The sequence below is a fragment of the Gorilla gorilla genome, chromosome 11 (assembly GCF_029281585.2).
Source record: "Gorilla gorilla gorilla isolate KB3781 chromosome 11, NHGRI_mGorGor1-v2.1_pri, whole genome shotgun sequence".
NCBI lineage: Eukaryota > Metazoa > Chordata > Mammalia > Primates > Hominidae > Gorilla > Gorilla gorilla.
Window position 1 is genome coordinate 27213473 of NC_073235.2, and position 144179 is coordinate 27357651.

The following is a 144179-nucleotide window of genomic DNA, read 5'->3' on the forward strand; positions in this document are numbered from 1 at the left end:
GTTTACCAGGATTCTCCACTGTGAAGTTACCAGCTTTCCCTTTGTAATTAATGGATGACTTTCAGAGCATGTACATATCCTGCTCCTCATCAAACACCCATTAGTTCTTGTATATACTGTAGCTTTGTCTAAAGTTATAATTGTAAGATGGTTGCCATGGAGACAGATAATTTTCCAGCTCCATCCTTTATTTTACATTTATAGTTGCCATTATACTGTAAAGAAAAGCTTTGCCATCTTCCCCACTTTTTTATTTATTCCTAATTTTTATCCAAATGGACACGTGTTTTCATTTCATTGAATTATTTATAAGCCATTATAGTCATTATCTGCTTTAATGAGCAACTGTCCAAATTTGGCCAATGAGAGTTCCTTCAATCTGGCTATAAATCCTTCTGATGTGCCCCATCGTTCTTGAGATATTTCCTATTTCTGACCCAGAACAAGATATTCAAAGTGACTGTGGACATTCCTTGTCCTAGACCTGAAATCAGCCATTTCCCAAGGAGCCCAGGTTCCTTTTCATGGAGAAGAGTATTTAGAAACCAACATGTGGGCTTCTGATGTCCTCCTTGCTTTGTGTGCCACTGTTTCTAGGCTCAGTGGAGCTAGGAAGAATTAATAGATGGAGAGATGAAAATATTTTGACTTCTCCATATATTTATCTCTAATTCTCTAAAACCTTGTCTACATTTCAGTATCTCCAATTCCAATCAAACGCCATAGGATTCACTATACTTTTATTCCTTTTTAATATTTGTAAGCCCCTCAACCCTGGGAGATCTGATCCCTGTTACATTCATTATACTTAGTTTTTTACTCAAATCTATCAGAAACAGAAGGTAGTTTCGGAACTGCTAACTCATAGTACTGGATAAAGAAACCTAATAACATGAATACAAGAGTTTGGGGTTCGTCCACAGCTAATTTTGTTTGCAGTCTGAGGGTATATAGTCAAAGCACTTCCCTTAAAAGCTACTTAAGGTATAACTGATTTTTTTCAGAGTAGTTATGATATTTGTTTGAAATTAAGTTATGCCATTTTCTTTTGTTTGAATTCCATTTATTTCGTTTTAGGATTTTTCTTCTTCCCAAGCTTAATGATTTTATTTTATACTGTAGAATGTGTAAACATTAACTTTTCATTCTAAGTCAAAACTATACAAAAATATAACCAAAGAAGGATGCTGCCTGCACTTTCAACATTTCTACTCCATTCCTGTTTACCTTTCATAGGTCAGAAATCTCATAAACATATGGCTTAATTTTACAGTGTTTCTTAGTAATGATATGTTCACAACACAAATATTTTTACTTATCAAATTATCTTACACAAAATACCATATTTTTAATTCCCTTTTAAATTTAATTTTTTTGACTTAGCAATATTTCCTGGAAATCATTCCATAACAGGTGTATGTATCAGAGTTTACTCACCCAATGTCTTACATATGGTCATTTATTTCTAATATTTGTAATGGCAGATAATGATGCAATTAATAATCTTGTGCATATGTATTTTGATATTTTTGGTGATTTGTCTTGAGAATGCATTCCTAAAAGTGACAGTACTGGGACAAATGCTTTTTGTTGTTGTTTGTTTGTTTAGTTTTGTGAGGTCTTTCTTAATTCTCCTTCGTAATAGTTATGCCAATTTGTGCACCTACCTTAAGACTTATTTGACAGTACCTGTTTTCGCAAAGCCATGCTCTGGAATGCATCCTTGGTGTTAAGCTTAACTCTCTATTCAGTTTTTCCCCTAGAATTTCTGCTATTTGAACTGGAAGTTTGGAAGAAGTGATACAATGCGTGAGCTCAGTCCACTAAAGTAATCAGAAATGTTCATATTAAACAGAGCGCTTGGCATGTTACAGCTTTGACTTCATTATGATCACGTCCACATTGCACTCAGTAGATCTGAACCTCATCCAGGAAGAAAATTAGGGACTGCTTGGGTTTTCATCCACTGTCTAGCATAGAGTTCTATATTGGTGTTGCACAAATATATTATTTAACTAGCTTATTTGTTTTAAAGAGACTGGTAATAAGCAATGGGACCCTGAGGCAAAAATAAGAAGAAAATAGACAGAGGCCATGTTTTTAAATTTTTTGCTTTTGTTTGTTTTTTCTCCTTCACTACAGTAGCCACACTCCTTCTAGATCGTACCGTGCCTTTCTTTGTTTTTATAATCTTGAAAAGCAAATCAAAACTGAAACCTAAACAAGGGGTCACAAAGTGAAGGGCACTGCAAGAGCCCATGAGAAATTACCCGGCTACTTGATGAGATATTTGGATGGGAAAATGACTCCTTGATGAGTCTGAAATACAGTATGTCTCTTTTCCTGGGCTCTCCATTTCCTGCTGCCATTTCTTACATCAAGCCCCCAAGACAGGAGAGTTTCTCAGGGAATTTAAACTGACAGCTCCGTCCTGATTAGAAGCCATAGGACAGGGCATCTCCGGAATGAGATCGATGTCAGAGTGCTTTTGCCCACAGCAGCCACAGGGGGAGAACATATAAAATCAACCAGTTCTTTGACACATTGTTTATTAGAAGAAAATATAAGAGTTAGGAGTGTGAGGAAGAAAAAGGAAAGGGTTTCACATGATGTCCTAGAAAAACTTCCAGCAACGACAATGGGAGACAGACTTTTCCCCACTCTGAACAGTGTGAATAAAGGCCTAGATAGCCACATAAAAGAGCACCACAACTTGAATCTCCAGATATTCAGAAGTACCCGGCATACAGTTAGTCTTTTGAGATTGTTTTCTGTTTCTTTCTTTCACAGTAGATTCCACCTAATTGGAGTCTTCAGGACGAAGCTTAGAATATCATCCTATTTCTACAGGTGTGCCCCAAGAATGGGCTTTTACACTTGGTTAGCCAAGTCACAGGAAAGGTGATTTAATATTTTCTAGCTCTGGGAAAGGGACTGGGCAGAACAGAACACACCTAAATTAAAAGAAAATGCTTGCCTATTTCGGACTCATTTCTTCTTCGTTATTGCCAGCCTGCTCTGCCCAGAATGAAAGTCCTCATCCAGGGTGAGAAGGAATATGCTGGTTGAGGGAGAGGTTTTTGTTTTTTGATTGGTTTCTATTTCCCTAAACTCGGCAGAGTTCTCTGAAAGACTTAACATTCCCCGAAATTTGTGAGTAAAGAAATATAAATTAATGCAAAATAATTTAATGGTATGGTCACCTTTATGTGTGATATGGATAGTGCTATGGAAAACTTTATTTAGAAACTTTATTCTTATGAGGAAGAAAAAAATGTAACTAACACCTCAAATACAGCTCAGTGATAACAACGTTGAAACATTCAAGATTCTAGACTCAGATTCAATGTCACCTCTTCCAATAAGCCTTCCAATGACATCTGAAAGAATTGAGTACTTGATCCTATTATTCTAGAAATCATTTTTATAACATGACCATTTTATATAAGTCTTTAAAATGTAAAGCAACAGTATATCCTTTTAAGATATATGGGTATAGTAAATACATACAAATATGCATGTGAATGAAAAGCCTCAGGGAGGCACATTGGATGAGGAAATGTGTTTTGCCAGAAATGTTCTCTAATGACTCACATTGCACTGGAAATATGTATCTATTTATTGTCCTTCTCTTCTGTGAGAGCAGAAGGACAGGGAGATTATTTTCTTCCTCTCTGGATGCTCAGGAATGAGCAACAGACTTTGCCTATAGATGTTTAAATATGCATATTGCACAAATGAATAAGTGGATGAGTGAACACGTTAAGTCCCATGTGGGCTGATCTTGAGTATAATCCATCACCCTTATCTGTGATACCACACGCCAACCTGGTTTCCATCTATCCTGATGCCTGCCTGTCCAGTTAGGTAATTTTGTTTCTTTGGTTGAGAATGTTGATACCTGTTGAAGCAAAGTAATGAGTGTGTGGATGTGGATGTGTGTGTGTGTGTGTGAGAGAGAGAGAGAGAGAAAAGCATTTGGGGTGGTGAATGTTTTCCGTATTGAATATTATATTGGTGCTTTCTTTTGAACATGCTTCAATAGAAATAGAGTCTGAGGGCCAGGTGTGGTGGCTCATGCCTGTAATTCCAGCACTTTGGGAGGCTGAAGCAGGTGGATCACCAGAGGTCAGGAGTTCTAGAGCAGCCTGGCCAACATAGTGAAACCCCCATCTGTACTAAAAATACAAAAAATCAGCTGGGCATGGTGGCAGGCACCTGTAATCCCAGCTACTCAGCTACTCGGGAGGCTGAAGTGGGAGAATCGCTTGAACCTAGGAGGCGGAAGATGCAATGAGCCGAGATCGCCCCATTGCACTCCAGCCTGGGCAACAAGAGCAAAACTCCGCCAAAAAGAAAAGAAAAGAAATGAAATGAAATGAAACAGAGAGTCTGAGTAGAGTCTGAGGGCACTTATGTTTAAGACAGGGAAGGAGAATGCTCCTGTCAAGAGACCACAGCTTTGGCATAGCATGGCAGCTGGATGTTGTAGGGGGCTGGCCAGGGGGCACCAGGAGGGCAGGAGGATTGAGGCCATGAAGTAGAAGGTCACAACCTGATAATCTCATGCACCACCAATGAACACATTTTAAGATATTATCTTTGTTGAAGTACAATTATGCACACTGTATTTGTGCACATACTCAAAGTGTAGAATTGTGTAAGTCTGACTTACATATATGCCTGTGAAATCATCACCTCAATAAAGGTAGTGAGCATGGTGATCATAGCCATCCTCTTAAAGAGTGTTTTTGTTTCTGCAATTTCTTATTCTTATTCCCATCCCTCCCGTTGTCCTAGGGAGCCATTGATCTCTGTCCCAGGGAGTTCTCTCTCAGTGTAGAAAATTTTGCATTTTCCATTTTAAGTAGATGGAATGTACCTTTGTTTTCTCTTTGGGAGTCTGGTTTCTTTCACTCTGAATATTTCTTTAAAATTAATTGTATTATTATTAGTAATAATGGCGATGATCAGTCTCTTAACCAGGTAATTTATATACATACTCATTTAATTAATTTCATTTATAATGTTCAGCCAAACTGAATTATTAAAAGGATACTTAAAAAGATCCTTGTGGAAACTGATTTGTTTCTGACAAGGACAATCACTCTATTTATAGAGGCTAATTCTTTTACTCCCATAAAAGAAACATGGCATTGTTCTCATACAAATAAAAAAAAAAGAGGACGTAATACAATGATTATCTGTAATTAATTCCATATGGGAAAGAAGAGCACAGTTTCCTCTCATATAAAAGACATTTTTATTTTTCAGAAATTAAAAAATATGCATCCTAGCCTTAAAGTTCTGTATAAAATGTCAGTTCTAAAAGTTTTTTTTTTTGTGAAGCTCTTTATTAACTGGATTTATACTTTGAAAATTCTCGCAATGATCTCTAAGTCTGGCTTAAAACTAGGACTGGCTTCATTTCCAACAAAAACAATAGTATTAGGGGAAAGAAACTAGGCTTTCCCATAAAATTTCTTAATTGAAAGGAAGACAGGAGTTTCAGGAGCAGACAGAGTTTTTAGAAAGCGATATTTTGAATACAAGGAAGAAATATCCATTTCACAGACATTTAGGAGAAGCCAGCATGACATTAATATAACCCTTATTTCAGTGAAAGATAACTTAGTTCAACAAGTTTTATTTTTTAATTATTTTACTTTCAGTATTGTGGTCGAAAAGAAAGTGTTATGTGTCAACGGAAGTATCAAAGACAATATAATCCTCTCCTACCAAAAAAGGCTTCTGGTATTCCAACCAGCACTCCATCAGTCAACAATATTTGTTTCTTATGTGCTTCATTAGCAAGATGCTGTGCTAGATGCTGTGGGCAATAGAGCAAACTTTAAGGCACCATCCCTCCTCTCAAGGGGATGAATAAAGCAAACTTTTGATAGATAACTAAGAATACTTGGTGGTATACAATAAGTTTTCAAGAGCACAGAGGAGTGAAATTCCTCTGATAACAGAGAAGTGGTCAGAAGAGAGACTCATTGGTGGCTGAATTGTCCTGAGAACCTCAGGTTGGAGGACTGGAAGATCAGTCTTGAAGTGAGCAGGGTTAGATGGGTGATGGAGGGGGTTCCAGGAGAGAGTTCCTGGCTGGAGGAATGGGGGAACTGAGATGAACAGAAAAAGATAATCTCAAAGAACAGTAGTCTCTTGAGGGAATGAAGAAGATGAGCAAAGAAGCAGAAACGTGTCAAGGTGTGTGAGGTTTGGAGAACCCAGAAGGAAGCCTGGCTTTTGTCCCAGGTCTCTGAACAGATATGCCTGTTGCATTCTTCAGATAACTCTGTAATGTCCTTATATTCTTATCCTCCCTAAAAGCCTTGCAAAACTTCTATGCTAATATTCATGACTAAAGAGGAAACATTGATAAGAGTTGCAGAAACTGACTGCACCTAGCCCACTGTTAGGGGGATGGGAAATGATTAGCCTCTGGCAGTTATCTAGAAAGTCCAGAAATACTGACTTTTTTTGTTGATGTTCTAGACGCCAGTGTTCTGGGGTAGGTGGAGCAGGTATTGCTGTTCACATAACTGAGCCTCAGAACTTCTTCCGGGGTTATGTGACTCATAAATCCAGCAACAAGAACTGACTTTTCCTGGCTGTCATTTCAGGGTTCTTTTCAGAAAACCAAGCAGCTACTGGATACTGACCTTATTCTAAAGGCCAACAGAAGTGGAATAAGGTGCAATTTGGAATTCAATCAATATTGAAGGATGATGGTGACCTTTGGGAAATAGGATTCAGCAATGTCTTTTTAAATTCTGTCATTTGTACATAATGCACACTTACAGACTTTTAAAAAAAATCCAATTCCAGATGAAAAACTTTTACACTGAATTTATTACATTTTTAAAAATACATAAACTCAGACTTTATTTTTTATTTTTTCTTATTTCCCTTGCTGCTGCCTATAGGATCTTGCACACTTGTGGCCAGTCACTCTAAAAGCAGCAAGCATGTCTCATGGGACTACAAACAGAGAGGCATGCATTTGTGTTTTTGTGGTCCTAGGACACGGGACCAGTGCTCATGCTGTAGGGGTTTGTGCCCAGGAAGGCTTGAGGATGCCTGAGAAAAAGTGATTGGGTATCTAAACTCCATGGCAAAATGTCGCTTCCTAAATATGCCATCTGAGTCCTTGAGAGTTGTAATTACTCATGGTGGCATTCTAGCCCTGTCCTCTGTCAGCCTTAATAAAAAAATCAACCAACAAGCAGTGAACACGAGACCTAAAATCTGCTTCTTTGTGTTGATTATTTCTTGGCAAATCATGTTTTAGAAACTCATTAGCAGTATGTTTTATCAAAGAAATAAAAGAGTTTCACACTTTCTTTTCTCTCAATTATCCTGTGATATTTCTATTTCCTTTTGCTGATATCCAGTGAATAAATTCACTCCTGGACATTATTTTAACTCACTTCAATGCAAACTGACTGAGGGATAAGTAATTGTGAATTACTGAGGTCAAACACGAGGTTATACATATCGCTTTTAATTGTTACTGACACATCTGCCATTTTCTTATGAGTTTATTGTTGGACCATGTTTTCTTAGTACTTTAAATTAATTTACCAATTCAATGTAAGGGTCTTGGGGAGAAATATGAAATATCCTTCTTAAGAAGTAAATTTTTGATTCTTTCCTTTATAAAGTTCTCAGAAAACATTGCTCTTTATAAATGTTGGCAAGGGGCCATACATTAGGTTCTTGAATTTGAACATTAAGAAAATACTGTAGTTTGATATTATGTTTCTTGTTTCATTTTTGCTTTGTTGTTTTGTTTTACCTACACTTAGAGTCCTAGATTATATCTGGAAACTAAGAAGCCTGCTGTTATTTCTGTTGCCCTCTCAAATTCCTTGTTTTCTTAGAGCTTGGTAACCATTATCATTGTTGTGTTTTTCCTTCACTGGAAACATCACTATCCCTGGGGATATTTGTTTATGATTTCATCCAGTGACTCCTTCCAGTGCGTAAACTCTCTTAGTCAGTAGGTTGCCCTCTTCTGCTCTCGTGTGCTGGTTACTACCCTGGGCAATGGAGCTATAGACATGGAGGAAGGGAGCATACTGTGGCGCCAGAGGGCACAGGTAAGCAGACAGTACCCAGGAGTGGGAATCACCCTGGAGAGGGGTGCAGAGCCTGGCAGAGAAGAGCAGAAACACAAAGTGTAGACAGGAGGCTTTCCCGTGGAGGTGAGGTGGCTGGTGTGATGGGGCTGGGAGAAGAGGAAGAATAGACAAAGCCTAATCTCAGAAAAAAGATGTAATATCTGAACTGAGTCTCAAATCAGAAAGACTTCGCTCAGTAGACAAGAGAAAACGGCAGCCCACCTAGAAAATGTAGAATATGGAAAGGTTTCAAAAGGTATTTGCTTGTTTGGGAAGCTTGTTGGCTTGAAATGATTGGATCACCCCACACAAGTGAGCACCTTGTCAAAGAAGAGAGTCAAGAGAAGGAAATAAAGGGTATTTAATTAGGAAAAGAGGAAGTCAAATTGTCCCTGTTTGCAGACGACATGATTGTATATCTAGAAAACCCCATCATCTCAGCCCAAAATCTCCTTAAGCTGATAAGCAACCTCAGCAAAGTCTCAGCATATAAAATCAATGTGCAAAAATCACAAGCATTCTTATACACCAATAACAGACAAACAGAGAGCCAAATCATGAGTGAACTCCCATTCACAATTGCTTCAAAGAGAATAAAACACCTAAGAATCCAACTTACAAGGGATGTGAAGCACCTCTTCAAGGAGAACTACAAACCACTGCTCAATGAAATAAAAGAGGATACAAACAAACGGAAGAACATTCCATGCTCATGGGTAGGAAGAATCAATATCATGACAATGGCCATACTGCCCAAGGTAATTTATAGATTCAATGCCATCCCCATCAAGCTACCAATGACTTTCTTCACAGAATTGGAAAAAACTACTTTAAAGTTCATATGGAACCAAAAAAGAGCCCACATTGCCAAGTCAATCCTAAGCCAAAAGAACAAAGCTGGAGGCATCACACTACCTGAATTCAAACTATACTACAAGGCTACGGTAACCAAAACAGCATGGTACTGGTACCAAAACAGAGATATAGACCAATGGAACAGAACAGAGCCCTCAGAAATAATACTGCACATCTACAACTATCCGATCTTTGACAAACCTGACAAAAACAAGAAATGGGGAAAGGATTTCCTATTTAATAAATGGTGCTGGGAAAACTGGCTAGCCATATGTAGAAAGCTGAAACTGGATCCCTTCCTTATACTTTATACAAAAATTAATTCAAGATGGATTAAAGACTTAAATGTTAGACCTAAAACCATAAAAACCCTAGAAGAAAACCTAGGCATTGCCATTCAGGACACAGGCATGGGCAAGGACTTCATGTCTAAAACACCAAAAGCAATGGCCACAAAAGCCAAAATTGACAAATGGGATCTCATTAAACTAAAGAGCTCCTGCACAGCAAAAGAAACTACCATCAGAGTGAACAGGCAACCTACAGAATTGGAGAAAATTTTTGCAATCTACTCATCTGACAAAGGGCTAATATCCAGAATCTACAAAGAACTCAAACAAATTTACAAGAAAAAAACAAACAACCCCATCAAAAAGTGGGCGAAGGACGTGAGCGGACACTTCTCAAAAGAAGACATTTATGCAGCCAACAGACACATGAAAAAATGCTCATCATCACTGGCCATCAGAGAAATGCAAATCAAAACCACAATGAGATACCATCTCACACCAGATAGAATGGCGATCATTAAAAAGTCAGGAAACAACAGGTGCTGGAGAGGATGTGGAGAAATAGGAACCCATTTACACTGTTGGTGGGACTGTAAACTAGTTCAACCATTGTGGAAGTCAGTGTGGCAATTCCTCAGGGATCTAGAACTAGAAATACCATATGACCCAGCCATCCCATTACTGGGTATATACCCAAAGGATTATAAATCATGCTGCTATAAAGACACATGCACACCTATGTTTATTGCGGCACTATTCACAATAGCAAAGACTTGGAACCAACCCAAATGTCCAACAATGATAGACTGGATTAAGAAAATGTGGCACATATACACCAGGGAATACTATGCAGCCATAAAAAATGATGAGTTCATGTCCTTTGTAGGGACATGGATGAAGCTGGAAACCATCATTCTCAGCAAACTATCGCAAGGACAAAAAACCAAACACTGCATGTTCTCACTCACAGGTGTGAATTGAACAATGAGAACACTTGGACACAGGATGGGGAACATCACACACCGGGGCCTGTTGTGGGGTGGGGGGACAGGGGAGGGATAGCTTTAGGAGATATACCTAATGTAAATGACGAGCTAATGGGTGCAGCACACCAACATGGCACATGTATGCATACGTATCAAACCCGCACATTGTGCACATGTACCCTAAAATTTAAAGTATAACAAAAAAAAAAAGAAAAGAGTCAAACTCTGTAAAACATTTGAAGAGATTGATTCTGAGCCAAATATGAGTGACCATGGCCCATGACGCAGCCCTCAGGAGACCCTGAGAACATGTGCCCAGTGTGGCCGGTGTTTGGCTTGGTTTTATACATTTCAGGGAGACATGAAACTTCAATCAAATACATTTAAGAAATACATTGGTTTGGTTCAGAAAAGTGGGACAACTTGAAGCTGAGGAGCTTCCAGGTCATAGGTAGGTTTCAAATTTTTCTGGTTGACAATTTGTTGAGTTTATCTAAAGACCTGGAATCACTAGAAAGGAATATCTGGGTTAAGTAAGATAAAGGATTGTGGAGACCAAATTCTTATTGTGCAGAGGAAGCCTTCAGGTAACAGGCTTCAGAGAGAATAGATCATAAATGCTTCTTATCAGACTTAAGGTCTGTGTTGATCTTAGTGCCAGAGAGGTATAATGAAGCATGTGCGACCCCTACTTCCTGTCATGGCCTTAACCAGTCTCTCAGGTTAAATTTTAAGAGTGTCCTGGCTGAGAAGGAAGTCCATTCAGATGTCTGGGGGGCCTTAGAGTTGTATATTTGGTTTACAACCTTGTATTGGTGCACCTTACACAAGCAAGAGGCAAGACAAAGCCTTGGGGGCTCAGGGACAATACAAGTCAAACCAGGTGACCTTTACATTTTCTGTTTTCAGGGCAAGTGGCCACTCTTTTTAGGCAAACCCATGACATCGCTCTTTCTGGGCAGCCTCTGAGACTGACAGAATATTCCAGTGAGAAAGAGGTAGTGATGAGAAAGAAGGGGTGAAAGGCAGTAAAGTCAAAGACAGAGGAAAGAAAGCTGGACTCTGGGAAGCAGAGACATCAGAAGCAGACTGTTAGAGTAGGAAAGAAAATCTTTTCATTTGAACACAGAGGCTTATGTGAGGTCTATATTGAACACATTTTTACTTCTAATGGTACCGTGGAAGAGAAACCTGATAGGGGATGCTATGGCATTATGAGCAATGTTTCAGAGTGATTTTCTCTGGTGCCCTGGTCTTCCTCAGTCTTCTGACCTTCTGTGAACCCACCATGCTGGCCCTGTTCCTAGACCCACTCTCCTCTGCTCCATTTTGAGTTCTTTGAAGTCGGGCCTCTCCATTCATCTTGAAATCACAACCATAAGCCTGGCTCAGAAAGTCCTCCAAGGAATTGAAAGGACATCAGGGATTCAGAAGCTAATTGAGAAAACAATTTAACATACAGGGTATTTTGACCACAATAAAACAGACCCATTGGAAATGGGCAAGAAGGCAGCATGAGCCAAAAGACACAAATTAGGTCCAATGAGCAGAAGCAGCAAGCTGAATCTTAGACTCTGGAAAGAGGCAGGTGATCATTTGGCATCCGGAATAATAAATGTGAAAAACAAGGATGAAGGAAATACTTCAATGGGAAATAGGATGAGGGGAATATGTTAGAGAGTAAAGAGAGATGAAGAGAGGCAGCTCAGGTTCCTGCAGGGGTGGAGGGAAAGAAGCATCCAGACACACCTCTGGAAATACACCAGGGGAGTCCAGACCCCCAACTTCCCACCCAAGTTTCCAACCGCAGGTTCTGTGTAACCTTCTACCCACACTTCCCTGGTGTTCGAATAATCTGGAGCTCTGTGATCAACCTCTGGCAGGGGATGAGAAAGCCTCAGGAAAAAAACGATAATGCTTCCTGCATGACTCTTTGCAGATTTTGCTACCTGGAGCCACTGCCCTCAACTTCTCTGTCCTGCCTGGAGAGTACTGAGTGAAGGCCGCTGTGCCCTAGGCTTTTAATGGTAGCAATCGTTGCAAAGAGACAGGATATTTGAGTCTTTGCTCTGGTTTCTGTCCATTGTAGGTATGAATAGGGCTTTATAATATGAACTCATAAATGCTATGATCAAATTTTAAAAAAGATTTGTCCTTCACAGTCATTAAATATGCTGACACAAAAATGATGAGAAGCTTTCAAAAGACCAGATCATAAACTCTGTGCTTTCTAAAGTGGTTAAGTTTCAACAAGAGTTATATATCAAGCTATTTTAAACATTTGTTTTATGTCCCCACCTTTTCTTTCAATTTTGCTACCATGATTTTTGTGCAAAATATGACAGAATGGATCATCAAGCTCTCAAAAGCATCATTAAGTAAAATGTAAAACACAGGGTTTATCCGACTTAGTACTGAACAATATATATTGATATAAATATATATTCACTATTCCAAAACAATCTGTCTTGAGTATATCAGGGTTTTCATTTCACATTCTGTGATGGGCCTTTCATCTCACTGGGTAAATCACTTATTTACTTTGATATCACTAACAAGACTATTGAGGATCCTTAAATTTGACTGAAGAACCTACCATATTTTTTCAATGACTCATCAAAAAAGAAAAAATTAGGAGATATACCTAACGTTAAATGATGAGTTAATGGGTGCAGCACACCAACATGGCACATGTATATATACATGTAACAAACCTGCATGTTGTGCACATGTACCCTAAAACTTGAAGTATAATAAAAAGAAAAAATTAAAAGGTATAGACATTAATAAATCTGTTTGCCTTGGCTCACAGTTAAAGGGTAGGGAGTGGCTTATCATTTGTCCAAATGCTAATGCAATGACAAGACAAGACCCACACAAGGTCTCCAACATGAAAAAGAGATGAAAGTAAAAATGATTGCAAATGTATTCATCTTGATTCAGGTATTGGGTTACTGCTTTTTTAGCTGCTGGGAGTTTCCACTTCAAGCTGGGGAGGATAAATTAAACAGATGTAGTTTGGAAAATGTAAATAAAAATCTAACCCATACAAAACTCTACATTTCAGATTTGTTACACCCTGATGGCTCTTCAGGAGACATGTGCTTCAGTGGAAGGCAGGGCTTCAGCACCTAGGAGATAGTGAGGGCTCAACACATATCTGTTGAATGCCCTTCTCTTCTGTCCTTCTATTAATGGAAGAAAAAGTAAAATAAAAATTCATCCACCAGAATGAACTGTACATATGTTGCTTTTAGATAAAAGACCCATTATTGGTTTTAGAACCTATTTACATTTATATATGTATGTACATATTTATTTAGGCAAATATATTCCATTCTACTAAATTCTAGAAGCATGAAATGCATTGCAATATAGTTGAGCAATGTGAAAATATTTGGCGGCCCTATATGTCAAGCATTCTGAAAAAAGCTGTTGATTATTCTTTGAAGATTGAGTAAGACAGCAACCCTTCCCTGGAGATAGGATGAGATGAGATAAGGTATGACTTATATGCAGTCCATCCCTCTAAGGCAGTGATTTATGCCTTAATATGCATAGAAATCCAACCAGGGTGCTAGGAAACATGAAAGTCATCCACCTCCACCACTGGTTCCAGGTAATCCATTTCACTACATTTGGGGTTAGGCCCAGAAGTCTGCATTTTTAGTTGAAGCCTTAGGTGAAGGTGAAACCAGAGTTTTGTAACTTGGCCAGCAGTTTCCAAATCTATGTGCAATTAAAATTCTCTGGAGAACTTTATTAAAATTTCAGTGCCTGATCCTAACACCCAAAGATCATAAAGAATTGCTTCTGATGTAATATTTTTGAAAGATACTCAGATTATTTCAAAGTGCAGTCAGGGCCCAGAAGCACTGCCTTAAAGAACCAGAGGATTGAGATTAAGAAATTCTGGCAAATCAAAACAACAGTGAGGTATCGCCTTACTCCAGTTAGAATGGCTGTTATCAAAAGTAAAAAAATATAACAATTGTTGTAGAAGATATGGAGAAAAAGGAATCCCTTATACACTGTTGGTGGGAATGTCAATTAGTACAGCCATTATAGAAAACAGTATGGTGCCTCCTCAAGAAATTAAAACTAGAACTACCGTATAATCCATCAATTCTACTACTGGGTATGTATCCAAAAGAATGAAATCAACATGTCAAAGAGTTATCCGCACCTTCATGTTTATTTCAGCATTATTCACAACAGCCAACATATGGAATCAACCTAAGTATCGATCAGTGAATGAATGGATAAAGAAATTGATAAATTTATGCAATGAAATACTATTCAGCCATAAAATAGAATCAAATCCTGCAATTTGCAATAATGTAGATCAACCTGGAGAGCATCATGCTAAGTGAAATGAGCCAGACACAGAAAAGCTAATACTGCATGATCTCACTTACATGTTAGAGTCTATAAAGCTGATCTCACAAACTTAGAGAATAGGATAGTGTTTACCAGAGACTGGGTCGGGTAAGGAGGAGGGGGAAATGGAAATAGTTTGGTCAATGGGTACCACATTACAATGATATAGGAAGAATAAGTTCTGGTGTCCTATTTCACAGTAGGGTGACTATAGTTAATGATAATGTATTAAATATTTCAAAACATCTAGAAGAGAAGATTTGGAATATTCTTACTACGAAGAAATTTTAAATATTTGAGGTGGCAGTCATGCTAATTACCCTGATTTGATCATTACACTGTGTATGCATGCATTGGAACATCATGCTATATCACATAATATGTACAATTACTACATATCAATTAAAAACATAGAAAGAGTGGAATAAAAATTCGATGTGAAAATAAAAATAACAAGGGGATTTATCTTATAATACATATTATTATAGCATAATGGATATCTGCTGAAAATATAAGCAAAACAATTAAACAAAGTCAAATTGATGTATTTGCAAATATTGCTAATCTTTTTATATTGTTCATGGAAACATTTTATTCAGTCAATTTTTCTAAGTCATTGACTTGAGATCCCATATTTTTGAATGTCAAATACAACATTGAAAAGAAGACAAAGAAAAAAAGACCCTCTGGCAGATGGCTTCCCTGGACAGGACCTACCTTTCCAGATGTGACCAGGCTTCTTGAATCCCAAGTAGAGAGTCAACGTCCTTGTCACCATCACCATAGAAATAACTATCAGCAGGAGAGCAGCTACTTTTTATTCTACTTTGCCTTTTATATTCCAGGCACTTTCATGCTTTACTTAGAGATAATTTTGTTTAATCTCAACCATAGTCTCTAGAAGAGAGAAAGAAATCTTCATTTTAGACACGCATTCCAGGTGACTGCTATATATATTAACTTTGAGGGACATTCCGTCCCACTCCTTTTTTTAAAAAACACCACTAGTGTGTGTTTTATGCCTGTGTGATCATTCTAAAACTAAGTCTGAGGATAGATTGCCTTGCTCTTCCCTCTCAGGGGCTACCCATCACCATGAAGTGGATCACTCTGTCCTGTCCTCAGAGACTATGGTTATGAGACTTCAGAGAGAGCATCTGTGAGTGTCTAGAAGCCAGAGGCCAGCCCACCTCTCCAGCTTCACCCAGCAGCATTCTTCCCCATCACAGCGCACACACAAACAGGCATAGGCACATAAACAAATTCGAAACTGTTTGCAGAAACACATGTACATACTGAGGCCTTCCATCATACCACCTGCTCTCTCTATGCTTTAAATTATTTCTCACAGCATCCCCTACTTTCCCTGTGGCCTCAGCTCCCTTGTCAATGTTCAACCTCCTCTCACAGCCATGCTTTCCATCCATTCTGCCCAGTGTCTGGATCCCTGAAAACTGTGGCCTGCTAGGTATGAGCGGAGAGCAGGTCCCAAACAAAAGCCCAGAGGTGGAGCTTCATGTGCCGTGTTATGTGTACGCTTGTGTGTATATATGTATGTGTGTGTATATATGTATTTATGTGCATGCTCATGTGTGCTGATGCCAGTGAGGAGCACTGATTGATGAAAATGGAAAGCCTGTCTTTGGAGAAGATTGATCTCCATGAATCCACTTAACAGTAATCACAAATTCCACTGGATAAGCAAATACTTTACTTTGACAATTGCTGTTTTCCGCGTCTGATGCTGCCTGAGGGCCCGGGTAATGCGGCTTCTCACTGGCCTGGTGTTGCCTTTGTTTTACAGGGAATATGTCCACTCCTTCTCCTAAATCTGTGATGGGAGTGGATGGCTAGGGCACAGTGGTCATGGGTTGTGAATGCTGCTCTTTTCAGGTGGATCCTAGGATGAACATGGAGCAACGCAAGTAATGTAGTCTCGGACAATTACAGACATCAAACTGAAAGCAATATTTAGGTTCGTCCAATTAACCTCCTTCTACAAATAGAGAACCAGGTCCACCACGCTAATGGTATCATGGGACTAAGTCATGTTGCCCCCCTGCCTGCTGCACTTGTGTCCAGATAACAGGCAAGCTTTGTCCCAAAAGAGGTCCTTATTGAGGAAAGGAGATGAAAATGTTGCATTGGATCATGAGCTAATAATATTGGAATACACGCAACAGTTACTAAGTTCAAAGATCCTAGGGCTCTCAGGTCAAGGGAGGCTGGGCCACCGGGAAAGGTGGATTTTGACTTGTTCAGATTGTTTTCTACTGTAGTAGCCAGAGTTCCTCTGCATGTTTCCCTGTTATTCTTACACTGTTGAGTTCATGTGGTCCCTTTGTTTTTTGTTTTGTTTTGTTTTGTCTTGAGACAAGAGTCTCGCTCTGTTGCCCAGGCAGGAATGCAGTGGCGCGATCGATCTCCGCTCACTGCAAGCTCCACCTCCCGGGTTCACGCTATTCTCCTGCCTCAGCCTCACGAGTAGCTGGGACTACAGGCGCCCGCCACCATGCCCGACTAATTTTTTGTATTTTTTAGTAGAGACGGGGTTTCACCGTGTTAGCCAGGATGGTCTCGATCTCCTGACCTCGTGATCCGCCCGCCTTGGCCTCCCAAAGTGCTGGGATTACAGGTGTGAGCCACTGCGCCCGGCCATGTGGTTGCTTTTTATAAAAACAAACTAGTTCCCATTCCTTCTGAATATTCTGAAATATTTTATCTAAATACTCAGAGAAACTCCATTTTTAAAAAAATACTTTTCTTACTGTCTAAATGAGCTAGACTACTACTGTTTAGTAAAGGTAGCTTTATTCTTTGCAATCTTCTGGAAAAGAAAGCAAAGTATTCAGCTAGGAAAGTACGTATAAATTTAAAAGGAAACAGAAATTCTATATTTTAAGGTGTGACACAGGTTGTCAAACTGTCTACTCCAGTCAGAGCTCTGATCCTTTCTATTTAACTTATTTATTTATTTATTTATTTATTTATTTATTTATTTATTTTTGAGACAGGGTCTTGCTCTGTCACCCAGGCTGTAGTTCAGTGGCACAATCACAGCTCACTGCAGGCTCAATCTCCTGGGCTCAAGTGATTCTCTTACCTCGGCCTCCTGAATAGCTGGAATGACAGGCGCACGACACCATACCCAGCTACTTTTTTTTAAATGTTAGCAGAGATGAGGTCTCACTACATTGCCTGGGCTTGATTCTTTATTTTTCACAGGAAATGTTGAATGTCATAAAGCCCCAGGTCTACACCAAAACACAAGACGGGCCCATCTAAGCCTGGGGGTTGTGGAGGCAGAGAGAAATGGGGAATGACTGTAATGGGTATAGGGATTCCTTTTGGAGTGATGAAAATTCTAAAGTTATATTGTAGTGATGTTTGCACAGCTATGAGAACATATTAAAAACTGTTCAATTCTACACTGTATATTGTTGAGCTATATGGCATATAAATTACATCACAATAAAGCTTTTTTTTTTAAAGGAGGTATCTTTGAAATTCACGTGCATAGAGACCAACAGCACTAGGTTGAGACAGGTACTATTCATGTTTCTGATAAACTCCAGCGATGTTTTATAACATCGTAATTTTCAGTAACTATTGTTATATACCATTTCTCATCTACGAAGCTGCCTCCAAGTTGTAACTGACTTCATTTAGCCATTGTGCCTTTTCTATGTGAAGTAAATACATACAATACAAATTTCCCTCTTCTCCAAGTCACCCCAGATTTGAAACCGGAGGGAACAAGTGATCGCATTTAACATAAGTGGTTGTTTCAACAGCTGATATATAGTTACACATTTTTAAGGGCAGATAGTTCCATCTACTTCCATATGTGAGTGTTCTCTTTTAACCAAATTTATTGTTTGGTTACAATAATATCATTTACCATTATTTCAAAATTATGGATGGATTGTAACAAACAGCAGATTGTAATGAGCTCACATAAATAATTGTTAGGTATTGCCATTAATTAAATGTTGCAGAATTCTTTTCTTTTTGTGTGTGGGCCTGCCTCATTGTGCCAAGAGATGGTATCTACTGTTTATTAAGCAACAGTAAATGCAAAGAAGTGATGGTGATAAATGGTTTTATAGAAATTCTCAATATTGTACTGTCACTTGTATGTGACTCGTGAGTTTGCATGAATAATGAATATGGGGAAATGGGATTTGTTACCCACATTTTAATTAAACATAAGATGAAAGACCACAGAGAAGGGAATATTCAGTAGGGGTATGATTTATTTGAATTATCAGCCCTTTATATGGTGGGATTTGAGAAGCAGTGTGGTCTGCTTACTTTCATTTTGCTGTTTGGCCTGTGTCAGTGTGAAGCTCAATATCGTTGAAGCTGTTTTATCAATGGCAAGTTAATTAACCTCTCTGAAACAGTTTCCAAAGATTCAACAATAAAAATAAAGCAATAGCCTCCTGGAGTTGTTGTCAGGATTACATAAAATAATGTGTCCAAGATACCTATGACAGTATAGTAGGTGTCAAAAAAGGTGAGTTGGATTTCATTAGAAGGCTGATCCCAGGGGTGTTCTTTGTATGAGGTAATTTGTCTCTTCTACAAATTACAATGTACTTGAAAGACCATCGTTAAGTCTTGTCTCCTTTTTGGGTCTTTAAGTCATTTTAATTCAAAAAGTACCCTAAAGAGTTCCCCTAAAATGTGGGGAAGTACACACATTAATAAACCAGTGGTGATGGTGTAAATTAAAATATATTTTCTAGAAAATGATTTGGGTATATATATATTTAGTATATATTACATGAAAAAGTGTATTTTAAAATATTTATTATAGGACATAACAAGACATGTTGATAAGGATTTAGGCATAAATAAGGTAACCACTGCATTGTTTGTAATGTAAACATGTAGGAATAGCTGAATATCCAACTATAGGGGAAGAGTTAAATACATTTCAGTAGCTCATTTAGCAGCCATGCGCTCTCTAGCCCCATGCCTTCACACTCAGAGCCAAAGCTGAGAGAGAAGGAATGTAGGAAACCACGCCTGCCATTGACTGGACCAAGCAGGAACCACAAATCAAGGTGTTAAGCACCCAGGAAGAACATTTTTGTAATAGTTATTGGGTTATTCCCAAGATTACTGCCTCTACTGGAGAGCTTCAGAAGCAGTGGAGACCTACACGTGCATCTACATCTATGTCTATGTCTATGTCAATATCGAGAGAGAGAGAGAGAGATGATGAAGACAGTTATGTATAAATTGATATATAAAAGCTTCCCTCAGATTTTATATTTATAAAACTATTTTGAAAGTTTTATTTATAAACTTTTTCCCAGTGTGTCTAAGATAAAATTGCTCTGAACTTTAAGACAGATTCCATATTGAGATATTATTTATTGATGCTTTGCAGACAACAGAGAAGACCTATGAGGTAGGCTACTCTAAAGACATCAGTCTATACACTGTTGATTCCACAGGTGTAATTATTGCTCCAAAGCTGCTACTAACTGCCCGTGTACACAGAAAACATATCTGAGCTCCACACTGGTGAGAATCGTGCCATAGCCAGTTAAAATTATACTTTGTCCTGATGATTTGTTCTGAGTAATAGATATTTCTACCTAAATGTAAGATTAGAAATGGAAATAAAGGAGGGGTAGAATCAGTTATTTAGAAGTTGTTTTCTCCTCTGACATTTTCATTTACTTATCAATTTTAAATATATAAGGCATTTAAGGCACTAAAGCCATCAGTACCTTTCTGAGAATGAGTTTCAGAAATTCAGCTTTATAACAGCTATAAATAAACATGTTCTGGGCAAATAAATTTTATTATGGCAACTAAATAGCGCTTCAGTGTTAATTTATATTTCCAAATTGATTCTCCTAATTCAGTATACTTATAACTAATTTGTCCTGCAGAAAGGTTATTTTTAATGTCTGTTTTGTATTATTCATGTAAATTTTCTATATTAATGTATACATTCATAAATACAAAAATATTCATATGACAAAATATTATATGAACATTAAACTGCACACAATAAGTGAAAATAACAGGATTAATGATTTAAAGGTAATATGTAAACTGTATAAAATACATCATGCATATACTGAGAAATGTTACAAGTAAACACACAAAAATAATAGCTATTGCCTTTATGAAGAAATTATGTTTTTTAAAATGTTTATATCAATACTTTTTTTCATTTTTTGTAATTTTGATGGTGAGTATATGGTAGTAAAAGCCAAATAAAATACAAGTACTTTCCTTTAGTTATGTCGTGAGAATTAAGTATGATTTTTCATGTGACAATACCCATGATAGCACAATGCTCAATGAATGATGGGGCTCAATGAATGCTCCTTTTCTCAGATTATATTTGAAGAAAATCAGGATCATTTCTTTCTTCAACATATCTTTTCCACAGTCTTTCATAGTTCTTGAATTTTCATCATTGTGAATTTTCCTATTTGAGTCTTGAAGTTTTTAAATGATGAGCAATCCTATAGCAATTCAATTTATCCTGGGATGAATCCAGGATAGGAAAGAATCTCCAGCAACTTCTAGTTGATTCCTTGGCATCAAGAATGAGTTCCCCATCAGCCGAGGAAGAGTCTGACCAGACTTCGTTTCCCTCGGCTGTCAAGTCAGTGTTTAAAGATTACCCCTCCCCTAAGGGTACTCCTGAAACTGGCCTAAACAGTCCAAATTATCACCAAGAGAGAGCTTTCTTTGACTTAAATGGTTATCTCCTGCTAAAATGTAATTATTCTTCTAAAGTTCTCATGAACTTATTATAGGTCAGATGCACTTAAGTGCAAATGAATTGTAGCAGAGTAAAACTGGCCTGAAATGTTGTTGGGCCTTCGCCAGGGAGGGCATTAGAAACTGGACACATTTCATTCCCCTTGGATTTCCTTCATATGCTGAAGTTGGAAAAGAGGCTTATTAACTTTAGAATAACTACTGTAATTTAAAATTACTACTCCATTTATACTTTCTGTAATCATCATGACAAGACTTCAGGGCAACTATTATTATTATTATTATCATTACTATTGTGAGTTTTTATATTGTTATACTACCATCACAGAGACTGAGACATCAAGAGTTTGGAAAACTTATCCAAGTATTAAGTTCACGTCTCCTGTTGCTTAAACTCCCGGGTCCTCTAGGGGCAGAAGAGAAAATAGATAAAAGCAGTCATTCCTAGAACAGTTGCTGTTCTCCAGGATTCTCAATGTTGGCTACATCTTGCATGTGCAGCCCAGGAAGGCGCATGGGGAGAGTCCCTTGCTAACTCACACTCTCTAGGATGTCAGCTGCACACATCACACGCTTCTTTCATTGTTAAAATATGTATAGGTCTCTCCTGGCTCCAGGCTCCTTCTTTATTTCTACACTAGTGAGAAAGTGTCCTGACATTGATCAAGAGCATTTATCATGCTAGAAGTTTCCAATGAGAATTTGGAAACAAAAATTAAATTAAACAGTGACTTTTGTTTGACCTTCTCCCTTCTCTGTGCTGATATTTTTGGATGACAAGTGGGGAAGATGGTTTTTATTTTTCAAGCTAAAATTCAAGGGTTTAAGTGGATCTCTGCACATGTAGTACATTGTTATCATACATACCTACATAATGTTTACATAATGTCTACATAATATCTACATACATATCTCCATAATGTTTTTGCCTGTGTGTGTGTCTTTATGGCTCTTGGTTTCTTTGTCTATTGCTGTATCTCTCTATGCTTTATTCTCTCTAGTATTTGCCTATCTAAGTCTATTATAAGAGGTGAACTGTTGTAGTGAAAGGCAGACTCTGAAGCCAAAATTTCTGAATTTGAGTCCCAGATCCATGACTTCTATGCTGTGCGCTTAAAATAGTCTCTGTAACATCACTGTTAGGTTATAGCTATTGTCTTTATTATTAATCATTATTATTAATGTTTGTATCTACCTAAGCCAGCAGGCGTGACTCGCCAGAATTCTGATTTTTTTAAAAAATAAATACATCTCTGCTTATACCTATTGTGGAACAGGAGCCACTGTCACTCATGTGAAAATCAGTTAGACCTGTGATTTGATTTAACCTAGCTGCAGAAAAATAGAGGCAGCAGATTTGAATCGACTTTGTTTCCTTCCCTCAGTTGTATCTTATTAGTATGTCACATACTTCAATTTCAACTGTTCTGAAAGTTAGCTACCTATCTATGAGCAATCTTTCAGGGCTACTCTATGTACATATCATATATGTGAAGTACCATATCTCTTAAGTTGGAGTTCCCAAACACTTTCTCCACATTGGTGGGGAATGATTCTTTGAATGGCTGACTGCTGACCACCCACAGGGGTCTGTTCCAGGCTGCCATGAAGTGCATGTAACCCACGCTACCTAGTAAGTCAGGTGACGATTGCTTTACTGTATTAATTCAACAAACAAATTAAATGCTAACAAAAAGAAGATTAAATTATAAGTTAAAATGTTTACTAACATAAAACAATACCCCAAATGAGGTGATACAAAAGCAGTCAAAACAAAACAAAAAGAGAACTTTCTTCCTGTTCTAAATTATAGTTGACCCTTAACAATATGAGAATTAGGGGTGCCAACCCTCCTTGAGGTCCAAAATCCACATTAACTTTTGATTCCCCTAAAACATAACTATTTATAGCCTACTGTTGACCAGAAGCCTTACCAATAACATCAACAGTCAGTTGACATATGTAAGACTAGTATCTATTTATATTGTATGCATTCATGACATAGCTAATGTTTTCTTAATTTTTCAATATTTCTAGGCTATGTGGTTTGTCTAAGAGTTTTTCTTCAAATTGCTGCAAATCTCAAAAAAAATCAACCATATTTATTGAAAAAAGTATGTTTAAGTGGACCTGTACATTTCAAAACCATGTTGTTCAAGGGTTAACTGTAATCTCTGCTCAGTCCAACACTATTTACCAGCACCAACACATTTAGGTGATAGTTTTCTTTTATATTTTAAACACTATCCACTGATGTGAAACTTGTCCCTTCTTTCTTTGTAAATGTTTATTTCTATTAAATATAGAAACAAGAATTTATATAACACATAGCATTAATAATAATAATAACACCCATGTGGCTGCATAAATTTTATTGCTGCATAACAAACTACCCCAATACCTAGCACCAAGAAACAATCACATTACGCTGATGACTCTATGAGCAGGAATTTGGACCTGATATAATGGGGATAGCTTGTCTTTGTGTGCCAATGTCTGGATCTTCCTCTGGGAAGATTCAAAGCTTGGGAGTAACATAGCTTTGGTCTGAACTCAGAAGAATAATCAGTAATTTTAAAGACTGGTGCCTGGGCTGGGAGGACTCAAAGACTATAATTGCTGAGTGGAGCACCTACAGAGGGTTTGGCTTCCAGACCTCCCAGCAGCCTCTAGGTCATCACACTTTTTGCACACAGCAGCTCAGAGGTCCCACAAGCTCTGTAGTGAACAGGGGAGAAGCTGCAGCTCATCTTCTGACCTCATCTTGGAGGTTTCAAAAAAAATGCTATTGGTTGAAGCAGTCCCAAGTCTACCAAGTTTTAAGTGTAGGGGGTCCATAACTCACTTTTTAATATGAAGAGTGAAAAAGCAAGAAGAGCTTGCTGGTTGGGAGATATTGTTGCAGATGTCTTAGTAAAATACCCACCATCCAGCTCACAAAACAAAGAAAGATCAGTCTGTCTGAATTATCCCATGATTAGTTTCTCTTCCCTCCCAGAGAGGTAACAACTTTTTCTGTGAATCTCCCCTTAGCTGTTTTTTAATCTCCAAATAATATATTATTTTGCTTTTTCATTTATTAACCTGTGTTAACTTTGTTAAAATGGTGGATGGTAGTTTTAAAACATGCCTGCAAATTCTCTTTTGCATGCAAAAAAAGAGTTGGAGTCAAACCCTTGTTCTGTGAATATGAGCTGGTTTACAGACCTGCTTCCAATAAATTGAATGTGGAAGAAATGGAGTGTGATTTCTAAGGCTAGTTCATAAAAGGTGATGAAACTTCCACCTATCTTTCTTGGAACATATGTTTTTGATGCCCAGAACTGTCATCTAAGAAGTCCAGCTATCCTGCAACCACTGTGCTAAAGACATCATGTAGAGAAACCACATAAAGATGGCTGAGATGACCAGCTATTCAGCTCTCAGCCATTTGAGTCTTTTAAGCCCAGATATCAGTCACGTGAGTAAGAGAGCTGTTGAGTTACTCAAGATCCAGTCATTGTTATAACTGCAACCTTATGAGAGCCCCTGGGCAAGAACCACTGAGCTAAGCCCAGGCAACCATCAGTACTGTGAGGGATAACAGTGGTAAATAATTATTATTTTATTAGTTCATGTTTGGTCAAAATTCCTCTACAAAAACATTGGATCTGATACACACACACACATACACACAATATAATATATATAGGAGTAGATTTTTAAACTATTTTTTAAATTAACTCCATGTTAATTTGGCTTTTTAATTTTCTGTCTGTACTGGGGTAAATTTTTTAAGATTTTTTTTCTACACATTTCTCCATTTCATCTAGTTTTTCAAATGTATTTGGACAAATTTTTCTAAATTTGTATTTTGTCTTTTATAATTGTATTGGTATTTTTCTTTTACTTGATTGTGTAGCTAATGATTTTCACACATATTTAAAGAGCTTTGTTAACATTTATTTATGGATTCTATTTTTTAATCTTTCAAATTAATATTTATTTACATATTTATAATTTCCTTTCTTCTTATCTCATATGCTTTACTCTTTCATTATTGTCTGAATTTTTAGGCTTTCATACACTCATTTTTACTCCTATTGATATAGCCATATAATGCTAAAATATTGGAGCTAGAGATAGGTATGTCACTATGGCATAGATTTCTTACTGTGTTTTCATTTTCAAACTTTAAACATTATGAATATTCAGTCTGTGTTTCACTTTTTATTTACAGATGTGTAATAGTATGTTATATTGTTTCCAGATTTATTATCTTCTAAAAAATAGAATGTTCTAGTACATTGTCCTGTGGTCAGTCAAGAGTAATATTTTCTGGTATATTACATTTTAATAGTCAGATAATTCTATCCACATTACTTTTATTCTTTGGAATTTATAGCAGTATTCTTTTGTGCTATCATCAATTTTCATAAATATTTCTTGTGTATTTGAAAGAAGGTATATTCTTTATAATTTGGGGTACAGATTTTGATGTATGTCTAAAAGATTCTTTTTTATTTCTGTTCCTATGTCTTCGATATCTTTAGTGATTTTATTTGCTGTTATTGAATGCCCTGAATTTGATTAAGGGAAGTTTATTAAAGTTTATTATTAATATGCTTTTATATATTTATTTTTACATCTTCTGTAATTTCTGCATTATGAAAATTATTTCTCCATCTTTGAACAAATAAATATTTAATATTTTCATTGTAATACTTTAACATTCCAAAAGGTCCTGTCTTTGATAACTCTTTAGTCTCAATCTTCGTCATAGATCATGACGGAGAAACTACTTTCCTTTTGTTTTCTATGCCTCATATACCATTTTTTTAACCATTCTGTCTCTTTCCTTTATGTGTATTTTCTGCACAGTGTTTGATTTTACTTTCTAAGCAAATCTGAAAATGTTATTTTCAGTTGGTGAGTTTGACCCATTTACATTTATTAGTGTGATTAATATGCTTGCCTTCAGGTTTTCTAAATGTTTTTTTGTTACAGTCTCTATATGAATATATGTATACACAATAATAAACCTAGACACTCACACACAGACACACACAAAATACACACATATATTATATATATTATTTCACTATGTAATCTACGTGGTTTACCTTTGTTCATTTTTGGTTTTTATTTCCATATTTAGGAAGCTATTGTATCTAGATTTTTTTTTTTTTTTTGAGACAGAGTCTCACTCTGTAACCCAGAATGGAGTGCAGTGGTGCAATCTCGGCCCACTGCAACCTTGGCCTCCCGGGTTCAAGCAATTCTCCTGTCTCAGCCTCCCAAGTAGCTGGGACTACAGGTGCATGCCACCACGCCTGGCTAATTTTTTGTATTTTTAGTAGAGGCGGTGTTTTACAATGTTAGCCAGGATGGCCTTGATCTCCTGACCTTGTGATCCACCCGCCTCAGCCTCCCAAAGTGCTGGGATTTACAAGCGTGAGCCACTACACCCGGCTAGATGTTTTTTCATACATTATGTTCTTACAGATTTCATTTACACTAATATCCTTATAACCCTCTTTCTCTATTTCACTAGACCAATAGATGTGGACTAGTGGTTTCCTATTATGAGTAATATTGAAATGAGCAATAATGAACGCTCCTTATTTTCCTCCCTTAGCATCCAATTAGAGACTACATTTCTCCTCCAGTTAATACCTATAAGCAAACTAGGGAGCTTATTCTACTTTCAAGAGGACAGAACATTTGCTTTTTATGAGTATTTGGTCCTTCATATTTACACAGTAAGTATTTTTTCTTTGTTTCTTTGTTTTGAAATCAGTCCTCTCTTACACTTTCCTGCTTCTCTGAAGCCACTCAGAAGGGGAGACAGGTGGCAGGACGCACAAGGAATTTTACCTCACTGGGTTGAAAAGCATCATGAAAGCATTTCAGGTTCTTTGACAAGTGCCTCTGTTCCCTCCAAGGTAAATCGTGAAGAACACTAACAATCTCTATTAACGTTATTCAAATTGGTTTCAGTAGGCTGTTATTCCACATTATGTTAATTAGCTTGTTTTGAAATTTGTTTTCTAAATTAATCCCAAAAGCAGTGGGTTACGGAAGGATATATGAGAGCCTTTAAGACTCTGAGGAGTCTTAAATAGGCTAATGGATGTAGTGAATCTCCAAGAGTAGGATTTTGCATCCAGTATACCACAACGTTATATGACTATGAATCCCCTTTCTCCAGAGTACTCACTAACCTCTTCCCAAAGTAGTGTTTTAAGAACATGGATTTACCGAGGCTGGTCTCCATCAAGAGATTTAAGAGATGGCATGATAAAGCCACCTATTCTGTATTCCATCTGTGAAACAGCAGAACTCAGATATTCTATTGAGAGGAGGTAAATGATATTCTTTTCTGAACATTTATTTGTATCTTTTGATTTTTACTGGGGCTGAGTAACTTCTTGGAAAGTAAAATGCTCAAACCTTTTTAACCTTTTCTGTTTAAATATTGTCTCAATCAAGGTTTTGTGCTCCAAGCAAGAGAAACTGACTTTAATTGAGTTAAGCAAAACAAGAAATTTATTAAAAAGCCATTGTAACTCAAACACTGATGGTAGTCAGGAAGCTGCATTTGGTTAGCTAGCAGAAATCACAGAAGACCTGGATGCTCAAGAACATAACACAACATCCGGTTGTTACTAGAAGTTGCCTGGGCAGTATGCAGCCACCACTAAGCGAGCACCACTGCTCCTGCACATTCATACACCATGAGTTCTAACCAGCCTGCGTCTCACTTAACTCCTGATTCTACATCTCACGGAGGAGTGTTCGGTTGGCAAAGTCTATGCTGCTATCTGTCCTTTATCTTTGCTGGTAGAGCTAAGAAGAGAGATGGCTTGGCTCCTGGAGCCTTATGATGGTGGAGGATGCCTGGCTTTCACCAAGGATGTGGTTCTGTATTTCCTCGCAACTTTCTGTTTAAGCATTTGGACGCCAAATGAACAAACAAATATACAGTCAATTGTCCTCTGCGGATATATGCAACTATATCTGAAGGATTTGGGGGATCTGACAAAGGCCTTATTATAAGAAAAGGCATGAAAACCCTCAGAGAAATTTTATTAAGGAATATTACCAAGTAAACCAAATGCTACAACTATTCATGAACTTAGAAAGTACCATTGAGAATACCTGAGATGGAGGCTCCATGAGAAATTAGACTACATAGTTAAGTAGGTAGTAGTTCATAGTTATTGATATATGGATGTATGTATTAACACATGTGTTAATATATCCATGTGTTAATACATACATCCATATCCATTTTTCCACCCAAGGCTGTGAAATATAAAGAATAGTTTCTAGGGGCCAGACACGGTGGCTCACCCCTGTAATCCTAGCACTTTGGGAGGCTGAGATGAGTGGATCATCTGAGGTCAGGAGTTCGAGACTAGCCTGGCCAACATGGTGAAACCCCATCTCTACTGAAAATACAAAAATTATCTGGGCATGTTGCCATGCGCCTGTAATCTCAGCTACTCAGGAGGCTGTGGCAGGAGAATCGCTTGAACCCGGGAGGCAGAGGTTGCAGTGAGCCAAGATCGCGCCATTGCACTCTAGCCTGGGCAACAAGAGTGAAACTCTGTCTCAAAAAACAAACAAAAGAAAACAAAACAGTTTTTAGAAAATGTATTCAGTCACTAATTCCCTCATTTATTTATTTACTTGTTAATCCAATTATTCAATCTGCGAATACTGTCAAGAAGATGAAAGACTATCTTTGAGGAGCTTGAAGGAGCTGACATGAAAGCACGTCATTATAACAAGATCATACATGAAAGGATGTATTGAACAAACATTTATTGAGCACTGATTATGTGCTATGCATCTGGGGCATACCGATATTCAATACTTCGTGATGACTCTCAAAGAACCCCAGTTAATGATGGAAATAAATGCCTAAATAAGTGCAGTAATTACAGTCCTGTGTGGAAAGTGCAATAATAGGAATACAGACAATGTTAGCACAGAGATGATTTAATAGACTCTAATGCACATTAGAACAAGTACTTGGCAATTATTAAGTGCACTGGATGAAAAATAGTAATAATATTTTCTAATTTGTCAGGTTAAAAATTTGCTGATTCTAATTTTCTTTTCCCAGCAAATTGTCCCTTTATTGAAAACATTATCTGGCCTAATTCCCCATATTATAAAACACTTTACCATTAAATAGCCTTTAGTCGGCAACCTGGGATAACTTCAAGTTACCCTGGGAGAAGGAATTACATTCAGGAATTGCATTTGCGATTTGGTATTTATATTTGTGTTTAATGGAAAAGGAGGCAATGAAAGTATTTAAATAAATAATATGCTGTATTGTATTATTCTCAGTTTTCATATTGCCAAGTAGAGAAATAAAAGCCCAATTTCTTCTCAGTCTCAATTTGCTCACCTTATTCATGCATGGATTCATTTGTTTCTTCAATAAATACTTACTCTGTGTCAAGCCTATGCTGGACCCTGGTGTTACAAAGAAGAAAATAGCATAGACCTGGATTTGAGGTTCTTAAAAAATTACTGCAATATTAGGTGATTAAATACAATAAAAACAGTTTGTTTTAAGAATGAGCACATAGGGTTGGGTGTGGGGTTCACTCCTGCAATCCTAGCACTTTGGGAGGCCGGTGTGGGAGGATCACTTGAGCCCAGGAATTGCAGGGTGCATCGCGCTATGATCATGCCACTGTACTCCAGCCTAGGTGACAGAGTGAAACTCAAACCCTATCTCAACAACAACAGCAACAACAACAACAACAATGTGCACATAGGAAGCACAACTCTTCATGGAGGAGCCCATATTTGTAAGTTTACAGCAATAGATCAGAACCATGATGACTTTTCATTGCAGAAGTCAGGAAAGGAAGAAGAACTTACAAAACTACAAGTAGGGGCAGCGTGTAAGGAGCAAGACAGATGCTTTTTTTAGTGAAACAATCACTTAACTGCATAAAATTATTTAAAAATAACAAACCAAACCAAAACAAAAGCAACACTTAGTCTCTGGAAATTTTCATAAGGGCATACAGCAATTGAGACACAAATATTCAACAAAATCTACTAAATCTTTGTAAGAACAGTGAGTCTGTGTAACAAATTGCCTCCCAGGTCAGTGTAACAAAGCTCTATTCTGGGTGAGTGTGGCTAAAGACTCCAGGTTCCCACTCTTACCAGCTGCTGGTCTAGAGCTACAGTGGCAAGTGACTGTTGTCCCAGCTACTGTGGAGTCTGAGGCAGGAGGATCACTTGAGCCCAGGACTTTGAGGCTGCTGTGAGCTATGATTATGCCACTGCACTCCAGCCTGGGTGACAGAGGAAGACCTTGTCTCTAGTAAAACAAATCAAAATAAAATAGAGCTACAAACTGAACCCAAGAAGAGCTAGCACCAGCTTCCCTCACCCCACCCCAGCTCTGTCCTGAAAATTCTCTATTATTTGAGGCTGCTTTGGCCAAGAGTACTGAGGTTCCCACACAATTGTAGAATGGCAATGATAACTAAATTAATATACAAACTGAAAATATTCCTTATCAAAATTCCAGCTTCCATTTTATGCAGAAATTGACAAGCTGATCCTAAAATTCATTTGGAAATACAAGGGATGAAAAATAGACAAAACAATCCAGAAAAGGAAAAACAAAGTTGGGGGACTCACACTTCTTGATTTTGAAACTTTCTACAAAGCTACAATAATCAAAACAGTATAGTGCTGGTACAAGGATAGATCTATAGATCAATGGAATAGAAATCAAAGTCCAGGAATAAATTCATACAATCTGTGGTTGATTGATTTTCTACCAAGTGCCAAGACTATTCAATGTGGGTATAAATAATAGTTTCATCAAATGATACTGGGACAACTCAATATCCATATAAAAAGGAAATAAGTTCGACCCCTTCCTCACATCATGCCCAAAAATTAACTCAAAATACATGATAAGCCAAAATGTGAAAGTCCAAAATATAAAACAGTCAGAAGAAAATGTCGAAGTACATCCTCAGTATATTGGGTTAACATTATTTTTAGATATGACAGAAAATAATCCAAAACAACAGAAGAAAAAAATAGATAAATTGGATTACAGCAACATCAAAATGTTTGCTGCATCAACCAATACCATCAAGGATGTGTGTAAAGGATACTAACAGAATGTCAGAAAATATTTGCAAATCATGTATCTGAAAAGAGAATTATATCCAGGCTATATGAAAATATCTTAGGACTCAATAACAAATGATAAATAAGCCAAGTAAAAATAAAAATTTTTCTAAAGAAGATACACAAATGTCCCATAAGCACATAAAGAATGTTCAACATCATTTGTCATTAGAGAATAAGTTAAAATCACAATGATATACCACTTCACTCATACTAGAGTGATTATAATAAAAGACAGATATTAGCAAGTATTGGCAAGGCTGTGAAACTCTCATACATAGCTTCTGGAAGTGTAAAATGATATAGTCATTTTAGAAAATCCTTTGTCAGTTCTTCAAAATGTTAGATATTGAATTAGTACATGACCCGATAATTCTAGCCCTAGGTATATATCCAAGAGAAATGAAAATGTATATCTACATACAAACTTGTATATGGATGCTCACAGAAATTATTCATAGTAAAAGTGAAAGCAACCTAAGTCTTCATAAACTAATGGTCGGATGGACAAAATTTGGTATATCCATAAAATAGAATATTATTGGGTAACAAAAAGGAATGAAGTATTGATACATGTTACAACATGAATGAACCTTGAAAACATTATCCGAATTGAAAGAAGCCAGTTACCCAAAGAAAATGAATGTTATGTAATTCTGTTTATATGAAATAAGAACAGCAAATCTGTAGAGAAAGAAAATAGATTAGTGGTTATCAGGAGATAGGGGGACAATAGGCGGCATGGGGACGTGACTGCTAAAGAGTAAGCATATTATTTTTGATGTTATTCTAAAATTAGATGATGATGATGGTCCCACAACTCCGTGTAGATATTAAAAACCTTTGCATTGCACAGTTTAAGTAGGTGAATTGTATGGCATGTGAATTATAACTTAATAAAGCTGTTTAAGGAAAAAAAAGAAACTTCTATGCATTATACCTTTTGTCAGGTACCTTACTTTGGGTGTGTACACGGATTACCTACATTTCCTCTACCCTCTGAGATGGATACAGATTGGAGGGAGGTGTCACGGTAACTAAAACAGTCCAGGCATCCCTGGCATTAGCACTTACTTATTCAAGTTGGGCCTTGTATTGCTCCAAAGTGGGAAATATTCCTGGGTAATATTTGTGGTTTATTCCATATGCCCACCAATAGGTTTGCTACTAAACATCCTCGATGCTGTGCCCTGGGCATGATGCTTCTATTCATTGCCGTCTCTCTTCCACAGGGCTCTGCTGACAGTCGCTGACTGTCCGCTGACAGTCTCTTGCTCCACTTGTCACACTGGGGGCTGCTGCTATTACTCTGGGTGTGCCACACCATACAGGGTGCCTCTGCTGCTCTGCATTGCCTCTTTGGCCTTGTCAGATGCCACAGACCATGTCTGGTGTCTACTGCTGGTCCACTAGAACCTCACCAGACTCCCTGGCCACACATACAGTCTAAATCCCATTGTGATGTTCTGTGCTGCCAAGTATTGTGCTTTGGGATCAAAGTGTTGAGAAGGACAGTGTCTCTTTCAAATGTCATTCCATTGGGGTCAACTCTAGTGATTTCTCACTGTATTTGACACTTTAGTGCAAGAGCTCTCTCAGTTTTTAGAGTCATACGTTTCCCTGTACACATATTCATAGAGCTGGAGAGAGTGAGCAATAGCCAAGACATTGCTGAAATCACAATGTGGACCTCCTCAAGGCTATGCATGTACATTATTGCAAAGAATAAGGCTTTGTTCTCATCCATCCTCTGGTAGTCACAGCTTTATTTTAATTAGAGCTGTTTCCATAAAGCTAGCATAGAGATATGTGTCTGTCTACAGGACGAGTTCGTGAGATGTGCCCAAAGCAATGGTAAATAAGGCTTGAGTTTTCTAGGAGGCAATTCAGTCCTTCTGCAAATAGATCCTCACCTCTGCTGCTACATTTGGTATGCACTTTTACCTTGGCATGCACCATGGTGCCCTGTGATTATTAATTTACTTCCATGTCTTGGTCTTCATGTCTCTCTGTAGATCTTTAAGGGCAGGGACAATACATTATTCAACTTTATTTAAAAATTCTAACATCTATCCTAGTGTTAGATACTGAGCAAACATGCAGCAAATGTGTCCTGTATAAATGAAACAAGTCATATTCCAATTTATTTGTTTTCCTCCTGGTTTTACTTAATGAAACTCATTGAACTAAAAATATCTAATCTTTATATTCCTCCAGCAAACTATGAGACTTAGTCCATTTTAGATTCTCATTAAAATTTACTGAATTGCCTTTTTTGGTATTCATAAATGTATGAAAGTGACTTACCAATTAGTGATAATTATTATTAATTGGTTATTAATAGATTATAATTGGAGCCCAGCACATATTGTTACAGGCCTTATCATATTTCAGGCAACACTTCGATTTTAAAACAAACATTAAAAAAAATTCTTATTTGATGACTCTGAGGATAGACCTCCCACCATAAGCCTTTATCCATGCTAGAGTGGAATAGACAGATGCATTTCATTTACAGCGTAAGATAAAATTGCTCTTTGATATTCAGTACTCTGTGTGGGGAAAGCCTTTTTTTTCTTTTCTGAATTCCAGTAATTGTCTTGTTCGTAGTCCCTTGCTGCAGACCTTTGCCTCCTGCCAACTGCTTGCCAGACGTGGTCTCAATGTTAAGAAGGGAGAGGTTCCCAGAGAGCATAAGATATATATTGAAATCAAACATTTTTCTAAAACTATTGTTTTCCAATTTCCACTAAATCATACTTTTTGTGACCCTTCTTACTCAGTGGATTTCAAAACACTTAGCAAAAGAATAACTAAAATAAAAAGTCATTACTCACAGATGCTCTGCACACCTGAAGGGTAAAGTTGGTTTTTTTTTGTGTGTTATTTATACCAATGACACACCATTTCTTTACTATTTTTGAGTTTCATTCTTTAGGTTAACTGGCTCCACTTTGATTTCTGCTGCTCAGCTATGACATAACAATTGAATTTAAGTATCAGCCTATTACTTACTCTGTATGTTTCAAAATTCAAGGTCAGAATAAAAAATTAGAAAACAAATGGGGACATCAAGGCTTTTTCTCTATCTCAGAGTAAATCATAGTCCATAAAAATTCTAAATTCACAGAAAATGTTCAAAACTCCTCTCTGCTGGCTACTCTCTGTGTGACCTGGGCAAAGTTACTCAGCCTTTCTCTATCATGAGTTTCTAATCTGAAAAAAAAGAAAATAGTGCATTGTTTATAATACCTATGTTATAGGCTTGCTTGAAGAATAAATTGGTTGTGACGTTATCAAGGTGGCAAACTAGAAAGATCCAGGCCCTCATTCCCCAGTGAATATATTAAGGAAACAAATAGAGGCTGACTAAAACAACTTGCTGGGATTTCTGAAAATCAGTCAAAGATCTATACGACCAACTGAGAACTCAATCAAGAAAAAGCCGCCATGTTCAATACATTAGGAAATTTCATGTGTCCTATCCTACACTCTCTTCCGTGCGGTGTGCCATAGTTTGGGAAGTGGCAGCCCATTCTCTAATTCCCTCTGTGAACCACAGAGAGCAGAGAAGACCTAATTTTCAATATCTTATCCTGTCTGGGGACTGCTTGAAGGATTGGTCTCTGTGTCACCTAACATGGAGCTCAGATAGCCAAAGAGTACAGCTTGAATCTTAGGCTAGTAAAAACCACTGGAAGCATCAAGCATAGCTCATAAAAGTGAGGAAAACTATAGACTTGTAGATGTTTGAGGCTAGAGCTTACTGACTTAGGAACACAACAGAACACCTAAGGCCCAGGGAAGGAACATAATAAGTAAGGTCACATAGAAAATAAGAAATTTAAAAATAACTGTGTAGGGAGAGAAATCAGAAAAAAATAAAATATAAATAAAAGCAGACACACAGCCTAGCAAAGACACCTATCCAGAAAAGTCCTGAGAAGACCGCAAGTCTTCATATTGGGCCAATTACAAGTCTCAGAACATGCCCTGCTAATTAATAAAGCTTTCCCCTGCACGGAGCCAATCTGCAATGAATAGGAGAGGTGGCTGTTCTTTCAAATGACCAATTTTCAATTAAAGATTGCAAGCCCAACAACAACAACAAAAAAACAAAAACAGGAAAAATCAACTCATTCAAAGGTACAGAATACATTTCGATAAGCAGTCCCTGAAGCAACACAGGCATTGGACCCACTAAACAAAGACTTTAAAATAACTATCTTAGACAAGTTCAACAAGCTAAGCAAAAACACAGACCAATAACTAAAACAAATAGGAAAGTGATATGTAAACAAAATGAGATTATCAATACAGATAAAAATTATTGTATTTATTATTTTAAAAAGAACCAAAGAGAAATTCTAGAGCTGAAAAACAAAATACCTGAATGAAAAATTTTAATAGAAGTATTTAACAACTGATTTGAATAGGCAGAAGTAAGAAAAAACAGATTTGAAGTCAGGTCATATTAAATTATTGCATCTGAAGAGAAAAATAAATACACAGGAACATAAACAGAAAAAAAATCTCCGTGACCACAGATTTTTAATGGAAATACAGTAGAGAAAGAAGTAAAATCTGGCATTGACTATGTAAACTTGGAAAGAGAGGAAGTTAAATCTAGAGTTTCTGTGATTTAAGATAAGTTGTTATCAGCATGCAACACACTATTGTAACTATGAAATGTTCAATGCAAATCTTATGAAAACCATAAAAATACAATAGATACACAAAATATAAAGATAAAATAATCCAAGCCCATCAATACAAAAAACCATCAAGACCTAAAGAATGACAAGGGAGAAAAAGAGTAAGAGAACTACACAAAAGACAAAACAATTCACTATTTGTAAGAGTAATTCCTTACATAGTAATCATGATTTTAAATATAAATGAACTAAACTCAAAAAAAAAAGATGTAGTGTGGCTGAATGGATTAAAAACTGAGATCCAACTGTTTACTGAATAAAAAGACTTAATGATAGATTTAGGGGCACACATAAGATGAAAGTGAAGAGATGGAGGAATGTATACTTGCAAGTGGTAACCAAAAAGAACGAAGAGTGGCCACACTTATATCAGACCAAAATAGACTTTAAGTCAAAAACAGTCACAAGTGACAAGAAGGTCACTGTATAATAATAAAATGGTCAACTCTAAAGGAACTTAAAATAATCGTAAATATATATGCACCCAACATCAAATGACCTAAATATAGGGTGAGTATCCCTTATTTGAAATGCTTGGGACCAGAAGTGTTTCAAATTTGTTTTTCTTTTTATTTTGTTTTGAAATATTTGCACATATATAATGAGATATCTTGGGAATGAGAACTAAGTCTATATATAAAATTCACTTATGTTTTATATATACCTTATACATATAACCTGAAAGTAATTTTATATAATATTTTAAATAATTTTGTATATGAAACAATGCTTATGTAGATTGAACCTTCAAAAATTTAAACTGTCACTATCTCAGCCACTCATCTGAAAAATCTGTGATTGTTTGGTATCACCATTATTCTTGACTGCTAATAAGCAATCATTTTCCCACACTTATTCACACAAAGGTACTTAACAGTATTAAATGTGACTGCAACTCATCACATGAGACCAGGTGTACAATTTTCCACTTATGGAATTATGTCAGTGCTCAAAAAGTTTTGAATTTGGGAGTATTTCAGATTTTGAATTTTTAGATTACAATGCTCAACCTGTATATAAAGCAAATATTAGCAAATCTTGGGAGAAATAGACAGCAATATAATAATAGTAAGAAACTTTCATGCTCTATAATGTATACATCATTTAGAAGGAAAATCCATAAGATAAAAGCAGAACTGGATAACGCTATAGGCCAAATGAACCTAACAAACATATATAGAACTTTCTACCGAATGGCAGCAGAATATAGTTTATTCTCAAGTGCACACAGAACAGCCTGCAAGACAGATCATACACTATGACATGAGACAAGTCTTAACTCATTTAAAAGGATTTAAATTAATTAATACATCTTTTTATCACAATGGAATGAAAATAGAAATCAATAAAAGAAAGAAAAGTTATAATCGATGGAAATTAAACAATAATCTTCAACAACTATTCAGGCAAAGCAGAAATTAAAAAGTAAATTGAAGAATATCTCAATTTAAATAAAAAAACACAACATATCAAAACCTATGAAATGCAGCAAAATCATCACTCAGAGTTTACACCAAAAATGCCTACATTAATAAAGAAAAAAGATCTCAACTAAGCAGCTGAACTTTGTACCTCAAGAACTAGGAGAAAAAAACTAAACCACACATTAGCAGAAAAAAATAATAAAGATTAGAGGATATATAAGTGAAACAAGGATGGACAAACTAACAGTTAATTTTTTGAAAAAATGTAAACTAAGAGTTAATTTCTTGAAAAAAAAATAAACAAATTGGCATTTAGCCAAAGAACAAAGAAAAAAGAGAGAAGACTTATAAAATGAGAAATGAAAGATGAGACATTACAACTGATCTCACACAATAAAAAGAATCATAAAGGACTGTTATGAACAAGTATATGCCAACAAATTAGAAAACCTAGAAGTAAGAAATAGTTTCCTAGAAATGTACAATCTACTGAAACTAAATCAAGAAGAAATAGAAATCCTTAGCATACCAGTAACAAATAGGGAGATGGAGGCAGTAATAAAAAATGAATGAAAGAAAGAGAGAAGGAAGGAAGGGAAGGGAAGGGAAGGGAACAAAGGGGAGGGGAGGGGGAGGGGGATGGGGAGGGGGAAGAGGAGGGGGAGCGGGAGGGGGGAGGGGGAAGGGAGCCAGGGGCTAGATTGTTTCAAGGGTGAATTCTGCCAAACATTTAAAGAAAATTAACACCAATCATTTCTAAACGCTTTCAGTATATGCAATAGAGAATAATTCTCAACTTATTTATAAGGTCAGAATCAACCCAACAGCAAAGCCAGGAAAAGACCCCACAAGTAAAGAAAACTACAGGTCAATACTTTTGAGGAATATTGATGCGAAACTCCTCAAGAATGCTAGCAAACAAAATATAGCAGCACATTAAAACAATCAAACACCATAACCAAGTAGAATTTATTCCCAAGATGCAAGGATGGTTCAACATGCACAAATTAATCAATGTGATACAACACCACATTAACAGAAAGAAGGATATCAATTACATAATCATTTCAATAGATGTAGAAAACATTTAGCAAAATTCAACACATTTTTATAATGAAAATTCTTAACAAACAGCGTACAAGGAACTTACCTCAATACAAAAAAAGTCATTATGAAAAGCTCTTACTAGTATCACAATCAGTGATGAAACACTGAAAACTTTTCTTATATGAAATAAGGCAAAGTCTATTCAAAGTAGCCTGGAAGTCATAACAAGGGTAATTAAGCAAGAAAAGTCATAAAGACCTCACAAAAACCTTTTTAAACCAATAAAATTGATTCAGTAAATTTGCCGGATACAAAATCAACATCAAAAAATCAATTGCATTACTATACAGTCCTTTAAACAAGGCAGAAGTTAGGGATGCTGATCCTCCATGCAGAAAATAAATTGTATATAACTTTGACTTCCTCAAAACATAACTACTAATAGCTTACTGTTAACCAAAGCCTTACCTACTGATAACATAGTCAATTAACACAAGAAAATGTTATTAAGACAATCATAAGAAAAATATATTTGCTATTTATTAAGTGGGAGTTGATCATCATAAAAATCTACATTCTTATCATCTTTATGTAGAGGAATCTAAAGAGAAGAAGAGTAATTGGTGTTGCTTTCTCAGGAAGTGGCAGAAGCAGAAGAAAATCTCCATATAAGTGGATCTGCACAGTTCAAACCCATGTTGTTCAAGGGTCAACTGTACACCAACAAGTAACTATCTGAGAAAAAAAACTAAGAAAACAATCCCATACCTAATAGCTCTTAAATGAATAAAATGCTTGGGAATAAACTTAACCTAGGAGACTTGTTTACCGATAACTACAGGATCTTAATGGAAGAAATTTAAAAATACACAGATAATTGGAAGGCCATCTGTTGTTCATTTATTAGACTAATATTGTTAGGGTGTACATAATTCCCAAAGCAATCTTTAGATTCAATACAATTACTATCGAAATCCAAATGACATTTTTCAGAGAAATAGAAAAAATGTCCTAACATTATTATGGAACCACAAATGACCCTAAATACCCTAAAAATTTTCTTAGGAAGAACAAATACCCTGCAAATATCACATTCCCTGATTTTAAAATATAATATAAAGAGGCTGGGCATGGTGGCTTAAGCCTGTAATCCCAGCAATTTGGGAGGCCAAGGTGGGTGGATCACGAGGTCATGAGATTGAGACCATCCTGGCTAACATGGCGAAATCTCATCTCTACTAAGAATACAAAAAAATAAAATTAGCTGAGTGTGGTGGCAGGCACCTGTAGTCCCAGCTACTCAGGAGGCTGAGGCAGGAGAATGGCATGAACCTGGGAGACAGAGCTTGCAGTGAGCCGAGATCGCGCCACTGCACTCCAGCCTGGGTGACAGAGCAAGACTCTGTCTCAAAAAAAAAAGTACAAAGCTACAATAATTAAAACAGTATGGTACTGGCATTAAAAAAATAAACAAATTGAACAGTGTAGAGAGCACAGAAATAAACCCATGCATATGCAGTCAACTGTTGTTCAAAAAGGGCGCCAATAATACACAATGGTGAAAAGATAGTCTCTCCAATGAACAATGTTTGGAAATTTTTAAATCCACATTTAAAATAATAAAACCCTAATCTTAAACTATATAGAAAACTAAACCCCAGATAGATTAAAGACCTAAACATAAACCTGGAAACAATAAAACCCTTAGAAGAATAATAGAGAAAATGTTGGAGACATTGGTCTTGGCCATGGTTTCTTGGACATTACTCAAAAGCACATAAAACAAATTAAAAATAGATAAATTGGACATCACAATGAAAAATTATGTGCAATCAATGAAGCAAAAATTATATAATCAGCACAGCAAAAAGCCAAATTATGGCACTGGAGAAAATATTGGCAGACCATATATCTTATAAGAGGTTAATATCCCAAATATGTGACAGTCTTCTACAACTCAATAGCAAAAAATAATATGCATCAATATCATCATCAGCAGCAGCAGCATTTCATTTTTAAAAGGGCAAAAAACATGCATAGATATTTCTCTAAAGATGACTTACAGTTGGCCAATGCATATACAAAAAAGTGCTCAACCTCACTAATCATCTGGGAAATACAAATCAAAACTACAATAAGATATTACCTCATATCTGTTTTAATGACTATTATTAAAAAGAAGAAAATAGATAAATGTTGACAAAGTCACAGAGAAAAAAAAGAACAATTTACACTGATGGTAGAAATGTTACCTGTAACCACTATGGAAAAGACTAAGAAGCTTCTACATAAAATTAAACATAGAATTTCCATTTGATTCAGCAATTCTACTTTTGATTATACAGTTAACCCTCGAACAATATGTATTTGGATTTCACAGGTTTAAATTTAAATTGAAATTTCTTAAATATACGTTTCTTAAATGAAAACTTAAATGTAAATTTTCTTCTGCCTGTGCTACTATGAGATAGCAAGACCAAGCCCTCCTCTCCCTCTTCCTTCTCAACATACTCAATGTGGAGACAAAGATGAAGACCTTCATCATGATGATCAACTTTCACTTAATGAATAGTAAATGCATTTGTTCTTCTTCATGATTTTCTTAATAACATTTAATCTAACTTACTTTATTGTAGGGATACAGTATAAAATTTATATAACATAAAATATATATTAATTGACTGTTTATGTTGTTGATTAGACTTCCAGTCAACAGTAGGCTATTAATAGTAAAGCTTTTGAGGAAGCAAGTTATATGTAGATTTTCGACTATATGGGGAATTGGCACCTCTAACCCTCATGTTATTCCAGGGACAACTGTATATCCAAAGTAATTGAAATCTGGATATTAAAGAGATTTCTGCACTTCTCTGTTGCTATAGTATTCACAATAGCCATAATATGAAAACAACCTAATGTTCATGAACAGATCAGTGGATAAACAAAGTGTAATATATACATACAATGGAATATTTACCTTTAAACAGAAGGAAACCCTGTCATTTATAACAACATAGACAAATCTGGAGGATATTGTGCTAAGTGAAATAAGTCAGATACAAAAAGATGAATACTGTATTATATAGCTTATATGTGAGTTGTGATTACCAGGGATTTAGGGGAGAGGAAAACAGGGAGGTGATAATCTAGCATTCACAGTTTCATAAAAGACTTATGATACAAGTCTGGGAACTATGGCTCACGCCTGTAATCCCAGCACTTTGGGAGGCCAAGGCCAGCAGATCACTTGAGGTCAGGAGTTCGAGACCAGTCAACATGGTGAAGCCCTTTCTCTACTAAAAATATAAAAAAATTAGCTGTGCATGGTGGTGCACACCTGTAATCTCAGCTACTCAGGAGGCTGAAGCAGGAAAATTGCTTGAACCCAGAAGGCAGAAGTTGCAGTGAGCCGAGAGCATGCCACTGCACTCTAGCCTGGGTAACAAGAGTGAGACTCAGACAAAAAAATAAATAAATAATACAGCATCAAAAGGACTAATATATTTAATATTGGAGTTGTAGAAGGTGAAGATAGACAGAAAAGGACACAGATTTTTGGGTTTTGTATTTTTGTTTTTTAATGTTCAAAACCTTCATGCACTTGAGCAAAGACATAGACCTACAATCTACAGATTTGAAAGGTTTATTAAATCTGAGTTGAATAAACTCAAAGACTGCAATACTTAAATGCATTACTATCCAACTGTTGAAAGATAACAACAAAGAAAATCTTGAAAGCAAAACAAGAAAAGTGACTCATCATGTATGATGGATTTCTCAGCAGAAAACTTACAGCCTAGAGACAATAGGCTGGCATATTAGAAGTATCAAAAGGAAAAACAAAACCTGTCAGCTGAGAATGTCATTTCCAATAAAAATTAGGGAGAAATTAAGACAACCTCAGATAAACAAAAATGTACAGATTTATGACCACTAGACCTTCCCTATAATAAATGTTAAAGTGAGTTACCATTCAAGTTAAAGTGAAAGAATGTTAGAGACTAACTCAAATCCTTAGAAAATTTAAAGTATTGTATTAAAAATAAGTAATAGGCAAATATTAAAAGCAGTGCTATTTTATATTGGTTTGTAAATCCATGTTTTACATTGTTTCAAGACACAAGCATTAAATACAACTCTGTGATAATGAAGGCATAGCATATGAAGATGAAAGTAAAGACATCAGCAACATAAAGGAGAAGGTGGTGGGTGAGGGTAGGCCTGCAAAGGAGTGGAGCTTTTATATGTTATCAAAGCTAATTGATTATCAGTATAAAATACATTATTACTTTAGGATATCATATGCAATCTCCAGAGTAACTATTAAAAAATTTTATGGAATGCACATGAAAGAAAGTGAAAAAGGAATCAAAACATGTTACTATAAAAATTAAACACAAAGAAAGGCACTAATGGAAGAAATGAGAGATCTAAAATGTTATAACACAAATAAAAAACAAGTAACAAAACATCAAAAGTAAACTTTTCCTTCTCTGTAATAACTTTATCCGTGAATGAATTAAGCTCCCTAATAAAAAGACATAAACTGAGAGAATGAGGTTTTTTAAAAAAAGTAGCAGGATCCAACAATATGCTGTCTACAAGAAACTCAATTTAGATATAAGGATACACACATAGATTGAAAATTAAAGGATGAAAAAAGATATTTCCTGCAAATATAAATAAAAAAAACTCGGGATGGTAAACCATATTATAAAAAATAGACTTTAAGTTAACAATTTTTATAAGAAACAAAATACATTACTGTCAGACATTACATACTGATAGTAGGGTCAATACACCAAGAAGGTATAACAATTAAAATGATTATGTACCACACATCAGAGGCCTTAAATGTATAAAGCAAACACTACAGAATCAAAGGGAGAAACAGACAACTCTACAATCATAGAAGATACTTAACTACCCCACTTTCAATAATGGATAGAACAACCAGAGAGAATATAAATAAGGAAATATAGGACTCTAACAATAGTATAGACCAGTTGGACGTAACATACATATACCGAAAACTCTATCCAACAACAGAAGAATACAGACTTTTCTCAACTGTGCATGGAACATTCTCCATGATAGACCATATGTTAGACAACAAAATACAACTTAGTAAATTTTAAAAGATTGAAATAATATAAAATATTTTTCCAATTATAAGGGAATTAAAATAAAAATGAACAGCAGAAGAAAAATTGGAAAATTTACAAACATGTTGAAATTGTATAACACACTCAAACAATTAATGGGTTGAAGGAGAAATCAGATGGCTTCACTGGTGAAGTCTACAAAACATTTAAAGAAGAATCAGCATCAGTCTTTCTTGACTCTTCCAAAATGTCAGAAAAGAGAGAACACTACTGAACCCATTATATGAGGCAAACATTACTCTGATACCAAACCAAGAGAAAAACTGAACTCAGATCCATATTACTTAATAACTTAAGAATATTGACTCAAAAATCCTCAACAAAATACTAGTCAACCTAATTCAATCATTCAACAGCATATTAAAAGCAAAATACCAGAAATCAAATTCAGCAGCATATTAAAAAGATTATACACCATGTCCAGATGGGATTTATTGCTGGAAGGCAAGTATGGTTCAACATACAAGAACTAACCAGGCTGGACAAAGTAGTTGCTTGTCCCACCAAAGTAATCCTAGCACTTTAAAAGGCCAAGGTGGGAGAATCACTGGAGGCCAGGAGTTTGAGACCAGCCTGGGGAAAATAGTGAGACCCCGTTTCTACTAAAATAAAAAAAATAAAAAAATTAGCTTGGCATGGTGGCAAAACCCTGTAGTCTCAGGAAAAGCTGAAGCAGGAAGATCACTTGAGCCTAGGAGTTCAAGGTTGCAGTGAGCTATGATCATGCCTCTATACTTCAGCTGGGTGACAGAGTGAGATGACAACACATCATCATTTCCATTGATTTAGATTCAATACTCTTTCATAGTGAAAGCACTCAATTTGTTAGGAATAGAAGAAAGCACCCCAACATAATCAAGTCCATATATAAAAAACTCACAACTAACATCATACTCAATGGTGAAAGACTGAATGCTTTTCCTGTAAGATCAGGAACAACACAATGATGCCTCTTTTTACCATTTCTATTTACAAAGTCCTAGCCAGTGCTATTAGGCATAGGGAATCAAAGCATACAAATTGGAAATAAAGTAAAATTGTTGCCATTTACAGATGAAATATTATGATATGTAGATAACCCTAAAAATTCCACCAAAATATATTACAACTATAAATTAATTAAGCAAATTTGCAGGACACCAAATCAACACACAAAAACCAGTTGTGTTTCTATACGCTAACAGTAAACAATCTGAAAGAAAATAAAAAATAAAATTATATTTGTTTGTAATCAAAAAAATATATACTTAGGAATAAACTTAACCAAGGAGGTGAAAGATTCATACCCTGAAAACTACAAAATAGTGCAGAAAGAAATTAAAGACAAATAAATAGATATTGTGTTCATGGATTGGAAGATAGCATGTGAAGGTTTCAATACTACCCAAGTGACCTACACATTCAAAGCAATTTTTATAAAAATACAATAATGTTTTTTGAAGAAATAGAAAAATCAATTCTTAAATTTATGTGGAATCTCAAGGAACTTTGAACGGCTAAAACAATCTTGTGAAATACAACAATAACAACAACAACAACAAAATAGGAAGTGTCACTTTTCCTGGTTTCTATACTTATTATAAGGCCATAGTAACCAAAACAGTTTGGTAACAGCATCAAGACAGATATATAGAGCAATGGAATACAATGAACAGCCCCTAAATAAACCTTCACATACACAGTCAAATAATTTTTGACAAGCAGACCAATATCATTCAATGGGAAAAGGATACTCTTTTCAACTTACAATGTTAAGAAAATTATACATATACTCAGAAGAATGAAGTTGGACCCCTGTTTACATCACAAGCCAAAATTAACTCAAAATGAATCAAAGATCTAAATATAAAAGGTAAAACTAGTAAAGTCTTACAAGAAAATAGGGGAAAACTTCATGATTTGGGATTTTTAATATTTTCTTGGATAAGACCCAAGAACACAAGCAAACAAGGAAACACACAGATAAATTAAACTACATGAAAATTTAAAACTTGTGTGAATCAAAGGACACTATCAACAGAGTGATAAATCAACCCATCTGTATTAGTCCATTCTCACACTGCTGTGAAGAAATAGCAGAGACTGGGTAATTTATAAAAAAGAGGTTTAATTGACCTACAATTCAGCATGGTTGGGGAGGCCTGAGGAAACTTATAATCATGGTGGAAGGCACCTCTTCACAGGGTGGCAGGAGAGAAAATGAGTGCTGGGAGAAGGGGGAAGCCCCTTAAAAAAACATCAGCTCTTGTGAGAACTCACTCACTGTCATGAGAACAGTATGGGGGAAATCACACCTATGATTCAATTATCTCCAACTGATTCCACCTTTGACAAGTGTAGATTATTACAACTCAACATGAAAACTGGGTGGGGACACGGAGCCAAACCATATCACCATGAAATGAGAGAAAACATTTGTGAATATATATCTGATACAGAATTATTATCCAGAACATATAAAAAATGACAACTCAATACAAAACCCCCAAGCAACCCAATTAAAAAATTGACAAAAAACATGACTAGATATTTCTCTAAATAGGATACACAAATGGCCAATAAACACAAGAAAACTTGCTCAACATCACCAATCATCAGAGAAATGCAAATCAAAATCATAATAAGATACCACTTCACACCCATTAGGCTAGCTATTAATAAAATATAAAATAAGTGCTTACAAGATGAGGAAAAACTGGGGGAGGAGCCAAGATGGCTGAATAGGAACAGCTCCGGTCTACAGCTCCCAGCATGAGCCACGCAGAAGACGGGTGATTTCTGCATTTCCATCTGAGGTACCGGGTTTATCTCACTAGGGAGTGCCAGACAGTGGGCACAGGCCAGTGGGTGCTCGCACCGTGCGCGAGCCGAAGCAGGGCGAGGCATTGCCTCACTTGGGAAGCCCGAGGGGTCAGGGAGTTCCCTTTCTGAGTCAAAGAAAGGGGTGACAGACGCACCTGGAAAATCGGGTCACTCCCACCCGAATATTGCGCTTTTCAGACCGGCTTAAAAAACGGCGAACCACGAGATTATATCCCACACCTGGCTTGGAGGGTCCTACGCCCACAGAGTCTCACTGATTGCTAGCACAGCAGTCTCAGATCCAACTGCAAGGCAGCAGCCAGGCTGGGGGAGGGGTGCCCACCATTGCCCAGGCTTGCTTAGGTAAACAAAGCAGCCAGGAAGCTCGAACTGGGTGGAGCCCACCACAGCTCAAGGAGGCCTGCCTGCCTCTGTAGGCTCCACCTCTGGGGGCAGGGCACAGACAAACAAAAAGACAGCAGTAACCTCTGCAGACTTAAGTGTCCCTGTCTGACAGCTTTGAAGAGAGCAGTGGTTCTCCCAGCACGCAGCTGGAGATCTGAGAACCGGCAGACTGCCTCCTCAAGTGGGTCCCTGACCCCTGACCCCCGAGCAGCCTAACTGGGAGGCACCCCCCAGCAGGGGCACACTGACACCTCACACGGCAGGGTATTCCAACAGACCTGCAGCTGAGGGTCCTGTCTGTTAGAAGGAAAACTGACAAACAGAAAGGACATCCACACCGAAAACCCATCTGTACATCACCATCATCAAAGACCAAAAGTAGATAAAACCACAAAGATGGGGAAAAAACAGAACACAAAAACTGGAAACTCTAAAACGCAGAGCGCCTCTCCTCCTCCAAAGGAACGCAGTTCCTCACCAGCAACGGAACAAAGCTGGATGGAGAATGACTTTGACGAGCTCAGAGGAGAAGGCTTCAGACGATCAAATTACTCTGAGCTACGGGAGGACATTCAAACCAAAGGCAAAGAAGTTGAAAACTTTGAAAAAAATTTAGAAGAATGTATAACTAGAATAACCAATACAGAGAAGTGCTTAAAGTAGCTGATGGAGCTGAAAACCAAGGCTCGAGAACTATGTGAAGAATGCAGAAGCCTCAGGAGCCAATGCAATCAACTGGAAGAAAGGGTATCAGCAATGGAAGATGAAATGAATGAAATGAAGCAAGAAGGGAAGTCTAGAGAAAAAAGAATAAAAAGAAATGAGCAAAGCCTCCAAGAAATATGGGACTATGTGAAAAGACCAAATCTATGTCTGATTGGTGTACCTGAAAGTGATGGGGAGAATGGAACCAAGTTGGAAAACACTCTGCAGGATATTATCCAGGAGAACTTCCCCAATCTAGCAAGGCAGGCCAACGTTCAGATTCAGGAAATACAGAGAACGCCACAAAGATACTCCTCGAGAAGAGCAACTCCAAGACACATAATTGTCAGATTCACCAAAGTTGAAATGAAGGAATAAATGTTAAGGGCAGCCAGAGAGAAAGGTCGGGTTACCCTCAAAGGGAAGCCCATCAGACTTACAGCGGATCTCTCGGCAGAAACTCTACAAGCCAGAAGAGAGTGGGGGCCAATATTCAACATTCTTAAAGAAAAGAATTTTCAACCCACAATTTCATATCCAGCCAAACTAAGCTTCATAAGTGAAGGAGAAATAAAATACTTTACAGACAAGCAGATGCTGAGAGATTTTGTCACCACCAGGCCTGCCTTACAAGAGCTCCTGAAGGAAGCACTAAACATGGAAAGGAACAACCGGTACCAGCCACTGCAAAATCATGCCAAAATGTAAAGACCATCAAGACTAGGAAGAAACTGCATCAACTAACGAGCAAAATCACCAGCTAACATCATAATGACAGGATAAAATTCACACATAACAATATTAACTTTAAATGTAAATGGACTAAATTCTCCAATTAAAAGACACAGACTGGCAAATTGGATAAAGAGTCAAGACCCATCAGTGTGCTGTATTCAGGAAACCCATCTCACATGCACAGACACACATAGGCTCAAAATAAAAGGATGGAGGAAGATCTACCAAGCAAATGGAAAACAAAAAAAGGCAGGGGTTGCAATCCTAGTCTCTGATAAAACAGACTTTAAACCAACAAAGATCAAAAGAGAAAAAGAAGGCCATTACATAATGGTAAAGGGATCAATTCAACAAGAAGAGCTAACTATCCTAAATATATATGCACCCAATACAGGAGCACCCAGATTCATAAAGCAAGTCCTGAGTGACCTACAAAGAGACTTAGACTCCCACACATTAATAATGGGAGACTTTAACACCCCACTGTCAACATTAGACAAATCAACGAGACAGAAAGTCAACAAGAATACCCAGGAATTGAACTCAGCTCTGCACCAAGCGGACCTAATAGACATCTACAGAACTCTCCACCCCAAATCAACAGAATATACATTTTTTTCAGCACCACACCACACCTATTCCAAAATTGACCACATAGTTGGAAGTAAAGCTCTCCTCAGCAAATGTAAAAGAACAGAAATTATAACAAACTATCTCTCAGACCACAGTGCAATCAAACTAGAACTCAGGATTCAGAATCTCACTCAAAGCTGCTCAACTACATGGAAACTGAACAACCTGCTCCTGAATGACTACTGGGTACACGACGAAATGAAGGCAGAAATAAAGATGTTCTTTGAAACCAACGAGAACAAAGACACAACATACCAGAATCTCTGGGACGCATTCAAAGCAGTGCGTAGAGGGAAATTTATAGCACTAAATGCCCACAAGAGAAAGCAGGAAAGATCCAAAATTGACACCCTAACATCACAATTAGAAGAACTAGAAAAGCAAGAGCAAACACATTCAAAAGCTAGCAGAAGGCAAGAAATAACTAAAATCAGAGCAGAACTGAAGGAAATAGAGACACAAAAAACCCTTCAAAAAATCAGTGAATCCAGGAGCTGGTTTTTTGAAAGGATCAACAAAATTGATAGACCGCTAGCAAGACTAATAAAGAAAAAAAGAGAGAAGAATCAAATAGACACAATAAAAAATGATAAAGGGGATATCACCACCGAGCCCACAGAAATACAAACTACCATCAGAGAATACTGCAAACACCTCTACGCAAATAAACTAGAAAATCTAGAAGAAATGGATAAATTCCTCAACACATACACTCTCCCAAGACTAAACCAGGAAGAAGTTGAATCTGAATAGACCAATAACAGGAGCTGAAATTGTGGCAATAATCAATAGTTTACCAACCAAAAAGAGTCCAGGACCAGATGGATTCACAGCCGAATTCTACCAGAGGTACAAGGAGGAACTGGTACCATTCCTTCTGAAACTAATCCAATCAATAGAAAAAGAGGGAATCCTCCCTAACTCATTTTATGAGGCCAGCATCATTCTGATACCAAAGCCGGGCAGAGACACAACCAAAAAAGAGAATTTTGGACCAATATCCTTGATGAACATTGATGCAAAAATCCTCAATAAAATACTGGCAAAACGAATCCAGCAGCACATCAAAAAGCTTATCCACCATGATCAAGTGGGCTTCATCCCTGGGATGCAAGGCTGGTTCAATATATGCAAATCAATAAATGTAATCCAGCACATAAACAGAGCCAAAGACAAAAACCACATGATTATCTCAATAGATGCAGAAAAAGCCTTTGACAAAATTCAACAACCCTTCATGCTAAAAACTCTCAATAAATTAGGTATTGATGGGACGTATCTCAAAATAATAAGAGCTATCTATGACAAACCCACAGCCAATATCATACTGAATGGGCAAAAACTGGAAGCATTCCCTTTGAAAATTGGCACAAGACAGGGATGCCCTTTCTCACCACTCCTATTCAACATAGTGTTGGAAGTTCTGGCCAGGGCAATTAGGCAGGAGAAGGAAATAAAGGTTATTCAATTAGGAAAAGAGGAAGTCAAATTGTCCCTGTTTGCAGACGACATGATTGTATATCTAGAAAACCCCATTGTCTCAGCCCAAAATCTCCTTAAGCTGATAAGCAACTTCAGCAAAGTCTCAGAATACAAAATCAATGTACAAAAATCACAAGCATTCTTATACACCAACAACAGACAAACAGAGAGCCAAATCATGGGTGAACTCCCATTCACAATTGCTTCAAAGAGAATAAAATACCTAGGAATCCAACTTACAAGGAATGTGAAGGACCTCTTCAAGGAGAACTACAAACCACTGCTCAAGGAAATAAAAGAGGATACAAACAAATGGAAGAACATTCCATGCTCATGGGTAGGAAGAATCAATATCGTGAAAATGGCCATACTGCCCAAGGTCATTTACAGATTCAATGCCATCCCCCATAAAGCTACCAATGATTTTCTTCACAGAATTGGAAAAAACTACTTTAAAGTTCATATGGAACCAAAAAAGAGCCCGCATCGCCAAGTCAATCCTAAGCCAAAAGAACAAAGCTGGAGGCATCACACTACCTGACTTCAAACTATACTACAAGTCTACAGTAACCAAAACAGCATGGTACTGGTACCAAAACAGAGATATAGATCAATGGAACAGAACAGAGCCCTCAGAAATAATGCCACATATCTACAACTATCTGATCTTTGACAAACCCGAGAAAAATAAGCAATGGGGAAAGGATTCCCTATTTAATAAATGGTGCTGGGAAAACTGGCTAGTCATATGTAGAAAGCTGAAACTGGATCCCTTCCTTACACCTTATACAAAAATTATTTCAAGATGGATTCAAGATTTAAACATTAGACCTAAAACCATAAAAACCCTAGAAGAAAACCTAGGCATTACCATTCAGGACATAGGCATGGGCAAGGACTTCATGTCCAAAACACCAAAAGCAATGGCAACAAAAGCCAAAATTGACAAATGGGATCTCATTAAACTAAAGAGCTTCTGCACAGCAAAAGAAACTACCATCAGAGTGAACAGGCAACCTACAAAATGGGAGAAAATTTTTGCAACCTACTCATCTGACAAAGGGCTAATATCCAGAATCTACAATGAACTCAAACAAATTTACAAGAAAAAAACAAACAACCCCATCAAAAAGTGGGCGAAGGACATGAACAGACACTTCTCAAAAGAAGACATTTATGCACGCAAAAAACACATGAAAAAATGCTCATCATCACTGGCCATCAGAGAAATGCAAATCAAAACAACAATGAGATACCATCTCACACCAGTTAGAATGGCAATCATTAAAAAGTCAGGAAACAACAGGTGCTGGAGAGGATGTGGAGAAATAGGAACACTTTTACACTGTTGGTGGGACTGTAAACTAGCTCAACCATTGTGGAAGTCAGTGTGGCGATTCCTCAGGGATCTAGAACTAGAAATACCATTTGACCCAGCCATCCCATTACTGGGTATATACCCAAAGGACTATAAATCATGCTGCTATAAAGACACATGCACACGTATGTTTATTGCGACATTATTCACAATAGCAAAGACTTGGAACCAACCCAAATGTCCAACAATGATAGACTGGATTAAGAAAATGTGGCACATATACACCATGGAATACTATGCAGCCATAAAAAATGATGAGTTCATGTACTTTGTAGGGACATGGATGAAATTGGAAATCATCATTCTCAGTAAACTATCGCAAGAACAAAAAACCAAACACCGCATATTCTCACTCATAGGTGGGAATTGAACAATGAGATCACATGGACACAGGAAGGGGAATATCACACTCTGGGGACTGTTGTGGGGTGGGGAGAGGGGGGAGGGATAGCATCGGGAGATATACCTAATGCTAGATGACGAGTTAGTGGGTGCAGCGCACCAGCATGGCACATGTATACATATGTAACTAACCTGCACATTGTGCACATGTACCCTAAAACTTAAAGTATAATAAAAATAAAAAAAAAAAAGATGAGGAAAAACTGAACTCTTGTTTGTTGTTGATAGGAAGGTAAAATAATGCAGCTACTGTGGAAAACAGTGTGGTGGTTTCTCAAAAAAGTAAAAATAGAATTACCTTGAACATCAATATAAATTTAATTATGAGAATTTCCATTTCTGTATATATGTTCAAAATAATTGAAAGCAGAAACTAAAAAAGATACTAGTGCACCCATGTTTTAACAGCATTACTCAAGTACTCAAAAGGTTGAAGTAACCCAAGTATTAATTGACAGATGAGTTGATAAACAAAATGTGTTTTTTGTTTGTTTGTTTGTTTGTTTTTTGAGACAGAGTCTCGTTCTATCACCCAGGCTGGAGTGCAGTGGTGCAATCTAGGCTCACTGCAATCTCCGCCTCCCGGGTTCGGGCCATTCTCCTAACTCAGCCTCCCGAGCAGCTGGGACTACAGGCGCCGGCCACCAAGCCCAGCTAATTTTTTGTATTTTTAGTACAGACAGGGTTTCACCCTGTTAGCCAGGATGGTCTCGATCTCCTGACCTCGTGATCCGCCCGCCTCGGCCTCCCAAAGTGCTGGGATTACAGGCGTGAGGCACCGTGACCGACCAACAAAATGTGTTTTAAACATACAATGGAATATTGTAAGGGCTTAAAAAGGAAAGAAATTCTGACACATGCTACAGTATAGATGAATCTTGAAGATATTACACTAACTGAAATAAGTCAGTCACCAAAGGACAAATACTCTGTGACTGCACTTACATAATGTATGTAGGGCAGCCAATTTCATCAAGTTAGAAAGTATAATGGTGATACCCGGGGGGAAATTGAGAAATGGAGTTATATGATCTTAATGGGTAGGGAGACTGGGTCTGGGGAGACAAAAATGTTCTATGGTGGTGCTGGTTGCACAAAAATGTGAATGTACTTAATGCCCCTGAACTGTAACTTAATATGTTTAAGATGTTTAAAAAAAGTTGTTAAATGAATTAATTTGATTAACATTAGAAAGTGCATACAAAAGCACCCAAAGTATTAAAAAATGCTTTATTAAGCATTTATCATTATTTTATTATTACTAACAATTATAAATAAATAAGAAAAACACTCCCAAAGAAACAAGAGAAAAAATGGAAAAAGCATGACAATATGATGGAAAATAAATACAAAAAAATGAAGGGAGGGAGGGAGGGAAGTAGGCAAGTAGGCACTAGGAGGAGCAAACAGTGCCGAACAAAACAGAAGAGAATAAAAAGTCCAAGAATAAAATGTGGTGAGAATTAATTTGGAACCGGGTCATACTGGAGAGCTAAGAGAACAATTTAAAGAACATATATCTAGTGAATAGAATTTTTAAACAATTTAAATTTAAATAATTTTTAAAAGACAAGGGTTACTTGTTTGGGAAATGTTCCACAGATTAAGGACAAAGGAGCGAAGATCTGTCAGTTCTTGGTGACCATTATATTAGCTCTTTCTCTGGGGGTGGAGGGTGAGTGGAGTTAGAAATAAGTTTGCACAGGATTACAGCCAGAGCAAAAGTGAGGAAGTGAAGAGAACAAATATAACCTCTTCTATTTGTTTTTAGGAGTTTGTAAAAATGAAGCAGAAAAATAGCAGAGAGAGATTTAACCAATGTTAACCACGCAGTTCTTCCTTATTTCTAGGAACGTGGCCATGTGACTGATACTGGCTAAAGAAATGTGAAGAAAAACAATACATGTCACTCCCAGACTAAAGCATTTAACTATCTGTCCCTGACTCTCCATCCTGCTCTATGAATGCTGTAATGAATCCAGAGCCTTGTATTGAGAAAATGATATAATATAATGATGATGCCTTTGTTCACCTGCATCCCTGAGGGGTTTTGGTGAGGAGATTTCCCACCCCAGCCAACTTTCTTTGGGCACCTAGCATGCATAAAAAATAGTCCTTTGATTTTGATAAGCTATTGAATTTGGAGGTTTTATTTTACTGCAGCCTAACTTAGACTAACCTGAATAATACATTATCTACCATAATCTTTTCATCATCAAAAGAGAAATTCACAGCAGTGCCCAGTCTCAGGTGAAGATTTCTGTCAGAGAGACAATTCATACTTACTGTGTAATAAATTTCTTTTTCAAGCTTAGAGAAAGAGATGAAGAAGAGAGACTGCCAATGGCTATGTGGAGATACAGCTAAGGACCACTGTGAAATTTTTGTTTGTAAAATGCTTCTAGTGAAATGTTCAGAGTTTTAACCTTTTGTATTCACAGATATAAATCAATTTTCTGGTTTATTTTTGTTATGTAACCATTATTGGGTTTGTACTATGAAAATGTAGCTCCTCCCATTGTAAGTAGAAGTAAAAGAAGAAATGTCAAATATGCTTTGGAAAAAGCTGTGTTTGTTCTATTTGTAGCCTGACCTATGAAAGGTCCCAGGAATGTGATTATCATGTAGAATAGCAGTTCCACTGTATTCAGCATGATTTTTTTCCATGAGAGTTTTGTTAATTTACCAGTTTTCTAATGGCAAGCCAATTACTCTGTCATTAAGGCATATCTCAATATTGACAGATGAAATGATAGAAAAGGTAATATCCTTATAAATAAAGACCATCTACCAATCCAAAAGAAAGCCATTAAGACACCAGTATATATATATTGGAAAGCTAACAAACTCACTCTTTCGGCCTCCTATGTAGCTAATGAGAAGTAATCAGAAGTCACAGGTTGGAACCTGAAGAAGCTTTTGCAATGGGGTAGACTAACTGATAGGTATAGCTGGCCTTGTGCCCTTCACATTGCATTCTTCCATCTTCTGTCTTTATGCACACCAGATAGGATGCTAAGTGGCATGGGTAACATGTAGTGACTAGTACAGAGACTATGATAAGCACAGCAGATAAGAAAAACAGAAATCGCTTGAGTCTTTAAAAACATGAGTGTGATGCCACATTGTATCTGGTTTGCTTACACCCAGATCTCTGATTTAGTGATAATTCAACCACTTAAGTTACTTTTGATCCTATTTTCTGTTACTCACAGTCAAATATCCTAAGCAAAAATTATCATGTAACAAATGCTATTCCAAGCCCTGTAATATATTTTTTTCAGTTTGAAATTTTGAAGCCACCTATAGGGATATCATTCCCTACTATAAAGATGAAGAAACTACCCAAGTGTGGGCAAGGGTGGCATTCATATCCCAGGATCAGGAGCAGACAGTCCTGTATCTGAATTCCAGTTGCTATATCTGATTCATGTATGGCTTATTGGACTTTTTGTCTCATAGCTTCCCAAAGAAGCTGGGTCACAAGCGTCCAGTCTTCTCTTTCAGCGTGGGACATTATGCTCTCCAAACCAGAAACCTTTCACTATCACCTGTTAGATCTCTTTCCTGCCAGCCTTTAGTTGTGTGATTTGGGACAAGTAACTGATTCCCTCCAAGTCTTTGTTTGCATGCTGAGTTATCAAAAAGATTAAACGCTCTTCTAGCTCCTGACATAACATAAACGCTAACATATAGAGAGAGCACTTACCTATATGCCAGACACTGATGAAACATGCTCTATAGATTGACTCATGCAATTTCCCCAACAGCCCTAAGGGATAATTACTATTGTTATCCTGAGTTTACAGATAAATAGAAGCAGGAAGAGTGTAAGTGACTTGCCTGTGATTGTTGTGGTATCATAGAACAGGGATCCTAGCCCGGAAAACCTGTACCCAGAGTCTATCCTCTACCCCCTCTGCCATACCTACATTTGTTTCTGTAGCCTCATGCTGCATTTCATTCCATCTAGTGAATGGCCACATACTGCCAAGAGACCATACCACCTTCCTGTCCCAGTAGAACACTGTCTGCGGGACTCACTTCCCTTGTAGTGTGCACATCATCCCAAATGCACACATGTTGCTGTAAGTCTTACCTGACCATTTTTTGCAGTGCAGTCACACAGTACATCACTCTCTCCCAACCCCCAAATTAATTATGCTACTAGTCACACCCCTCATTGCATACACCAAGTTAAATGACTAATTATATAATCCCAGCAAGCGATCCTATTACAGTTCCAGCCAAGCACCTCATTACAGCTTTCCAGCCCAATATCTCATTACATGGCCTGGATACATCCGATTGCCTGCAGAGATACCTGTCTCATTACACCCTTGTGAGAAGCCCATGTATAAACCTAGGGCTTTGGACATTAGTATCATTAGACCTGTTCTGTCACAGCCCATTTCACACCAGTTCTTGACAACCCATTCACGTGAGCTCCTGAGAGGCAGGCCTTGTCCCACACTCAGGCTCCAGGGGAATAAAATTAGAAAAGTCCTCAGAAAGCATGTGTTTAGACTCAAACTACAAAGTCGGCAACACTGTGTCCATGGGTAGTTGTCAAGATTGAAGAATCTTCTGCTGCTAAACATAAATAATGCCTGCTATCATTTCTTCTGATATTTCTTTTAAAACACCCACATATAACATGTTCCCTTGAATGAAGAACAAAAGAAACAGAGAAAAAAGAATCACCAGTAATACCACTATTCTAATAAAGTAACAAACTTCATGTTGTAAATTGTTTTGGCTATTGATAATAGTAATGTGTGTGGTAAGGCAGAATTATGGCTCCCAAAAAGGCTCCACAGTCAAAAACGTATGACTGTGAATATGTTACCCTAAGTGGAAAAGGGAACTTTGAGGGTGTAGTTAAGGAGACTGATCAGTTGACGTTAAAATAGGAAGATTTTTCAGAGTTCCCTCGGGAGGTCCCATGTAATCACTTGAGCCTTTAAAAGCAGGAGAGCCCAGCACTTTGGGAAGCCAAGGCAAGATGATTCCTTGAGCCCACGAGTTTGAGAGCAGCCTGAGAAACATAGCAAGACCCCATATGTACAAAAAACATTTAAAAATTAGCTGGGTGCACTGGTACATGCCTGTGATCTCAGCTACCCACTTGAGTCTGGGAGACCAAGGCTACAGTGAACTGTGACTGTGCCACTGTGATTATGCCATAATGCCACTGCACTCCAGCCAGAGGCAAAACCCTGTGACAGAGCAAAACCCTGTCTAAAAGAAGGAGTAATTCAGACAGTTGAGTGAGAGTGTGAGTTAAGAAGCCCAAGAAAGGTTCCATTTGCTTTTGCAGGCTTGAAGAGGGAGAGATCCATGTGTCAGGGCAACAGAGACTTCAATCCTACAACTACAATGAACTGAATTTTGCCAACAACTTGAGTTTAAAGGTAATTCTTCTTCACAGCCTGCAGAAAGAAATGCAAGTCTGCAGTCTTCCAGCACCTTGATTTTGGCCTTGTAAGACCCTGAATAGAGAATTGAATATATTGTGGTAGACTTCTGATTTATACAATTATTATATAATAAGTGGGTATTATTTTAAGCTGATAAAATTGTAATACATTATCAATCAACAGAAAACTAATACACTATACATGATTTTTAAAAATCAAATTATACTATGCATCATATTTTAAGATCTGTTCCTATAAGAATATATTGAAAGTAGTTCACATATCAAATAGTTTGCACATGGACAAAATATTTAATATCTGTATGATATTTACTTTTTTGTCTGGATTATAACTTATGCAAATGATCATCTATTTGAGGACATAGAGATTATTGTTATTTTTGCCATTAAAACTATGGTATGCTGAGAAAACTATTTTTGTACATCTGTCTTTGTAAACCCAATGGAAGAATATGTGTAATCACTGTTTAAATTTTACATGAATATATAGATGGAATGCATAGCTAACACAAACAAACCATGGCTATATAAATAGTCCATCATTTATATGTATAAAAAATTTATAAGTTAGGTCTCTGAATCTTCTTATACACACAAATGCACGTTTGTGGATACCAAATGAATCTGAATCAATTTATTCGTCTTAGTTCAATCCTCAAGTTCCTGACACTTTGCATTTAATAACTGAAGTTTTTCTATGGATTATATGCTCTAAATAACTTAAACAGTTAAAACAAAGCATGCTTTTTGAGCATGTACTATATGTAGGTCCTCGTTTTGGTAGGTTGAAAAGAGAAGTATCACAGCTGTTCACAGTGGCAGAGATGGCTATCTGACACCAAAACACACCTGCTCCTTTTCCATTAAAAAGTGTGGTTTCTGAGAAGAGACTGCACAGCCATGGACCTTATTCCCCAGAGGGCTGTGCATCTTCTTGAGCACAGGTAGCAGATTCTTGGCCAATGGGAAGGTGAGCAGAATGATAAGGGTTACGTCTTGGCTAAGGCATACCTGCTTCATCCTCTCTTCATGTGTTTGCTGGGTGCAGGAGATCCAGCAGAGGACCTTAGACCATGAGGGAATTGCAAAGTGCACAGATGTACAAAGCCTGGCCTACTGAGTCACTATTTGGTGCTTTTATGTACTTGGTGCATTACTGCTAGTCCCCATGGATAATAAATAGTACTACAATTGTTTATTCTTACATAGTACACTCATATATAGTTTTACATTACAAACCTAGTCCACATACATAGAAGCACATATTAAGAATTCCTTAATCAACTATCGCACATCTATTATTGACTGTACAATAAAACCTAATCCACACGGATATTGATCCATACTGTAAATCCTTAACATTACATAGTGCATACATTTGTTCATCGGACATAGCACATTTTAGTCAAGAAGTCCCTTGCCGACGTGGATGTCCCCTACCAATTTTTGGACTCTTAATCTACCAACCTCCGAGAAATCATCATCCCGCTAGGGAGTGCTACCCTCCTCGCTCCAGGCCCATGATACTTGGGGGTGACTATACTGAAACTATACCTGGCATCTGGTTCTTACTTTAGGGCCATAGAACTAAGATCGCCCACATGTTCCCTTAAATAAGACATCTCAATGGACCAATGACTACCACCCTATGAACCAGTCACGGGAGCACTGTCATGCATTTGGTATTTTTAACTTTGGGGTATGCTGTCACTCACCATCGCGGAAGGCCTGGTCCCTGCCAAATCCACTGTAGGCAAACTCGGATTTAATTACTGACGAATCAATTGTAGAAGCTGAGCTTGTATTGAATATTCTGGGCTGGCATAATAACCAAAAGATGTTAATTAATTCATGCTTGAAGGACATAACAGTTAATCAATAGGGACACACGTTCGCACGTGTGTACACACACGCACGCACGCACGTACGTACGTACGTACGCTCAATTTCTTTCCTTTTTTTTTTTTTTTTTTTTTTTTTTTTGAGACGGAGTCTCCCTCTGTCGCTCAGGCTGGAGAGTGCAGTGGCGCGATCTCGGCTCACTGCAAGCTCCGCCTCCGGAGCTCACGCCATTCTCCTGCCTCAGCCTCCAGAATAGCTGGGACTACAGGCGCCCGCCACCACGCCCAGCGAATTTTTGTATTTTTACTAGAGACGGGGTTTCACTGTGTTAGCCAGAATGGTCTCTCCACGCTCCATTTCAAGAACTATTTCCGATTAGATCCGCAAACCACCCCCATCTCTGACTTTACCGTCAACGTAGGTAAACATACCCTTACCAAACCCCAAAAACAAGAGACTAAAATGCAACCCAGTCAGAGCCCAGAAATCATATTTTAACCACGAACACCCCAACAGCTACCCCTCGATTGATGTAATTTTCCTAAAAAATCTTAGGACCCTCCTACTAAATTAATCCTCCATTTTGTATAATAAATATAATAACTAAATATCTGCCCTACTACTAATACCTTGAGCATATCCCTCTGAAAGCACTGCCCCATATATCATATCCCAAATCAGTCATACTCTAATTATGAGTAATCCTCTCAGCCAAACCTCTGCCAATTCAACTTTAAAGACCCTGAATTTCCAGAACTGTAAACGACTATTTATACTTACTTCTTTCTTTATCATATTTTCATTTTTACACTTAAGTGTTTATGCAGTTAATGTAGTTTAATTATTCAAAGCAAGACATTGAAAACGTCTAGGTGGGTCTGCACAACCCCCAAAAAAGATAGGTTTGGTCCTGGCCTTTTTATTAGCTCTCAATAAGATTACACATGCAAGCATCCCCACTCCAGTGAAAATGCCCTCTAGATCACCGGGATCAAAAGAGCAGGTATCAAGCACGCACAAATGCAGCTCAAAACACTTTGCTCAACCATACCCCCACGGGAAACAGCAGTGATAAATCTTTAGTAATAAACGAAAGTTTCACTAAGCTATACTAATATCTAGAGTTGGTCAATTTCTTGCCAGCCACCGTGGCCATTCAAATGACCCAAGCCGATAGAGCTCTATGTAAAGAGTGTTTAAGGTCTACCCTCAATAAAGCTAAACTCCATCTAAGTTGTAAAAAAAAAGCTCCAGCTGTAGCAATAGCCATGTGTGTTTGGGCTTTTTATGCGCATGAATAATGTTTTTTTTTTTTTTTTTTTGAGACGGAGTCTTTCTCTGTCGCCCAGGCTGGAGTGCAGTGACGCGATCTCGGCTCACTCCAAGCTCTGCCTCCTGGGTTCACGCCATTCTCCTGCCTCAGCCTCCAGAGTAGCTGGGACCACAGGCGCCCGCCACCATGCCCGGCTAGTTTTTTGTATTTTTTAGTAGAGACGAGGTTTCACCGTGTTAGCCAGGATGGTCTGGATCTCCTGACCTCGTGATCCGCCCGCCTCGGCCTCCCAAAGTGCTGGGATTACAGGCGTGAGCCACCGTGCCTGGCTGAATAATCTATTTTCATTGTGTTATTTTTGGGTTTTGGAGTTTATAGGATACAAGAGATAGCATTACTTTTTTAAACAAAATATTTATTTGTTTATTTTTCTTGAGACAGAGCCTTGCTCTGTCCCCCAAGCTGGAGTGCAGTGTCACAATCACGGCTCACTGAAGCCTCTGCCTCCCAGGTTCAAGTGATCCTCTCACTTCAGCCTCCTGAGTAGCTGGGATTACAGGGATGCACCACCCCACCCGCTAATTTTTGTATTTTACTAAAATACAAAAATACAAAAAGTAGAGACAGGGTTTTGTCATATTGGTCAGACTAGTCTAGAACTCCTGGCCTCGAGGGATCTGCCCACCTTGGCCCCCATAACTGCTGGGATTACAGCTGTGAGCCACGGTGCCAAGCCAAGATAGCATTACTTTAGCTAATGTATTTTCACCCTTTTTTGAGCATAAGAAATTGTGAATACAAAGTTAGCAAATAAGAAGTAACTAAGGATCAATTACTTGCTAAATGTGTGTGTGTGTGTGTGCTAAAGCTGATCATCTTTATAATTACAGAGAGTTGAGAAAAGAATCAGAGGATTATCATTGGACAGGATCTCACAAAGATTGTGATCACCAATTATACAAGTGATTACTGACAACCTCTTCTCTTTTAGGCCCTATGTTGGGTTCCAGGATACAGACATTATATGGAAAGACAATTCGAGCATCCTCCCAACCCCAGATCTAGCGGGGCAAAGTACACTAGGATCAAATGCTAACAATTTAAGAATTTAGTTGGCATGATTCAGAAAAGAGACATTATATCTCACTTTCCTCAGGGGAATGTTAAGCTTTTCTTTTTTTTTTTTTTTAATCTCAGAAAGAGTACATTTGATAGGAGACTCAAGAACAAATGAAAATTAAATGACACGGTGGGCCTGGCAGGGAGGCCCAACCAGAAAACTGATAAAGCATCATGAACAAAACATGAGAGCAGAAATGTGTATTTTTGCTATTGAAATGTTGAAGAAAATCTGCCTCATTTAAGGGAAGAATATTGAAGATAAATATAATGAAAGATGTGGTATACTGGGATTACTTTAAGTGGAAAAATAAATTTGATATCGAAAAAGCAAAAGTTTTTCAGACCATAACCAGTATTTCAATTAAAGAGAAAACGAAAGAGGATTTTTTAACCAGGAACTAAATAAAGATGGCCATCACCTTTATTAATATTTAATGTATTTGTTAACAATATTTGCTGTTGAATTTACTAGAAAAAAATTGTAGGCATTAAAATAAAAAATAAAAAATATGAAACTACATGTGCTTATGATATGAATATGATTATATATTTTGAAAACCCCAAAAAGTTCATGGAAAAAGTACTCATTGGGCAGGAAAAAGTACAAGACAGAGCTGGAACCTCTTACCAAACCAGGCCAGAAAGAAGCTGTCAAAAACTACTACCAAAAGGAGGCAGAACCCAGCCTGAATGAACTTTAACTTCCAGTTATAGGTTGATTTGAACATCTATGGGTACGATAACAACATTAGATTAAACTCATTAGATACGTAAGTCCATAACCTTCTGATGATACTTCGAAAGCAACTTTTATTGGACATCTTTCAAGAGTTCCAAGGAAGCCACTCAGGATTCTTGAAATTTGGCAAATAAAGGGAAAGAAGCAAGCATTTATCCAGATTTTCCAGCTTGAACTATAATTTATAATAATTAAATAGTTTATTAAAAGTTTCTTTTAAAGAAGCATTCTACCTAATAAGTAAAACAGAAATATTAAAGTTTGAATATTGCAGCTTGCAATGCTAAATCAATGAATAGATTTCACTAATCATTGTCAATGACTGCTAATAAAAAGATAAACATACATTATGAGTTTCCTGAATTATCAATAGTACCTATAAAGTAGGCTTACCAATGAATAAATGAATACATTAATTAATTAATCTGGCTACCTATTTGCAGAAACTAAGAGACAGAGGAATGTATAAAATACTACCATGAATAGCCACTCTTTGAAATTTTGACTGCCAGGAATTCTATGAAACAAATAAACAAATCTTCAACAAAACATTGCATTGTTGAAAACATAAATGAGGAAATATTAGTCACGTCCATATGTAAATACACAAATTTAACACTAAATATTTAATAATAGTAAGAAATTATTGTTAATTTTGTTTTGGTGAGATAATATTGTGGTTTTGCTAACAAGAAGAGCTTTTATCTATTAGAAATACATAGCTACATATTAATTGGTGAATGGTATGATGCCTGGATTTGCTTCACAGTTATTCTAGGGGCAGAATGAATAAGTGGAGATATAGAGAAAATAAGACTTGCCATGAGTGAGTTGGTCTTTATTGAAGCCAGGTCCATGAAGATTCATTGCACAATTTCTCTTTTGTATGTTTGAAAATGTTTTGACTATTTTTTTAATTGCAAGTGTTATTTGAACACTATTCAAAGCTCAAGAGTCAAGATTTCAAAGGCTGTAGTGAAACACGTTATTGTATGTACTGTTTGCTAAGGTATAAACTGTAAAATGCTTTTAGGAAAAAATTTATTATTAGAATTAAAAGTGTTAAAAGATGTATGCCATTGACCTAATGATGTCCGGAACAGGGATCTAGTCTAAAGGTGAAATTAGAAATACATATAAGAACATATGCCCCAAACAGTTTATTAAAGTAAAATATAGGGGCAACTAAGACATTCAATAATATTAAAAAATAAGTAATTATGTCTATTGCATGAATATCACATTGATATATCTGATTTTTTTAAGAGCTTTCATGGCAAGGGAGGCTCAACTCATGATAAAATGCAAACTTAAGTAAACTGGGCTCAACATGATATTATGTTATTGCATCTGTGTAGGAAATACATTTGTATTCAACCATTCATTCATGATTGATTCAACTCACATTCATTAAGTGCCTTCTATGAGCTGGATGCTGTAAAAGCTACTAGGGATACAGTGAGAAGAATGATAGACGTGGTTTTCACTTTCAGTGAATGTAGTCGTTGGCTGGTTTGTTGACCTGTTTCCATGGCAAAAGATTGGATACAATCATAAGCAAAAGACAGATCTTTCTGCCGAGATCTTTCAAAAATGTTTCCAAGAAATGGCTAGACAATTACAAAAAGTAAGTATTATGAAATATGTTACCTGAAAACAACTATGGAAGTACTCAGGAGAAATATTTCCATAACCCCTCTAAAATGGTTGTGGTGAATCTAACACTAGGACTTAATGGATAAGTAAGAGTTAATGAGCTAAATGGAGTATAGAGTGAATAAAAGGACAAAGCATCTAGAAAAAAATGTCAGAACAAACAAAAGAAAGAAGGTCATTGTAGTTAAAACAGTCTAGTGTAGTGAAAGATGTGGTCACCTCTGATTGTAGCTTGCGACTCACTGGCCAGGAAGGCAGGTTCCAGGAGTCTTTTGGCATGGGAACAGGTCTGAGGTCTGAGAACAGGGTTCTGACTTATCCTAGGGAAATGGAAAACCGCTGAAGGAATGGGCTCTAGAGCAGGGATGTCATAGGAATCTGGGGGATTTAAACTTTGCTCTTTATACTTTTTTGTAGCTGGCAAATTCAGAAAAAAATAAAGCTAGAGGAATTTAGATCTGAAATTCTGGGCCAACACCAGTGTAAGTTCTTCAGTGGAGGTAACAAATGAGAAAATGGCATTTAAGGAAGATTAAAGAAACACCAAGGAATGAGTCAGTTACAAAGAAGAAAAATAAAGCCTGGAAGAAAAGTTCATAGTATCCATATATAAGAGATGTGAAGGATCTGAGTAAAAGAGCTGACAGGATGATAAAAGAATAGGTGAATTTGAGATCCTTTGAAGAAAGAAGTGACAAGACAGTGACAAGTAAGCTGTGAATGACTGAGAGGGAGGACTCCAAATGACTGAGACGGCTGAGACAGGAGAGGATCATGCTATGACTTATTAGAAGGAAAGAAGCATTTGCATTGACAACTAACCACCTGAGATACACAGGCTGTCCAGCGTATTTTTGAAAAGTGTTATTAAGTGCCTTTAAGTCACTTCTGACTGAAATGAAGATCACGTCCCCCTCCCACACACAAACACAATGCAGTGTTTGTGATATACTTGTTAATTTGCTCATGCCATAAACATGCAATTATCAACTTTTGGGAGCCAAACACTCTATAATGGTTAAGTTCTTCAAGGAGATTGGGAGCTATTGAAGTCTAGATTTTGAGGATCAAAGTGGCCATTTAAAAAATGTTGTGACAAGTAATTAAGTGAGCCGTGGTAAGGATTTTCAAAGATATTCACATGGGAACAACACACGCAGCTCAAAATGCAACACAAAGAAATAAATTGCTATTTATTTCCTTCTGGATCATTTTATGAATTCTATGGTGGAGCACTCTTAAATAAAGTAGAGCCCTTCATCATAGGTGGAATTCCTACTAAATAAAAATTATTTTTAAAGGTGAAGGTACTACATTATATTAGAGCAAAAATAGGTGGTCTGGACATGAGTGCAATGGATTTCTGTGCATTCATCTTTGCATACATTTTAAATGGACAGCTGTCAAATTCCTTGCATATGCTGAATTCAAATTTTAGAATGCTAGTTGATGAATCAACATTTTAGGTTCTCTCAGGCTGACACTTTTCTGCTTATCCATTGATATGATAGTTATTTTCTCATCTGTTAGCACAGTAGTGTTTTTTGAATGTTATTGCATCCCACCTAATGGAAACTGGAAAAATAAAAGTGCTGATACCAACAGTAAGAACTCTGGGTCTCTTAATGGAATACAATGGAGACTCACAGTCATCTGTTATGCTGGTCAGAGCAATCCTTAGCTTCTATCAAATCAACATCAGTAAATTTTAGTCATTAAAGAAAAAAATAAAAGTAATGATGGAAATTAATATTCAAGTTTGACATGCCATTAAACATATTAGACTATTTTTAACTTCCTGTAACTGAAAGTTGTGGTTATAATGAATGACAATCGCTTGCTTTTCTCCATTTAATAATTGTTCACCTTTATGGTAATATATTTTGAGGTAGTGAAAGAGGGAATTGCATGTTCAGAACTTCAGGTGTTTTTGTCCATTTTTTTCCATTTTAAACTCATAGCAATCTTTTGAAGGGATAATTTTCATCCCTATTTCATTGATGAAAAAAACAAAGTTTATTGACATTAATAAACTAGACATTTAAAATTATTTGTGAATGGCAGAGGTGAGAGTCAAATCACATCCTAACTGTATATCTATATCCACATATAAATTCAGGCTAACAAGTTCCCTTAAAAATTTTTTATAAAAATATAAATGTATTTTTTTTCTGGAAAACTGTAGAAAAAACAGGATTTAGCTAATGAAAATCTGCAACTGCCTTTCCCTGTTGTTATCATTAGCCACTCTTTCAACCTCAATTCCCCAGAAATCAGAGCTTGAGATTATGGCCTAGTTCTGATTGTTGATGGAGCATATGATTTCCAGAGGCAGAAATAAGAGATGAGAAGTGATGCAAGCATGGGGGGGGCGCGGATGAGGCAGGGGCTGATATGAGTATGAGTGAAAGATATGGTCACCTCTGTAAGTGTTCTGATCCTCAGACCTTCAGAGCAGACATATTATGAGACTCAGGATGGTCCCTATGGAGAAAGTGGATTCATTTAACCACAGGCTCCCATCTCCATTGGTCAAAGGTTTACCTGTGAGGACTTAGGGACCCCTGTCCCATGCTACTTGCAGGTTATAAATGCATGGGCACCAAGCCGACATCCAATGTGGGAGACAGGCAGGACTTAGCCAGGCCCTGGGGCAAGGCCTTAGCAGGTGGTTCCTGTTTGAAGTTAGAGCCCACACAGGACTGGTGTCTGTAGTGATGCCTAGGAGCAGAGAGAGACCAGGCCAAGATGAAACAACTTGGTGCACAAGAGGTGACCGACTGACATATGCATACATAGGTAGGTGCATAATACATTTATATGTGTGCACATATTATGATCATCCTTCATCCATCCATTTAATAACGATTTTTTAAAACCTGCAATGTGGCCGGGTGCGGTGGCTCACGCCTGTAATCCAGCACTTTGGGAGGCCCAGGTGGGTGGGTCACAAGGTCAGGAGTTTGAGACTAGCCTGGCCAATATGGTGAAACCCCGTCTCCACTAAGTACAAAAAAATTAGTTTTGTGTTGTGTTGGGCGCCTGTAGTCCCAGCTACTCGGGAGGCTGGGGCAGCAGAATCACTTGAACCCGGGAGGCAAATGTTACAGTGAGCCGAGATTGCGCCACTGCACTCCAGCCTGGGTGACAAGAGTGAGACTCCACCTCTAAAAAAAAAAAAAAAAACCCTGCAATGTAACTAATTTTGTACTAAGAAATAGGAACAGTGTGTGTGTGTGTGTGTGTGTGTGTGTGTGTGTGTGTGTGTATTTTTAAATTCATATACACACACAGTCAGAGCCATCAAAGACATAACGTATCCTGAGAAAAGGAGATGGATGAGGACCAGCACTAACAATGCTGTCAATGTTCTAGTAGAATTATGTGAGTGGTCCTCAAGGCACATAGGTGGTCAGTTCTCCTTGTAGGGAAGCTCAGGAGAAAGAAGCTGATGTTTCCAGACAAAGGACACTGGAGTGTTCAGAGACAACATCATGATAAAGCTGTTTTCTATAGATGTGAGAGACTAACACAAACCTAAAACCTAGAACCAAAGGTGATAGGTAGGCAAGTGGTATCATTTCCTTTTCCTTTTCATCCTGTGGTAGAGAATGTTCTCCTAGTAAGTGAGCTGGTGGATTGGAGAAAGATCCCTAATAACAGGAAAATCGTTAGGAAGTAATGATAATTTGGACAAGATGTAATTGGACTCCACAATGAGTGGCTGAGGTTAGGGTAGGGTTTGAGAGAGGAATGGAAATTCAGGAACTATTTCACTGGAAGAACAAATAGGAAACAGAGACTAATAAGTGAAGGGAGGAAGAGACAGAAAGTCACAGATATTCGCAATAAGCCTCTCCTAGGTAACTGCATAAATTAAATAGTGATGCCATTTAACAAAGGTGACACACAGGTGAAGAAGTTTAAAGGTAAGGGAATCAATGACATTTGGTTTTTGTGTGTGATGTTTGAGGGACTTTATGTGGTATGTGTGTGTGTGTGTGTGTTTGTGTGTGCGTGTGTCTGAGTATTGTCCAAATGGAGATCGCAGATTAACAATTGCTTAGAGGCCTCCAGATTCCAGACAAATCTGGGTTTGTTGAAGCCTGGGACATGATGCATGAATGCAACAAAAGTACAAAAGTTGGGAAGAAAGACTGAGAACAGGATGTGGAATACCAGTACCCAAGGCAGCAGAGGAGAGGCTGGCAGGGGATTTTCTTTTCAGAGAGAAGACACAAGGAAGGGTGGTTGTGGAAACCAAAGGAAGAAGAAAGTCTTAAGATGCTACAGTTAGCATTCCCAATGCCATTTAGAGATCCAGATAGATCTTATAGAGGTGTGCTTGGATTTTACCAGTTGCAATCACTGATGACCCAGGGTAACACTGAAGGGATGTGACAGTAGGCTGAACACAATGAATTTCTGTTTGGGGCAGGTGGGAGAAGGCGAGGGCACAGCAGAGTAGCACGCATTCGGTAGGCACAGCATTGATAGAACCAAAGGAGTAAAGGAGGAAACAGAAAAAAGTTGGTTTTCTTTAAAAAAAATTTAACACATTGGCATGCTGAAAAGTCTCAGGCATAGAGGGAAAGACTTAAAGTTTTAGGAGAGCAGTGAATAATTAACAGGGCAAGATTTTAAAGTAGGGTTGAGAAGGTGCAGCTAGTGTTTTTGTTTTTCAATTGTTTACTTTTTGTCTTGGCTCTGTCATTAATCAGTTATGTGCACTTAATGTGTTCATGTCTCTTTATCTCACTCAGAAAGCAAAAGTTTGAATTACATGATCTGTGAGACTTATTCTAGACCTAAATAAATATACTTTAAGCATGCAAAATCATCACACTTTATGAGAAAACTGTGTGGGCTTCTGCTATAATTTGTACCTTTCCTTGGCCAACTTCAAATATGTTGGCTGTTTTGATGAGGGCATGGGCAATGAGAGTCCACTGGGGCCTTAATGGGACAGTCTTAATCAAGAAAGGTTGTCACCTTCTGGATCTTCATATTCATCACCTCATGACCTCCTCTTGCCTTCTCAGGGGGATAGATCCTAGAAATTACTGTCATCGAAATTTAGCAGGGAACTCATTGTTTTCAAGGACACCTATATTGTTTAGAAAGGCACTCATATTCTAATGCAAACAACCTGTCCAGGGCATGCTTAATTTTATTTTGCATGACATATGGCATCATGACTATATTTTAAAAAGATCTGGAGAATGCTCTCTGCAAGCTTAAGCATAAAACAAAATGGCTCCATGGCTCCCAGGACTGTGGGCGACTGCATGTAATTAATGAAGAGGAGGCTAATTAGGACCAGGGGTTACAGCAGGTGATGATTTTCTCCAGCTGCCCCTGGCACCTGCTGACAAGTTGTAGTGACCCTTTGCTCCTCCGACTATCATCTGAGAATTTGTAGTCTCAGATTGCCCCATTAAAAAACAGAGAGTGAAGAAACCACCACCCTGTTAGGTCATCTTTAACAAGCTTTCACCAGAGACAAGAGGCCCGAGTCTTGCTGCAGAAACTCTAATGACTTCCCCATTCATTGCATATGCTTAGCAGAGTGGATTCTATAGTAGGCCAGAGAAAGCAATATTAGGATAACGATGCTTGCACTTCTGGTGCCCACTTCAGTCTGTTTCCATGTCAAAGGAAGTCTACAAGTTTATAAGATTATGGTGATTTTATCACAGGTGCCCAAGCTCCCCTTTAGAACTCTACCACTCAACATATCCACTTTGGTATGACCATTATTATAGCGAGGATAATGTTCTTTTAAGTCTCTTTTAATTTCAGAAAGGAGTGCGCTCATTTAAACTAAATAAGTAGCTAATTTTAGACTTAGAAACGTGGAGAGCCAGAAGCAGGGAAGTAAATGTGTAGAATGAAATATTCTAAATATATTAAAAGTCCACATATGGTCTGAAGTCCTTACCATTCTGTTAGTAATAAAAGAAACACATATAAAACTACTTAAGTAGAAATAAGAATATACTGAGTTATTTAATAAAACAGAAGAATAGTAGGAATATTACAGACAGGGACAGGAACTTAATTGTACCTCTCTATATCTTATCTCTGCTCCAATTGTAACCAGACCCAGGTTTGGCTCCCCATCGCTGGAAAGCTGAACACAAGAGGTAAGGATTGAGGGAAGGAAAAGCAGGTTGTAATCAGAGGGCCCACAAATCGAGAAGATAGCCGCAAATCGAGAAGACAGCCACAAATCGAGAAGATAGCAAAATAGTATTTTTTTTTTTTTTTTTTTTTTTTTTTGAGACGGAGTCTTGTTCTGTCGCCCAGGCTGGAGTGCAGTGGAGCAACCTTGGATCACTGCAAACTCCGCCTCCCGGGTCCCGGGTTCACGCCATTCTCCTGCTTCAGCCTCCCGAGTAGCTGAGACTACAGGCGCCCGCCACCATGCCCGGCTAATTTTTGTATTTTTTAGTAGAGGCAGGGTTTCACCGGGTTAGCCAGGATAGTCTCCATCTCCTGACCTCGTGATCCGCCTGCCTCGGCCTCCCAAAGTGCTGGGACTACAGGCATTAGCCACCGTGCCCTGCCGGAAGTAGTATTCTTAAGTAGCATCTTAAATTTTAAAATTTACCATAGGGTTTTTAAAGAGAAACCTCGTGTGGGAGACAGGCGGGAGTGGTGCCCCATGCAGGGTCTGTGTGACCTGTTGTGACTAATTGCCTTGTCCAGAGGTCTGGCTGGCATTATCTTGACTTTAGCCTGATGGTGGTGTACTAAGTGTTTGGAACTCTCTCTAAGTGGGAGGATTCCTCAATGAGGGCTTCATGTCTGGTTTGTTTCAAGATGAACCTCTGGGATTTCTAAGCGCGAGCGTAATTAGATAAGCATGCATGGCTGGAGGGGAGTGTCTAGAGAATGAAAGAATGAAGAGGTGAGGGGAAAGAATGAAGAAACGGAGTGAGCGGTTTTCAAAACTGAAGTCCTTGATTATGCTTTCCACTTGAGGTTTCATTCTTTAATATTCACTTGTAGCCTTTGAAGGAGAAAGACAGTTTGAAAAATTATGCCAGGAAAGTGCCAAGGAGGCACCCACGAAAGCTGAGAAAATTAAGCTATTGAAACCTATTTCAGGGAAAGTGAGGGCCCAGTGGGAAATGGGCATTGTTCAAGCAGAAAAAGTTGCAAGCATGTCAATGAAGGAGCGAAAAGCCACGTTCGCCTTTATCTATGTGGAGGTCCTATAATTACCAGTCCTCACTAGATCCAAGTAGTATTGAGGCGGTACGGTGTCCTCAAAACAGGGGATGTGCAGGGGATGTGTGCGAGAGGAGAACTATACATATGCATTGCATATGGTTAAGGTAGAAAAGAAAGAGTAATTGTATTTGGCATGTCTGGGAGATGCAACATAAATTAGATGGTGCTAGCTTTGAGCCTTGAAAGACAACCATGTGATCACAAAGGTGAAGCAGGCCTCCATGCAGATGAAATAACACAGAGAGTAATGCACGATTATGGGAAATGCACCTGGCTCAGCACAAAATGGAATAGGTAAGATGTTGGGGTCTCCATGACACAAGCTGAAGGAAAAAGTTCTCCTCTGGCGTCCTTGCCTTCTGTGCCTGGGAATTTGATATTAATCTCAAGTTAAATGGGAAGACCTTAAAGGATTTTAGCCAGATTTAGCTCTTTCAAATTTTTATTTAGGTAACTTTATTGAATGTCAACTTGGAAAAAGGTAGAGAGGAAGCCATAGAGATGGAGACACACTAGGAAAGAATTTTAAATTCAAATTCATCATCAACTTATATTTTATATTTTAGAGAAAGGAAAATGGGAGAAATTTATAACGTTTATTGCATTTTACAAGTTATTTTGGCTTGTCCCTTATCAATCATGCAAAATACTTGAGTAGTTAAAATGGCTTCGATTTTTTTTCAGTCGTTCAAATATTTTTTCTTATTAGGTGTTTGAGTGACATGAGTCTCTTAATCATTTAAAAATTAAAGCATCATCAACCAGCACTGTAGAATTAAGAATATAAGGCATCCCATTCTGCCCTGCATATTCAAGGTAAGTGTGATCGGAGCCTCCCTTCATACTGGGTTTCATTCCTTTCATCTCCTGTGTCCCGGGGGGACAAGACAACATAGGAAGAGAAAAACAAAAACAAAACAATAGAGTGGAAAAAAAAGGAAATAAAATTACTGGGCCTTACATATCTATAATTCAGACTGCAAAAGAGTTATTCCACTCTTCAGAGGAAAAATAAATAGTGGACTTTGTTTTATATTTAGAAAACTGTGTCATATAAGATTTAGCAGGCTGAATTTATATTGTCTTTATAACTAATACTTTAAATATATTTGCCATCAGGTCTTCCATTAATTATATAGTCAATGCAACCAAATAGCTGGATTTTATACAATAAAAATTTCTACAATTTTATGCCATTTCTTATATCACAGTGTGATAATCAGCTGTGTGATCTAAGATACTTGGCCTAGGAGTCATTGTAACTGGTCTCACCTCAGTTCTTCCTCTAATTTGCCATGTGAATTTTTAGTAATTTCACCCCACTCATTTTCTAATCTACAAAAGAAATAATCTGTATAAAGTCTCTTCTTGCACGGAAATTCGCAAATTTGTACCACCAATTTTTTGAGGATATGTAATATTTCTGAAAACTAAAAGCACATGCTGGCCTTTGACAGACAAAGAAAACGATTCTTCCACAAGCCCACTTTGTTTAAAAACAGCCTGATTCCAGATAGGGGCGTTAATGGGGTTATTTTAAAGTTAGTCAGCCTCTATGCCTTTTCTTCCAAACGACCAGCTGTTACTGTTATTTTGATGCTTGAGTTTTCTTGTTTCTTAATCATGGCTCTGTTTACCCTGTTTCTTGAAGAACAACCTCTTAAAATGATACTATCTACAATTTCATTGCCACAGCACTCAAACTCAATGGATAGCTTTGTAGCAACATCTCTTGTGTCACAAACTATTTTTCAGGAAGAAAAGCAGGTTTTTAAACTGGGAAAGGGCATCTGGCTTATTGACAAGTATACTATAACATGGTATTTAAAGCCAGATTCCAGTATAATATCAACAGAGGTCATTCTCATTTTGAATGAAATAAATAAAAAAGCGCAGCATGCTTAAACCCACATACTGAATTAGGAAAGCTAACAGATACTCATTTTCTGTCCCTTCTTATATCTTCCCAGGTAAAAATACTATCTGTGTTCCATTGATTAAATAATTTGTATTTACTGGCCATTAATTGAAAATGATCTCCAGTTTATCCCATTGTATTATTGCTTTTCAAATTTCAAATCTAATGTCCATCCATCGTAGAGTTCTTCCACAGACATCCTAAGATACAAATGGACCAAATCCAATATCACTTATAATTTATAAAAAACTAAATTAAAACATAATAAATCTGGATAGAAAGCAGCCAAGATGGCAGAATAGGAACGGCTCCGGTCTACAGCTCCCAGCATGAGCGACACAGAAGACGGGTGACTTCTGCATTCCCATCTGAGGTACCAGGTTCATCTCACTAGGGAGTGCCAGACAGTGGGCGCAGGACAGTGGGTGCAGCGCACCATGCGCCAGCCAAAGCAGGGCGAGGCATTGCTTCACTCGGGAAGCGCAAGGAGTCAGGGAGTTCCCTTTCCTAGTCAAAGAAACGGGTGACAGAAGGCACCTGGAAAATCGGGTCACTCCCACCCTAATACTGCGCTTTTCCGACGGGCTTAAAAAACGGCGCACCAGGAGATATCCCGCACCTGGCTCGGAGAGTCCTATGCCCATGGAGTCTCGCTGATTGCTAGCACAGCAGTCTGAGATCAAACTGCAAGGTGGCAGCCAGGCTGGGGGAGGGGTGCCCGCCATTGCCCAGGCTTGCTTAGGTAAATAAAGCAGCCGGGAAATCAAACTGGGTGGAGCCCACCACAGCTCAAGGAGGCCTGCCTGCCTCTGTAGGCTCCACCTCTGGGGCAGGGCACAGACAAACAAAAAGACAGCAGTAGCCTCTGCAGACTTAAATGTCCCTGTCTGACAGCTTTGAAGAGAGCAGTGGTTCTCCCAGCACGCAGCTAGAGATCTGAGAACGAGCAGACTGCCTCCTTAAGTGGGTCCCTGACCCCTGACCTCCGAGCAGCCTCACTAGGAGGCACCCCCCAGTAGGGGCAGACTGACACCTCACACGGCCGGGTACTCCTCTGAGACAAAACTTCCAGAGGAACGATCAGACAGCAGCATTCACGGTTCACAAAAATCCGCTGTTCAGCAGCCACCGCTGCTGATACCCAGGCAAACGGGGTCTGGAGTGGACCTCTAGCAAACTCCAACAGACCTGCAGCTGAGGGTCCTGTGTGTTAGAAGGAAAACTAACAAACAGAAAGGACATCCACACCAAAAACCCATCTGTACCTCACCATCATCAAAGGCCAAAAGTAGATAAAACCACAAAGATAGGGAAAAAACACAGCAGAAAAACTGGAAACTCTAAAAACGAGAGCACCTCTCCTCCTCAAAAGGAACACAGTTCCTCACCAGCAACAGAACAAAGCTGGATGGAGAATGACTTTGACGAGTTGAGAGAAGAAGGCTTCAGACGATCAAACTACTCCGAGCTACAGGAGGAAATTCAAACCAAAGGTAATGAAGTTAAAAACTTTGAAAATAAATTATACAAATGTATAACTAGAATAACCAATACAGAGAAGTGCTTAAAGAGCTGACGGAGCTGAAAGCCAAGGCCTGAGAACTACGTGAAGAATGCAGAAGCCTCAGGAGCCGATGCGATCAACTGGAAGAAAGGGTATTAGTGATGGAAGATGAAATGAATGAAATGAAGTGAGAAGGGAAGTTTAGAGAAAAAAGAATAAAAAGAAATAAACAAAGCCTCCAAGAAACATGGGACTATGTGAAAAGACCAAATCTACGTCTGATTGGTGTACCTGAAAGTGACGGGGAGAATGGAACCAAGTTGGAAAACACTCTGCAGGATATTATCCAGGAGAACTTCCCCAATCTAGCAAGGCAGGCCAACATTCAGATTCAGGAAATATGGAGAACGCCACAAAGATACTCCTCAAGAAGAGCAACTCCAAGACACATAATTGTCAGATTCACCAAAGTTGAAATGAAGGAATAAATGTTAAGGGCAGCCAGAGAGAAAGGTCGGGTTACCCACAAAGGGAAGCCCGTCAGACTAACAGCTGATCTCTCGGCAGAAACTCTACAAGCCAGAAGAGAGTGGGAGCCAATATTCAACATTCTTAAAGAAAAGAATTTTCAACCCACAATTTCATATCCAGCCAAACTAAGCTTCATAAATGAAGGAGAAATAAAATACTTTACAGACAAGCAAATGCTGAGAGATTTTGTCACCACCAGGCCTGCCCTAAAAGAGCTCCTGAAGGAAGCACTAAACATGGAAAGCAACAACTGATACTAGCCACTGCAAAATCATGCCAAATTGTAAAGACCATCGAGGCTAGGAAGAAACTGCATCAACTAACGAGCAAAATAACCAGCTAACATCAAAATGACAGGATCAAATTCACACATACTAATATTAACTTTAAATGTAGATGGACTAAATGCTCCAATTAAAAGACACAGACTGGCAAATTGGATAAAGAGTCAAGACCCATCAGTGTGCTGTATTCAGGAAACCCATCTCACGTGCAGAGACACACATAGGCTCAAAATAAAAGGATGGAGGAAGATCTACCAAGCAAATGGAAAACAAAAAAAGGCAGGGGTTGCAATCCTAGTCTCTGATAAAAAAGACTTTAAACCAACAAAGATCAAAAGAGACAAAGAAGGCCATTACATAATGGTAAAGGGATCAATTCAACAAGAAGAGCTAACTATCCTAAATATATATGCACCCAATACAGGAGCACCCAGTTTCATAAAGCAAGTCCTGAGTGACTTACAAAGAGTCTTAGACTCCCACACAATAATAATGGGAGACTTTAACACGCCACTGTCAACATTAGACAGATCGAGACAGAAAGTTAACAAGGATACCCAGGAATTGAACTCAGCTCTGCACCAAGCAGACCTAATAGACATCTACAGAACTCTCCACCCCAAATCAACAGAATATACATTTTTTTCAACACCACACCACACCTATTCCAAAATTGACCACATAGTTGGAAGTAAAGCTCTCCTCAGCAAATGTAAAAGAACAGAAATTATAACAAACTGTCTCTCAGACCACAGTACAACCAAACTAGAACTCAGGATTAAGAAACTCACTCAAAACCGCTCAACTACATGGAAACTGAACAACGCAGGTTGTTCAGAAGTGAAGGCAGAAATAAAGATGCTCTTTGAAACCAATGAGAACAAAGACACAACATACCAGAATCTCTGGGACACATTCAAAGCAGTGTGTAGAGGGAAATTTATAGCACTAAATGCCCACAAGAGAAAGCAGGAAAGATCCAAAATTGACACCCTAACATCACAATTAGAAGAACTAGAAAAGCAAGAGCAAACACATTCAAAAGCTAGCAGAAGGCAAGAAATAACTAAAATCAGAGCAGAACTGAAGGAAATAGAGACACAAAAAACCCTTCAAAAAATTAATGAATCCAGGAGCTGGTTTTTTCAAAGGATCAACAAAATTGATAGACTGATAGCAAGACTAATAAAGAAGAAAAGAGAGAAGAATCAAATAGATGCAATAAAAGATGATAAAGGGGATATCACCACCGATCCCACAGAAATACAACCTACCATCAGAGAATACTACAAACACCTTTATGCAAATAAACTAGAAAATCTAGAAGAAATGGAAAAATTCCTCGACACATACACTCTCCCAAAACTAAACCAGGAAGAAGTTGAATCTCTGAATAGACCAATAACAGGCTCTGAAATTGTGGCAATAATCAATAGCTTACCAACCAAAAAGAGTCCAGGACCAGATGGATTCACAACCAAATTCTAGCACAGGTACAAGGAGGAATTGGTACCATTCCTTCTGAAACTATTCCAATCAATAGAAAAAGAGGGAATCCTCCCTAACTCATTTTATGAGGCCAGCACCATCCTGATACCAAAGCCAGGCAGAGGCACAACCAAAAAAGAGAATTTTAGACCAATATCCTTGATGAACATTGATGCAAAAATCCTCAATAAAATGCTGGCAAACCGAATCCAGCAGCACATCAAAAAGCTTATCCACCACGATTAAGTGGGCTTCAACCCTGGGATGCATGGCTGGTTCAATATACGCAAATCAATAAATGTAATCCAGCATATAAACAGAACCAAAGACAAAAACCACATGATTATCTCAATAGATGCAGAAAAGGCCTTTGACAAAATTCAACAACGCTTTATGCTAAAAACTCTCAATAAGTTAGGTATTGAGGAGACGTATCTCAAAATAATAAGGGCTATCTATGACAAACCCACAGCCAATATCATACTGAATGGGCAAAAACTGGAAGCATTCCCTTTGAAAACTGGCACAAGACAGGGATGCCCTCTCTCACCACTCTTATTCAACATGGTGTTGGAAGTTCTGGCCAGGGCAATTAGGCAGGAGAAGGAAATAAAGGGTATTCAATTAGGAAAAGAGGAAGTCAAGTTGTCCCTGTTTGCAGATAACATGATTATATATCTAGAAAACCCCATCATCTCAGCCCAAAGTCTCCTTAAGCTGATAAGTAACTTCAGCAAAGTCTCAGAATACAAAATCAATGTACAAAAATCACAAGCATTCTTATACACCAATAACAGACAAACAGAGAGCCAAATCATGAGTGAACTCCCATTCACAATTGCTTCAAAGAGAATAAAATACCTAGGAATCCAACTTACAAAGAATGTGAAGGACCTCTTCAAGGAGAACTACAAACCACTGCTCAATGAAATAAAAGAGGATACAAACAAATGGAAGAACATTCCATGCTCATGGGAAGGAAGAATCAATATCATGAAAATGGCCATACTGCCCAAGGTAATTTATAGATTCAATGCCATCCCCATCAAGCTACCAACGACTTTCTTCACAGAATTGGAAAAAACTACTTTAAAGTTCATATGGAACCAAAAAAGAGCCCGCATCACCAAGTCAATCCTAAGCCAAAAGAACAAAGCTGGAGGCATCACACTACCTGAAATCAAACTATACTAAAAGGCTACAGTAACCAAAACAGCATGGTACTGGTACCAAAACAGAGATAGATCAATGGAACAGAACAGAGCCCTCAGAAATAACGCCACATATCTAAAACTATCTGATCTTTGACAAACCCAAGAAAAATAAGCAATGGGGAAAGCATTCTCTATTTAATAAATGGTGCTGGGAAAACTGGCTAGCCATATGTAGAAAGCTGAAACTGGATCCCTTCCTTACACCTTATACAAAAATTAATTCAAGATAGATTAAAGACTTAAACGTTAGACCTAAAACCATAAAAACCCTAGAAGAAAACCTAGGCATTGCCATTCAGGCCATAGGCATGGGCAAGGACTTCATGTCTAAAACACCAAAAGCAATGGCAACAAAAGCCAAAATTGACAAATGGGATCTAATGAAACTAAAGAGCTTCTGCACAGCAAAAGAAACTACCAACAGAGTGAACAACCTACAAAATGGGAGAAAATTTTTGCAACCTATTCATCTGACAAAGGGCTAATATCCAGAATCTACAATGAACTCAAGCAAATTTACAAGAAAAAAACAAACAACCCCATCAAAAAGTGGGCGAAGGACATGAACAGACACTTCTCAAAAGAAGACATTTATGCAGCCAAAAAATACATGAAAAATGCTCGCCATCACTGGCCATCAGAGAAATGCAAATCAAAACCACAATGAGATACCATCTCACACCAGTTAGAATGGCAATCATTAAAAAGTCAGGAAACAACAGGTGCTGGAGAGGATGTGGAGAAATAGGAACACATTTACACTGTTGGTGGGAGTGTAAACTAGTTCAACCATTGTGGAAGACAGTGTGGCAATTCCTCAGGGATCTAGAACTAGAAATACCATTTGACCCAGCCATCCCATTACTGGGTATACGCCTAAAGGACTATAAATCATGCTGCTATAAAGACACATGCACACGTATGTTTATTGTGACACTATTCACAATAGCAAGACTTAGAACCAACCCAAATGTCCAACAATGATAGACCGGATTAAGAAAATGTGGCACATATACACCATGGAATACTATGCAGCCATAAAAAAGGATGAGTTCATGTCCTTTGTGGGGACATGGATGAAACTGGAAACCATCATTCTCAGCAAACTATCACAAGAACAAAAAACCAAACACCGCATATTCTCACTCATAGGTGGGAATTGAACAATGAGAACACATGGACACAGGAACGGGAATATCACACTCTGGGGACTGTGGTGGGGTGGGGGGAGGGGGGAGGGATAGCATTAGGAGATATACCTAATGCTAAATGATGAGTTAATGGGTGCAGCACACCAGCATGGCACATGTATACATATGTAACTAACCTGCACATTGTGCACATGTACCCTAAAACTTAAAGTATAATAATAATAAAACAAAATAAAAAAACATAATAAATCCGCTTTTTCCTTTTTACTACTCTTGACAAATGTATTGATCCAGGCAATTTATTAATCTTAGCAAAGTTTTATTTTGTGAATGTAATTAAAGAAAAATAGACACCTTGAGGCACTGTTATTATAAGCAAAAATTATGACAATCACTTTGGAAGATTTGGTAATACACATCAAAATTAAAAATAAAAATCTTTGACCCAGTAAAAATTCTACTCATTAGAAGTCAGCCTTCCTTCAGGCAACCGTGTGTGTGTGTGTGTGTGTGTGTGTGTGTGTGTGTGTATACATATTTAGATATATATTTACATATTTATATATCTATATCTATATTTATCTATGTCTATCTATCTTGCTTTATTTCTATCTTTCTATCTATCTATGTATTAGAGGCATAAGTCCAGGAAGAAATTAATGACCATCAGTGAGAAGTTGATAAAACATACTGAGATGCATTACTTAGATGAAATACTAAGCAATTTTTTTAAAATGGGGTAGATTTATATGTGCTAATTAGGAAATACTTCTAAGATTAAAACCCAGGTGCAGAATAAAATTCCTGTATTTTCTTACTGAGTGCTACAGGGATACATAGTTGTATGTGCGAACATATTTAAATATTTCCAATGTGTTAAATGCTTAAACTATTTCTGAAAGAATGAAGGAGAAACTGACCATAGAAATTGACTCTGGGAGTGGAATTAGGAGACTGAGGATTGCACCAAAAAAAGGCTGTGTTTTCATTGACTATGCTTTTGCATAGTTACAATTTTTGCCATGTGAAAATGTTACTTTAATCTCGTAAAGCTCCTTAAGATAAAAACAAGATTAAAATCAAAATAGATCATGGCCTTCTTGATTGCAATGCCATTTTGGTGATTCCTGTCATCTTGTCCTTGACCACAGTAGTTCCCAGAAATGTCCAGACATTTGTTCCTCTCTTTGCCTGTAAGGTCCCTCACTCATTGTCCTCCCAGAAAGTACTCCCTTGTCTCTCAGAACCCAGCACAATCCTCAGCTCCTTTATGCATGTTTTGCTGTTTGTCACTGTGAACAGATGCTATGGACTGCTTGCTCCATTTCCATGCTGCCCTCAATCTCAGACACCATCTGCTACTTCAGAGAATGGACTAATAAAGACTGCATTTCCCAGCTTCCTTTGCAGCTATGCTTCTTGATGTCACATAGATTCTGTTATTCAGGTGCTTTCAGGTCACATTGTAAGGTTCTTCTGTGGCAGTGTCATAGTGTTTTAGCATCCAGTCTCTTTTCACCCTTGATGTCCAAGAGGCACGAAGGTATGTGGCACTGATGGTGATTACAGTTTCCTGCTTTAGGCTTTTCAGTTCTAAGATCACAGCTGAAGTATTTTGTTCTTGGACTCAGTAGTTTGACTGATAGATTCATGGTGGTGACTATCCACCTGGGTCAATTCTGTAGCATTTTGAGAGTCATTCCTGGAGGGTCTGCTACAAGGATACACTGATAAAAACCAAATTCAATGAAAATGCTCAGAAATAAGAGCAAATATTGTATCATTTTCTTATAAAAAATTCAAAACAGACAAAAGTGTCTTGTGCTAATTGAAGCCAGAATAATGGCTAACTTTCATGTGGGAGGAACATAGCTGGGTGTGTCGTAGAAGAGGCCATTCAAGTTTTATTGACCTTCTTCCATTTTTTAAAATCTGGGTGGATACATTATTTATTTGCTAACTTAATTCAATGAACTATACATTGACGATTTTGATATTTTTCTGCATGTAAAGTTATATTTCAATGAAAAAACATTTTATTTAAAAGTATAAGTTCGATAAAAAATCATTTTGCTCTTTATTTGGCTTGACTTGTGTTGTGTGTTGAATTGTGCTCTCAAAAGAGATACATTAAAGTCCTAATCTCTGGTGCTTGTGAATGTGGCCTTAATTAGAAATAGGGTCTTTGTGGGTATAATCAATTTAAATAAAATCATGTCATCATCTTGAATTAGGGTGGGCCCTAACTCTAATCACCAGTGTTGTTATGAAGAGAGAGACATTTAGACATGGACAAACACAGGGAAGATAGCCATGTGATGACAGAGGCAGGGATTGGATTGATACATCTGCAAACCAAGGAATGCCATGGATTCCCAATGACCACCAAGGACAAGGAAGAGTCCAGGAAAGATTCTTCCCCAGGGCCAACAGAGGAAGAATGTCCTGTGAGCACCTTGACTTCACACTTCCAGCTTCCAGAACTGTGAGAGAATAAATCTCTGTTGTCTACTATCTTTAGCCCACTTACGTTTCTACTCTCGTGCAAGAGAGAAACAAAAGTCTATCTCTTCTGGAAAACTAATTCTCTTCATGTGTTAAACTTAGAGTGTTTTCTGTTTCTTTCACTGAATTCCAAATGACAAGATCGTCAGGAGGTGGCCCTCAACATACTCTCTCACTCTACTCAAAAGCTATCATCACTGTTTCTTTTAAGTTTTCTTGTCTATTTCTCTACATTATACTGCCATTCTAACCATTTTATGAGTACGATAAACTTATGTTACTAGGTTTTATTCTTAGACATAGCCACCATTTACTAAGTGCTCACTGTATGTGAGTTAGGTGCCACCATCCCTATTTTATATATGAATAGACTTAAGCTTCAGACAAATTAAGTAATTTCTTCAAACTTTTTCAGCTAAAAAGTTACAAAACAATGTTTGTACAGCACATCTCCAAATTCAAGAGCTGACACCCTTATGCAATTCAGTGTTAACAGAAAACCAGCCACTACGAAATATTTAAACGAGGTTTATTCTGAGCTAATATGAGTGACCAAGGCCCAGAGAACATAGTCTCAAGAGGTCCTGAGAAAGTGCACCCAAGGTGGTAGGGTTACAGTTTGATTTTATGCATTTTAGGGAGATGAGAGTTCCAGGCAAAGACATAAATCAATACATGGAAGGTATACATTGTTTTGGCCCCCAAAGGTGGGACATCTTGAGGCAGGGGCTTACAAGGATTCTTTAGGGTTTTAGGAATTTTTTAGTTGACAATTGTTTGCGAGAGTTAAGGTATTTTCTAAAGACTTGAATTCAGTAGGAAGGAATGCTTGAATTAAGATAAAGGGATTGTGGGGGCCCAGGCCCTTGTTATGAAGATGAAGCCTCATAGGTGGCAGCCCTCAGAGAGAATAGATGGTAAGTGTCTCTTTTCAGACCTTAAGAGTGTCAAGTTCTCAATTAATCTCTGCTAGATCTGGGAAAGACCTGGCTATATTAATGGAGATTCTCTATAGAAGCAAATTTCCGCCACAAAAAGATGGCTTTGCAGGGCCATTTCAAAATATGTCAAAGACATATATTTTGGGGTAATATTTTTTTTCCTTCAGGCTCTGTCTGTCATGTGATGCTATACTGGAGTCAGGTTGGAAAGTCAGCCACATTATACCAGGATGATTTTTTTTAAAAATTTAAGGAGATTTTATGGTTTGTAGGGTGTGACTTAATCCTCACCTTAGCTCTTATTTATAATTTGGTATCTTAGTACCATGAAAAGTCTGTTTTCTCAGACTTATGATGTCTATTTTTAATTTTAATGCTAGTCAGATGTGCCTAAATTCCAAAACGGAGAAGGTATAATGAGGTGTGTCCAATGTCTCTTCCTGCTATGACTGGTAATTCAGTTTTTCAGGTCTCCCTGTGGTTTGCTTGGCCAAGAGGGGGTCCACTCAGTTGATTAGGGGCATAGGATTTTTATTTTTGGCTTACAATATTTATACTAGTGAGTGAAATTTCTGCTCTTTCAATTAGTGTATTTAGAACATTTATATGAAAGGTAGTATCACTATGTTAATGCTTAAGTTTTCCATTTTATTATCATATTTTCTTTGCTTCCCCTGATTTTTCTTTTATTGTCTTTCTGTGGGTTACCCTTGACCTATATATAATGTTTTTCTGTGTATCTTTTTGTATAGTTCAGTAGCAGTTTCTCTACATACAGCAATATACAACAAATAGAACATAACAGTCCCCTGCTATCAACATGTTACCCTGACATGAGTCTACTGCCATCTACATTTTACTACTTCGAGTGAAGTGCGGAAATTTTACTTCCACTTAGGTCCCTTTAGCTTCTCCTCTTTTAAATATATTTTTAATCAAATAATATTATTTTAATTTGTATGGTCAAATATGATTTTTTAAACTCAAGGGTGAAAGGATAGTCTATTGTGTGTCCCCATATTTTTGTTTTCTGTCTTTCCTTCTTCATTCCAGATGCTTCAAGATTCTTTCTCTTATCAATTCCACCCCTCCCCATCCCCCAGAACCTACTTTTTTCTTTTTTGAAGAACTTCCTGCAGCCAACCACTGAGGACAGGTTTGCTGGCAACAAATCCTTTTACTCTTCCTTAATCTGAGAATGCTTTTATTTCTCCATTCCTGAAGGATAGTTTCACTACATAAAGAAATCTAGGTCTTCTCTTTCAGCACTTGAAAAATATTGTGCCAGTTACTTATAACTCCATGGTTTTTGTTGAGAAATCTGCTTTCAGTCGAGTTAGTGTTCCCCTATCTGTGCCATTTCTCTCTAACAGCTTGCAAAATATTGGTCAGATAATCCCAAAATCTGATTCATCTCACTGACTTTCTCAATAGGCTTCATTTCATTCAAGTAGGGATTTTCCTGGTTCTTGGTACATTGGGTAATTGTATTTTTTTCTTATATCCTGGATACTTTGTCTATTATGTTAGTAGACTCTGGGTGCCTTTTATTAATTTATTGTCCTTTTTTGAGCTGTAAGTGACAAATACAAATTATATATATGTATAATAACTATTTTTAGTGTTTAATTTTTAAAATTTATTTCAATGTGTACATACTTTATTCTGTTACCAAATGGTATTGAATTAGTCAACTTGCTTTTTAACTTAACAATATATTATGAACACTATTCAACATCAACAAATTTAATTCCAAAGCATTGTTTTTAATTATTGCATAACATTTCAGTATATAAATGGTACCCTGCTACATATAACCACTCTGCTGTTGCTTGACATTAAAATCGTTACCAGATTTTCATAATTACAATGATATTTTAGCACATTTATTGAAGTATAAAGGTATAATGTTTTAATATATGTACACGTTCAGAAATAACTATCAAAATCAAGCTATTTAACGTATCTATCATCTGGGTGTTATTTAGATCTTTTATATTATCAGGCAGTTGCACCATTTAGGTTACTTTTTTGAAGAATTTCCTGCAGCCAACCATTGAGGACAGGTTTGCTGGCAACAAACCTGTTGATTTGTTGGTTTTAACCTGCTTTTATGGGCTGTAGTTCCAGTGACTAATGAATCTTTGGAGCCTTTGAGACATTGTTTTCATGTAGTTGGTTCACTGGGCGCCTCTGAGGCTCCCACTGCTCCCTACTTGTGTGGCCTGTGGGAGTGGATGTCGTCTCCCCAGGTTGTACCACCAGATGTCTTTCTATGGGGGAAGGATGTTTCTTGATGCTAGGATCTTGCCTAGAGCTGTCATTCCCCGACTCCTCTCCCTCCCACTGCTTCAGTTTCTCTAGGTAGAGAAACAGTCTTGCTACCCTGGAGACAAAGAGGCTTCCCTAGCTAGGCTGCTTGCTGTACTTTGGACCCTATTTGCCATTTCACTTTTCCGCCTCCTCTCTCAGCAGGACAGGGAATCTCAGTGAAAGAGAATGCTTTCCTGCTGCTTATTATGAGCAGGGCTCTCAATCAATCTTTCCTTGCTGGTGGTGTTGGTGTCACCTGATTGTTGTCAGAGAGACAGTTGTTAGACTGGATGTGTGGGGGTGGGCAGCAACGGCATAGGGATGGATAAACCTGACTGGACCATCATTTGTTGCTGGGTTGTGTCACAGAAAGTACCATGTTTTGGTGGCTTTCTTTGGGTGGGGGATATAAGACACACTGCTAATGTGTTGTTCCTCGAGATGGCTTTGACCGATACAATTTGGTAGAAGAAACACTGTGCCAGTTTCTCAGCCAAGGTCTCAGAGATAGGAATTTTTCTATTTCTTAGAGCATGTCCCCTGCATGAAGTCGGCATAGTATAAGTCTGACTACCCTGAGACTGCAGACAACAGGAAGCCCAGGGTAATGTGGAGAGGTCACATAGTGAGAGGATTCACCAGATCACAGTGTCAGTGAGGACGCCTTAAGATGCTTCCAAACCCGGTCGCCATCTGACTGCAACGTATGAGTGACTTTAAACAAGAACTGTACAGCCAACTCCTAGAACAACAAAGGATAATAATAATTATTTCAAACCACTAAATTCTGTGGCAGTATGTTATACAGTAATAGATAAACAGAACATAGATGCAATATATTATTTTGCTGATCTTATAAACTAATTTTGAAATTTTATTTTTTGGATCTCTGCATTGCATTTGCTTTTTCAGAGTTCTGTTTTTTCTTTCTGCTTTCATCATTAGAAATTTTCCTCATGTGTTTGTCCATCCTGAATCAAGAGCAAAACTCTATAATCAGATGGGAACTTCTATGAGATGGGAGGGGCTTGCTGATGGATGGGTTTCTCTACAAGGGTTTTGAGCAACTCCCCTGTGGTGCTGGGAGTCTCAGAGTCCACATTTTCCCTGGTTAAGGGTCTCTAGAGAATAAACCTTTGTTCTCAGCTATGGTGGGAACATGAGACCTAAGATTCTAAGTGTTTTTATTCAGACTTTAAATCATCCCTCCTTTTCAGTCTTATCCTTAGCCATGCCTGCCTAACTTCCTAGTGTCTCTGGCTCCTGTAGCTTCACAAGGTTAGTTCTGGAAAGTTCCATGTTTCTCTTTTGCATTCTGTTCTGCTACACTATTTACCCACCACCTTTCTTTTACATTTTCCAAAAAAGTGAGAATATCATTCCTCAGTTGTCACCTATCCTATCCTCTTAGCCTGTGTGAATGTATATATTTTTTGCTCTTTTGCTACAATTTTAGTGAGTTTTCTGAAGAAAGTGGAGATCAATATATGTATTCAGTTCACTGCATTTAATCAAAAATTCTCTATCAATGTTTATTTATATCAGAATATAAATAAATGTGCTTTTAAACTTAACTTACATAAGGGATTAAGTTCTAAAAATTATGTTTTAGACCTTAGATGAAGTAAAAAATATATGATGTTATTGACTGAATATAATTGAGGAAATATGGGCAAAGATAAAATAAGTAGAGAATCCAAGGCTAAGGATAATATGTGAAATGCATATATATGCCAGTTAAAGGTAACACTGAACTTTCCTGAATCCACTATAAAGAGTGAAAGAAGATCAAAACATGAATAAAAAATAAAGACAAACTAACGGCTAGTAACATAACTCTTTCTATTCATGATACCTAAGAGATATTTACATCATGTCTTCTTTGAAGAGAAGACTAACATTTTAAATATTATCATCAATAAAGCCTCTAAAAGTAAATAAAATAATAGAGGCCTGTTCATATAATAATTCTCAAGGTAAGCCAATAATGTAATTCAATTAAGTTAATGCTAGAATATATACAGCACATGATATCAATTGCAGGACATCTATGAATCATGACATTTCATGACATAATGAGATGGATGAATTAGTAATAGCTTTTGACTTGACTATGAAAAATAATGTAATAGTCACTTTTTATTATTGCTATTAATAGTATGTATTAAAAATAATTTTATTAATGTGTGTTAATAATATGTCTTTAATCTGTATGTAAAAGTGTACCTTTCCCTAAAATACAGATCAATGTTAATTATTGAGCTTGTTATGTCTTAAACAAAATCAAACATTCTGAAAACTACAGAAAGTATAAGCTAGTTTATTTATATTCAACATGAGGTAAAGTCAACTCTTCATTTTGTCTGAAAAATAACTGGTACATCTTTTATGCACACATTTATTGTTAACGTCAGATAAAATTGTTTCAGAGACACTTTGAAGAATCAGAACACAAAAGACCTAAATTCTGCCCTTGCTTCTGACAATAGCTTTTTGTGTGATGTTGAACAAGCATCTTGATTTCATCCTTTGTAAGAGAAACGATGTAAACAATTTTAAAATATTATGTGAGTCTGTATTATAAGACTTATGTATGATGACGATATTTTCCATATATAGAATGATATTAAAAACCCTTTGTTTCCTCAGGAAATCATTGCAAAGGGTTCAATTGGTATATAGTCCCCTGTTATGCAGCATATATGGAGTGAAAACTTGACAGGACATTGTGAAGGACAGCATGACCAGTATGTTAAGTTTATCTCTGGCTCTGAGCCAGAAAAACAATAAAATAATAGCCATTAAACATTTCATCTAGTAAATGCACCTATCTGTCATGCAGTGATCCCACACTTGTCAGTATTCACGGACGTAATGACCATCAGTTCATTTCAATCTTTTAAGCCACTTTACTCCTGAGCAGAGAACAGTACATGGATGTCACACAAGGGTCAACACTATGAAATTGCTTCTTCCAAAGGACATGGGTGGAGTGCAGAGCAAGAGAACTGAACTATCCTCAAAGGTGGTTAGCATCTCTCTCTCCCTCACTATACCCTCTGAAAGTATTTCATTGCTTGGTACAAATGGTAAAGAAAAAAAAAAGATATTGAATGAAAAATGACATTGAATGAAAGGAACCAATATTCTTGGTCAAATGGGGTAATTGTTTATGCTGGTTTGTATTATTTAGACTAGATCGAAGGGGCTCCTAAATAACTCCTTTGATTGTCTCTCTGAAGAAGTTTTTCAGATAGAAGATGGCTTTCTAAGGAAGGCCTAAAGATTGATGGATGAAAAGAAGGTTTAGCTTGCATTGGACTTCTTTGTTATCATGGAAGATGCATTACACTGCAGATAGACGGGACCGAGTTCTGTCAACCTGCCCATGTTGGCGACACTTAAAAATAGTGTGGCACTAAGCAAGTGATTTGTCTCCATTGGGTTTAACTTTCATCTCTGTAAAGTGGGAGAGTTACCGTGTGCTTATTAAGAGGAGAACTCTGTACTAGGGGAGTCCACAAATGAAACTTTTGATTTTTTTATATCTTACGATACATATCTGAATACTTTTTCATACCAGTAATATTTCGTGAAAATATTTTATCATACAAGTATTCATTTTAACAGAATGATAAAATGCAGAAAATTATTTTAAAAGATACTCAGAATACTTGAATTCAAAAACAACTGTTTTTAGTGTTTATTTTAATTTGTTTCAATGGATACATGATATTATAATGCGACCAAATGATATTAAATTAGTCAACTTGCTTTTTAACTTCATATATTATAAACATTATTCAACATCAACAAATTTAATTCCAAAACATTGTTTTTAACTATTGCATAATATTGCAGTATACAAATGGTACCATGCTAAATATAACCACTCTGCTGTTGCTTCACATTAAAATTGTTACTGGAATTTCATAATTATAATGATATTTCAGCACCTTTATTGAAATGTAATTAACATACGATAAGCCACACATGTATAAAGCATACAAGATGGTAAATTTAGGTATATGTACCTACACGTGAAGGTGCTACCACACTCAAGATAATAAACATATACCTTACCCTTAGATGTTTCCTCATGAGTCTTGCTAATTTCTCCTGCCCTTCTCTGATCACCCCTCCCTCAACAGCCACTGATCTCTTTTCTGTCAGTCAAGAATAGTTTTAATCTTGTAAAGTATTATAGAGACAGAATAGTACAGTATGTACTTGCTATTACCTGGCTTCTTTCACCGGGATGAGTATTTCGATATTCATCCATGTGATTGAGTGTAGCAGTTGTTCACTTATTTTTACTGCTAAATAGTATCCCTTTATGTGTACATGCTGCATTTTCTTTTTGCCTTCCCTCGTTGAAGTACATTGGTTATTTTCCAGTTTGGGCCTATTAAATATACAGTTGCTGTGACTCTCTGTGCACAAGTGTTTGTATGGATGTATGTTTCATCTCTTTTCTCTTAGGTAAATATCTAGGTGTAGAATGGCCAGATCATATGGTAGGTGTATGTTTAATCTTTTAGAGACAACTTATGTCCCAAAGTGATTACCATTTTTCTACCAGCAGTGTATGAGTGCTCCAGTTGTACTACATGCTTGACAAACTTGATGTGATCAAACTTTCTAATTTTAACCATTCCAGTAGGTCTGTAGTAGTATCTCACTGGGGTTGTAATCTGCATTTCCCTGATGACTAACACTGTTGAACATCTTTGCACGTACAGAACTTATTTGCCATAAAAATGACTTTTTAAAATACTTATTTTAGTACAATTTTGTGATAATGAATTCTTTCAGATTTTGTGCATCTGAAACAGTTTATTTCACATCTATTTTTGAAAATGCTTCTTGTATACAACTCTAGTTTACTATTTTATTAAGTAGTTAAAAGATACTGCCCAAATGTCTTCTTACTGCCATGGTTTCTGACTAAAAAGCCCCTTTCATTTCCACTTTTCCTTCCATATGTCATGTGTCTCTTCCCACCTCTTTTACAATTTTCCCCTTGTCATGTTTTCTGAGCAGTCTGATTATAATGTGTCTTCGTATGGTTTTGCTCATATTTCTTGTAATTGGAGTTCATTTAGCTTATTGAGTCTTAGGCTTACAGTTTTCATCAAATCTGGGAATTTTTCAGCTATCATTTCTCCATTTTTTTCTGCCACTTTTCCCCCCATAGTTTGTTCCACAGCTCAATGAGTTTCTTTTCATTCATTTTTTTCTCCCTGTGCTTCCTTTTTTTGTAGTTTATATTATTGCCCTGGGTTGTTTTTTTACAACTTCCATGCTTCCAGTTAACTTTTGTACGTATGGAATGCAATTATAATACTTGCTTTAATGTCTTTCTGTAGTATTTTAACATCTGTGTCAATTCTGGGTTGGTTTTGCTCCTTAATATGGGTTATATTTTTCCTACTTCTTTGCATTGCCAGACATAGAGAACTTCATATTTTTGGGTAGGTACTGGCTATTTTTGCATTTCTATAAATATTATTTAGTTTTGAACTGGGATACAGTTAAATTATTTGAAAACAGGTTGATTTTTCTGGATCCTCTTTTAAGGTTTCTTTTTGTAAAGGCATCATAGCTGTGGTTACCCCGTGACAAGTTATTCCTATCTTCTAAGTGGAGCTAGGACTAGGGTAAGACAAGTGAGGCATCTAGGGTGCAGATGCAAGGTGCTCCTGCTTGGGCTCCTGTAAGTCCTGCCTGGGCAGAAATGCCTACTTGAGAGGGGGGGGCAGTAGGCTGCTGTATTTAAGGAGGTACTTGCTCTGATGTGCCATTCCTCACTTATATGAACTCAAAAGTGAGTGTCTCCTTAACTTTGCTCTCAGGCTGCCTTGCATCTATCTCCCTATTCCCATCCTGCTTTGTAGTACCCTGAGTATGAATTGTACAATATTCCCTCAGCCTGATGGGAACAGGTACTATTCCCATGCCTGTGTGAGCCCCAGGCCCTACTCCCTGTGATTCCCTCAGCTGGTTCTTTCCCACTCTAAGCAGTTTCCTCACACATGTGCATCCATCAGTTCTCTGTGGAATACTCAATGCAGCCCCTCTGCAGCTGTTCAGAGTTCTTATTCTGTACATCTCTCTCCTCTCTGTCCTACACACTATAGCCAATTTCATCTCCTAGACCTGCTCTGTCTCCTCAACTCAGGGTGACCTCTGAGGTCTGCCTGGGTCACCCCTCCCTCTGCCACAGTATAGGGACCCTCCAAAGGCACTAAGAAAGGGCAATCAGAACGTTTTCATGATTTGCTTCTTATCTCTTAGTGATCATTATCTTCCATTGCCTGATATCCAATGTCTTCAAAACCTAGTTTCATATATTTCCTCCATATCTGTTGTTGTTAAGATGCGAGGGCAAATGTGGTCCTTGCTACTCCACCTCAGCTAGAAATATATTACAAATAATGTCTAAAGTATGCATTTATGTTTATATAATTCTACATATTATTATTTTAGATAGCAGAATTGTCGAGGTTTTTTTTTTTTTTATGGAGGGGATCTGTGGCCACTCCGAGTGTCTGCCATGCATAGAGCCTTTCTCTCCACTAAGATGAGTATATGTTCCATGTGCTGCGGTAGCCCCCCAAGGACTGGATGGGAGATTTGATAAAATTATTACTCAGACATAAATATTTGGAATAAGTCGTTGCTTACTAAAATAATACAAAGATTGCATTCTTGGAAAATCATATCAACTTATAGCAGGCTGGAAGATGTTAAGTGAGCAAGGTTTCCTGAGTCTATTCAGTTCCTCATGGGAGAGGGGGTTGGTGGTAATGTTAATTCTCCTTACCGAGAGTGAGGTCCAGCCAGTTCACAGGGAAACACAACTAAGGATTTGTCGAGCCTTTTTAAAATATGTAACCACTTTACTCTGAATTACAAGCATAACCACCTTTTACAGCTGTAAAAAGGGCTTTTAGCAAGCACAAGAGCACTGCCATCCATATCTGATAGGCAACTGCAAGACATAAGATGTTTACCCTGCCACCAGCACAAACTGGCCACGTTGACTGCAGACAATGCAGCAATGAACAAGCATCACGCAAGTGTAGTCACATTGCAGCAGTGAAGTAATGATGACCCCTCGGATGTGCCCAATGAGTTCAAGGCATAGGACAGCCAGAAGAGATGATGCTGGTCATACGAAATTTGTCCGGGAAAGCAGGACTTACCTGAAAGGTGCCACCTGGAGCGTGCTCAGCAGTTTATGTAGTCACTAGTTAAAAGAAAAGTTCTCCATGTAGGCTTAGATAGTTCAGGGTGATGGGTCACACCAGTTAGATTGTCTCTTAGGGAGTTTGAATCGGAGGCACTCGCCAGAGAGTCGGTAGCAGCAGGTGTAGCAGACACAGAGGCAGAGAGTAACTGGGTCAACACAAGACTCAGCATGAGAGCAGGAGCAAAGCAGTCCCACTGCTGTGTGGATGGAGCAATAATACGGGAACTGGAACTGTGGCTGCTGTGGACTTAGCTTTAATTACCCCTGGCTGGGTGGTGGCTGAAGCTATGTACAATACAGATGAAGTGCCTTGTGTTCCTGTGTGTCTTGTAATAAATGTTAAAAGTCCCTAATGTTCATGGTGGTGTGCTCATTTACCTTATGATGTTTATGAGTTTAACACCAGCTCTTTCTCTTCATCCTCTCAGGCTGCATCGTATTTCTCAGTTCATGGTACACAATCACCTTATGCCCATATCACATGACTTTCTTGAATTTTCTCTCGTTTACCTTGATCTCCATCCCTATTCCTCCGCTATTTCACTGGCACTTAATGTGTTGAACATAAGCCTGTAGACATATCCATCACTTGTAAAATAAATAATGTTGTTTTTTGCATTTATTATTAACTTATCTCAATGATATTGAAGGACATCTTCTATCTGTCAATTTTTCATCCATCATTCTGTTTAAGGAAAATAAATGTCACGTTATGTAAGTTTAGATTTTTGCTTCTAAATGCTACATGGTCATCCACAGTATTCCTTGTAACGACCTTATATCCAGTCTCTACATTGCCTTCAGCTCTCCGTAAACATAATGCTTTAATAAATACTTTTGTTCAGGTTGCATTATAAACTTCCAGTGCATAATTGTGATTTATTTTCAGAAGTGGAATTGTTGGGCCATAGGTTATGAGCAATTGACAAAATGTGCTCTCGAATGGCAGTATCAAATTTCTCTTCCACCAGCTTTGCACAGATGTTCTCGGTTCTCCCTGTCCTCACAGGCTCTAGCAACACTGGTCTTTATAATTCTTACTAATCTTATTGCAATAATGTGGCATCTCATCATACTAGCGAACTTTTCTCTCATTTTTAGTTGATTTTTTAAAAAACACTCCATGTACTTGTTACTTATTTGGATTTTCCCTTTTTTGGAACTGCTATTAAAATGTCCTTTTTTAAAATCTGGATTTGGTATTAGGGTGATGCTGGCTTCATAGTATGAATTAGGGAGGGTTCCTTCTTTCTCTGTCCTGTGGAATAGTGTCAATAGGATTGGTACCAATTCTTCTTTGAATGTCTGGTAGAATTCTGCTGTGAATCCATCTGGTCCTGGACTTTTATGGTGGTAATTTTTAAATTACCATTTCAATCTTGCTACTTGTTTTTGGTCCATTCGGCGTATCTAATTCTTCCTGATTAAGCTAGGAGGGTTGTATTTTTCCAGGCATTTCTCCATCTCTTCCAGGTTTTCTAGTTTACGTGTGTAAAGGTGTTGATAGTAGCCTCGAATGATCTTTTGTATTTCAGTGGTGTCTGTTGTAATATCTCCTTTTTCATTTCTCGATGAGGTTATTTGGATTTTCTCTCTTCTTTTCTTGGTTAACCTTGCTAATGCTCTATCAATTTTATTTATCTTTTCAAAGAACCAGCTTTTTGTTTCATTTATCTTTTGTATTCTTTTCTGGTTTCAATTTCATTTAGTTCTGCTCTGATCTTGGTTATTTCCTTTCTTCTGCTGGGATTGGCTTTGGTTTGTTCTTGTTTCTCTAGTTCCTTGAGGTATGACCTTAGAATGTCAGTTTGTTCCCTTTCAGTATTTTTGATGTAGGTATTTAGGGCTATGAACTTTCCTTTTAGCACTGCCTTTGCTGTATCCCAGAGGGTTTGATAAGTTGTGTCATTATTGTCATTCAGTTCAAAATATTTTTTAATTTCCATCTTGACTTTGTTTTTGACTCAGTGCTCATTCAGGAGCAGGTTACTTAATTTCCATGTATTTGCATGATTGTGAAGGTTCCTTTTGGATTTGGTTTCCAGTTTTATTCCACTGTGGTGTGAGAGAGTGCTTGATATAATTTCAATTTTTTAAAATTTATTGAGGCTAGTTTTATAGCCTATCATATGGTCTGTCTTGGAGAAAGTTCCATGTGGTGTTGAATAGAATGTGTATTCTGTGGTTTTTGGATGAAATGTTCTGTATATATCTGTTAAGCCCATTTGTTCCAAGGTATAGTTTAAATCCATTGTTTCTTTGTTGACTTTCTCTCTTGATGACCTGTCTAGTGCTGTCAGTGGAGTATTGAAGTCCCCCATTATCTCATTTCTTAGGTCTATTAGTAATTGTTTTATAAATTTGGGGGCACCAGTGTTAGAAGCATGTGTTTAGGATTGTGATATTTTCCCGTTGGACCAGGCCTTTTACCATTATAATGTCCCTCTTTGTCTCTTTTCACTGCTGTTGTTTTAAAGCCTGTTTGCCTGATATAAGAATACCAACCCCTGCTCACTTTTGGTGTCCATTTGCATGAAATGTCTTTTTCCACCACTTTACGTTAAGTTTATGTGAGTCCTTATGTGTTAGGTGAGTCCCCTAAAGACAGCAGATGGTTGGTTGGTGAACTCTTATCCATTCTGCGGTTCTGTATCTTTTGAGTGGAGCATTAGGCCATTTACATTCAATGTTAGTATTGAGATGTGAGATATCATTGCATTCATTGTGCTATTTATTTTCTGTGTACTTTGTTTTTTTGTTGTTTTTTATCTTGTATTTTTGTTTCATAGGTCCTGTTTGATTTATGCTTTAAAGATGTTCTGTTTTGATGTGTTTCCAGGATTTGTTTCAAGATTTAGAGCTCCTTTTAGCAGTTCTTATAGTGGTGACTTGGTAGTGGTAAATTCTCTCAGCATTTTTTTGTCTAAGAAGACTGTATCTTTCCTTCATATATGATGCTTAGTTTTGCTGGATACAAAATTCTTGCCTGATAATTTGTTTTGTTTAAGGAGGCTGAAAATAGGGCCCCAATCCCTTCTAGCTTGTAAGGTTTCTGCTGAGAAATCTGCTGCTGATCTGATAGCTTTTCCTTTACAGGTTGCCTGGTGCTTCTGTCTCACTGCTTTTAAGATTTTTTTCCCTTGTCTTAACTTTGAATAATCTGATGACAATGTGCCTAGGAGATGATCTTTTTGCAATGAATTTCCCAGGTGTTCTTTGTGCTTCTTAAGTTTGGTTGTCTAGGTCTCTAGCAAGGCCAGGGAATTTTTCTTTGATTATTCTCCCAAATATGTTTTCTAAGCTTTTAGAATTCTCTTATTCCTCTGGAACACCAATTATTCTTAGGGCTGGTTGTTTAACGTAATCCCAGACTTCTTGGAGGCTTTGTTCATATTTTCTTATTCTTTTCTCTTTGTTTTTGATAGAGTGGGTTAATTCAAATACCTTGTCTTCAAGCTCTGAATTTCTTTCTTTTACTTTTTCAATTCCATTGCTGAGACTTTCCAGAGCATTTTGCATTTCTGTAAGTGTGTCCAGTGTTTCCTGAATTTTTTATTGTTTTTTCTTTAAGCTATCTATTTCCTTGAATATTTCTCCCTTCACTTCTTATATCATTGTTTGGATTTCCTTGCATTGGGCTTCGCCTTTCTCTGGTGCCTCCCTGATTAGCTTAATAACTAACTTCCTGAATTATTTTTTGGGTAGATTAGGGATTTCTTCTTGGTTTGGATCCATTGCTGTTGAACTAGTGTGATTTTCGTGGGGTGTTAAAGAGCCTTGTTTTGTCATATTACCAGAGTTGGTTTTCTGGTTTCTTCTTATTAGGGTGGACTCTGTCAGAGGGAAGGTCTAGGGCTGGAGGCTGTTGTTCAGATTCTTTTGTCCCATGGGGTGTTTCCTTGATGTAGTACTCTCCCCCTTTTCCTATGGATGTGGCTTCCTTCGAGCTGAACTGCAGTGATTGTTGTCTCTCTTCTGGGTCTAGCCACCCAGCTAGTCTACCTGACCCAGGCTGGTACTGGGGGTTGTCTGCATAGAGTCCTGTGATGTGAACTATCTATGGGTCTATCAGCTGTGGATAGCAGTGCCTGTTCCAATGGATGTGGCAGGGGGGTGCAATGGACTCCGAGAGGTTTCTTAGCTTTGGTGGTTTAATGCTGTATTTTTGTGCTGGTTGGCCTTCTGCTGGGAGGTGGTGCTTTTCATAAAGCATCAGCTATGGTAGTATGGAAATAAATTGGTGGTGAGCAGGGCCCTAGCACTACCAAGATTATATGACCTTTGTGTTCAGCTGACAGGATGGATAGGGAAGGACCATCGGGCACGAACAGAGCTAGGCGTGTCTGAGCTTAGACTCTCCTTGGCCAAGTCTTGCTCCAGCTGAGTATCTGGGGCATCTCCCAAGTCCTGCAAGAGCAGTCCGCTTCTTTCAGAGGATCTGTGGGTCCTCTCAGGATTGCTGGTTTGTTCTTGCAGTCGATCTGGAGCTAAAATTCACAATGTGCGTCTCTGAACGCTGCTCTGTCCGTCCAAATCGGAGCTGCAATCTAGTCCTGCCTCCCGTCTTCCATGATGATCCAGCCAATTCCATGGCATTTATATCTCACATTTTTTGTTATTCAGTCCACCATGGATGGGCAACTGCATTGATTCCATGTCTTTGCTATTATGGATAGTGAAGTGATGAAAATATGAGTGCACGTGTCTTTTTGGTATAATTATCTATACTGCTTTGGGTATATGCACAGTAATAGGATTGCTAGGTCAAATGGTAGTTTTATTTTGAGTTCTTTGAAAAATCTCCAAACTGCTTTCCACAGTAGCTGAACTAATTTACATTTCCACCAACAGTGTATAAGTGTTCCACTTTTTCCACAGCCTTGCCAGCATCTGTTGTTTTTTGACTTTTTAAAAATAGCCATTCTGACTGCTGTGAGATGGTGTTTCATTGTGGTTTTGATTTGCATTTCGTTAGTGATGATGAGCATTTTTGTCAATGTTTGTTGGCTGCTTGTATGTCTTCTTTGAGAAGGGTCTGTTCATAGATTTACCCACTTTTTATTGGTGTTGTTTTTGTGCTTGTTGATTTGTTTAAGTTCCTTGTAGATTCTGGATCTTAGACCTTTTTCAGATGCATAGTTTGTGAATATTTTCTCCCATTCTGTAAGTTGTCTGTTTACTCTGTTTCTGGTTTCTTTTACTGTTCAGAATCTCTTTAGTTAGGGTCCACTTGTCAATTTTTGTTTTTGTTACAATTGCTTTTGGAGACTTAGCCTTAAATTCTTTGCCAAGGCTGATGTAGAGAAAGGTATTTCCTAGCTCTTCTTCTAGGGCTTTTATATTTTAAGGTCTTACATTTAAATCTTTAATTCATCTTGTGTTACTTTTTATACATGGTGAAAGGTAAATGTCTAGTTTCATTTTTCTGCATATGAGTAGCCTGTTATCTCAGCATCGTTTATAGAACAGGGAGTCCTTTACCCATTGCCTGTTTTTGTTGGCCTTGCTGAAGATCAGATGGCTGTAGGTGTGCGGCTTTATTCCTGAGGTTTCTATTCTGTTCCCTTAGTCTATGTGCCTGGTTTTGTACCAGTACCATGCTATTTTGGTTGCTATAGCCTTGTAGTATACTTTTAAGTTGGATAGTTTATGCTTAGGTTGCCTTGGTGATTTGGGCTTTTTTTGGTACCACGTGAATTTTAGAATTTTTTCCCCAATTTTGTGAAGAATGATATTGGTAGTTTGATAGGAATAGCATTGAATCTGTAAATCGCTTTTGGCACGTTTCTTGTCAGCTATGTTCTCCATGGTGGCCCCATATTGGGGATTTTATTTGGTGGTTTGCTTGTTTCCTCCTTCCTACTGTATTCCCATTCAAATGTTAGCATTCAGGTAAGGCCTAGCTTCTTTCACGCCAGCAAGAAGAGTTGTAGTGTTAGAGCCCTTCACTTTCTAACGGTACAGTATTATAAATTCACTAATAGAAATCAAAGCTAGAAGTTTTGCTATCTTATTTGTCTATCTATTTGACACAAAGACAAATCACACCAAAATCGTATGTGATGCACACAAGAAAACTTGTCTTTTGTGTGGACGCTCTTCGCAATATGTAGAGAGAACTATTTTGCTAAGGGCCAGGCCTTGTGTGACTGGCAAGATTATGAATCAGCATGGGCCATGAGCCCTCCTCTGGCCTCCACAATACAAGCCATGTGGAAGCCCCACTCCCTCAGCCTTCCACTCTCAACTGGCAATGCCTTGCTTGCCTTGTCAGAATAGCACATGGTAGAGTTGGCACTCTAGCTATATATCTTGAATGAATGAATACATAACTCCTTCCTGTTTTTACATTTAAATCATTTAAAATGTGAGCACAAGTCAGATATTTAATTCACTCTTTGTATTGTGGATATGTATTTATTTAGTCAGTATTTTATTTACTATTTCTCATTAAAAGTTTGCTTAAGGAAAGTTTTATTCAACTCAACTAGGGAAAGCCTAGAGACAGACAATGATAATGATTCTGGGAAAAAAAAAACATATATATGCACATTTACACACACACACACACACACACACACACACACACTTATATCTATGCCTTTAGGAGAAAATCAGAAGAGCACAGGTCCCCACAAATATATCATGATTGTTTATTCCTTCTGCCAAACTTTAAAACTCATCCTCAGCTACTCAAAAGTTATTTATAATATGACAGGTAAATCTTAGAATTTGAGCTCTTATAATTAATGTTTCATGATCGTCACCTACGTATGCACATACCCAACCTTCTATCACTTGCTGGTGTTCTCGATCAGGGACCAGTTTTTTACATCTTCCACTTTGCTCAGTTTAGAACCTGCCACATAAATATGTGTTTTTTTTGAAAAGCTTGACATGAAACGTGCTATGTCATCCTCCTTGGCCTTGAAATCTCTGAGATTCTAACCCTGTGCCCTGACATAGGGGTTAGGTCTTTATGAAATGCTCATTTCTGAAGACAGAAGTCAGGCTGACTGGATTTTAATATAAAGATCCTCCTCTAACTGAATTGTATCTTAGGAAATTTAATTATTTATCTCTAAGTCTCATTCCATTAGATATTATTCTTGCTACTACTATTTTACTCTCACCACTATCATCATAATCTTCATCTTTTTTCTCTCTTAGCTAAGAGAGAAAGAAAGACACTGAGGCCTATGTGTAAACCTCACAAATCTTGTGTTATTTCTGCAGTGCCACGTCCTCACTCCTCTTTCCCATTGCCATGAATTCCAGCCATCTGGTGTATCTGCCTTCTCAGACAAACCAACAGATTACTTGGTCATGTCCTTTTCTTCTTCATCTTACTATATTAAAGGGAAAAAATATTTTGTAATAATGGGTGAATTAATGCCTTGCTTTGGAATTCTAACTCCACATGGTGCCATGTAAATATGCATTACCTTATGGCCAGTGTGCACATGCTGAGTCCATCTCTGGCTACTTACAGGCATCCTATGTGTAGAGACCTGATGATAATGTGGCAGGTAGAAGGACAAATCACAAAGATACCATCAGAGTTGCCTCTGCTAAAGTCAATGTGCTCCATAATAGCTTATTCACATGCCTTTCATGGTATTCAACGATCTGATACTGAAAAAGTTAAATGCTTGACTCTTGTTGATCATCATGACCAAAAGTAATCTTTGCAGCAAGTAAGGCACACCTCTATTATACTACAGAGAGGCAAGAGAAAGCTAGAGATGAGTGTTTATTTTAAATTTCAGGAACTTTGTATTAAAGAGCTGCAGTGTGCAAGCATGAGCACAGTGTTAACTAATTAAAGATTCATTTACAAGGAAAAGAATCAGATGGATTGCAATAATAATGGTAAGTCTAACTACTTAGTATTCCCCATAGTTTGTCTGCTGATATGAAAGTGAGAACAAACGTGATTGTACACCATTAAAGATTATTAAGCATGGCAAGTGTAAAATTACCTCTGTAATGCATGTTTTCCCTTAAATTCACTGAGTGATCTTGAAGGCACAAAGCTTAAGGCACTTGCTAAAACACATCCATCTTGAGACACCAACTGTCAAATATGGCTGCCTCACAATGAGGCTTAACAAAGAGAATCCTGCTGCTACCTGCACACACAGAGAGAAGCGGAACACTCTTTAGATTAAAGACAACATTGACCCAGCTGTCTTCAAGGCTTGGAGAAAGCCTTAGAGAGCTTCCCAAAAGGTTGCAGGAGACCAGGATGATCTGTTCTAATTACTTCAAAGAGGATATGAAATTGTTTGTGTAGCCCATTGTGGGTATGGTCTGTCTCTTATCATGAAGAACAATTAAAATAATTCCCTATAACAGTAGGATATGGTTATCTAGCTACATACTGATTGCTGTCCTCATTTTTATTGGCTGCCAGAGAAAAAGATTTCTACCCACCTCGTATGAATTCTCAGAGGGAAATGCTCTCTATGAGAATAGAAATCTGTGGGTTATTCAAGTTTAATGTCTCCTCTGGACCACATAAATGTTGACCTAGTTCAAGCAACTGACTTTTGATGACTCATTCCCCTTTCAATTGTTCTGGAAGCTACTGTAGAACTACTGAGCAAAAGTTGCAGGGGTACTGATATCGGCTTGGCGTAAGAGAAACTCGCTGGTGAACAAAACTGCCTATCATTGAAAGTAGCTCCTCAGGAAATAAGGAGAATCTTAATAATTAGAAAGATACAAGTTAAGCAAAATTGATAAAAGCAACATAACTCTAATCAGGTATAGTGATATCAGGAGTTTTCAATTTATCTCAAGTAATTTCCTTAGTCACACTGCATGATAGATAATATGATCTTTATTTTATGGATGAATATACTGGAGCACAGAGAAGTAAAAGTATTTGCTTAAAGTCTCACAGCATATAAGGGGAAGTGTATTTGAGGTTAGCTTCTTTGGACTTCAATGTCCATTTTCCCCCATTGCACACGGATGCTATGGACAGGATCCCTAAAGGAGGCAGAGGCGAGAGTAGGCAATACATGAGTGATACAGGAACTCCTGTTCTTTAGTAATGTAGGGTCTGACTGTTCTAACCTTCAATTTCAATTCTTCAATAAGCTCAGAGCCTTTCCCTCCAGTTTTACATTTACACCTTATATCTCTCTGACTTCCTAGTTTCTGCTCCCGAATCTATGCAGCATTCTTGCTTCTGAATCACATCAGAGCCAAACACTAAGATCTCTCATCCTCTGTTTCCTAGAGCACATCAAGTCCTATTCAGAACACGCTCTGTTAATTAACCTCATTGAAGACCCTGTGGAGGGAAGGGAGCACATGGCCCTCCACACTACTCCACCGCATCGCCTGGTTGCCTGATGCTGCTCGGACACTCCTTGGCATCCACTCCCACCATTTCCACTCTCTGACAGATAAACCTGCCTACTTTCTTTAGTTCCCTCAAAATCTTTGGGGAAAGACTTATCTCTTCATGTAAAAGAATCTCTTAAGCAGCGGCTACAATTTTTGATGACTTTGTAATAAGGATGTAGGCAAAACATAATTGGTTTGCTGTGTGACAACAATAATTCTGGTGCAAGTTTGGCATAAGGATGCAACTGGAGCCAGGGAGACAAGTTAAGATCATTTCAACAGTCCAGAAAAAAAAAATAGATGAAGAAGTCTAAGCTTATTTACTGGTTGAGCTGTCAGTTCTCAAATAACTGCCTGGGACTGTTTGAAAGCCAGCTCCTTCTTTGCCCTCCATCCTGCCCTTCATTCCCCCAGGACGGGGTGAGGCTCAAGAGATGTTAATGCACTGATAGTCACCACCGGAACAAGCCCTTGTAGTAACAGAAATTGAAAAGAGATTGAAATCTGCCATAGAGGTTGTTGCTGAGAGAAAGCCAAGGAAAGGGAGATAAACTTAGATCCATGAAGACAGATGAAGATTAAAAACAAGACAATAGGTGAAATAGAGAAACAGCACAGGGTTATGCAACAAAGAGCAGATTAGATAAAGTGGCAGGCAGAGTGTGGTGAGTCCATCATGTAAGGGGAAGAGAAAGTGGCCATGATCCTCCCAGGAGGACACAGGACTCAAAATACAAATTCCTAAGGGCTGCGATGTTCCAGCTGCCCTTTCAGAAATGAGTAGGAAGACTCTAGCAATTCATAGCAGCCTGTTCTATGTCAGAATTCTTATCTCTGGGCAATGAAGGTGTAAGTTGGATTTTGGGAAAGAAGCCAAAATACAAGTCTCTATTAGGGAGATAAGCTATTTCCCACACTCCAAAGAATGTGGCATCACTGTTCAAGCCCTGGGTGGTGAGTCAAGCCCCAAGACACAGGGGTATGATTTAAATGGGTGATGGAGCCACAGGTTGAAATGTGGGGGAAATACATGTGTGAGAGAGTAAGTCAGAGACACAAAAAGACGGGTCTAGAAAAGATATAACGTCAGAACAGTAACCTCAATTCATAGACAGAAAATGAGGGGTGGGTAGTAGCTGCTGAGCCTTGTGGAACACCTCACAGAAAGCTCTTCCATCTCCCCACTTTCCATGTCCACTGCCACAGCTGCTGTATTTTACTTCTAGATAAACCCTGTTCCCACGGCTCCTCTTTTGCTCATTCTTTTTCATATTCACACTATAGCCAGAATAATTGCTCAGATATGAGTGAAGACTTCCTGGAACAAGACGTCAAAGAGTTCCCATATCTGCCTTACGTTTCTGCTATTATCTTAATACAATCATGATAAAAAGACAAAACGTGGTATAACCATAAAAGCAAGGAAAATAAACCTGGACCATCAGCAGACAAATGATGTCTAGAACTCTCTGGAAAACAAAAGGTGCATGAAAAACTGGATGGGATTGCATTCTCTTAGGCTGGTGCAAAAGTAATTGTGGTTTTGCCATTCATTTCAGTGATAAAAACCGCAATTACTTTTGCACTAACCTAATCGAATATTTTTATGGTAATTAAAGCAGAAATGAGTGAAACTTTAAACAGAATCTGGAAGGGAGATTCTAGTTTTGGCAAACATAGGCCTCACAGAAATAATAGTGACCAATTAGGATTTGTTAAGGTGGGGTAACTTTGAAGATCTTAATATCAAAAAATGAAATAATACTATTCTTCTGTGTAAACAAAGATAGACATTCACTCCCAGGAAAAAAACAAAAACAGAAACTGAGGCGCTAGTATTTTCCATGCATGTAAATGAACTCTCTGAATGCAACTAAAACATGTACTACAAGAACCAATCTAAGCTACGATCAAGGTCTCTTTTCCAGAGCTTGAAGTGAAGCTTGTCGGTAGAGTGCTAAGACCAAAATAACAGAGCTCATCCACAATCATTTGATGCCTTATTAACACCTACATTAGAAAAATTGAGAGCCACCTCACATCTAGTGTATCAAAGAAAATCATCACAATCACAATCAATAAATAGAAAAACGTATGATAAAATGTTTGCATTTTTTTTTGAGATGGAGTCTCACTGTGTCACCCAGGCTGGATGGAGTGCAGTGGCATGGTCTCGGTTCACTGCAAGCTCCATCTCCTGGTTTCAAGCAATTCTCCTGCCTCAGCCTCTCAAGTAGCTGGGACTGGGACTATAGGTATGTACCACCACTCCCAGCTAATTTTTTTGTATTTTTAGTAGAGATGGGGGTTTCACCGTGTTGGCCAGGCTGGTCTTGAACTCCTAACCTCAAGTGATCCTCCTGCCTCAGCCTCTGAAATTGCTGGGATTACAGGCGTAAGCCACAACACACGGGCTAGTTATAACTTTTTGTGTTCAAAAAGGTTCAGTTAGATAATGCATAAAGCAAACACAAGATATTATACAAAAAGAACTCTCATGAAATAAGACTGCAAATTGATGGCAACAGAAATTAACCTTTTGTAAAACTTTTTCTGAGATGGAATCTTGCTCTGTTGCTGAAGCTGGAGTGCAGTGGTGTGATCACAGCTCACCGCAACCTGTACCTCCTGGGCTCAAGCAGTCCTCCCACTTCAGCCTCGGGAGTAGCTGGGACCACAGGTATGCACTACCAGACCCAGATGATTTTTTAATTTTGTAGAAATTAAATGTCTTGCCATGTTGCCCAGGCTGGGAAATTACAATTTAAGTAGATGAAATAAAACACAAAGATTAAGAAATCTTTCATATAGAAAAACCCCAATGAAGAGACTGGAAAACATGAGCTAAAGGATGTGTGGTATGGAGGATCAATTTTAGGAAGCTTAGTTATATGCTTCTATAACTAAGAGGAGTTGCAGAAAAAAAGAGAAAAGTTTAAAAATATCTAGAGATGGAGAAGGAAATTATCAATGAAATTTAAAAAAAGGAAGTCTCCAAGATCAAAAAGACCATGAAGCTTAAATGTGAATTGACCTAGCAAACTTTTAACACAAAGAATTTTTAAAAGTCAAGCACCTACTCATTATCTTCTTCAAATTTAAGAACACCAATGATAAAGACAGGATTCTGAAAGCTTTGAGAGATAAGAAAATATAACCAGTTTCCTCCAAAGCAACACAAATGAGATTGGCATTAAATTTCTCTTTGGCCAGAGTGATGCAGAGAAGATAGAAGATTTCCAAGAGCCAAGGGGGTCTCCCTGGCAACCTGCAACGAATTAAGAAGCAATCGTGTGTGTGAGAAAAAAGTCATCTTGAATTGATTTTTGTATAAGGTGTAAGGAAGGGATCCAGTTTCAGCTTTCTACATATGGCTAGCCAGTTTTCCCAGCACCATTTACTAAATAGGGAATCCTTTCCCCATTGCTTGTTTTTCTCAGGTTTGTCAAAGATCAGATAGTTGTAGGTATGCGGCGTTATTTCTGAGGGCTCTGTTCTGTTCCATTGATCTATCTCTGTTTTGGTACCAGTACCATGCTGTTTTGGTTACTGTAGCCTTGTAGTATAGTTTGAAGTCAGGTAGTGTGATGCCTCCAGCTTTGTTCTTTTGGCTTAGGATTGACTTGGCGATGCGGGCTCTTTTTTGGTTCCATATGAACTTTAAAGTAGTTTTTTCCAATTCTGTGAAGAAAGTCATTGGTAGCTTGATGGGGATGGCATTGAATCTGTAAATGACCTTGGGCAGTATGGCCATTGTCATGATATTGATTCTTCCTACCCATGAGCATGGAATGTTCTTCCATTTGTTTGTATCCTCTTTTATTTCCTTGAGCAGTGGTTTGCAGTTCTCCTTGAAGAGGTCCTTCACATCCCTTGTAAGTTGGATTCCTAGGTATTTTATTCTCTTTGAAGCAATTGTGAATGGGAGTTCACTCATGATTTGGCTCTCTGTTTGTCTGTTGTTGGTGTATAAGAATGCTTGTGATTTTTGTACATTGATTTTGTATCCTGAGACTTTGCTGAAGTTGCTTATCAGCTTAAGGAGATTTTGGGCTGAGACAATGGGGTTTTCTAGATAAACAATCATGTCGTCTGCAAACAGGGACAATTTGACTTCCTCTTTTCCTAATTGAATACCCTTTATTTCCTTCTCCTGCCTGATTGCCCTGGCCAGAACTTCCAACACTATGTTGAATAGGAGTGGTGAGAGAGGGCATCCCTGTCTTGTGCCAATTTTCAAAGGGAATGCTTCCAGTTTTTGCCCATTCAGTATGATATTGGCTGTGAGTTTGTCATAGATAGCTCTTATTATTTTGAAATACGTCCCATCAATACCTAATTTATTGAGAGTTTTTAGCATGAAGGGTTGTTGAATTTTGTCAAAGGCTTTTTCTGCATCTATTGAGATAATCATGTGGTTTTTGTCTTTGGCTCTGTTTATATGCTAGATTACATTTATTGATTTGCATATATTGAACCAGCCTTGCATCCCAGGGATGAAGCCCACTTGATCATGGTGGATAAGCTTTTTGATGTGCTGCTGGATTCGGTTGGCCAGTATTTTATTGAGGATTTTTGCATCAATGTTCATCAAGGATATTGGTCTAAAATTCTCTTTTTTGGTTGTGTCTCTGCCTGGCTTTGGTATCAGAATGATGCTGGCCTCATAAAATGAGTTAGGGAGGATTCCCTCTTTTTCTATTGATTGGAATAGTTTCAGAAGGAATGGTACCAGTTCCTCCTTGTACCTCTGGTAGAATTCGGCTGTGAATCCATCTGGTCCTGGACTCTTTTTGGTTGGTAAACTATTGATTATTGCCATAATTTCAGCTCCTGTTATTGCAAAAATCAATTCAAGATGGATTAAAGATTTAAACGCTAGACCTAAAACCATAAAAACCCTAGAAGAAAACCTAGGCATTACCATTCAGGACATAGGCGTGGGCAAGGACTTCATGTCCAAAACACCAAAAGCAATGGCAACAAAAGACAAAATTGACAAATGGGATCTAATTAAACTAAAGAGCTTCTGCACAGCAAAAGAAACTATCATCAGAGTGAACAGGCAACCTACAACATGGGAGAAAATTTTCGCAACCTACTCATCTGACAAAGGGCTAATATCCAGAATCTACAAAGAACTCAGACAAATTTACAAGAAAAAAACAAACAACCCCATCAAAACGTGGGCAAACGACATGAACAGACACTTCTCAAAAGAAGACATTTATGCAGCCAAAAAACACATGAAAAAATGCTCATCATCACTGGCCATCAGAGAAATGCAAATCAAAACCACAATGAGATATCATCTCACACCAGTTAGAATGGCGATCATTAAAAAGTCAGGAAACAACAGGTGCTGGAGAGGATGTGGAGAAATAGGAACACTTTTACACTGTTGGTGGGACTGTAAACTAGTTCAACCATTGTGGAAGTCAGTGTGGCGATTCCTCAGGGATCTAGAACTAGAAATACCATTTGACCCAGCCATCCCATTACTGGGTATATACCCAAATGACTATAAATCATGCTGCTATAAAGACACATCCACATGTATGTTTATTGCGGCATTATTCACAATAGCAAAGACTTGGAACCAACCCAAATGTCCAACAATGATAGACTGGATTAAGAAAATGTGGCACATATACACCATGGAATACTATGCAGCCATAAAAATGATGAGTTCATGTCCTTTGTAGGGACATGGATGAAATTGGAAATCATCATTCTCAGTAAACTATCGCAAGAACAAAAAACCAAACACCGCATATTCTCACTCATAGGTGGGAATTGAACAATGAGATCACATGGACACAGGAAGGGGAATATCACACTCTGGGGACTGTTGTGGGGTGGGGGGAGGGGGGAGGGATAGCATTGGGAGATATACCTAATGCTAGATGACGAGTTAGTGGGTGCAGCGCACCAGCATGGCACATGTATACATTTGTAACTAACCTGCACAATGTGCACATGTACCCTAAAACTTAAAGTATAATAAAAAAAAAAGAAATATAACCTTGATCTTTAGCAGGTTTCTAACCATTAACTTTCTGTCAGAAGAAGGGAATATTACAATAAAGGTGATCATTCAAAAAAAAAAAAAAGAAAAAAGTCAAATATGAAAGTAGTCTGAAATATAGGTTGCTTTCTGACAACGTTAATTGAGGGAAAAAATCAAACAGAAAACACCACGAGAGAGAAAATTACGGAGCATTAGATAGAATAGAGCTAACCTAGGAGAGTAATGAAACTGACGTCAGGAAAACAGCAATGCAATAGGCTAACAATTCAAGGTGGTTGAAAGAAGCACAGGGAGCCAATGGCACTCAAGGAGAGGACATCTTTCAGAATAGAAAGGGAAGATGCCAGCAACAGGGAAGATGGATGAGAAGACAAAACTAGGTAGGTGATGAAACCAGCATTTATTTCCCCTCCCATCAAGAAAAAGGCAAGAAAATCAGGTTTTCCAGGGAAATTCAGGTTCAAAACATGAAACAAACTAAAAGGTGGCAGAAATTTGAGAAGTGAGGAATACACACAGGAGACTTATCCTGGACACCGTATTGGTATGAGTGGTGTCGTGGTAATCAGATTAGGTCATTAGGCAGAGAAAGTATTAACTTTGTAGCATTCCAGTGAAGAATATCTGTGGTCAAAATTATATGAATATAAATATTCCTTATCAAATTATAAATTTTAGAATAAACATGTAGGTAAAACTATGGGTGACTTAATTACGATTATACAGCAGAATATGAACTTTTGGCCTCTTCTTTCATGCATCTTGATGATATGTAAGTTACGGCACAACCGAGAAACATTAGGAGCCAGGGCGGGCAGGAAAGGGACCTACAGAAAACTGACAGTCTCAGTGCTGACTCTAAAAACAAGGAATAAATATTGCGAGGATATAGAAAATTGAAGCTACAGTATGTTATTCAAAGTTACATATTTTATTAAAGTAGAACTAAAAATAGCTAAGTAACTTTCAAAATTCCAGAGCAGAGTGAGGAGAGCATTGCTGTGTACATGAGCTAAATTGTAGACCTTTGGCGCTCTCACTGCACCATTATTGCTGACCATTAATTTGCAAATGAAAAGACTGGTGCATGTTTATGCATATGTAGATAACTACCAAAGAAATCTAAACTCAATGCGAAAACAAAGCTAGCTATCTTTAGGTGTTATTCTGAGGGTGATGTATAGTTTTCATTGTGATATCTTGAGGGCAATGAACGCATGAGGGTTTGAGACAAAAGATTCTTCAATTTCTTTTTAAATACTTCATTTCATTTATGTACTTATTTGTTTTTATAAGGGGAGGCAAAGGGTTGAGAAAATGCTGGAGGATCCAGTTGTATTTTCTAAACACAGGTTAGTAACCAAGGTGATACAGGCGGCTCAGTACTCCCGTGGCCATTTCTGCTTTCTTCCCACCAGAGCCACTGCCTCCCCTTGTGCCAGAATTACATTATTTTGGGAAGTGGCCCAGGTGCTTTTAATGTGCATGATTAACATTTAAAATAATAATGCCAACTCGTTTTGTAACTCATAACCAAATAGCTCTCTCTTGCACCCTGTGACCTAGTGGCTAAGGAATGCCTGGGCTTCCTGAGCCTGTGAATGAGGGAAAAGGGAGCTGCAGCCTCAGGTTCTGCATACAGAATGAGTGTCCATTAGGCTCATTAATTCATGAGCACTCTTTATTTTAATAGTCTTAGGGTGCCTTGGCATTTAGGTCACCTTTAATTTTAAGCTGACATTTACCTCACACCAAAATTAATGAGCATTCAGGGACAGTTCAAAAAATGCAAGAATCCCCTGAAAATGAGAAGCACTTTAGGGTCCAGAAAAGAATTACATTATTTTTGGCACAATAGGTCTGGCTAATGAAATCCACATTCAATCACATGAGTGGCAACTTGTCAAAGGATCATTTGTTGGCTTGTCCACTTAGGATAGGACCGTCTGTCTTCCCACACACTAATCTTTTCATAGGGGTATAAGGCTTAGGGCATAATTAGGAATATCTCAATCCCAACTAAGGAGGATTCTCTAGCTCTTCCTCCCAAAATTCACTGAATATGTAATAAATATCATATAAGACAATATTGGAACCAGAAATATTATGAGGATTGAAACAGTGCAATTGTTAAAAATTAATTGGGCAAAAATTCAGCATTAAACGCAGAAGTATAATCTACTTCTAAGTGGCCTAATATTTTGCACAGATTTTAACATCTAATTTCCTGTTTTATTTTGAGTCTTCTAACAATACTGGAAGTTGGGCAGGGAAGATATCCCTCTTAGTCTGTTCATGATGCTATAACAAAATGTCATGCAATGGATAACTTATAAATAACAGAAATTTATTTCCCACAGTTCAGGAGGCTGAGAAGTCAAGGTTCAGGTACCAGCAGATTTGATGTCTGGTGATTGGTTGTTTCCTGGCTCCTAGATGGCACCTTCTCTGTGTCCTCACATGGTAGAAGGGGCAAGTCAACGGTCTGGTGCCTCTTCTAATAAGGACATTAATACTTTTTATAAGGGCTCTGCCATCATTATTTAATTATGTCTCAAAGTCCCTACCTACTAATATCATAACATTATGGGATAGAATTACAAAATATACATTTTAGGGATACCATCTGTCTCCCTAAAGTGGTACCATAGAAGTATCTATACCATTTTAAAGGCGAGGAAACAGGAATACTTATTACTGTGAAGATATGGTGAGAATCTTCATACAAAGGTTCCAAAGTCCTCTTTTCACCTTTGAAAAGAAACAAAAGAGTGAGGAATCCACTTGAGCATTGTCTTTCTTATTTAGGGCTTGCTGTGTGGAAAATAGGATATTGTCATGTCATTTCTTCTCCTTACATTTAACAAGTTAGAACGGATTTACTTCCCTTCTAGGTGCATTTGCATTCGTATTTAAGACCTTTAAATGCAGTCATTTACTTGGGCTATAGATTCCAAAGAGAGTGAAGGGTGGCAGAATATGCTATCCCAAATATACTACTTTTGCTCAACGATTATTTTGAACTAAAGGCACTTAAAAATATAGCAGGTGCAAGAAAGGTGATCTGACCTTTTGCTTTTTCTTCCAGAAAGCAGGAGATAAAACTCCCATATGAAAGATATCATCCCAATACCAGAAACAGAGTAATTCTCTTAAAAAAACCATTTTAGGTTTGGGGGTACATGTGAAGGTTAGTTATATAAGTAAACTAGTGTCATGAGGGTTTGTTGTACAGATATTTCATGACCCAGGTGATAAGCCTAGTAGCCAATAGTTTCTTTTCTGTTCCCCCTCTCTTTCCTCCCACTCTCTACCCCCAAGTAGACGCCACCAGTGTCTGTTGCTACCTTCTTTGTGTCCATGTGTTTTCATCATTTAGCTCCCACTTAAAAGTGAGAACATGTGGTATTTGGTTTACTGTTTCTCTGTTAGTTTGCTAAGGATAATGCCCTCTACCTCCATTCATGTTCCTGAAAAAGACATAATCTCATTCTTGTTCATTGTAGCATTATTAACAATAGTAAAGACACAGAATCAACTTAAGTGTCCATCAAAGACAGGTTGGATAAAGAAAATATGGTACATATACACCATGGAATGCTATGCATCCATAAAGAGAGACTAATGTTCTTATCATCAGCAATGGGAAGTTGAAACGGAAAGAATTCTGTACAAACAAATCTTGTTAAAAGAATTACCTTCCCTCAGCCTCCCCACATAGTTTAGTTATTTTCACACAGTTGTTGCTCCTTATTCAACTTAATATTAAAGCATTTAGGTTTTGCCACTTGTTTGGGTCTTCATTTCCTTAAAAGGGCTTCCATGTCATGTAAAACAACCTGTATGCTTTTTTTCCTGTTAATCTCTTTTATATCAGTTTAATTCTCAAGCCCAGCTGAAAATTCTTAGTGGGTAGAAAAGTAAAATTTTTTTTTTTTTTTTTTTTTTTTTTTGAGACGGAGTCTCGCTCTGTCGCCCAGGCTGGAGTGCAGTGGCGCAATCTCGGCTCACTGCAAGCTCCGCCTCCCGGGTTCACGCCATTCTCCTGCCTCAGCCTCCCGCGTAGCTGGGACTACAGGCGCCCGCCACCACGCCCGGCTAATTTTTTGTATTTTTTTAGTAGAGATGGGGTTTCACTGTGTTAGCCAGGATGGTCTCGATCTCCTGACCTCGTGATCCGCCCGCCTCGGCCTCCCAAAGTGCTGGGATTACAGGCGTGAGCCACCGCGCCCGGCCAGAAAAGTAAAATTTTGCCTTCCCACCAGGAATGAGTTTGGGGATCACCACCCAGATCCTCCTCATTACAAAGAAAAATTGCTCAGTGGAGTCTGGGGTGAGACAGGAGAGAACTTCAGAACACAGATCCGTCACTCAGCCGTGCAACTCTGGATGATCTCTTGGTTCTTTCTTCATTACCTAATGCTCAATTCCAAGTTACAGAGCTAATGCTTGTGACTTAGGGCATAGGCCTCAAATACCAGTTTTTTTCCTTCTCCACTGAAGGCAGTTCAATTGCACATTTATTTAAAAACCAAAATAGTGTCTTTGATCCTATACCTATTAACTGAGTCCATAGATGACTCTTTAAAAAACAGTCAATTAAAATTTGGTTCTGCATAGCTATGCTTAAACTGTTGCCCATGGAACTGTCTTTGAGTTTGGGGTTCAGGAATCTATTTGGCCTTTTCTACCCAAAGGAAAAAAAAGTTATCATCTTCACCTCTAATAAATGGCAGCACCTTAATTTATAATTCAAAAGGAGAAATAACACATATGTGGCTGTCAGGAAAGGGGAAACACTTTGGAAATGGCTTTTGTGAAAGATTATGAAGTCTACCTACTGTACCTTATCGCTGCAGAAGGAAAATGATGTTTCTTTTGATCAAAACATGACAAGGAGCACATCAAAATCAATACATGGAGAATTTAATCCTCTGAGCTGTCAGAATCACAAACAGAGAAAGTGAATGTTAATGACAGAAAGGCAAACATGTTTATTGTGGAAAGGTTACTGCTGAGATGCCTGCCTACCCTCTTAGAAAAAGTAAAGAAAGATATTACTCAAGGACCATAAACCTTATTATCAATTTTTCGTGAAAAAATTAAAACATGGTATTTAACATATCAAGTCTCCAAATCTGAAAGAAAGAATATATGTCCGTGTCTTTATCCAAAAAATATGACAAAGGGTTTACACTTATATAAAATATGTTTTAAAAGTCTACTCAAATATTTATACATTTTTAGTGTATTTAAAAATATATGTAAATATTGGCAAATACACAGGAGTAAAGAAAGTGATATAATAAATCCCCATAAACTAACCAACTAGATATAAAATAAGTGTCATGATTTTGGCAATTTTGCTTTATTTCTTGTGTTGCTTTTCTTCTTCTTTTCTGCAATTTTTAATTGTGGAAGCATTTAAAGCACAGAGCAAAAGCCTCACTCACTCCTAGATATTTCTATAAAAATCCTTTAAAAGCATGGACTCTTTCTTAGGAAACCACAGTGACATTATTTTGCCTGACGTAATTAAATATCATTTTCTAATATCATTTTATATTAGTCTATAATAAAATGTTTTAAAAATTATTTTTATCATTTTTTAAATCAGGATCCAAATTATAGATGACTTTAAAATGAAAAATTAACAAATAGTTTTAAAAAAACTCCAATAAGAGTATATTAGAGTGAGAAGTGTGGTCAAATATTCAATACAATTAAAGCAATATTAGGGTAATTTATGTTATTAAGGCAATTCTTATGTTGTCAATGCAGCATATATTAATGTTTGTTTAAAAAAAAAAAGTCTATGGTACTTAGCCTTGGTAAGGCTTTAGAGAGCTGAATACAGTTTTGCATTGCCAGGAGTGTGGTGCATCAGAGCAATTTTCTTAGATATGAGAGTATTATGATAGGTAATGGAAGTCAGAAGAAAACGTTCTTCACATTTAACATCACTCACCTACTGCTGGACACGTATTGTAAGGAAAGAATCTGGACAAAGTAAAATAAATTTTTAAAACATACATTTTCCTAGCAGTTTAATTTTTAAGGCAGAAACATAATGGGGAAAACAGGTGAACCTATAGCATTACGTAAGTTAAATAAATATTCCATATTAATTCAAGGTTGCATTGTGTAGTCATTAAAATGATGAATATAAAGATTGATGGTAGTATGTACCCTAGAACTTAAAGTATAATAAAATATATATGAATTCCCACATGTTGTGGGAGGTAACTGAATCATGGGGTCAGGCCTTTCCCATGCTGTTCTTGTGATAGTGAATACATGTCATGAGATCTGATGGTTGTAAAAACGGGAGTCTTCCTCCACAAGCTCTCTCTTCTTGTATGCCACCATGTGAGACATGCCTTTCACCTTCCACCATGATTGTGAGGCCTTCCCAGCCACATAGAATTTGTAAGTCCAATAAACCTCTTCTTTTGTTAAAAAAAAAAGAATTTGAACCAAAAAAAATAAATAAAAATAAAAATAAATAAAGATTGAAAGGTAACATGGAAAAATTTAAATGCATAAAATTTTAAAAAAGAACACAAAAGTGTATGTATATTTTAACTGTATCTACATAAAACATGTGGTAACATAGATTAAATATTGTAAGGCAACACATAAAAATGAAAGCAATTATATTAGAGTTAGAGGGATAAAAGTAAGCATTAAGAAATAACAAGGCTTGTTCTTTTCCTACAATTCATTTAATATTACTCACTGTAGAGCATACAGGGAAGTTTAAAGAAACATACAATAATCACCAATAATCTCATCACTTCCAAATAATCACTATTTAGTATTTTGGTTTTTACGTGGGGGGGTGTGTGTGTGTGTGTGTGTGTGTGTGTGTACTCATATATATCTGTATATGTATGTATATGTATATCTGTATATGTGTATATATATATATCTGTATATGTGTATATATATGTATTTATATATATAAAAAACACTGACATATCATGAGGGTTTTCTCACATAAATATTTTACATAAATTTATTTAACTGTTTCATATTATTAAGCAATTAGGTTGTTTATAATGCTTCCTCAGCAACAGTAGTAAGCACAGGAATAGCCACCACAAAACCTGCATGGGCTCCATGCTGATGGCTACAGAAACCCTATGATAGGCATTTTTCCTCAGCCTCAGCACTATTTGCTTTCCCATTTTAATTATGTGGAATCTGAGGACCCATGTGAAGTGGTGTGCACAACAGAACTAACAAAATGTTGAGCCATGATTAAAACCTGGGTAAAATAAGTGGCAACTTCATGTTTTTTCCATCTTTCATCTATGATCAACCTTTACGTAAGTCTTAGTTTACATCATCAGTTAGGAGAAAAAGATCTTTGTAAATAATATTACTGGGTCAGCGATATTGCATTTTGTCAGAGTTCTGTGGAAGCATTGCTAAAATGTCATCCAAAGCATCCTTGCCTTGTTGTATATGTATATATGCCCACACGTTAATTATTGTATATCATATTATGTAATGAATAATACAGATTTTTTAGTGTGTGTGTATAAATTTACATATATATGTGTGCATGTCTATATGTACATACGAAACTAATATTTTCTATTATAAATTACATATTTATATGTAATATATAGTTCAGGAGACTATATAATATAATGTATAATTTATATAATATAAATCGTGTGTATGTATACACACATATACATATATGTATGTGTGTATATATACATGTGTGTGTGTATATATATATGTATAGATATACATCCCTAAAATGCTAATAATGTTGGTGAAAATGTTACCGAAATGCCAGAGGTTTGGTTTCGGTCCTGGTGCTCACTGCACAGAAAGCGAATCACCAAGACAATGAGTATTTCCAGGGACGAAGGGTTTAATCAGGGGCTGCAGTAGAGCAGATGGGAGATCAGTCTCAAATCCATCTCCCTCAGCAACTAAAATAAGGGAATTGTATATCAGAGAAGAAACGTTACTATGTGTGGGAAAACAGGAATGAGGGAGGGGTAAGGAAGAGGAGCTGGTCCACAGGCAGCCGGTGGTCAGTTAGACAATCAAGACAGGTGAAGGGGTCTGGCGTCTCATTGTGCAGATGTGGTGACCTGCTAAGTGTCAGCTCCTTGATGTCATCTGGGAAGCCTGATGACTGGTTTCCTGAGAGAGGAATTTTGATAAGACAAATGTAACTTTCTCGAGTTTCAAGACTAGGAGGGTAAATTTCTATGTTTATTCAAAAGAGACCATGAATATCAGTTCTATGGGACGATTGGGCTTGTGTCAAAAAGCTTTGTCATGGTTGTCTTAATTTTTCTTTCTTTTGGTAGTAAGAATAAATGGCTTTAATGTGTTCGTTGGTGTTTGCATTTCTTTTAATTATATTCCCTATAAAAAAGATTTAAACAGCATCATAAATAAACATTGTTAGCAATTTCAGTTCAATTTCATTTTGTTTTTATTTATTTATTACATATACTAAATGTATGCTATGTAGATGCACATATGAAGGGATTCTTGATTTTTTAAGTTAATTTACTTTATGTTATAAATATTAGAAAATGCAAATAGACCAAATATTTAAAAATGGATAAATATGACACGTGCTACACCAGCCATTGTGGAATAATTTATTAGACTAAGCTTTCCTATGAGGCACCTTGAATAGCAGCATTGTTAGGTATTTTAAGTATTATGTCAAATGCCTAGTATTATGTTTTCTGGATTATATATACGGTCTTGCTCTGTCACTCAGGTTGGAGTGCAGTGGGGTGACCATGGCTCACTGCAGCCTTGACCTCCTGGGCTCAAGGGATCCTCCCACCTCAGCCTTCGGAGTAGTTGGGACAGGCACATTGTTCCATACCCTGTTAATTTTTTTTTCTTAATTAGAGACAGAATCTCATTATGTTATCCAGGTTGGTCTCAAACTCCTGGTCCCAAGCAATCCTCCTTCCTTGACCTCCCAAATTGTTGGGATTACAGGCATGAGCCACTGAGCCCAGTGATATTTGTATTCTAGAAGTTGAATTGCTGAGTCAAAGAAGTAAAAAAAAGAAACAATGTTTAATTATTATGGGTAAACTGCCTTTCAGAAAGTTAATTTTTTTAGTCCCTGACCAATTATTTATGAAAGTAATTATTGCCATATAATTTTGTGAAAACTAGATTTATTTTGGGATGAGGGGACAAAACTGACAGCTAAAAATTGGTATCATTCTGCAAAACTTTTTATTTTCAGTTGATAGTGGGGACAAAGTTGACAGCTAAAAAGTGGGGACATTCTGCAAAACTTTTTTTTTCAGTTGATGATAAAGCTAAACATTTTTGTACATAAAACCCTACTATTTCCTTTTTTGAAAAATGTGTATTTATTGTTTTGTTCATCTCTAATAATGAAGGTGTTATTTATTTATCAATTTGTACAAGCTGTTTAGGAATTTACAATATCCCTCTTTATTTTGTCAATTTACGTAAGTTGATTTATTTAATATTTGATTTTGTTACTTAATACTTGATTTTGTTATTTAATATTTGATTTTGTTTTTGATGTCATTTAACAGACTACATTAAAATATATAATTAATTATGTTCATATTATTTCCATTCTTTTATGTTTAGTAAATCCTTTCCCTCTTGTATCAAATAGGTGTTTCTCTTTATTTTCCACTTTTATTCATTAATGCATCTAAAATTTATTTTAATCCTTAGTTTAAGCTAAATATATAATAGATCTTTTTTTAAATTACATTTTTGTGTTTCACTTAATTGGCTGGAATTTCCAGGCCGACGTTTAAGACTCAAGATAGGTAGGAGTTCACATAGTTATGTTCCTTATTTTAATTCCATTGGTGGTAGTATTAAATTTTGTTTATCATATGTGCTATTCCATTAGTAAGAATTTTTTTATAATGACAACAGAATATCATGAAACTAAATATTTAATGGGATATGGATATTTGTTCTATTCTTTTTTTTAATTTTACTTTAAGTTCTGGGATACATGTGCAGAACATGCAGGTTTGTTACAAAGGTATACAGAAGAATACCTAATGCATGTGGGGCTCAAAACCTAGATGATGGGTTGATAGGTACATTAATAAGAATTTTACAGAAAGAGTTATATTGTTAAAAGTTGTAAAGGAGATTACAAGTGATTTCACTATGAGAGGCATTACTAGTGTGGACTCAAACTACCTGGATTATTTCTCCACGAACAGCATTTTCTGTGATTTACGAATTACTTAACTTCTCTCCGCTGTTAAGAGTGATAGCAAAGATAAACTCGGATAATTATGCAATTCAATGTGAGAAGAATGTCCCATGGAAAGTACAGGTAGCAATTGCTATTATTAGTAACTATTTGGCATACTCATGTGATAAAATGTCAGCTTTCCTAGTATTGATCTCTATTTACAATGTTGGCTTGAATAGTACTTGGTCATGATGACTTAGTATTGAATTCAACCTATTGTATTTTATCCTATCCAAAAATTGGATTGGTTAATATTTGTGGTAAAAGATTTCCTCGTTAGATTTGTTATGGAGGTTACAACAACACATTAAAATAAATTTAGAAACTCTGCGTGTTTATATTCTAAACTATTTTATTTTTTGTTATTTATTCTTCTTTTTTTTTTCTTTGATGGAGTTTCACTCTTGTCGCCCAGGCTGGAGTACAGTGGCACCATCTCAGCTTACTGTAATCTCTTCCTTTCAGGTTCAAGCAATTCCCCTGCCTTAGCTTCCCAAGTAGCTGGGATTACAGGCACCCACCACCACGCCCGGCTAATTTTTTGGATTTTTAGTAGAGACAGGGTTTCGCCACGTTGAGCAGGCTGGTCTCGAACTCCTGACCTAAGGTGATCCACCCCCCTCGGCCTCCCAAAGTGCTGGGATTACAGGCATGAGCCACCGCTCCTGGCCTGTATTATTTATTCTTATAAAGTTTGGAAGAATTTGTTGGTAATATTTGATAATAACATTAATAATGACACCTTATTAATATTATATTAACAAAATTATAAACAAAATTAACTGCTTGAAAATGATTTTTGTTCTTGCAAACATAAAATTTTAACATTTCTCAATTTCTACAAAGCATTTATGTGTATCTTAGCATGTTTTTGCCATACTGAGGATATTTAAGACAAGAGAAGGAGAGAGATTTCCAAAACCATCTCTCCCCTCAGGGCTGGGGCCTGCCAGAAGTCAAGAGTAGGTGTCGGAGTCAAACTATGAAAATTAGGAACAGGATCAGTATCTCAAAGGCCAAAGATTCATACACACAGAGCATTTTGTAATGCAGATCAATTGAAATAATTCAACAAAACCCTTCAACTATAACCCCTGGATATATTTAACCTGACATTCTTGCCAGAGTCCATGGCATTGGAAATGACACAAGGTTAAAGGCTGTGGGGAAAACTTGGGCATGGAGTAGACAGCAGTATACAAAGAACAAGTGAATTGAGTGTGAATAGGGATGTGGAATCACAGTTCCTTGGACATTCTTACTCTGTGCAATTTTATGTCTAATTTCTTTTCTGACAAGTCCTGGATCCTTTTTATCGAACTAATTATTGCCCAAACATCATTATACCACCGAGGAACCCTTACAGCACTTAAGTCAGTGTCATTACTTTTATTTTCCTTCTATTGAATTTAATATATAAGGATCTTAAACAACTCTATTAAAAAAATCTAATAATCTGATTTAAAATAGGCAAAAGATCTTAATAGATATTTCTCAAAGCAAGATACAAAAATGGCAAACAGGTATATGAAAGTGTGCTCAACATGATTGATCAATAGAAAAAACATTCTCAGTCTAAAACAAAAGCAAAACAAATAAAGTACTCAAAATGTATTCTGTGTGCATAATTTGATAACTTGTATTGAATATGTGAAAGTGTATTTCTGCATTATGCACTTGCAATCCCATTTGACCCAGGACAGTTTAGATGAGCCAAAAATTTCCATTATTGCCTTACTAGGTTTTGAAATCCCATTTCATATACTTGACCAGGGACTAGCTTTGAATGCATCTTTTTCTTTGTATTGATGATACCACAGTCTCTGATTGTTTTGAACCAGTTAATGTTTCTTCTCAGTCTCCTTCATGGCTTATTTCTCCTCTAAATATTGGTGAGCTGGAGATTGAATCCAGCGGCCTGTTCTCTTCTCCACCTTCATTAGCCTGCTAGTGATGCCCCAAGGCTTTCAATGTTGTCAGAAATGCCAGGGAAGTCCAAGTATAATCTCCAACCTAAAACACTTACTGGAGAAACAGATGTGGGATTCCAACAGCTGTATTCACTTAGTGTACAGCAGGCATTTAAACTTATTATGTGTAACATGGAACTCTTGACTCCTATACACCATCAAACATATTCCTGCCTTTGTCTTATCTATCTTGCTAAATGGCCACACTAATGATCCAGGTATTAGGTACTAAAAACTAGTAATTCTTTCTAATACATTTTTCCCCCTTTATACTCCCGCATCATTTTTTATCAGCAAATTCTGTAAGTTTCACACTGTAGGAACTGTTCAATAGTTTAGCAATCACCTCTTTTGGGGGTTGAATTATGTCCTTCTCTTAAAAGATATGTTAAAGTTCTAATTCCCAGTACTTGAAAATGTGAACTTATTTGGAAATCAAGACATTGACTATATAATTAGTTACGATACGATGAAGCCATATTGGAGTAGGGTGCATCCTTAATCCAGTATGCCCATGTCTTTATAAGAAGACCACCATGTGATGACAGAGAAACACAGGGAGAAGACCATGTGAAGATGGAGTATTGGAGTGCTGCACCTGCCAGCCAAGGAACACCAAATGCTGCCGGCAAACCATCAAACACTAGGAAGAAGCAAAGATGCATTTCCCTTTGTTTCAGAAGGAGCATGGCCTCATGACACCTTGCTTTTGGGCTTCTATTCTTTAGGACTATGAGACTATCAACTTCAGTTGTTTGAAGCCACCCAGCTTGTAGCACTTCGTTACAGCATCCCTAGGAAGCTAACACACACCCTGCACAGAGTTCTACAGGGCCTGGCTCGTGCTTCATCTCTGAACTCATCCTGCACGGTTCTCTTCCTTCCTCACTGTGCTCCTACCACACCCACCTACCTTCAGCTCCCTGAACATTCCAAGATGGAACATTCCAAGATTCCAACATTTCAAGATTGTCACCCTGCTAGCCGCCCCCTGTGCCTGGAATACTCTTTCCTCAGATCTTTACATGGCTGTCTTCACTTTTAATTCAGGTCTCCGCTAAGGGTCATCTCCTTATGGAAGCTTTAGTCATTCTCCTCTCCTAGCTAAAATACCAATCTGGTCTACTCACATGACTCTGCTTTATTTCCATTACAGAATTTCACTTTAATTTTTTTTTTACATGACTGTCTATGCCATCTACCAGGTGGTTAAGCAGCACAGGAGCAGGGACCTATTGTTGGTCACTGCTTGCTATAGTCTGAATGTTTGCATCCCATTAAAATTTATATGCTGAAATCATAATCCCCAAGATTGTGGTATTTGAAAATGAGGCTTTTGGGGAGAACTCTCATGAATGGGATTAAGGCCTTTAAAAATAGGCCTAAGGGAGTTCATTCTCTCCTTTTATCCTGGGAGGACCCAGTAAGGAGGCACTACCTATGAACCAGGAAGCTGCAAATGTACCAGTCCAGAGCCCACATTTGCAGATGAAAAGAATGCCTCTGAGGGGTGTGGTTTGCTGTGTCTAAGAATTCACTCACCCTGGAAAAGCACTCTCTCATGGATTAGCAAGAGCTCAGATGCCAGAGCATCAAAAATACAGAAAGTAAGAAAGTAAGAAAACATAGTCGATATTGTGTTAAGTAGCAACTTGTTATGATATTTATTTGCTTGTCCCTGATATACACATTTTTTTTGTAAAAACTTGGTGAATACTTTCTCTGTGTCAGGCATGATTCTCAACACAAATGATATAACAGTATTTTAGTTTTTTCAGGCTGCCAAAACAAATGTCATAAACTAGGTAGCTTATCAATAAGTGTTCTGGAGGCTGGACACTCAAGATCAAGGCACTGGTAGATATGGTTTCTGGTAGAGGGCCTGCTTCCTGGTTCATAGGAGGAGGCATTCTGGTTCTGGGATATTCTGGCCATTACACTGCAGAAGGTAATTATCTCAGAACCAGATACCAGACAACTAGATACAATCTCTACACTCCAGAGAGAGGCATCCACAATTATTCAAACTAGCCAATCCTAAGCCTGCTTACCTTGGCTTGCCTTGCCTTTCCCGTGGAAATCACAATAATGTCTACTTTTCAAGCTTTTCTGATGCCCCTTCTGTATTCTGACCACTTCTGCTGTTTCACCATGTGACCTGGTGTGGCCTGCATGCCTCCTCTTGGGAATTGTAAGTAATAAACCAATGTTTAAATGTGACAGTTGTCTCCTGATCTGTTGGCTTCACCATCTCTAACTAATAATAAAACCTAAGTTTTAAAATTCAAACCCACTGGAATCGCTATAGTTAAAAAGTCAGTAAGAAGAGTTGGCAAGAATGTAGACAAATTAGAACCCTCATACAATGCTGGTGCAAATATAAAATGGTGCAACCACTTTGGAAAATAGTTTGTCAGTTCCTCAAAAACTTAAACATAGAGTTACTATTCCACCCAGCAATTAATTGTACAGTATATTGATTTTATATCAATGAAGCTGTTACAAACAAAAGTACATAATAGTAGTTAATATCTATTTAAGCATTGGTATGTACCATTTTGAGCACTTTATATATACTAACTCAGATGCTCTAGCCCTTGAATCTGAGCTCTGAACCACCTTGTTATACTGCCTTCATGTATATTCTTGCCCCTTTAGCTTATGATTGTATCAGATGAGAAAAAAATCACTGAATACTGAAGAAGAATCCACAGTTCAAGGAGAGGGACTATGCTAGCAACTGTACCAAGTAGCGCTACTATACAGGCTTGATGAATAAGTAGAATTTAGAAAAACGCAAACAAATATTCTAATGTGTACATTCAGATAAATTACTGGAGCTACTACATTGTCCAAATAAAAGTAGGCTTTTATGTAAAAAGAGCATTATGAAAAGCATCGATAAAGATGACCAAAATTAAAACAAAATGTAACTACAAAAGATATATCCCAGAACTCATTCAGTGGATGAGAGGTAATGCTGAATACTAACCACAGATATCCCACATACATCTTTTATATACGTTATAGGAGAAAAAGGGGGCGAAAATTTATTGTTTAATTCATGTTTGATAATGAATTATAAAAGTTGTAAATAAATGCAGGAGACAAAAAGAATGAATAAACATATTAAAACCAATAATTATCAAAGTAGAAACATAAAAGCCACCAACAAACATTAATAAACATTAATCAATTGAAAAGAAAAACAGATGTTGACTGAAAATATGACAAATCAGTCATTAAACAACTGTACCTTACATAACTTAGACTCCCATATTCTGTGAATTAATATGTATCTTTGCACTTATTATAATAATCATTAGAAGCAAAATGGCACATAAAGGTTGAACCAAACAGACAACTAAATGAAGATTTTCAGTCTAATAAAAACTCGACAGAAAAGAAAGCAGGTGTGATTATATTTATAACATAGAAAGTAGCTTTTGAGGTGAAAACCATTACAAAGGACAAAAAGGATTTTTTATAATCATGAAAGGTAAAATCTCTAAAAAAGATATAACAGTCATGAGCCTTTTTGCACTCTAAAATATAACAGTGAAATATATAAAGTAAAACCGGCTAGAATTGTAAGGCAAAATTGAAAAAAATCATACTTATTGTAATGAAGAATTTTAGTATACTTTCCTATGCTTTTAATACCTTGGTATATTAAAGAGTAGTAGAGTAATAGAAAAAAAAACTACTTAAAATGATAAAGGAATAGAGATTTTTTAAATACAATATGCATCATATAATATAAAATCTATGCCAAATAGAAAATCAGCATCATTTCAAGAATACAGACTGTAGTTTAAAATGTTAAATATTTAAAATTTTTTAAATGGGAGAGGCTGTGTATTTGTGAAGGGAGGGAGTAATTGTGAAATCTCTGGACCTTCTGCTCAATTTTTTTGTGAACCTAAAACTGCTCTCAAAAACGAAGTCTATTTTAAAAGTGCTAAAATAGAAATATAGAAATGTCTCAGAATCTTGACATAGTTCAATACAACAAGAATCTAAACATGAAACAAACGTACCAAATAATATTTAGCCCACAACGAAACAAGTATCTCCTGTCTAAATGACAAAATCAAGGTTCAAATTAAAGACTAGATATAAAAACAAACACAATAAAACACACAACACAGATGAATGAGGGAAAAATGATATTTAAAAGCAGATTCACAGCCTTAAAACAATACTGCCTAAACTCTATCATGCTTGACAATAAACCCCAGCTGTTTTTCTGTTTTTGTTTTTTGAGACGGAGTCTTGCTGTGCAGCCCAGGCTGGAGTGCAGTGGGGTGATCTCAGCTCACTGCAAGCTCTGCTTCCTGGGTTCATGCCATTCTCCTGCCTGAGCCTCCTGAGTAGCTGGGACTACAGGCGGCCGCCACCACACCTGGCTAATTTTTTTGGTATTTTTAGTACAGACGGGGTTTCACCATGTTAGCCAAGATTGTCTCGATCTCCTGACCTTGTGATCTGCCCGCCTTGGCCTCCCAAAGTGCTGGGATTACAGGTGTGAGCCACTGCGCCCAGCCACCCCCAGCTGTTTTGATTTTGCAGGTCTGGTTTAGGGTCTTGGGAATGCATCTCTTTAACAACCAGCAATATTGACTCTGATGAGATGGTCCATGAGTAGCCTTTTCAGAGTCATCAGGAATGGAGAAAACTATAATGAAGAGAAAGATATATGCCTCATCTTTCCTAAATCCTGGTAATGATTCCCAGAGTCACCTTCCTTCAACTCTTTCTGGTTTCAGCTCTTTCTGGCAGCTCTCAAGACAACTCCAGAAGGCACCTTGAATTTTTTATTTAACATATTTAGAAATATATACTGCTTCCATCCTATTTTCTGGATGGATGGATGGACGGATGGGTGGATGGATGGATGGATGGATGGATGAAAGAATGGATGGACAAAGGTGTACCGAGAAGTGACTTCTGGGCTGGAAACATAAACTCTACAGTAATAAGCCATGAAAGCCCATGGAATCACCTAGGGAAAAGTACTAATGGAGAGGGAAGCTGACCTGTCCTTAAACTCCAAGGAGACTAAAAGGAAAGGGCTACTAAAAGAGGATGTGGGTGTTTTAAGATCTAAAATGTCAGTAATATCAATTGCTACTGACGAATAGACTAAATTGAGAACACAATTGTGTCTTTTGTATATGAAAATGCAGAGGTCACTGATGTATCTTAACAACAACAACAAACAAAAATAAACAAAAATTCTAAACAAGGAACAGTAGTAAACTTCCTGTGTGCTTGATAAGCTGGAAAGCGAGGAAGAACCGTGTGCATAGAAGTCTGGCTGTGAGGAGTGCAGGGAGGAGGTTCTGTTCTGAGCCTTTTTACATCACAGTGGCTTGCACAGAGCTGGGAGGAGGCAGAGGGAGTGTTCAGTAATATTTGCTGAATCTTGAACTGAGGGAAAGTGCAGTTTCTCCCACTATTTTCTTCAAAGTATTAGTGCCCACGTTTTTACCTGAAATAAAATGAGATTTATTTAATTTGAATAACATTTATTGAACATTCATTATGTGAAAAGCACTTATTCCAGCCACTATTACAGCATGCTATTTTTATTTCATGTGACCCTAGGAATTTGGGTTAAAGAGGAAGTTTCGTTCTGTAGCAGAAGGTCATCTAATAACAGAGGCATAATGGCCACTTAAGTACATTATGAACTCAAAGCTCATGATACAGCTGACCTTTGGCAGACCCCACATTCTTCCTGAGGAGGGAGAAGGAGAGACTCTTGCTGAACTCCTCGGATCCAAGTAAGCATCTGAATGCTGAACATTAATATTTACCATGGAAACTGCCGACTCTCATACTGTACTTAGCTTTTCTTATCGAATCTCTCAGGGGGACAATGAGGACTTTGCTTCACTGTGAATGTTTCAGCGAAACTCCATTCCCCATGGAGGCCCTTTCAAAGCAGAAACATAGCTCCTGGAGGGAATTGTACAACTTCCTCAAAAGACACATCTAAACTTGCTAATACAGATGCTTGTACAAAAGGGTTGGGAGTGAAAAGGTCACTCATTAAAGCACTAAATGTCTGACCTTTACTTTTTGTTCTAAATTATCCTGTGATTGTACAGTACAGTTCAGCAATACAAAAAGCACTCATTGTGAGCCTGTTAGAATGCCTACGGATGGAATCTTGCCCAGTGCTACAGCAGCAGGTAGCTACATTTAATGTTTTTATCTGCATTTTATTTGGCATTACCACTGGGAAATGAAATGCTAGAAATATAATTTGCTGAAAGATCATTTTATTCAAGATTTTAGTAATGGTACCTATATAAATATCTTTCTCTTAAGGAAAAGAAAATAACGCAGGCAGTGAGGAGAAGGGACTTTTCACTAGGCCACCAGATTTGTTTGCCCTAGATTCTGGTGTTAACTTGTTTATTAATAACCAACTGAATTCATCTTCTTAAAGTTTTAAAATCATCTGCTTTTTAAGATTTCATTCTAAAAGTTTCTTTACCCATTGATTTAACCTGAAAATCTTTGTATCTTCCTGATTCTTCTCCACGTGATTGTTATGTCTCTTGAAACCCATGAAACCCTAAATTAGGCCTCCCTGGTTCAGAACCAAAAGATTTAATTACCAAGACTTTGTAATTAAACTCAAAAATTAGGCATGTAAAACATCATCCTTCTGTACCTCAAATTCCAAATTCCTAGCTTCTCTTATTAAAGAATTAAGAATATATTACTACAGAGTTTGAAGAATTTTCCTTTGACTCATATTTACTTTTAACCTATATTAATTCTTGAACCTTATGATTTTAGCAAATTTATTCCCAGTTGCATAAAGGAGTAGAGGCAGAGAACATTAAAGCTGACTTTGTGGATGTACCAATTAGCTTTTGCTGTGATTCAAAACATCCCAAAACTCAATGGCTGAAAACAGCCAATACGAACATGTTTTATGATCCTGGGCTGGATCGGCTGGGTCTGGATGACCTAGGATGGCCTCACTAATGTTTCTGAGACCCCCGCTGGAGATACGGGGCATCTCAGGGGGTGAGTTCAGGTTTGATTTGGTGGTGCCACAGGGCATTCAGTAGCAAGAGTGCAAGCAACAGTATGTAATGATTTTTCATATTTCTGTTTACACTGTATTTGCCAATGTCCCACTGGCCAAAGAAACTCACACTGACAATATGAACACTCTCAGGATCAGTGTGGGAAGAACCTTCAGAAAAGCATGGATACAAGGAAGGAAATAAAGATGCCATTATATTGACACATACAATTATAATCTGTCAACTTATAATATTAAAAGAAGTTACAAAAAATAAAAATAAATAAAAAAGGGAAATTGGAATTTGTGGAGGGCACTATAGCTAAGCTCAAAAATAGTCCATAGTATTTTGTTAGGGAACATATAGGCACTACTGTTTTTGGAGAAGGTAGATTCAATAATCAAAGAAAATACTAAAAGATATTTCTGTTGAAATTACTAAACTGCTTAAAGCAGTCAGATAATATGTAAACAAATGAGTGTAGCTATGTTCTTTTTTTTTCTTTTTTTTTTATACTTTAAGTTCTAGGGTACATGTGCAAAACGTCAGGTTTGTTACATATGTATACCTGTGCCATGTTGGTGTGCTACACCCATTAACGCGTCATTTACATTAGGTATATCTCCTAATGCTATCCCTCCCCTAGCCCCCCACCCCCTAGAGGCCCCAGTGTGTGATGTTCCCCTCCCTGTGTCCATGTGTTCTCATTGTTCAACTTCCACTTATGATTGAGAGCATATGGTGTTTGGTTTTCTGTTCCTGTGTTAGTTTGCTGAGAATGATGGTTTCCAGCTTCATCCATGTCCCTACAAAGGACATGAACTCATCATTTTTATGGCTGCATAGTATTCCATGGTGTATATGTGCCACATTTTCTTAATCCAGTCTATCATTGTTGGACATTTGGGTTGGTTCCAAGTCTTTGCTATTGTGAATAGTGCCGCAATGAACATAGGTGTGCATGTGTCTTTATAGCAACATGATTTATAATCCTTTCGGTATATACCCAGTAATGGGGTGGCTGGGTCAAATGGTATTTCTAGTTCTCGATCCTTGAGGAATCACCACACAGTCTTCCACAATGGTTGAACTAGTTTACAGTCCCACCAACAGTGTAAAAGTGTTCCTATTTCTCCACATCCTCTCCAGCACCTGTTGTTTCCTGACTTTTTAATGATCGCCATTCTAACTGGTGTGAGATGGTATCTCATTGTGGTTTTGATTCGCATTTCTCTGATGGCCAGTGATGATGAGCATTTTTTCATGTGTCTGTTGGCTGCATAAATGTCTTCTTTTGAGAAGTGTCTGTTCATGTCATTTGCCCACTTTTTGATGGGGTTGTTTGTTTTTTTCTTGTAAATTTGTTTGAGTTCTTTGTAGATTCCGGATATTAGCCCTTTGTCAGATGAGTAGATCACAAAAATTTTCTCCCATTCTGTAGGTTGCCTATTCACTCTGATGATAGTTTCTTTTGCTGTGCAGAAGCTCTTTAGTTTAATTAGATCCCATTTGTTAATTTTGGCTTTTGTTGCCATTGCTTTTGGTGTTTTAGACATGAAGTCCTTGCCCATGCCTATGTCCTGAATGGTATTGCCTAGGTTTTCTTCTAGGGTTTTTTATGGTTTTAGGTCTGACATTTAAGTCTTTGATCCATCTTAAATTAATTTTTTTATAAAGTATAAGGAAGGGATCCAGTTTCAGCTTTCTACATATGGCTAGCCAGTTTTCCCAGCACCATTTATTAAATAGGGAATCCTTTCCCCATTTATTGTTTTTGTCAGGTTTGTCAAAGATCAGATGGTTGTAGATGTGTGGTATTATTTCTGATAGCTCTGTTCTGTTCCAAAATGGCCATACTGCCCAATGTAATTTATAGATTCAATGCCATCCCCATCAAGCTACCAGTGACTTTCTTCACAGAACTGGAAAAAACTACTTTAAAGTTCATATGGAACCAAAAAAGAGCCCACATTGCTAAGTCAATCCTAAGCCAAAAGAACAAAGCTGGAGGCATCACACTACCTGACTTCAAACTATACTACAAGGCTACAGTAACCAAAACAGCATGGTTCTGGTACCAAAACAGAGAGTGTATCTATATTCTAATAAAACTTGATTTACAAAAAGAGGTGTTGGGCCAGATTTTGCCTGCCTACTGTGGTTCATCAACCCTTGTCATAAGTACCCATTTCTAAAACTGTTGTTTCACAAGAAATCAAGTCAAAACTTTATGATTTATATCAACAATGTTTCTCAATTTTGGTGGGTAAGAAAATGGGGAGGAGGCTAGGGGAGAATTCTGGCTTAGAGTTTCTTCTGCACTTGCAGTGGCTGGAGGTGTTGCAGTTAGAGGCTGCCTGTGCACATAAGCTAGATCAGGTTTCCTTCTACCATGGTGGCATTGGTGGTGCTGAACTGCTTAAAGGGTAACTAAGGCTTTTGTGAGTGTTCCAGTTGGCAAAGAATATGCTAAAGAAACTCACATACTTCTACTGTGTTCTACTCAACATAAAGGCCACTCACAATCAAAGGAATGGAAATCAGATTATACTCTTTGATAGGGAAGTGGTAGGTTTCTAGAAGAGAATGCGGGATGGAAGGAAATGTGACTTCCGTCCTTGGAAAATACAACTGCAATGCACGAAGCAGGAGAAGCAGGGGCATGGTGATCAAAGGTGAGCAGATGACAAATAGAGCTAAATCTGGAAACCTACCAGACTGTCAAGCAAAAGGAGGAGCACACATTTTGCATTCAAAATTTATTCGTTATCCAAAACCAATTAGGTGTCAGATTTAAATAAGTATTGTTGCACATTACTTAATAATTTTTATTCTGATTTCTTCCAGTAAAATGATTCTATATCAATCTCTCACTGGGTTTCTCCTAAGCATCTCTTGCAAAAAATAATAGGGTTCTTATAGTTCCTAACAATAGAAGGCCTTAAATAATTGGTAGCTATGCTTATTAATATAATCACTCATACCAGCCATAATGTCAAACAAATTAGTTCTACTACATGATCTAGCTATTTGAATTTGGGTTAAGAGTAAAATAATTCAGGGCTGGGTGTGGTGGTTCATGACTGTAATCCCAGCACTCTGAGAGGCCGAGGCTGGTGGATCACCTGAGGTCAGGAGTTGGAGACAAGCCTGGCCAACATGGTGAAACTCCATCTCTACTAAAAGTACAAAAATTAGCTGGGTGTGGTGGCAGGCACCTGTAATCCCAGCTACTTGGGAGTCTGAGGCAGGAGAATCACTTAATCCCAGGAGGCAGAGCTTGCAGTGAGCCGAGATCCCACCATTGCACTCCAGCCTGGGCAATAAGAGCAGAACTCCATCTCATAAAAACAAAAAAAACAACTACAAAAAAAGAGTAAAATAATTCAAAGAAAATACCTTACTGTTGAGTCACGGAATGAGAGTCAAATTGATTTGGGCTCAAACCCTGGACTTTCTCAAACAGAAATAGAAATGCTAAGTGCCTGGCACAAAGGAGTCACTTAAAAAAATAGACATCCCTCCTTTCTTCAGTAGAGACAGCATATATAAATTAAAATAGAACTTCCCAGTTATAAGCATCAGACTATTCTTTTTAACACATCTCTGGGTGACTACCTACCTTTTACAAAGGGTAAGAGTTTCTCAGTATCTAATATTATTTCAATTAAAGCATGCAAAATACCTTTAAATATAAACAGCAATCTGAAAGCTATGTAATAAGAACAGTAGTAATGTTTTATAGTTTTGAATAGCATTTACATTAAACAGAAGGAAAGTAAATGTCTATAAGACACAAAAGGATGTATGGAATTTTGTCACATCCAGAAAAGGCTCCCATATACTTCTTTCATAAATTAAAATCACATTTCAACTCTAAACTGATGATGCTAGAATGAATGTCTCCCGGGCCATGTCTTGCCATAGGCCAGATCCCAATTCTCACTGATTCTAGGACATTAACACTTCAACATTGTCTTGGTTCTTCAACTCAAGAACATCAAAACAAAACTTATAATCTGTTCCTGCAAATCCATATATCCTATAGATTCCCCCATATTTCCTTTTGTTGGAGTAGAAACATCCAGGCTGGACAATTTGGAATCATCTTCAATTCTTCCTACCTCCTTGGCATCAAAATACTGTGTCACCAAGATCCTTTAAGTATGACTTTACAACAGCTTACTTATCCCACTCAATTTCTTGATCTATAAAACGGTATGCCATTATATCTGAATCTTAGTATACTGAGAGATTTTAACATAAATATGTATTAACATTTTTAAAAAAGCATTTTCTGCATCTGTGAAATTTAAACAGAATTGTGTTTCTTTAATCTATTAATAATCAATTTTCTAATATTGAACCATTCTTGAAATTCTGGAATGAATCTTTTGTTATGATGGATAAAATATTTAATTTGCTATTGGATTTTTTATTGTATTTGTTAAGAATTTTTGAAATTGTCCATAAGCAAGATTAAATTTTAACCATCTTTTCTCTGGTGCTTTTTTTTTTCAGATTTGAAAGTATATTAGTGCTCACCTGATAGAATGATTTTGGATGCTTTTTCCTTTTTTTCTTATTTTTTTAAAGAACAAATAGTGGTAGATAATTCTAATAGTTTCACTGGAGTTCTCTGATTATCAAAGGTTTGTAGCATTTGCCTGTGAAATTATTTGGGCCTAGGGCTATGATGGTGTGACTTCATAAATAGTAACTTTCTGTCATTATAGAATCAGATTTTGAAAGTGTTATTCTTTTTAAATTTACTTGATTTCGATTTTTATACTTATTTGAATACAGTTGTGCCACCTACGCTCTTATGAGTTTTAAATTTTCTTATGTTTTGATGGTTATTCTTTATGGGCATGTCATATTTTTGTATGTGAGCTTTTTCTTGATTAGTTTAAATAGTGGGTTTTTTTGCTGTTTTTTCAATTTATTTTAAAAACCATCTTTTGGACTTATGTATTAATTACACTATTTTCTTCAGCTTTCTGATTACTCCTTGCTTTCGTCTTTAATAATTGTATATCTGCTAATTTTTTAATTTTTGGTTTTTTTAGCTTATTGAGTGGAAGTTTGATTTATTGATATGCTTATGTAATTATTCACACACATCTGATCTGGTTGTATTCCACATACATGGATTTGTATCTATTGTAACTTATCATTTTTAGCCTATAATTAAGATTGATTCAAAAGTTATATAATGGCGCTTATCTTTGAATTTCTAGCCTAAAAGTTTGGAAGTTTTTTTAAAAAATTATCATTGGATTCCAGTTTATTTGATGTTACCAGACTTTTAACATTTATGAAATCTTACTGATTATATAATTTAGGTTTTCTATGATCTTTCTAATTTTTTTAACATTGCATCTGCCTGAGACAGAAAAATGTGTTTTAAAGTTTCTCATTAAGTTTTGATTTCTTGTTCTCCATACATGTTTTTCTTATGAGAGCTATCACTGTTTTAATTGTATTCACAAGTATGAATAACTGGTATTCATGGTAAACTTTAGACTTTAGCCTTATTACATCACTTTTATATCTTTTTTTAATGTTTTCTAGTCTTAATTATACAACGTTGACAGATACCAATATTGTGATTTTTGTTTTGTTTTTATTTGTATTTGCCTGTTATGGCTTGCTTATTTTTTAAATGTTTATGAATTTCTGTTTTTATTCCCAATGTGTAATGTTGAATTTTGCTTTGTTAGTCAACATGAAAATGTTTACACTTTCTCTTTAAAAAGAGAAAATATTTTAAAATAAGCCTATTTACACAATTTAGGTTTATTTCTCTCAAATTGTGGCATATAATGTGATGTGGGGTGTGTGCGTTTATGTGAGTGTGTTTTATTTATACAGCCCTCCACTCTGTGGTCTACCTCCTAATGTTCATTTCTGGTTTGACTGTTGATATTGAAAAGTCTTTTTGTTTTTATTTTATGCTCATGATTACTGTTGTATTCAATACTATTGAATAATAACTGTGGTTCTCTCTTTTGTGGGGGAGGGTGCTATATTCCTTGGGTTTTCTACTGTCAATAAGATTAGCTGATACTCTTTCTTATTAGTTAATAACCTCTCTTCCCCATCCCTCTTCCTCAATAGCTGATTTCAAGTAATATCTTATTATTCCCAGTTATTTTCTGTAAAGTGATCTGGTGCTTATTCATGTTTTCATATACTCTTCCCAATACCCGTTCCCTTATTATGTTTACATTGTAAAAACATATAGTCATTAAATGTCCTGGATCCATTACAATTACAATTTAATTTTATTACTGTAGAGTGGTACCCATTTAATGCTTGGTGCAAGTCCTTATGCCAATATCACCACTGTAATCTTTGTTGCCCCAGACTGTTTTTTAGTAGATTCTTTGGCAATATTACAACAAACACATTTTCTAAGCTTTTGTGTGTTCAACAATTTTTTTCTGTTTCCTTTATATGTGAAGATCCATTTGTGAGATGTAAAATCTTTGACTCACATTTCTGGTCATTGAGTACATTAAATTGTATAATGTACTGTCTTCTAGCACAAAGCATTGCTATAGAAATGTCTGAAGACAGTTATTTCCTCTCCTCAAGCTTAAATAATTTCACAAAAACATATCATGACTTTGTTTTTTTGGGGTTGAAATTCTAACAAATGTGGTATAACATTTTAGTGTAAATTTTTCCACTAAATTGCCAGAAAGTTTTCTTAATTATAGCCTTAAAATATATTTGTACATTTTCTAAATTTATTGCTTTATATCTTTTTTCATTTTTTTATTTTTATAAAAGCCTCCTCCTTTGCTTTTTCAATTTCTTCTAAAGCATCTTCTGTGTTGAAATGATACTTGTATTTTAGTCTTCATTTCTTAATAAAATTAGTTATTATTTTTTGGCTTTTTTAGCTTTCTTTTTAATCTTCCCTTTCTCCTTTCACTTTTTTGAGAATTTTTTTTCTAATTCTGATTTGTTTTGTCTTTCTGTAGCTTCTGTCATTTCCTTCATCTTATTTAGCTAGATTTGAAATATTAGATTAAAATTTTCATCTATCATTTTAGATTGCTTTTATTATCAGTGGGAGAATTACTCTGCCTTTCTTTCTTATGATAACTTGGAGTGAAAGTCAAAGAAGAGAATATTGTCTGAAATTCATTTTAAGTTAAATAAGTTTTCTTGCACATTTAGGAAGAATTGGGCCAAGGTAACTTCTAGCTTATCATCTTTAAATTTCCCTCTTCTGTTGTTTTCATGCAGTGATAAAAATATTTTTCTCATTTTCTCTCTCTTCTCCTTCACTTTTAGGAGGATCTTCTCTTTCCTTTGCATGTAGTGTTTCCTTTTTTTTTTTTTTTTTTTTTTGAGACAGAGTCTCACTTTGTCACCCAGGCTGGAGTGCAATGGTGCAATCTCAGCTCACTGCAACTTTTGGCCCCCAGGTTCAAGCAATCCTCCTGCCTCAGCCTCCTGAGTAGCTGGGACTACAGGCACCCGCCATCATGCCTGGCTAATTTTTGTATTTTTTGTAGCGACAGGATTTCACCATGTTGGCCAGGCCCAGGCTTGTCTTGAGCTACTGACCTCAGGTGATCCTCCCACCTTGGCCTCCCAAAGTGCTGGGATTAAAGGCGTGAGCCAGCAGTTCTAGCATTTATTTTATGGTTAGTTTGTACCCAGACTGCTAGTTAGGGGGTTTAGGAGCTCTGAGGGCTGTAGCATATCTGTTAGACTTTCCTACACTCCCTCCCACACAATTTCTATGCCATGAAGATTGTGCAGCTACGGTTAGCCATCATCTACTCTTAGTTTGGGGTTCATGGGGCATACTTTTTTATACAGTGTTTTGCTGGTTTGTTTGCTTTGTGATGCCATCTGCAAATTTTAGTTCTAATTTTCTGGTTTCTTCATTAATTTGGGGAAGATAGGATTCAGGGAGATTCCAAAACTACTTTGCTGCCACCATTTACTTAGAATTCTCCCATCTCTCTCCTATACCTAAAGTACTTTTCAAGAAACTATTAACACTCTTTCCTTGAGGTTGTGGTTCAAAATACAACCACAGGCCTAATTTATCTAAACGAAGAACTAGCAAGATAAGTTGTAATACTTTTTTCTTTTTTCTTTTTTTTTTTTTGATTCTGACTCCTTGAAGCTAAAAATAGAGTCCAGTTTTTCAATTATTCTTGAACCACATGGATTCATGTGGTGAGAATGAATAATAGAAACAAACACATCTAAATTTTTTAAGAAAACCAAAAGGGACATGCATGTTGAGTGTAGTGACCTGTTTTGTTTCGCTAGGGGGTTCTTGAATGATCTTGTTTCAGTGGGTCAAGGGTTTTGCTTTTTGCTGTGTGACAATCTTTCTTCATGTGTTGCTAGAAGAGCACAATTTAGGCTGTTGCTTTTTCATAGAATAATTTAATTTATAGTAAGATGCATAAGTTGTTATTTGATTTTTTATGCCTTGCTCTTTGTAATGAGAATTTTCCAAGAATTGATACTTTATAGTAAAACAAACTTACATTACAAGTGACCACTGCCAATCATCTCTGTAGAGGCATCAGCCAGATCATGTCCATGGGATCAAATGTATTTCTTTCAGTCAACTGCTCCTGTGAGCTTTGACCGGAAGTCTGAGATACATATGAGTAATAGATGATTATATTTCAATACTGTCTTAATACAATAAATAGGCATATCAGAAAGATCCACTTACTCTATTATGTGAAACGTATTAATTGATTTTGCTCTGGAAAGGAAAAGGAAATTTTCCTGAACTTTGGCCAAAAGCTCCCCTGAAGTAAATGTCTGTTATAAGAGACAAATCATCAAACAAATACTTAGGAATTCCAGCATGGCATTCAAAGGCTGCAAATAAAAAAATAGCACAGTCTATGAAGCCACCAATATATGTGTATATACACACACATATATTCACACATTGTATTATTCAGGGTTCTCTAGAGGGACAAAACTAATAGAATATATATATGAGTTTATTATTAACTTACATAATCACAAAGTCCCACAATAGGCTGTCTGCAAGCTGAGGATCAAGGAGAGCCAGCCGGAGTCCCAAAACTGAAGAACTTGGAATCCGAAGTTTGAGGGCAGGAAGTATCCAGCACGGGAGAGAGGTAGGCTGGGAGGCTATGCCAATCTCTCCTTTTCATGTTTTTCTGACTGCTTTATATTTACTGGAAGCTACTTAGATTGTGCCTACCAGATTAAGGGTGGATCTGCCTTCCCCAGCCCACTGATTCAAATGTTAATATCTTTTGGCAACACTCTCACAGACATACCCAGGATTAATACTTTGTATGCTTCTATCAGTCAAGTTGACACTCAGTATTAACCATCACAAGTCCACTCCTTGTCAACTTGAACCCATACACATATCCTGAGGTCATACATAATCTTCAAATAAAGACAATAATAAAGTCATAATTACGCCTAACATAATACAACTATTCTTTGTACAACCAGAAAAGCACGAATCCCCAACTCAAATACCATTACATAAAGCTAACAATATTTGAATGCTGATATGAAGTCAATAAACCTTAAGTCACATGATAAAGGAAAAGGAAATAAAATAATTTTCTTAGTACAAGTGTATATATGCACAAACACGTTTTTAGCAAAAGAAGGAGGAAATACTCATGGCAATTATAGTTCTCATTTCTGCAGCTGGTCACATGGTTGTATTGATGACTACCTTCTTCCACCACTCATTCTGTATTCCCTTTGCCTTCAGCAAGTACTTCAGCAGGCCGTGGTATTTTTCCTAGTGGGATGACCCAAACCTTCATTCCTGAGGGGTCTGGGCCATTTGTAATCCTGCTGGGATTGGGCTGTTGTAGTTTCCAATTGACCTTAATCACAGAGCATGGTAATACTAAGACACCTTAATGGATGTCCTGTATTCCATGCATACTCTTCCTTACCTCCATTGTGGAGTAGTAGACTGATTTCATCATGATAGTCCAGGTCAGTCACCACAGCCAACACTGTAACTCTCTTCTTAGCTCGTTGACTTAAAGGTAGAAGGAGCTCAAAGTGTCCAGGTGGCGATCTTAACTTCCAGTTCAATGGGGTTGTTGTGTCTGCTGGTGGCAGAATACCTCCCTATGAAACTAAGACCTCTAGGCCAGCAGAACATAAAGTCGCAGGAACAGGAAGCCAAAATTTTGCTAGTGGGTCACTAGGGGTAATGGTGAGTGGTGCCACTTCCACTTCCACCCCTTGATTCCTGGACTGGTGAATCCTGGCTATGAGAGAAGCAGTACCATATATTGGATGCTCATTCAGCACATACATGGTCTTCTGGAGAACTTTGCCCCAGCCCTGCAAAGTGTCGTCACCTAGTTGGTGTTCTAATAGTGACTTCAAAAGGCCGTTGCAAAGTTCTATCAATCCAGCTGCCTCAAGATGATAGGGAACATGGTAAGACCAGTGAATCCCATGAGCACGAGCCCACTGCTGCACTTCTTTAGCAGTAAAGTGAGTGCCTTGGTCAGAGGCAATGCTGTGTGGAATACCATGACAGTGGATAAGGCATTCCATGAGTCCACGGATGGTAGTCTTGGCAGAAGCATTGTGTGCAGGATAGGAAAACCCATATCCAGAGTAAGTGTCTATTCCAGTGAGGACAAATCTCTGCTCTTTCCATGATGGAAGATGTCCAATATAATCAACCTGCTGCCAGGTAGCTGGCTGATCACCCTGAGGTATGGTGTCATATCAAGGATTTAGTGTTGGTCTCTGCTGCTGGCAAATTCAGTACTCAGCAGTGACTGTTGCAAGGTCAGCCTTGGTGAGTGGAAGTCCATGTTGCTAAGCCCATGCATAACCTCCATCTCTGCTACCATGGCCACTTTGTTCATGGGCCCATTGGGCGATGACAGGGTGGCTGGGGAAAGAGCTGAGTGGTGTCCACAGAACGGGTCATCCTATCCGCTTGATTATTAAAATCCTCCTTTGCTGAGGTCACCCGCTGGGGAGCACTCACATGGGATACAAATATCTTCACAGTGTTTTACCATTTAGAGAGGTCCATCCACATACCTCTTCCCCAAATTTATTTCTCACCCATTTTCCAATCATGCTTCCTCTAAATCCCTGACCATCGAGCCAAACCCATTGGCTACAGCCCATGAATCCATATATAATCGCACATCTGGCCATTTCCCCTTCCATGTGAAGTGCACAACCAGGTGCACTGATCGAAGTTCTGCCCATTGGAAGATTTCTCTTCACCTCTGTCCTTCAGGCATGTCCTAAAAAGGGGCTGTAGTGCTGCAGCTGCCCACTTTCAGGTGGACATATTGTGCAGAGCCATCTGCGAATCAGGCCCTAGGGTTCTCTTCCTCTGATCATAGGAAACTGATTATAGGAAACTCCATGAGGCCATCGGTGCAGATTGGGGAAGAGAAGGCAGGGTGGCAAGAGTAGAAACCATGGGCAATTGAGCCACTTCCTCACGTAACTTACTTATGCCTTCAGGACCTACTAGATCCTGATCACATATGTATCACTTCCATTTGATGATGGAATGCTGCTGTGCATGCCCCACTTTATGGCTAGATGGATCAGAAAGCACCCGGTTCATGATAAGCAGTTGAGGTCACATGGTGACTTAATGACCCATAGTCAAACGTTCAGTTTCAACCAAAGCCAAGTAACAGGCCAAGAGCTGTCTCTCAAAAGGAGAGTAGTTATCTGCAGAGGATGGCAGGACCTTGCTCTAAAATCCTAGAGGCCTCTGCTGTGATTCACCTATGGATCCTGCCAAAGGCTCTAAACAGCATCCCTATCTGCCACTGACACCTCAAGCACCATTGGATCTGCTGGGTCATACAGCCCAAGTACCAGAAAACCTTGCACAGAAGCCTGGACATGTTGCAGAGCCTTCTCCTGTTCTGGACCCCATTCACAAGTGGCAGCCTTTCGGGTCACTTGGTAAATGAGCCAGAGCATCACACTCAAATAAGGAATGCTCCAAAATCCAAATAGGCCCTCTTGGCGTTGTGCCTCTTTTTTGGTTGTAGGAAGGGCCAAATGCAGCAACTTATCCTTCACCTTAGAAGGAATATCTTGACAGACCCCAACCATTGGGCACCTGAGGTAGAAGGTCCCTGAATTTTAGTCAAATTTATTTCTCAAACCCTGGCATGCAGATGTCTCACCAATAAATCCAGTGTGTTTACTAATTCTTGCTCATTGGATCCAATCAGCATAATGTCATCAATGCAATGGACCAGTGTGATGTCTTGCAGAAGTGAAAAGTGATTAAGGTCTCTCCAAATATGATTATGATACAAAGCCAGAGAGTTGATATATCCCTGAGGTAGGACAGTGAAGCTACATTGCTGGCCTTGCCAGCTGAAGGCAAATTGCTTCTGGTGGGCCTTATGGATAGGAATGGAGAAAAAGGCATTTGCCAAGTCAATGGCTGCACACCAGGTACCATGAGATGTGTTAATTTGCTCAAGCAATGAAACCACACCTGGTGCATCAGCTGCAACTGGAGTCACCACTTGGTTGTTACAATAATCCACTGTCATTCTCAAAGATCCATCTGTCTTCTGCACGAGCCAAATGGGAGAGTTGAACGGGGATGTGGTGGGAATCACCCCTCCTGCGTCTTTCAGGTCCTTGATGGTGGCACTAATCTCTGCAGTCCCTCCAGGGATGCAATATTGTTTTTGATTTACTATTTTTCTAGGTAGAGGCAGCTCTAATGGCTTCCATTTGGCCTTTCCCACCATAATAGTCTTCATCCTACCAGTCAGGTAGCCAATGTGGGGTTTCTGCCAGTTGCTAAGTCTGTATATGCCAATTATGCATTCTGGCACTGGGGAAATGACCACAGGATGAGTCTGGGGACCCACTGGACCCACTGTAAATCAGACCTGAGCTAAAACTCCATTAATTACCTGATCTCCATAAGCCCCTTCTTTAATTGGAGTACCACAATGATGGCTTGGGTCCCCTGGAATCAATGTCAGCTCAGAGCTAGTGTCCGGTAGTCCCTGAAATGTCTGAAGATTTCCCTTTCCCCAGTGCACAGTTACCCTGGTGAAAGGCTAGGGGTCTTCTTGGAGAAGAATGGGAGAAAGATTCACTGCATAAATTGTCAGTAATATAGTGGGGTCCTTTCTCAAGGGGAACTGGCCTCCCCTTCATTCAAGAAGTTCTGGGTCTATAAACTGGCTCAAGTCTGGAAATTGATTGAGGGGCTGTGACCCTCTGTTTTCATAATTCAGATTAGTATTTGTCCATTTGACTTGGAAGTTTTCTGCTTGCATAAATTAAGTAGAAATGTAGTAGGCTTCCAATCAATTTCATTCCAGAGCTCTACATGAGTCAGGCTATTCTTATTGCCTTGTTGCCTCTGCTCTCCATTATGGTAGCTATGCCCACCTTGCCTTTGACGGTTTATTGCCACCACTTGGCCCCACCACCTCGGGATCCAATTACTCCCACTGTATTTAGGCTTTGTAGTTGAGTGACTGTGGTTCCCATCGTGAGATCTGACATACACAGAAGAGCAATTACAGGACTCTTCAAAGACGCAGGTGTCGCCCTCACAAATCTATTTTGCATGGCATTGGTCAAGGATATATCTTCTGGACCCTCCCAGCTGGGATGAGTAGGTCTAAAGTGACTAATCCACTCCACCATCCCAATCTTCCTAAGCCTTTGGATCCCTTCCTCTACATTAAACCAAGGAGATCAGCTCACTTAAATTGGGCCATCTTTTAATCCATATTTCAGCGAACCAAGCAAATAAACTATTAGAACCTTTTTTAACTCCCTGAGCTGCAACATTAAACACAGAGTCCCTACTTAGTGGGGCCAAATCAATAAATTCAGCCTGATCCAACTCGTGTTTCTTCCATCATTATCCCATACCCTTAATATTCATTCCCATGCCTGTTTTCCAGATTTCTGTTTATATAAATTAGAGAACTCAAACAGTTCTTTTCGAGTGTAGTGCAGCTCATATGGGTCACATTCTCAACCTCACCTCCAGGGGCCCACTGGGACTTTAGTCTAGTTATAGGTCTAGAAGCAAACAGGAGTGTTGAGCCTCTGGGGAGGCCATCACTGTTGCCTCAGGCAGTGCAGGGTTTATCTCCTCAGACAAAGGTGGAAAGGCTGATGGCAGCATGGGTCAAGGAGGGAATGTTGCCACTACTGGGGATGGGGAAGATGTTCCTTCTGGCAAAAAGTTTCACCAGAGTTTATAAACTCAGTGCCACCAGCTTCATCATGGTCCTCCCACACATCCCCATTCCAAGTTGCCAGGTCCCATTCTTTTTCAATTAATGCACTCACTTTAACAGTTGACACCTGGCAAGCCCGTGCATGCATCTTTTGTTGCAGGCCACCCATTAGCATGATAAGAGCTTCTGTCTGTTTTTCCACAATTTCAGCTACTTCTCTGCAGGAGATAAGACTCTCGGTTAGGGTAATATTGGCAGATTTGAGGCTAAGTATCTGCTTCTGAAGCCTGGAGACAGAATCTCTGCAGTAGGCTGCATGTATTTTACATAATTGGTTCATCCTTTTCTTTCATCCTGAGTTCATCCTGAGTTCATCCTTTTCTTTCATCACTTTGTCCACTGAAATTAGGAGCAACCAACCAGCTTTAATATGTTGCTTGGTTCTCCACATACGGTAAAAGGTATTATGTATAGAGTCACTAAACTCGTGGCCTCTCATGAGCAGTGAATCAGGAATGTCAAATGCATTTATTTTGCATAACTCTCTAAACAGTTGACACCAAGGACTAGGAGTATCTAAGGACTATCTAATAGGTCTCCATGCTATTAGAAGTAGAGTCCTTAGCATTTTGGGATCTAATCATATTAAGAAGCCAACTCCAGGAATCCCAAAACCAAATGAAAGAATTCCATCCTTAATATTCTGTTCCTCTAGAACCACTCCTCTTACCACAATCTGTATTATTCAGGGTTCTCTAGAGGGACAGAATTAATAGGATACATAACATATACATACACACACACACACACACACACACATACACAAACACACACACACATATATATATGTGTGTGTCTATATATATATGTGTGTGTGTGTGTATATATATATATCAGAAGCATTCTCTTTCCCAGCCTACATCAGTGGCCTCATGGGGAGTTTCCTATATTCAGTTGACAGAGAAAAAGGAGACTAAGACCTGGTTCAGAGATGGCTTTGCACAATATGTCCACCCAAAAGTGGACAGCACCAGCACTATAGCTCCATTTTAGGACAATCTTGAAGCACAGTGGTGAAGGGAAATATTCACAGTGGGCAGATTATATATATATATATGGGAATGATATATATATATAGTCTAACTATATATATAGTCTAAGTCTAACTTAGACTTGCTCTCCTTGCTCCTCAGCTTGCAGACAGCATATTGTGGGGCCCTGTGATAATGTGAGTTAATGCTTAATAAACTCCCCTATATATATAAAATAATAATATATCAATATTATTATTATATACTTATATATAACTATAAATATAATATATAATATATAATATATATTACATATTAATATATAACATATATTACATATTAATATATAATATATATAATATATATTACATATTAACATATAATATATATTATATAACATACATAACATACAATAAATATTATATAACATATAATTATATATTACATAACATATATAATTATATAACATATATAATTATATATGTACTATATATATTATATATGTATAATATATAAATAATTATATGTGATTTATACAACAAATATATTACATATATAACATACATATAACATATATAACATATATACCATATATAACATATATACAATTATATAAAATATAAAACATATATAATATATATTAAGTAACATATATTATATATAATATACAATATAAAATGTATATTATATTATATCATATAAATTGTACATAATATATAATACGTGATATAATATAATATATAACATATGAAATAATATAGTATGTATTATATAAAATAGAGTACATAGTATATATTATATATTATTTAGTATATAGTATATATTACATAGTATATATTATATATTATATATTATATAGTATATATTATATATTATATAGTATACAGTATATGGTATATTATACATCGTATATAATATATATTATATGGTATATAGTATATTACATATAGTATATAGTATATAGTATATATTACACATAATATATTATATAGTTTATACTATACATAATATATATTATACAGTGTATATCATATATTATATTTCATATATGTATACTATATATTATATATAATATCTGTATATAATATATATTATATATAATATATGTATACTATATATTATATATAATATCTGTATATAATATATATTATATATAATATATGTATATTATATATTACATATAATATAACATATATAAATATAACATATATATAACATATATATAATATATTATATTGTATATTGTATATATGATATATAATATATATATTATACGTTATACAATATTTATAATATATTATTAATATATAACTTATATTATATAACATATAATTATATATGTAACATATATAAGATAAAA

The 144179-nt window shown here is 37.4% G+C and overlaps 2 long non-coding RNA genes across 2 annotated transcripts; one reads left to right on the forward strand and one right to left on the reverse strand.

The window, feature by feature from the left end:
* Window positions 1–15357: 15357 nt before the first annotated feature.
* Window positions 15358–59803, reverse strand: LOC134756613 (uncharacterized). Its single transcript, XR_010129498.1, has 3 exons — window positions 59615–59803; window positions 16355–16540; window positions 15358–15537 (listed from the first exon to the last, which is right to left on the reverse strand). It is a non-coding gene; the product is annotated as an uncharacterized lncRNA (long non-coding RNA).
* Window positions 59804–64442: 4639 nt separating this feature from the next.
* Window positions 64443–72565, forward strand: LOC129532234 (uncharacterized). Its single transcript, XR_008677881.1, has 3 exons — window positions 64443–64502; window positions 70635–70677; window positions 72480–72565. It is a non-coding gene; the product is annotated as an uncharacterized lncRNA (long non-coding RNA).
* Window positions 72566–144179: the final 71614 nt, after the last annotated feature.